This window comes from Notamacropus eugenii, chromosome 5 (assembly GCF_028372415.1).
Source record: "Notamacropus eugenii isolate mMacEug1 chromosome 5, mMacEug1.pri_v2, whole genome shotgun sequence".
Classification (NCBI taxonomy): Eukaryota; Metazoa; Chordata; class Mammalia; order Diprotodontia; family Macropodidae; genus Notamacropus; species Notamacropus eugenii.
The window spans coordinates 392,373,160-392,517,338 of NC_092876.1; the positions used below are offsets into that span (position 1 = coordinate 392,373,160).

At 36.8% G+C, this 144,179-nt stretch overlaps 1 long non-coding RNA gene across 3 annotated transcripts; it reads left to right on the top strand.

Annotated features, from left to right (window-relative positions):
* The first annotated feature begins 26,503 nt into the window (after positions 1–26,503).
* LOC140506852 (uncharacterized) lies at positions 26,504–85,340 on the top strand. Of its 3 annotated transcripts, none has more exons than XR_011968131.1 (7): positions 26,504–33,760; positions 35,985–36,121; positions 36,387–36,477; positions 36,973–37,025; positions 37,469–37,642; positions 64,710–64,845; positions 84,020–85,340. It is a non-coding gene; the product is annotated as an uncharacterized lncRNA (long non-coding RNA). The 3 variants fall into 3 exon arrangements; XR_011968132.1 differs by having other exon boundaries at positions 26,504–27,935; positions 33,675–36,121; XR_011968130.1 differs by having other exon boundaries at positions 26,504–36,121.
* Positions 85,341–144,179: the final 58,839 nt, after the last annotated feature.

Consider the following 144,179-nt stretch of genomic DNA (forward strand, 5'->3'; position numbering starts at 1 on the left):
GGGTTTATTTTGTAACCTGCAACTTTGGCAAAGTTTTTTTTGTATTTCAAGTAGTTTTTACTAGAATCTCTGGGATTCTCTACATATATCTTCATATCATCTGCAAAGAGTGATAATTTAGTTTCTTCTTTGCCTGTTCTAATTTCTTCAATTTCTTTATCTTGTCTAATTGCTACAACTTGCATTTCTAGTACTATTTTGAATCATAGTGGTGATAATGGACATCCCTGTTTCACCCCTATCTTATTGGACATACATCTATCTTATCTCCATTGCATATAATGCTTGCAGAAGGTTTTAGGTAGACACTGCTTATTATTTTGTTGAAAGTTCCCTTTATTCCTGTGCTCTCCAGTGTTTTTAATAGGAATGGGTGTTGTATTTTGTCAAAAGCTTTTTCTGCATCTATTGAGATAATCATGTGGTTTCTGTTAGTTTTGTTGTTGATGTGATAGATAATACTAATAGTTTTCCTAATATTGAACCTGCTCTGCATTCCTGGTATGAATCTCACCTTGTCATAGTGTATTATTCCTGTGATAAGTCCCTGTATTCCTTTTGCTAAAATCTTATTTAAAACTTTTGCATCTATATTCATTAGAGAAATTCCTCTATAATTTTCTTTCTCTGTTTTATCTCTTCCTGGTTTAGATATCAAAACCATATTTGTATCATAAACAGAATTTGGGATGACTCATTCTTACTCAGTTTTCTCAGATAGTCTATATAGTATTTCAATTAACGGTTCTTTAAATGTTTGATAGAATTCTCTTGTAGATCCTGGAGATTTTTTTCCTAGAGAGTTCTTTTATGGCTTCTTCAATTTCTTTTTCTGAGATGGGATTATTTAGGTATTCAACTTCCTCTTCTCTTAATCTGGGCATTTTATATTCTTTAAAATACTCACCCATCTCATTTAGATTGTCGAATTTATGAGCATAAAGTTGGGCAACGTAATTTCTATTTACTCTTTTAATTTCCTCCTCATTGGAAGTAAGTTCCCCTTTTATTTTTAATATGGGTAATTTGTTTTTTTTTTTTTAATCAACCTGACCAAACTTTTTTCAATTTTATTAGTTTTTTCATAAAACGAGCTATTGTTTTATTTATTAATTCAATAGCTTTCTCAATTTCAGTTTTATTAATCTCTCCTTTGGTTTTAAGTATTTCTAATTTGGTATTTGCTTGGGGATTTTCAATTTGTTCTTTTTCTAGCTTTTTCGGCTGCATGACCAAGTCATTGATCTCTTCTTTCTCTCTTTTATTCATGTAGTCATTCAAAGATATAAAGCTTCCCCTAAGAACCGCTTTTGCAGTATCCCATAAGATTTGGAAGGTTGTCTCATTATTGTCATTCTTTTGAATGAAATTGTTGATTATTTCTATGACTTTTTGTATAAATCACTCCTTCTTTACTGTTGTATTATTTAGTTTCCAATTAATTTTTTGTCTATCTTTCCATGGCCTTTTATTACATATACTTTTTATTGCATTATGATCTAAGAAGAATGCATTGACTGTCTCTGCCTTCCTGCACTGGATTGTGAGGTTTTATGTGCTAGAATATGGTAAACTTTTGTATATGTGCCATGTACCACTGGGAGGAAAGGTATATTCCTTTCTATTACCATTCAGTTTTCTCCAGAGATCTATCATATCTCCCTTATCCAGAATTTTATTCACCTCCTTAACTTCTTTCTTGTTAATTTTGAGGTTAGATTTATCAAGTTAAGAGAGGGGGAGGTTGAAGTCCCCCTCTAGTATATTTTTTCTGTCTATTTCTTCCTGCAACTCCCCCAAACTCTCCTGTAAGAAATTGGATGCTATACCACCTGGAGCACCCATGTATAGTAATGATATTGTTTCATTGTCTATTGTGCCTTTTAGCAGAATATAGTTTCCTTCCTTGCCTCTTTGGATTAGATCTAGTTCTGCTTGTGCTTTGTATGAGATTATGATTTCTACCTCTGCTTTTCTTGCATCAGCTGAGGTACAATATATTCTGCTCCAACCTTTTACTTTTACACTGTGTATATCCCCCCGTTTAAATGTGTTTCTTTTAAACAACATAATGTTGGCTTTTAATTATGGCTTTTAATCCGTTCACATTCACAGTTATGATTATAATCTATGTCTTTCCCTCCATCTTCTTTCCCACCATTTGTGTTTTCAGTTCTCCCTTCTCCCTTCCCCTCCTCAATAGAGTTTTCACTTTTCACCACCTCCCACAGTCTTTCCTTCCTTCTTTCAGCTTCCGTCCCTTTTACTCCCCTTTATCCTTACTGCTTCTTCCCTCCATTTTAGCTTCCCCTCCCCTTTCTTTCCCTTTCCCCTTCTACTGCCTAGAATTAGTTAGTTAAGTAGTTAGTTAGATTTATATATTTAATGGGATTTATTGTTCCCTCCTTGAACCAAATCAGATAAGAGTATCTCTCAAACAATGATCATCTCCCTCCCCTCTTTCCCTCTACTATAACATAATTTTGTACTTCTTCTTATGACGTAATTTACCATTTTCTGCTTCCTTCTTTCACATCTCCTGTTACAACCCCTTTCAATGCTTAAATCACATTTTGTTATTACATCATTTACTTTATACCTCTTCCCTCTATATTTCTATATCCCTTCTATACGTCATAATGGATGTACAATTCTCAAGATTAACATGTGTCATCTTCTCTTATGGGGATGTGAACAGTTTGCCCAAATTGAGTAACAAGTTTTTCTTTTCCCCTGTCTACCTTTTTTATGCCTCTCTTGAGACCTGCGTTTGAAGATCGAATTTTGTATTGAGTAATGGCCTTTTTGTCAGGAAGGCCGGGAAATCCATTATTTTGTTGGTGTCCACCTTCTTGCCTGAAATCTTATTCTGAGCTCTGCTGGGTAATTGATCTTTGGTTGTAGTCCCAGCTCCTTTGCCTTATGGAATATTATATTCCAATTCCTTCAATCTTTTAATGTTGAAGCTGCAAGGTCCAGTGTGATCTTGACTATAGGTCCTCAGGTCCTCAATATCTGAACGGTTTCTTTCTGGCTGCCTGTGGTATTTTCTCCTTCACTTGATAGTTCTTGAATTTGGCAATAATATTTCTTGGTGTTTTTAGCTTGTGATCCTTTTTGGGAGGTGAACAGTGGATTATTTTGATGACCATTTTGCCCTATGTATCTAGCACTTCTGGGCAGTTTTCCCTGATGATTTCTAGGAAGATATTGTCCAGACTCTTTTTTTTTTTTTTTTTTGTCATGGCTTTCTGGTAGCTCAATAATTCTTAAATTTTCTCTCCTGACTCTATTTTCCAGGTCAGTTGTTTTTTCTAATTAAATGTTTTACATTTTCTTCTATCTTTTCATTCATCAGATTTTGTTTGACTGATTCTTGATGTCTCATAGAGTCATTAGTTTCTACTTGCCAAATTATGATTTTTATCAAATTGTTTTCTTCAGTTAACTTTTGCATGTCCTTTTCCATCTGCCCAAATATTTCTTATAAGGAATTATTTTATCCACTTAGTTTTTGTACTTCCTTTTCCATTTATCCATTTTTCCCAGTTAGGTTTTGTGATTCCTTTTTAATTTGTTCAATTTTCTGTTTTAAAGATGTGTTTTCTTCATGGAATTCTTTTTTCATACTTTTAAAATCATTGGCCAGTTTTTCTTCTATTTCCTTCTTCAGCTGTTCAAGGGGAGCTTTTTGTGCATATAAGCAGTTCACAGTGCCTTATAAAGTTTCAGCTGGTCACTCCTGACCTCTTTGGTATGCCTGTTTTGGTCCTTAACCCCATAGAAGAATTCTGTGGTCTTTTCCTGTTTACTTTGCTTCTTCTTACTCATGATGGTGAGGCTTTGTGTGTTGTGGCCTCTGGTTCTTTCAGTTAGAAGCTGGAGAACCTGATGTTGAGCTGAGTGATGTGAAAAAGGTAAAGGCAGGTGCCTTTTTTCCCTTTGTTTTGTGTTTCCCTGAGTTAGCCTTGGGGTTAACTTTTTAACTGTGGGGGAATAGTGGTTTGGTCACGGGAGATCTCCTCAGCTGAGCTGGAGCAAAAGCAAGCTCAGGGGTTGGTGATCCTGGTTGCCCTATTGTCTTCCTGTTTCCCCTAGAGCTCTTAGGCACATCTGGGTCCTAATGCAAGTTTTTACCCCCACTGGGGCCCCTCTCTTTCTGGTTTTCCCCCACCACAGTAAAAGGAATTCCCCTTAGCTATTTTGTTAGCCTCAAGTACTACAAGACTGTTTGCCCCCTTCTGTTGATCCCACTGCTTCAAGATTTTTCTGGTGAAATATTTTATAGTTCTTTCCAGGTCAACAAGGGGAGGGTGAGAGCACATACTGATCACTCTGCCATTTTGGCTCCCGGAAGTTCAAGTAGGTGACTTACAGATGTTCAGTCTACCAGGCTAACAATCTTGGCAGTGGCTGCGGCTATGGCTGATACCTGGTCACTCACTCAGCTCCACTAGTCTCCCACCCTGGGCTGCCACTCTGCCGTTTCACCATGCTGCCACTACCTTATGCCACCCTGGGGGTTTTCTGCTTGGGGTCACTGGACATGCTGCCCTGTGTGCTGTGGGCTCACCCCTGCAGAAAGATCTTTCTCATCAATTTTCCAGGCTGTCCTACTCTGTGAATCCACCACAATCTGTCTCCTATTGGATTCTGCTTCTCCAAAATTTGGTCAGATTCTCTTTTTAGAGGTATCTGAAGAAATTTGTCTAAAACCTTAGGTGAATTAATTATTCTCACTCCGCCATCTTATCTCCGCCCCAAGAAAGTCTTTTGACTCTTTGTTGAGAAATAAACCTACACAGTATAGACATTAAGTTGCTCAATCATTGATTCCTGGGGGAAGTCTAGGTAATATTTGCTCTAAATATCTGAATCGGAAGAGAGAGAGAGGTAGTGCCAATGACCTACTTTTCTCCACTTGTACCAGCATGAATATTTTTTTTCCCTTTGTTGTATTTTCTCCTTTTTAGCTTTGAGGAACAAAGTCTGAGAGAAACTGATTTGGCTACCATTATGTGAGTTTTGAAAAGTTAGAGGTGCTACCAGTGGTAGAGAAATTGAAGTGGATACCATAGTTTATCAGTATCTGAGCCTAGAGAGGAGTACTATACCAAAGCCTAATCTTGAGTGATCCAGCTCATCTGTAGATTAACTTGGTAACAGATTTTTGGGACACACTATATACAAATAACAATCCCCAGACACTACTATATTAATATCGGGAAATTATTCTTTTGCTATCACATTGTGTTTGAAAAGAAAATTCTGTAACAAAAGTTTTTCTTTCCACCCAATTTTTCCACAATTAATTGAAGTTTATGCAACCCTGGAAAGGCAGAAATGAGGAGAAAAGGGAAACAGACAGAAAAGGGAAAAGTAGAAATCTGAATCAAGGGAACTTAAATTTCAAATATAATTGATCTCATAATTAATTTCAAATAAATTTCCATTAAGGATAGATAAAATGAATCTAGCTATCCATATTGTCATACTAAGTGTACTTTGTGTTTAGAAAAAAAAATATATTCTTCCTAATACTTTCTTTATCTCTCCTACACACTTCGTCTTTTTGATCTATAATTTTCTCTTTGTCATAGTTCTTTCTTCATACATTTTCAACAATGTCCTAATCAGTGACTAAAAAGTCATGATGTGCCTTTTGACAGTATTTCTGAAAATTTCCATATATAACTATCCCATTCACTTTCTTATCCCTCATTCTTGAATAAAAGTTCAAAATCTGACACATACAAAAAAAAGTTGGCATCTTATTCAGATTTAAATGTCTTCCAAATATCACATCTGCATTATAGTTGAATAAAGTATAAAAAAAACATTAGTTACAATGAGTCTTCCTTATAGATTTTCTCTATAAAAGTAAAGTGCTATGTCTTTCTTTCCTTTTCAAAAAGAATTTGTATTTCTGACAAATAGCACAATGTATCCAATTTTAAATGGAGTTTCCTATCTAAGGTAGAATATGTATTTTTAGTGACCATCAACATTAACAGTTATAAAAGTCAAAGACATTATGGGTCAGCCATTTCCTGATTCTATAAAATTTTAACTGTAAACCTTCTCATTATTTCTAAATATACTTTGAATGTAAGGTGTGACAAATATACAAATGATCATTATGTGGCTGGGCAGATAAATCCTTGTGTACAACCCTTGTGTAAAAGGGACTTATTTTGATTTAGTTGCCTATTTTGAGTATAAACTTTCGCACTGGCCAGGTGATTATATGATTGGGAATAGTTGGTCAGGAGAATTTTTCTACTTAAAAAGGTGATACCCAAACTGTTCTATCTTCTCCACCTATGTGTTAAATATTGATTTGATCTAGATTTCAAACTTTTCACCAACCAACTTCCCACCCTGGAAAAACCATGACCCTGAGTCCTCACTCTACTGACCAGTAACTCCCTTTCCTGATTGCCCATATACAAACTATACTGAATTATTTACCATCTCCAGGAGAGAGATAAGAGAGAAAGATGGAGGGATAGAATCCGAAATTCAAAACATTTTTATGTCAAAAACTGTTTTAACATCTAATTGGAAAAAAATTAACTAAACTATCTCAAAGTGGTAGTAAGTACTAGGCAGTGAAAACTAGAATATTACCTTAAGTAATGACTGGCCATTGGATCCAGCCTGGTTCATAGAGAAAAAGTGAAGCAAGTGGGGAGAGAGAAGAAAATTTCAGGGTAGAGATGAAGCTCTGGGAGAATAAAAGGAGAAAATGAAGGATTGATAATTAAGAAGAGGATGGATTATGAGTTCAAAATCAGTGAGAAAGATGGAAGGAATAAGAATTTGGTTAGCTAAGAAAATTTCAGTATTCATACGCGAAAGTGAGCATTTAAGATTATTGACCATGACTAATATTTGGCCAACAATTGTAAAAGTCAATGACATGATTAATCAGGTATTTCTTGGTTCAATAGTATTCTGATTGTAAGCATTCTCATTATTTCTAAATATACTTTGAATGCAAGGTGTGACACATACAAATGATAATTATGTGGATATTAACTGATTATTAAGAGGTGCAATGGATAGAGCTCTGGTCCTGAAGTCAGAAGAGTTTTGAGTTCAAATTCAGTCTAAGATACTTACCAGCTGTGTGACTCTGGAAAAGTCACTTAATCTTGTGTACCTCAGTTTCCTCTTCTGTAAAATGTACTGGAGAAGGAAATGCCAAGTCACTTCAATATCTTTGCCAAGAAAACACGAAATAAAGTCATGAAAAATCAGACATCACTGAAGTGACTGAACAAAAACAAAATATTTAGCTAAATGCTTCAGGGCATAAGTTGTATAGAAGTTTTTGGGAAATAAGGAAACTGAGTTACTCTGAGGACAAAGCATTAGAAGGGACATTTGTGAGGATGTTGCAAACAGTGAGAATTATGACAATGAACAAGGTAGATAATACCTTGCCTTTCTCCTTTTCTTTCCTGTCCTGTACCAAAACCTTAAACCTACTGCAGTGCCTAAGGTGACCCTCCTATCTTTAGAGCGATTATCAATAGTAACTGTTGCTGTTTTCTACCACCTGATGTCATTCTTTTCAGCCATACCCTGGCTACTTTTTTAACAGGCCTATTCAACGAATGGGCATTGCCTCACCCTAAGTGAGTACCTGCAAAGACGTTGGCCTAAAGGACCCAAAGTTCTCCCAGTGAATCCAGGGTCATCTCAAGTCATCCTGATCAATATATAGTCACTGGATTCAGATGGCTCTGGAGGAGAAGTGAGTCTGGTGACCTGCACAGCCCTCCCTCACTCAGAATGAAGTTAAGTGTAAGTCATGTCATTATTTCTCTGATAGCATGGTCTTCTTTGGCAATGAAGGATGAACACAATCCTGTGAGTAGATGCAGTTGGCTGAATGGGGACCCAGTTAGCTGGGTAACTCACCTCTCTTGCTCCTGTCTGCCTCGCTCTTCCCTTCCTTCTCCTTTCCAAAGGATTGTAAATTTGGATGGCCAAAAGATGCCCAGTTGACTTAGGTTTTACTGGTCCCTTTCCTTCCCTTCCCTTTCTCCTGTTCTGTTCTTTCCTGTTCTCTCCCAAAACCTTAAACCTACTTCACTCTGAAACTGGGACACTAATGGGCTCCTGCCTAAGTCTTTCTCTTGACCCTCCTAACTTTAGAGTGATTATCAATAGTAACTATTGTTGTTTCCCTCCCAATCTGATGTCTTTCTTTTTCTTCTCCTTATTAAAGGGGCCATGCCCTGGCTACTTCTTAAACAGGCCTATTCAATGAATGAGCATTGCCTCACCTAAAGTAAGTAACTGCAAAGACCTTGGCTTAAAGGGCTCAAGGTCTCCCAGTGAATCCTGGGTCTTCTCCAGACATCCTGATGAATATCTGGTCACTGGATTCAGATGGATCTGAAGGAGCAATGAGGCTGGCAACCTGTACAGCCCTCCCTCACTCAAAACAAAATCAAATGAAAATCATGTCGTCATTTCTCTGATGGCACGGTCTTCTTTGGCAACGAAGGATGAACACAACCCCCCCCCCCCAACTCCTACCACATACTCTGAAATCTAGTGACACTGATTTATTTAGACACTCATGACTGAATATTTCTCAGTCCTCATAAATTCCTTCAAATTTCAGCTAAAACACCACCCTCTTCAAGAAATTTTTCCCAAGATCCTTACTCTTAGAACTTTCATTCTGATTTTAATTCCAATTTATACTCTATGAGTCTTATATACATATGGTTGTTTGCATGCTGTTTTCATATCAGACTTTGAGCTCCTTGTAAGCAGGGGTATTTTGGTTGGGATTTTCTTCTTTTATTCTTTTTGCCTTTCTTTGAATTTCCATCCCTTAGCATTGTGTCTGGTATATAATAATAATTTAATAAATTATGGTTGAGAATGAGGAGGTGTCCCTTCCTTAACCAAAGAATATAGACCAGGGATCAATCATCATTAAACACATTTTGAGGAAAAATTTGTCATCCAGTTATAAAAGTAAGGTGACCAGTGCTGGAATTTTTAAAAGAAAAGGATGTAGAGTTACTCAAATTCTAATAAGATAAACATTCCAGAAGGTAATATAGAGAAAAGAGATGAAGTGGAATTGGCTTAGCTACATAGGAATAGAAAGATGGAGTAAAATACAACTCTCATTTTCTTATCAGTCTCATCTCAACAAAATCATATCTACTAGTTTCAAAGGCTTAAAAAATGACACTTTGACATCTACAGGTGACTCCTTGAGTTGATTGATCAGTTATCCATCCCATTTAAAAGAAATTAAAAAAATGTTACAACATGATACCTTAACCCTGTGAGAATACCTAAATCAATGAACAAAACATATAATACTAAATGTGAAAAGTCATTAAAGTCATTGGATGAACTGCATTTATGGAATAATAGGTAATCTCTTCTGAATGATTGAGGAAACCAGATCAGGCTCTGTGGATCATTCATAAAATATTATGTCACTACTGGAATCAAGAAATTTGAGCATCTGTAAACTAAAAGATCAGAAAGTCTACATTAAGAGGAAATCATGTAAAATCAAATACAGTTGATTCTACTTTGACCATACAATGATGTAGTGAACTGTGGAGGACCACAGAATTTGGACTTATTTGTTAGTTTCCTAGTAGCACCTCTGGTGCAATAGAGCCTGGTGGCAATTTCTTCTTTGGGACTCAATAATATGTGGACCAAGATTAGAAAAGAAGAATCAAGGAAATATAAGGGAGCAGTTAAGATCTATTCCATACCTAAGAGCAGCATGTTGAAAACCATTAAGATATATTGTGATTCCTGTGAATTCCCTCTTTGATGCCTGTGATTTCTACATTTTGGTCCACTTTTCTCTGAACTCTTTGAATTGACAAGAAATTGAGGGTCTATCACATTCATTTTTAGGGGAGAAAGAAGGCAGGCAATGGAGAGAGAGAAACATTTTGTGTCAAATGTATCACCATAAAAGTACTAATATCAACACAGTCATGACAAGAACCACATAAACAGGAGCTTGTGTATTATAGAATTAAGAAAAGCATCCATAAAGCCTCAGCCCTACCACTAGCTTATGAAGGAATAAGTAGTACTTGAGATCTTACAAACTGACAAATTTCAAATGAGAGTTAGGTGTATTATAAAGAAATAATTGTCAAAATAATCTGGTAGTGGTTAAGAAGCAGAGTGGTGCATTAGTGTAATAGATTATGTATATATAAATATAGTAGTAAATGGCTATAATAAATGCCAAAATCCAGGGTTTTGGAACAAAAACTCACTATCTGAAAGAAAACTTCTGGGAAAATTGGGAAAGAGTATGGCAGAAGTTAGGTTTGGACCAACATGTTACACAGTAGGCCAAGATAAGTTCAAAATGGGTGTATGATTTATACTTAAAGGGTGATATCATAAGTAAAGTAGGAGAGCATGGAAGAGTTCATCTGTGAGATCTATGAGTAAGGGAAGAAAAAAGGATGAAAAAATATAGAGAGCATTAAAAATGTAAAAATAGATAATTTTGATTATTGAAAATTGAAAAGTTTTTGTACAAACAAAACCAATGCAACCAAAATTTTAAGGAAAGCAGAAAATTGGGAAAACATTTTTGTAACAAATATCTCTGATAAAGGCCTCATTTCTCAAAGATATAGAGAACTGACAAATTTATAACAAAACACCTGCAGGTAATTGCTACCATAATTTGAACAGGATGTGAAATGTTCATTGAATAAGTTTTGTAGGTGGAAGTGCTATTAAATGTTGGAGGTAAAGGATTAGCCTGGAAGTATCATTCTTATTCTCTTTCCAGTAATAATGTGTCAGGGTGAGGGGGGAGATACATGGGGATAAAATGTCATTAACAATGAGCCAGTCAAAATGAGGGCCAGGAGATAAAAAGAGTGGGATAGAAAGAGATTTAAGATGAAGGGAAGGCTGTTTATTTTAAAATAAGAATTTCAGAGGGCACAGTGGAAGGAGTGGGAAGAGTTATAGTGGGACATTTGTGGGGTAACATGAAAGAAGATGAAAGAACAAAAAGTGTGTTTTCTCTAATATGGCCAATGAATGAGTAATACAAGAATAGGAGGATAAACAGATAACATGATAGTGACAAAAGTGGGTGGCAGGTGAAGAATTGAACTCACAGTCTATAATAATTATTATAGTGGGACTTTGACCAAAGTTAAGGTTGAGCGTGAGCCCCCCACTGCCATTGTAGCAGCTCCAGCTCTGGAATTGCTGGAGAAGGGATGAGGCAGTAGGTGGATTGGTAGGCTATGGTTGTTTTTGACGAATACGAGTTCTAATATTGCTATATTTTACTAATAGGATTATTTTTTTAAGTTTCTAACAAGATACAGAATTATACACACACACACACACACACACACACACACACACACACACACACACACACACACACATATATATATATATACTGCAACTCTGATAGATACACCACAATCTGTAAAGAGAACTGGCCATAATTAAATCTGTGTCATTGCTTCTGGAATCATAGGACTTGGATTCATATCTCAAATTTCTGCCACTTAATTGCTAGATGATTTTAAACAAGTCACTTAATTCCCTTGAATCTGGTTATCTCATCTCTAAAATGAGGAGTGGGATGGATTTAAAATCCTCTTAAATTCATCTAGCTCTAGTGATATCATACTATACAATAACATAGATAATACAGAACGTTCTTATTTCAAAGACTATTACCCTATTTGCATTCAGGATGAATTTCTAAACTTCATAGGACATGCAATTATATGGTATACATCAAATATTATTCCTCCACAAGGTGTGTTAATATTTTTAAGTGTAACTACTAAAATGGTACATGGAAGTATACAAATACACAAAGAGAGACACAAATTCAGAAATGCAACTTCTCTTTCTTCACTATTACTACCAAGGGAAATGATTGACAAGGACAGCTAACCAAAGATTATAATAGGTAGTTAATAAAAGAAAGAAATATCCCCTTCCTAGGTTTTGACCTAGTGTCAAAGTGAAAATATCCTATTAATGTAAAAGGTAGAGTAGTTTACTAGAAATTCAACTAAATATTATGAGGAGTTAAGTGTCCAGGAATAATCTGATCGGAGAACAATTCACAAACAGATAAGTGGGATTAGATTGTAATTTAAATCTTAATGTATCTTGCTTCTCAAATTCTACTATCTAGACAATATATATTTTCTTACTATTCCCCTCATACAACAATCCATTTCCTGTATTTCTGCATTTTCATTGACAGTCCTTCATATTTGAAATACATATCTTCCTCAATTGACTTACTATGCTCATTTCTTCTGAAACTCTTCTCAACTAACAACTTCTAGAGAAAGCCTTGTTTTTTCCTGTCAACTGCACATGACAGGAATTGAAATTAGGAAGAGTTGATTTTGAATTCTGAATCATAAACTTGTTCATTATGAGATGCTGGGCAAGTCAAACATCTTCTCTAACTAAGCCCCAGTTACTTCATCTATAAAGTGATGATAATTACAGTATCCAACTATAAGGGTTATCATGATCCTGATTTTAAAGTAATTCATATCTTATTGAGCTATTTTCTGGGTCAGTTGATTTTCATCTAATTTTATTTCTGTCAAACACATGCACATATATGTGTGTGATTTATATCATTGAGTTGCTGTTTACTATTTGGTGTATTCCAATTAATTCTTAGGATACTAATTTTTGCATAAAGATTACTACCACCTGTCCTAAAGTATTTATTACCATTGCCATTGCTTATGCTTTGGCACCTCAATTTTCTATGACTTGGTTTATTTCTTCCAGGTACTATTATAGTGCTTGTAACCTTCAGATTCTTTTCTCTATTGCTTTTCTTTGACTTACTATGGTATTATTTTCTTCTTCTGGGTTTATTTATACCTTGAGTATCTCCATCTAATGTATTTCTTCATCATATTTGAGCATTTTCTACCACTTACTCACGTCTTCAGCCACAATTTATCTGATAGGGACTTGTGACTAGGTCAAATTCTGCTCCCATGTAGAGTATAGGCAGGCCTTGATTCATCCTGAATGTGTTGTCTAACACCAGGTCCTGCTTTCCACAGGAATTTTCTATTCTTGTCTCCTTCTGTTGAGGCCAAAGCTGCCAATATGGTAGAATTCAATGGGACTACTTGGGTGGTGGGCTAGGCAAAGATTTCCTTTACCATAGTAGGGACTCATTCCAGAATTATGTTCCTTCTCCTACGCCTAAGATATATCACAATGAATCTTCTATCATTCCTGGCTTATTTTTATTCAAGGCTTCTGTAATAGTCTGACAATTTTTTGTTTTTTGTTTTTTTTAAGAGCAATCCTGGACTGTCTAGAGGAGTTTATTTTTTATTCTCTTTGCTTTTTCTTATCACTGTTATTTCTTGGACCTCTTTAAAACTTAATAGGGTATTTTTGAGGTATCTGTGTGGCCTCTTCAGTTTCCTAATGTTCCTTTATTTCCACACTGGATTACTGTGAGGATGAAACAAAATAAAATATATAAGTACTTTACTGACCTAAAAGCACTATATAGGAAGAGGAGTAGTAAAAGTAGTTGTAGTAGTAGTAGTAGTGGTGGTAGTAGTGGTGTTAATAGTAGTAAGAGGATGAGGAAAAGGAAGGAAAAGGAGAGAAGGAAGAGGTGGAGAAAAAGGAGGAGAAGTATTTTGCATATAGTTGTACATGTATGAAGACTCAAACACTCTATCCCCAGAATCAAGCTGCAAAATCACTCATTCAGAGTTCTAGTTGGAGTTACTCTCTACTATCATTGGTTCAAGCCCCACTGGCTGTGTTGTCGCCATTTTTAGTCATCTGCAGATTGTACCCCTGTTCCATTTCAGTACTTAACATCAATTTGCTTTGTACAAAGGGATCTTTACTTCAAATATGTAGCAAGAACAAGTACACTAACATTTCCCCTTCATACCATGAAGGTATCCTCTCCCCCAAAATACTTGTTTTCTCAGAATACAAGGTGGGGGGGGGTGGTTAGGCAAGAAACTTACCTTAGCTCTTATGTGCTATTGGCCCTATCAGAATCATGGCCAGAAATGTTATGATTAATATATGCATCCTCTTCTCAGCTTCCTCTACCCTGGGTCCAGAAGTTCACTTCTGGAAGCTTTACCTTGCTTTTAGAAGCATTAATGCTACAGTGTCTTCAAAATAAGACTCTAGAATGCCAGGATTTTTACATACTTCCTAGACCTTTTATAACTTACAAAACCATAAGCACCACTACTTCCACCTAAAATAGAAAAGAACAAATAGGAAGGCAAATTACCAGCACTCTTTTCTGAGACCACATTGTACCAAAAGGAAGACAATGACACCATTGTTTCTTACAAGACATCATGGAAATAAAGCAAAGAAAAGTGACTAAGGCAAGGGAGACATAGCAAAAGCCAGCTAAGGTCTTCTGAACGTATTCACTGTCAAACAGCCTTCCATTCACTACCACCTGGTTAGTCAACCAGAACCAGTTACAGAATATCTCTGTATGCCCCACAGTCTCTTAAGATATTTCACTTACATGTCACTGCTATTTCTCCTGGAAATAAGCTCCTCAGGTTCTCTATGTAGGGAACTTGATCGCAGAGTGAACTGATATAGTTTGCATATGTACCAGACCCCATTCTGCTGATTTGTGGAAACAGAATAAACTTGTTCCATCAACTTGCTGAGCCAATAATTCAATTTTCAATATGAGCTTTTATATCGTGGAGATCAGCAAACACTACAAACAGGAATTTTATTTCTTATTTTGTTGATGTCAATGCAATTTAAACATAAAAGTTATTTTTTTTCAAAAAGCCAGTTATTAAAACATTTCCCAGCATACCCCTGCTCCTTTTACATATTCATATTTTCTCCCCAAATAAAACACATGTTCTCATGAGGACAGGGACAGTTCCATTATTTGGTTTGATTTCCAGCATATATCAGAATGCCAGCCACGTAGTAGATAGTTAATAAATTCTAGTTGATTAGTCGATGGATTCAATTTACAAAGTTGGAATCATGATTTCTCCCTTATCATTTTTCACAAAATTATAAGGCCCAGAATAATTTTGTACTGTTTCCAAGTAATATCCTCAATGTTTTGGTCAATATAGAAGTGACTCACTAATTCTTTTGAGATTTCCATATCCAAATGAAAACTCCCATGTAATTACTCCATTAACAAAATGCATACCAAAAATTCTGCCAGGCATAGCAATAACTACCTTCTTTGTGTGATCGTCAATTACTAAGAAAGAGCTGAATAACCCTACTGCTCAGTTGCCTAAAGCTTTTGGAGAATAATTTACTGAAATATATAATTATTTTTATTGTATTTTTTGTGGAGTAACAGTAATCATAACTATTAATATACACAATTTAGACATCTATAAAGTAGTTATTATCTAATAACTAAACAAAACTAAAGTTACTGCATAAGAGCTAATGCTATTCTCCACATATTAGCTCCCAAGTCACTGTGAAGTCTGAAGCTTTTAATAAAGGAGTAACTTTCATATCTTTATAGGAAACTTTAAACCACATTCCTTTCCAAATTTTTTAACAGTAATGAATCTTATACCTAAAAAGGCATCCTTTTTCGCGAGTGTCTTAAATGTCTGATTCTCATGTAAAATTATTGTTATCTGCTTCCTTAGAATTGTTTTCAAGAATACATTTTGTAAGTACATAAATGTGTTACCATCATCACCATCATCATCCTCATCCTCACCATGTACAATAGTGGGAAATAGAGAATGGATAAAATTATAAATTAGAATTTAGCTATTGGTTTCTTTAGGCTGAAGCTATTTCATCTGGAAGGGAGACATTTGTTTTGAAGTTACTGTTTCATTCAGAACAAGTTTCCAGCCAAAATATTTGCTGTAACAGAAACTCTAAAGCATCTTTCTCTAGTTGTTTTTCCTTCTATAGGTGATTATCTTGCTATCCCGGGGCATGAAGGAACCCATTGCTGGTCCAGTAATAACTAGATATGCATTGCAACAAATAAATAAATGCACTTGTTTCCTATGCATAGTTGGAGGCTGACTATAGGGTGGAATTTCCACAATATTGTCCATGCCCCCTGTGCCTCACTAATTTGCTAACTAATATCAGAATGTCTTTTAATGGGATGCATCACTTAATGAGATTCTGCACTTAAAGGTAAAACTAAAATCACAAAAACCCTTGAAAGAATGTGCATACACGCACACACACATATATATATGTATATATGTATATATAGATCTAGATATAGCTATATGCATACCCATATGTATATATAGTCCGTAGTGGCTTACCACCCTTTGAACACTTTGCTAAACACTGGCGACATAAAGAGAAAAAATGAGAAAAATCTGATTCTAAAGGAGCTCACAGTCTAACTGAATAAGAAGCATACACATCAAACTTTAGTGTTAACCTTTAAAGAAACGCCTAGAAGTCTCATAACAGCACAGCTAAAGAGAGGTTACAACTCAGGGTTCTTAGGTTATATCAATAAGATAGTTAAAAATGTCATGGGTCCACAGGACATCAAGACTAGAGTTAAAGTAAAGCCTAGCACTTTAGGTACAATTGCTTTTACATTTTCTATTACTCACTACTCCTGGATACTATCTCTTCTCTAGGACTTCTGAAACCTCCCCAATCTTTTTTGTTTACTCTTAGACCAGGTCATGAAGACCAAACATTAATGCTTTCCCTGAACATCCCTCTTTTGTGTTTCTATACTATCTCATGACCAACTTCCTTTTGGAAAACTTAAACTGCATGTTCCATGTATATCTTAAAAGCAACATATTAAAGTCAGTATTTATTATCTTTCTTCACAAACCTTCCTTGTGCTTCTCCCAACTTTTCTATTAGTTTCAAGAGCACAACGAGTCTCCCAGTCAACTGAACTTGCAACCTTGCTGTTTTCCTCAATTCTTTACTCAAACACAGCTCATGTACCTGATCTGTTTTCAAGTAACATCACTTCCATATTCACATCTTTCCTAGTTCCACTCAAAAAGCCATCATTCTACTGCAAACTCTCATCTTTTCATACCTGGACTATTTTAAATACCCCTTTAGTTAGTCTTAAATGGCTCAAGGTCTTCTCAACTCTAGTCTGGAGACTCAACTAACAAAAGTATTTTTCTCCTTTTAGAATGTAGACCATAGTGTCATTACACCATACAGTTAACTCCAGTGACTTACTATTACCTTTAGATACAAATATATGTTATCTTAAAAGTCTTAGTGTAGTTTTAAGCCATTTTTAAATTTTAGTAGCTTAAAACTTTAAGGATAAATCATTTGTTTGAAATTTAAAGCCTTTGCAACCAAAACTCTTTCTACTTTTCTAATCTTTTTGGACTTTGCTCATCTCCGCATACTCTTTATGATCCAGCTACATGGATTACTTGTTGTTCCTCCAATAAACACTTCATTCAGTGCCTTTTCATTGGCTGTTGTCCATGCCTGGCATGTTCTCCTTTCTCACCTCTGCGTCCTGGCTTTGCTGAACTTGAAGTTCTCAGCTCAAATTTCACCTTCTGAAGGAAGCCTTCCCCAGTCTCTTTCTTCCCATCATACACACACACACACACACACACACACACACACACACACATTATTAATGTATTTCATTGAAATTCACTTCCATATATACTGAATATATTAGATAGACAGACAGACAGATAGATAGACTGTTCTTGTATATACATAGTTATTTCTACGCTGTTTCCTGAATTGCTAGAGAAGAGAGACCATGAGACCAGGTGGTCACAGAGGGAAAAAGAAGAGAACTTTACATAAAGAGATTAAGATGGAATGTTTACTGGTGGCACCAAAATACAGTTGTTGTTTTTCTAAGATCTAGTCTTTTACACTAGGTTCAGAGGTTCTATATACTTTAATGATATGTTATAATTTTATTGCATACCCATGAGAGCTGCATTTGTGAATACATAATTGATAAGGAGAAATCATTTATACAGAGGATTTTTAAAATACAAGACTAACCAGTAGCCACCAATGAAAAATTGGTATAAATATCAGTTCGCTTAATATTGGAAGTGATTCCCAGGGAAATCACTTACAATGGGACAACATATAGTGTTAGGTTATCTTCCTTCTCTTGAGTCCAGTCCTTTAATGTGTTTGTATGATCCTGTGATATAATTAATCTTGTTGCCATAAATACAGTTATCTTTAAGTAGTGGTGTCACACTCAAATAGAAATGGATGCTTGTGGGCCACAAGAAACTTAGAAAATCACAAGTTAACCTTATATTGTATTATATCTTTATTCATTTTTACTAAACGCTTTCCAGCTACACTTTACTCTGTTTCTGGGTAGCACTTAGGGAATTTGGAGTTGGCATACAAAGCCTCAAATATGATAACTCTGTCTGAAGGAATCAAGGATACGTGACCAAGTAGAAAAAGAAAAAGCTTATTTAGGTAAAAGAATAGGAAGCATAGAGAAGGAATGAGGCATAAAAAAAGTATAGAGAAATATTTGTTCTTAGTATTTTTTAAGGTGAAACTATTTGTGCTGTTTATAGTTTAAAAGTATTCTTCTTTGGTTACTGAAACAATATTGCAACTTGTTTTTGTTACTTAGTGACTTATTGAATCTAGTTTTGGACATTCAGTTTCTATGTGACCTAAGCAAGTCACTTAAACTTCTGACATTGTTTCTTCATCTGTAAAATAAGGAGGTTACACTAGATGAACTCTAAATTCTTCTCAAAGTCGATCCATGATTCTCATAAATTGTATAGACATTTGAATACAGTCAGAATTTCAAGTCAGTGATCATGGTACATTAAGTTCAAGATAGCAAAATTCAGTTTGGTAGCTGCATTAACTTGGGAGGTGCTGTTATTATCCCATTTTATACTTGAGGAAACTCAGGCAAACAGGGTTTAAGTGACTTGTCCAGTGTGATACGGCTAGTAAGTGTCTGAGGCTGGACTTAAATTCAGGTCTTCCTAACGACCTTCCTAGTACTCAATCCACTATGCCTTCAGTGTGTTCGTCCTTCCTTGCCAAAGAAGACCATGCCATCAGAGAAATAATGACATGACTTGCATTTGACTTTGTTTTTTGAGTGAGGGAGAGCTGTGCAGATCACCAGCCTCACTTCTCCTCCAGAGCCATCTGAATCCAGTGATCAGATATTCATCAGGATGACTGGAGATGACCCAGCATGAGGCAATTGGGGTTAAGTGACTTCCCCAAGGTCACGCAACTAGTGAGCGTCAAGTGTCTGAGGTGAGATTTGAACTCAGGTCCTCCTGACTCTTGCACTGGTGCTCTATCCACTGAACCACCTAGCTGTCCCATCCACTGTGCCACTATTTGCCCCGAGGTATTGGGTTCACTATTATCCTACTATCTCGGATTATTCCTCCTCTTTTCAGCTCTGAAGGTGAAATCCTTGATTCTTTCTCATCAACGCTGTCAGCAATACTGAAGCTTTTTCTTCTCTGAGTCTTAGATCTCTCTCTGAAACTCTAGCTTTCAGAAGTTGTTGATCTGCATCAGAGGATGATGATGAATGAACGAATGATGAATAATGAAATTCCATTAAGTAATATCACAGGTCTGGACTAAAGGGGGGAAGGAAGAAATAAAAAAGTAAGGAAGAAAGAAAGAAAGAAACAAAGGAAGAAAAAGAAAGAAGGAAGGAAGGAAGGAAGGAAGGAAGGAAGGAAGGAAGGAAGGAAGGAAGGAAGGAAGAAAGAAAGAAAGAAGGAAGGAAGGAAGGAAAGAAAGAAAGAAAGAAAGAAAGAAAGAAAAGAAAGAAAGAAATGAAAGAAAGGAAGGAAGGAAGGAAGGAAGGAAGGAAGGAAGGAAGGAAGGAAGGAAGGAAGGAAGGAAGAAAGAAGAAAGAAGAGAGAGAAGAAGAAAAGAAAGAAAGAAAGAAAGGAAAGAAGAAAGGAAGGAAGGAAGGAAGGAAGGAAGGAAGAAAGAAAAGAAAGAAAAGAAAGAAAGAAAGAAAGAAAAGAAAGAAAGAAAGAAAGAAAGAAAGAAAGGAAGAAGGAAGGAAGGAAGGAAGGAAGGAAGGAAGGAAGGAAGGAAGGAAGGAAGGAAGGAAGGAAGGAAGGAAGAAAGAAAGAAAGAAAGAAGGAAGGAAGGAAGGAAGGAAGGAAGGAAGGAAGGAAGGAAGAAAGAAAGAAAGAAAGGAGATGGAGGGACAATGGCTAGCTTTTTCAGACAGGGACAAAATTATGTAAATAGGCTCTGTGCAACCTCCCACTATGTCAGAGTAATGGTGGGAGGAACTCATAGCAAAAGTTACCCCTAAAACACATTGAATACATTTTAACTTATACTGCTGGAATTACTTTAATCTGGAATTTAATGCAGATACTAAAATCAATATCTTTCTTTAAAAGTATATTAGGTGAACATCTTTTTTCCCCAAACTTTAATTTTAACTTTCTGATCATGAATGAATTAATGATCTTTTCTGGTATTCTGGTGCAGTCATCAGCTTGCTAGAATGTGTTCCTATATGTCAGGTTGCAGGCACAAGAGACTGTACTCACATAACAAGTCTAGGCTGAATTGCCATGCATTTTCATGTGCTATTTATAGGAGACTGCAATGTGATAGGGAGAAAGTTTGGGGCAAGTAATAGTAAACCCCACTCCATGACTCATCGCAATGACAGGCTGGGTTATGGTGCTATTTGAGTTAATACAAAAAGAAGCAAATCCCAAGCACCGAGTTACTTTCTATCATGTATTTTATTGGAATTCACATCAGAGCCATCACAATGGTAATTCCATAACACACAATGTAGTGTGAATGCTGCCCATGCCATCAGAGCTACATCAATAGCTTGTTACATGAGACTGCAATACTCACTCACTCTGTGAGTGGGAAAATGAGAGCTGTGGGGTGAATTCTAATAGCTTTTGTCAGGCCTTTCTGGATGAGTGTTTGTCCAAAGACATTGGCTTCTCATTTATCCTGCTATCACCATCTATTCATCTCCTTTTCAGCTTTGAAGGTGAAATCCTTGATTCTCCTTCATCATAGCTGACAGCCAAACCAAAGTCTTCCCTGCTATGCTACAAAACTTCCCTTTCTGAGGTTTAAAAAAATTCCATTCCACCAATAATATTTTATTGACTCTTCTCTTGGGCAATTTCATTAGCTTAAAAGTGGCATCTTTATGATAGATAAATAATTTCCTATTTTGTTTTAACTTGCATTTTTGGTTTCAATAAGTCCATTTCAACATCTATTTTCTATGTGTACATCTGCCCTTGATAACATTCTCTCATTGGAAAAAAGAGCAATAACAATGAGATCAAATTTCAAATGTATATTGCCATAAATTATATCCAATGTATTTGAATGTGTTCCCTAGAAATTTTCCTTTGTAGATTAATGTTGTTATTAAAATTGCAACTTTCAAGGGGAGAATTTGGAATAGGCAAATACCTCTTAAGAATTTATTTAATTATCTAATTCTCCACTAGAACTGTCTTCTCAATATGTTTTACACAAATAGGTCAGAGAAGAAATCCATAGATACAAAGAGAAAGGCTAAATCTGATAAAGATGTCTGATAAGGAACAAGTGAAAAAATAATTCAAAGATAAAGTATTCTCTAAACAAAGCTAATACATTAGTTTTTGTGAAGAAACAAAAACGTAGGCATTAGCAAGAGGATAGCTGCTTTTCCAATACAGCTAACACTCCTGAAGCAATAACTGTTACTTTCCTCCAAGGTAAATCTTGCCAAAAAGCTTAAGAATTAGAATCAAGGTGTACAAGTTTTTATTTTACCTTGTTTTGTTTTGTTCTGTTTGCTAACTGTCTTCTCTATTCAACAAAATGAGCTTGAATTGAAATTTAGTTCCAACCTGTTCAGAGGTATTGGATATATTCTCATCCCAGAGTTATTTTGGATTTAGATCACTTTCCTATTACACAATTCATTAAGCAACTATTATACAAAAATTGTATTTAGTTTCCATTAGTCTGGAGAAAAGACCCTTTAACTTTAATATAGGTTTTTTGATACAAAGATTTCTGTTAATGTTGGGTCCTGGCTATTACTTTTGGATACTTTTATACTCTAATGGATTGGTGTTTTCATCAAAAGTCAGTAGTCTCTCCACAGGTAAAGATGGCCACATATGAATCACATCTGAAGCAGTTCTTCTTCATAGGATGACCTGCAGAATCCACCAATTTGTCAAAGAACTCTTTTAGTTCTTTTGATATTTCATGAATATCGTTGCAATGCTTGGACCCACTGCACTCAGTGCTACTTTATTCTGACGTTTTTCTCATCATAAATGTTCTTGAAATGTCCTTGATCTTATGTATTTGTAAAAAGAAGCTATCATTATCCAATATTGGATGTAACCTGTTTAGCAGCTTCCCATTGCCCTTTAGGTAAATGACAATATTTATTCTTATATGATTATAGAGGTCTATGTGTTGCAGCAATGTGGCATTGTCAAAATATTGCTGACTTTTTAAAAAGATGAGCTTTTGAAGTGGAGAGCAACTTAAGATCATTGAAAGCATTGTAAAATTTGCTAAATTCAATGAGTTCTGCATTCTCTATCCTATTCAACTCTTAATCAAATCATGGTCCATCTCGAGTATCTATAAAAATTGATTGAGTTCATGGACCATTTTTGAATCTAAATACATATACATATTATATGTATATATATATATATATACATATATATATATATGTGATAGATATAGATATATATGATTCCTCTTCTCCTTGGATTTTGCATAAGATATCTCCCTTGAAAGTGGCCAGACCCTCCAGAGAAGAGATATTTTTTCTAATTTGTATTTTCTTAACATTGATACTCTGGACTTTTTCCAAAAATTCATTATAGGATACATGTGGGAGAGGAGAGGAGAGAGGAGGGGGAAGTAAAAGAAGGGATAGGAGAAGGGAAGGAAGAGGGTAGAGGAATCTCCATGATTTCAAGATATGAAAAATAACCAAGAGATATATAAAAAATAGTGGGGTGTAGGAAAGGTTTGTTGTCTGAAGACTAAAAAACAAAATAAAAGAAAAATAAATACAAACAAATAAGAATAAAGAGTCCAAGAGATATTTATTCAAAAATAAAACCTCAAAAGCATGAAGTCTATAAAGAAAAAAATAATTTTAGTGCATACATACAGAGCCAAGTTGTGGGAATTTGAAAATAAAAATCAGCCCCCAGGTCCTACAGTCACTTGAATATATTCCCTTCCCTAAAACTACCAATGAAGTAGTAATGTGTTTGTTTTAAAATTGATATTTTATTTTTGTCCTGAACAGAAAGCATCAAATAACTCATATTATGGCAAATAAGTTAAGACAAAAAAAAACCTTAAATTATGTAAAAAATATAACTGAATCATTTCTATTCTCAGAGTTTAGTCCTTTAGGTCAAACCTAGGGGAAGCTTTGGTTTGGGATCACAGAATGGTTGCTTTGTAGCAGACTTGAAATTTTACATTGCTCCAAAATATTCACAGCTTCCGGGTTTCCTTCTGTGATTTTCTCAAGTTCTTTTCATACGCGAATTGATTCAATCTGATCGGCTGAAGCCACTGTGGTGTGGTGAGAGAAAAATCACTTTAAGATATTTCAGGAGTTTCAAATTGCTGCAAGGTTTGAGTAAGGTGTTTTGGTTGGTCCTGTTGATAAATCATGTTTCAGTTACTTGCTTTCCATTATGAAGTCACTTGTGACTTAAATAAGGTCTTAACAAGTATTCTTGGTTTAACCAAAGGCTGCCTTCTTGTGTAACCATTCTAGCTTATTTTGTCTTATCTCTCAAAAACCAGTTGAAAAATCAGTTTAATATATATATGTATATATATATGTATATATCTATGTATATATGTATATATACGTATATACACATACATATATGTGTATATGTATGTGTATATGTGTGTATGTGCATGGAAATATATATATGTATGTATGTATATATATACATATATATATGTATATATATATATATATATATATATATATATATATATATATATATGCACACACACACATACATACATACATACCCCACTCATGGAAATTTTCTTTTTGTCAATAATCTCCTAATCATAGATGCCTAGGAATAGAAACACTAGGTATTAAAAAAAGAATAAGAAGAAAGAGGAGGAATAAGCTAATAGGTATAGGGTTTGCAATGTACCAGGTTACTAAGCACTTTGTAATCATTGGGCTCATTTGAATCTCACAACAACCCTGGGAGGTAGGTGCTATTGTTACTCCCATTTTACAGATGAGCAAACAGGAGGCAAACAGAATTAAGTGACTTTTCCAGGCTTCCACAATTAATGAGGCCAAATTTGGACTTGTCTTCCTGATTTCAGGCCTAACACTCTATCTCTTGCATCACCTCTGGATATTTTTGTCATTTATTTGCAAATCACAAAATTGTTTTTCATACTAGATTACTAATTCATAAGTCTGATAACCATTCCAAAATTTCTTTATGTGCAAGCCTTCCAGCTTATTTTGCTTCACCTCTCTATAAAGAGACCAGAAAATCATTTTGTGACTTCAGCATAAAAATAAATCTCTTTCCTCCTGTTCTAAACATCTTTGTGACCAATAATTGGCAGTCTATTGTTAATATTTATTATGCATCTGAGAGCACAATACATAAATAGTATTGTGTACATTTGAAGCAATTTACAATTTCTAAACTTTTAAATTCATAATTATATTGTTACTATTATTTTTTTTCAATTACATGTAAACACGTTTTAACATTATTTTTTCACTATATTTGGGCCCAAAATATTACAATTCTCTCTCTCCCTCTACCCTCATTGAGAAAACAAGCAATTTAATATAGATTGCACAAGTTAAGTCAGTAAGTTTATTTTAGAGAGAGCAATATCATTTGATGATCAAGTCAAACAAGCTTTCCTTAAGCTATCTTAGTTGGTTATCATGCAATAAAATCTCACATTTCTTAGTTGTCATATTACACTACAGCAACCTTATAACTTTCTAAATAATCTATTTTTTATGTTTTGTTCCTCATGAGAAATTCATGGTCTTTAATTCCAATCATAGTACATAAATTCTAATGGTTTTAAAGGTTAATAAAAGCTTGGTTAGGTGATAAAAGAGTAGTTTTGATTTAATATTATTTCATATTGCTGTTTTTAAAATCAGTGTCAAGAAATAAGGCCATATATTTTGCAGCATTATTTTTAAAAGGTTAAACCCCAATGGAATTACTTAAAATCAAAATAAATAGAAATGGCAATTAACTGGTCATCTTTGAAGAAGAAGAAGGATGAAGAGAAGGAGGAGGAAGAAGAAGAAAAGAAGCAGGAGGAGGAAAAAGAGGACGAGGAGGTAAAAGAAGAGGCATCCAAAATTTTCATTAAAAACATTAATTTCCATGATATTTCCATATATTAGATATGAGAGAAGATGTTCATGCTCTCAACGAAGGCTAGAAAAGTTGAACTTTTGAACTGAGTCCCTTTCTGTGATACATAAAGCATCACAAAATAATAAGAAAAGTAGCTTTGAATTTTATGACATTATTTTCAAAATTTATCTTTAAACAATTTAAAGACATATCTTTATAAGTATCTCCTATTGCACTATACAAAGTGTCATATATTAGATGGGAGATGAGTCATTTTGCGTACTATTTGGTCCATCTTAACCTAGAGTCATAACACATTAAGCCACACTTATTTTACATCCTATATCTACAAAACTGTACAATGAGAATAGGATTTCAGAGTGATAACAATGAAGAGCTATAAGAAATTGAAAAAATAACATAAGAATTTTCATAATGAAATAATTTATTTAATTTTTTGATTTAATTTTAGTCCCAAATTCTCTTCCCCTCATTGAGAAGGCAAGCAAAACAAAGCTTATTACAAATATGTATAGTAGTACTAAATAAATTCACACATTGTCTTGGGAAGGAAGAAAGGAATAAATGAAGAAAGGAAGGAAAGAAGGAATAAATGAAGAAAGGAAGGAAAGATGGAAGAAAGAAAGAAAGGAAGAAAGAAAGAAAGAAAGAAAGAAAGAAAGGAAGGAAGGAAGGAAGGAAGGAAGGAAGGAAGGAAGGAAGGAAGGAAGGAAGGAAGGAAGGAAGGAAGGAAGGAAAGATGGAAGAAAGAAAGGAGGGAGGGAGGGAGGGAAGGAAGGAAGGAAGAAAGGAAGGAAGGAAGGAAGGAAGGAAGGAAGAAGGATAGGAAAAAGAAAATAGGAGGGAGGGAGAGAAAGAAAGAAAGGAGGGAGGGAAAGAAAGAAGGATGGAAAGAAAGAAAGAAAGGAAGGAAGGAAGGAAGGAAGGAAGGAAGGAAGGAAGGAAGGATGGAAGGAAGGAAGGAAGGAAGGAAGGAAGGAGGGAGGGAGGGAGGGAGGGAAGGAAGGAAGGAAGAAAGGAAGGAAGGAAGGAAGGAAGGAAGAAGGATAGGAAAAAGAAAATAGGAGGGAGGGAGAGAAAGAAAGAAAGGAGGGAGGGAAAGAAAGAAGGATGGAAAGAAAGAAAGAAAGGAAGGAAGGAAGGAAGGAAGGAAGGAAGGAAGGAAGGAAGGAAGGAAGGAAGGAAGGAAGGAAGGAAGGAAGGAAAGGAGAGAGATATAAAACATTGCATGCTTTGATCTGTGTTCCAAGATATCACTTTTCTATCTAGAAATAGATAATATGTTTCACTGTGGGTATTCTGGAATTGTAGTTGGTCATTTTATTCATCAGAGTTCTTAACTCTTTCACAATTTATTATCTTTATAATATTAGTTGCTGTTGTTCAGTTCTTCAGTCATAGCTGACCCTTTTGCAGTCTATGAACCATAGTCTGCCATGTCCTCCATACCATCCATAGAGTCTTCTTGGCAACAATGCTAGAGTGGTTTGCTATTTTCTTCTCTAATAGATCACCTCTTATCAATACTTTTCATTATGACCTGTTAATCTTGGGTAATACTGAACAGCATAACTCATAGTTTCATTGAGTTATTCAAGCTCCTCAACCATGAAAAAACAGTGATCCTGGAGAGGATGATATTAGTATTACTGTGTAAAGTGTTTTCCTGTTTCTGCTCACTTTTGAATCAATTCATACAAATTTTCCAGATTTTTCTGAAATCAATCACTTCACTATTTCTTGCAACACAATAGTGTTCCATTATATTCATATATAATTACTTGTTCAGCCATTTCATAATTAATGTATATCTCAATTTCCAATCTGTTGCTGCTATAAATATTTTATCTATATAGATAATTATTCTTTGCTTTTTTAAGGAACAGTCTTAGAAATGGTATCATTTCTTCAAAGGGTATGTACAGAATAACAGCTTTGTCGGTATAGTTCCAAATGTCTTTCCTGATTGGTTGAACTAATAAAACAAAAACAACTTCTCTAACAGTACATTAAAATAATCTGTTTTCCACAGCCCCTAGCATTTGTTGTTTTTCTCCCTTGTCAATTTAACTACCCTGATGAGTTAAATTAGTGGCTCAAATTTGTTTTAATCTGAATTTTTCTGATTATTAGTGATTTAGAGTTTTTTATATGTTATTGATAACTTAGATTTCTTCCTCTTAAAACTTCCTACTAATATATTTTTACCGTTTATCTATTGTGAAATTACTAATATTCTTACAAATTTGACTCAATTTTTTATGTATCTTAGAAATTAGACCTCTGTTAGAAGAACTTCCTGCAAACATTGTCCCAACATCCTGTTTCTCTTCTAATTTCACTCATGTTAGTTTTGTTTGGGTAATAACTTTTCAAAAATGTTTAATCAAAATTGCTCATTTTATCTCCTAGGAATCTCTTTCTTGTTTTGTGATGAACTCTTACTCTTAGATCTAACAGGTAATTTCTTCCATGATTCCCTAATTTATTTATGATGTTGTTCTTTATGTGTAAATCATGTATCCATTTGGATCTGTCTTGGTATATTGCATGAGATGTTGGTCTGCACTTACATTCTGCCAAACTATTTGGCAGTTTTCCCAAAGTTGTTTTTATTGTTGTTATTTTAGGACAATTGCAACCTTACAGTATGGCTTGAGATCAGGGACTGCTGGCAACCTTCCTGTCAAGCTTATTTTCATTGAATATCTTTATATTCTTAACTATTTTTTTCCTCCAGATGAATTTTATTTTTTAGTTCTATTACATAGTCTTTAGAATTCATATTAGTAATTAGTATTGCATTGAGTAAATAAATTAATTTAGGAAGTACTGACAATTTTACTGAATTGGCTTGGCTGATTCATGAGCAATTACTATTTCTCAAATTATTTAGATCTGCAATAATTTAGATTTATTTTTGTAAATAGTGTTTTGTAATTGTGCTCATAAAAATCCTGTGTGTATCTTGAGAGGTAAATTCCCAACTATCTTATACTGGCTGGTAGTTATTTTAAATTGAATTTCTCTATCTCCTTCTGCTAGATTTTGTTATTAATACACAAAAATGTGAATGATTTGTGTGGGTTTAGTTGATATTCTACAACTTTTCTAAAGTTGTAAACCATTTTAAGTAGCTTTATTTTTTCTTTCTATCATTCTGTTTGGCATTTAAAGATCTTCACAATCTAACCCTATCTCCTTTCACATTACTTTCCTACCTATTAATTTACTTTCTCTTTTTCACACAAGATTCTCCATCTCCAGTCTTATACCTTTTCACTGCACATCTATCTACTAGAATGCCTGGCATCCTTTACTTCGCAGCTCAAGTAACACCTTCTACACAAAGCGTTTTTGAATCTCGTATGTTGTAGTTCCCTATGTCTAAAACTGCATAGTAAAAAAAAAATTAAAAAATAAATAAAACTGCATCGTATGCATTTTGTAAATATTCTTCACATGCTTGTATATGTACACATTGTTTGCCTATTAAAATGTAAGCCCCTAGAAGTCAGAAACTATTTCCCTTCCATCCTGTTGCCCCTGGTACTTTATGTAGTTCCTGGCACATAATAACTATATGTTACAACTAGGATGATTAGCAGATTGACATATAAGAGATGAAGTTCTGTCCAAACTCAAGAATAAAATAATATGGGTGTCCCTAAAGTTTTTCAACTTCAATAGCTCAAAGCAGAGCAAAGGGTCTTGGGATACCCTATATTAAAAGCAAATGTATATTTTGCTGTGTATTATTTTTCTCACACAAGTACCTATGCAATGTGAAAGTTAGGATCTGTTCCATTAGAGTTTTTGGTTATAATACCTTAATGACACCACTGTTTGTGATAATGTTATACAAAGCTGCCTGTAAAATATGTCACAGAGAAGAGGACCTGAAGCTCTGGGAAAGATGATGTTTGCCAAAGATCACTTAGAAAACTCTCTTACTCCTCTGTGGACACCAAATCTCTTAATATATGTGTATGTGTTTTATTTCTATAAGGCATTTTGGTTATCATAATTTTTTTACACAACCTTTCTAAAAAACTATTTTCTACATTTTAATTGACTGCCATATTTATGATGCAAGTATTATAAAAGGAAAAAAATCTACTGATGTAGTGGATTTCATTATCAAACATAATCTCCTTCTACAAGTTCAGCATGTTATATAGTTAGTGGAGTTTATGTTGCTTCTCTGGATTAGCTGTCAACTAAGTATTTGAATTTGGAAAAACTTTTGTGCTTTTCTTGTTTACAATTTGCAATGCTACTTAATTTGAACACCAAGTAAAAGGAGCAAAATTCATACTTCTATGCTAGTGATTAGATATCAGCCCACTTCTACATGTCTTATCTGAAAAAAAATATTTTTAAGAGCTTGGTTTCAGCAAAATATAAAAATTTATGTGCACTCAATTTTTCAGAAATAGTCTGCTCAGTGATTATGTATCTTTTTTTCTTTAAGTCCTGTACACAAAGGTTTGACATAATAGGAAGAGCAGTGAAATTGGAGTTTGATGATCTAGGTTTGAGTCTCAGTCCTACCACATATTAACTGTAAGCAAGGCACCCTGAGGAAGGAATGAGGTGGAATGGATCAAACGAGTCAAACCACTGCAATCGTCTTCATCATCAACTCCCCTCAGACCCAGATTGAGAACACCCAGGATCCATGGCCCAAGAACAGTAGGAAGAGCAGCACCCCTTAGATTATCAGCCATGGTTCAAAACTGGACCCTTTAATGGTCTTTGAAGATCTCAATCTTTCTGGAGAAGCAGCTTGCCTTTTTCACCAACACTACCATCAACCACTGATTAATTACTACTAATAGGATGATAAGCCCAAGAGTCCTAGGATAAATATTGCTGCTCAGACCACCAATCTTATTTCTAGAACATCCCCTATAGTCATCATCAACCCCAACCAAATGACTTTTTCAAATATTAAATCTAGTATCTATTCAATGACTGAAAATCCAGAAAAGAAAGCTCTTGCCACCAAAGTTCAGGACATTGTCAAATGGTCTAATCTGAGAAATAAATGAGATTTTAGCAGTGAATGTAATATTAAGGAAGATTAATGATGCTTTTTTGCCATCCTGCCTTAAAGTCTACTGGACTTCTCTGTCTGACTTGTCAATGTAACTTCCTGTATACGTTGTCATTCAATGTGAGCTCCTTGACCATAGTCTGACTTTTTCTATTTGTATCCCCAGTATATGGCACATGTGACTTGCATAAATAAGTGTACAATATATTCATTTTTCATTGATTAATTCATTCCCCTCCCTATTTCTCAGTTCCCTCATCTGTACAGATGAAGCACAACTACATGACCTCTATGAGCTTATCTGTCTTTATATTTATGTCTCTATAATCCAACAAAATAAAAATTTTGACTGCAATTTAATTCAGCAAGAATCTATAGATTGCCTCTCTTCATTGTCATCATCACCATCATCATCATAGAACCATACTAGGCATTGTGAAAACAAAGACATGGTTATCACACTCCTTGTTTTCAGGGATCTTGTGTTTTACTGGAAAGATACACAAAGAACACAGAGTCTGAGGGAATAATTCTGAGTGAGTGTGAACAGTACTAGAGATTGATTGTTATGGACATCAAATGTCATACAGAATGATAGGTACTTTGAGAAAAATTAATAGAGAACTACTGAATTTTTTTTTGAGGAAGGGACATAATAATACCTCAGCTTTAGGAAAATGACTTTATAAACTGTTTTAAAGGTAGATTAGAGAGGGGGAAGACTGGAGTCTGCCAAACCAATCAAGTGGATATGGAAATAATCCATGAAAAATGTGTTTGTGTTCAGTACCAGGATGTTATTTTAATGAATAGAGATAATGAGAAAGATAGGAAAGATGCTGTGGAAATCAACAGAATTTGACAACTTAGCAAAGAGTCAGAATGACCCTGATATTGCAAAATCAAGTAATCAGAAGAAGATTAAACCACTGAAAGGAATAAGGATGTTGTGAAGGAAAATAATATAGGAGAAAAGATATTGACATTCACTTAAGACATGTTGAGATTGACATGCCCATAAAAAGAATCAGAGGCATGGATATCTCCAGAACGCATTTGGGAAAGTGGAACTGAACCTCACAAAAAATGATGGCTAGATTTTTTTAAATTGAGGATTATCTGCATAGATATAGAATCAAACCCTTGGGTATTGAAAAAGATAATTAACCAATGAGCACTGCAACAAATGTGCCCAGAACAGAGTTCTGAGCGTCAACCCACACATAAAGAACAGGAAATAGATAACAAGCCTCAAAATAACACAGAAAGAGTGATTTAAAAACCATAAGGAGGGAATAATAAACAATGACAAAAGAAGCAGAGAAAGACTGATGCAAATACCTGACTTCTTTTTCTTTGTGACTTTCTTGACTCATACTTACTGCTTGCTGAAGTGGCATACTGCCCAATTTCCAAACTTTACGGAATTTACTTATTATGGACTCAAACATTTTCTGTCTAACAGGATGATAATTTGACTTTATAAAATTTATACTGTGTTTATAAATAATTCAAATCTAATCCATAACAACCCAACATAACTCAATCTGTATCAACTCCAAATGTTTCAATATTTTCCTTTTCTCCTGGGCTCCCTGTTGTATCACTTCTATATGAATGACAATAAAATTCTCTTATGCTGCTCTTAACTCTCAGCTAAAATCAACACCCACATTTTCAAATTCCAGTTGAACACCTCCACTTGGCTATCCTTCGTGAATTTAAACTCCAAATAGCTAAAACTGATTTCATCTGCACCATCCCACCCTCTTTCGTCCTTCCCTCTTATTTCCATTGACGTCAACTATGACTCTTTCTATTACTGTTATTGCTAAAGCCAATATTACTGTGATATTATGGAGAAGATGGTGATAAATAGATGGATTGATAAATTGAAAAAATATGCGTGTATATGTGTGATGTGTGTATACATATATGTATATACATATATATGAATATTAAAATATGAAGAATATAAAATTTTTCTAAATGGAGGAGATCCCATGGTGTGTCACATACTTACTATAACACAATTTACTGAAAGATGCAGAAAATATAAGCTTTGATTGTGTTCACTATATCTTACCTTTAGGAAAAAAGTAGATTCTGACAGAGAATCTCTTTCTGAAAGGGGTCTCTCAAGCATATATATTTCATTATAAAATGTTCTTTGTATGACATTGGAAGAATAACTTCCTTTTTAAAAAATAGAAATTATTAATGTGAAGCTAGCAAGGAACAGGAAGGTAGCTAACATTCTTCAAATCCATAATTGAATGTACCCAAGAATATAAAGACATCTCCCAGCAGAATGGGCAGATAAGAATTTTATTTCAGTGCTCATGAAGATAGCTAAAGGTTCTGTGGAGTGCTCAGAACTAGCTAAGATATAGAAGTCAAGATCATGTGCTATATGCCAGCCTTTGCCAGTCATCATTATTTCCATCTTGCCAGTGGACATGGTTGGTTGTTGTCCTTCATTCTTGAAGAGGATAAAAATGACATCACTACGCTAGAATCAAGTTTCAATGTGTCTGAACGTAGCTGATAAGACCAATCTGACCTTAGAATGCTCTAGCACAGGTCACCACAAATAGTCTGTGTGAATATTTTGGGTGGGTACTCCAAATTTGTACATCCTGCATTTCCTTTAAGCTGTCTCATTTCTGTTTTGCTCATAAAGCACAGCACCTTCTCTGATGTGGCCATGAAATTCTGAACTCTCCTGTGCCAGTGTCTCCCATGTCACACGATGAATTCCAAATTCTTAACTGAGACCTTGAGAGTGTCCCTGTATCACTTTTTCATACCACCCTGTGAATGCTTGCTCTGTGTTGAGTTCTCCACAAAAATCTTTTTGGCAAGTGTACATTTTGCATTTGACCAATGTGGTTAGCCCATCAGAACTGGTTTGCAGTTTAGGTCTAGTAAGGACCTCAGTGTCTGGTATTTTATCCTGTCAGGTGATCTTCAGAATCTTCCTAAGACAATTCAAATGGAAGTGATTCCATTTCTTGGTATGGCCCTTGTACACTGTCCAGGTTTCATGGGAATACATCAATGAGGTCAGCACAACAGCTCTGTAGAACTCAAGTTTGGTACTCAGTCTAATATCTCTTATCTCCCATATTTTCCTTCAGAGCCACCCAATCACTGAGCTGGTTCTGGCAACGCATGCATCAATCTCATTATGAGTGTGTACATTCCTGGAAAGTACACCTCCAAGGTAAATGAATTTATCCACAGCATTCAGATCTTCTCCATTTGCTGTAACTGATGGTTCCACATATGGATGGTGTGCTGGTGACTGATGGAGTACGTAGGTTTTCTTGGTGTTAATTATTAGGCCAAAATTAGCACAAGCAGCAGAGAATTGATCTATATGTTGTTGCATCTTACCTTCAGAGGTTGCACTGAGTACACAATCATCTGGGAACAGAAAATCATGCACCAACACTCCCTCCACTTTAATCTTGGCATGTAGCCTTTTCAAGTTGTAGAATTTACCATCAGTGCAGTAGCTGACCTTGATGCTATGTTCATTCTCATTGAAAACATTTGACAACATGACTGAAGACATCATGCCAAAATGCATGGGAGCAAGCACACAGCCTGTTTCCCTCCACTGATGACTGGGAGCCAGATGACTCAGGAGAAGAAAGTGAAGTTTGTGACCCTGCACAGTCCTCCTGCACTCAAATTAAAGTCAACTGCAAGTCATGTCATTATCTTGATGTCATGGTCCTCTTCAAGAACAAAAGACAAATACAACCTGTGAGTGAGTAACAGATCCTCTCCTCTTCCTCCTTCTCTTCCTCCACCTCCTTTTCCTTCTCCTTCCCTTCTCCTCTGGTATTCTATCCAGGGGAAGTTACACTCTATTCCCAAAAGCTGACTTTTTTCCTCTGGGTGTACTGACTACATTTCTTGCTGAAAAATCAAGCCTTAAACCCAATTCACTTTTGGAGGTCAGAGCCTAGACAACAAGTCTCCACCCACCTAGCACAGAGTGATTACAATTACTAAATAGTAATTGCCTTTTATCCAGGAAGCCTGAGGGTCTTCCCCCTCCCAGTTTAGTTTTGTTGTTGTTGTTGTTGTTAAAGGGACTATCACTAGAGTAACTACTTAAAGAAGCCTATTCATTGAATAAGTGTATCTCACTCAAAGTGAGAATGTGATAAGACCCTAGCCTGAAAGGACCAAGGTCTCACATTGTATCCTGGGTCATCTATAGTCCTCCTGATGAATATCAGGACAGTGGACCAGGTGGCTGAGAAGAAAAAGTGAGGTTGGTGATTTTGCACAGTCCTCCCTCACTCAAATCAAAGTCAACTGCAAGTCATGTCATCATCTTGGTATTATGGTCCTCTTCAAGAACCAAGGACAAATACAACCTGATGACTAGAAAAGCATGAGAGTCCATTATCTAGAAGCTGGGCAAGCCTGCCATCATGAAACTGACATACAATGCTGATGACCTTCTCTGGGCAACCAAATTTTGACATAATTTTCCCAATTAACAATTATTCCCAATTTTCCACAATTAACAGTATCAAAGGCCTTGATTGCATCCACAAATGTTGTGTACAGACCTCTGTTCTGCTCCTGGCATTTCTTCTGAAGTTTTCAGGCAACAGACACCATATCGAATGTTCCTCAGTTACTTCTGAAGCCACACTGGCTCCCAGGCAGATGACCATCCAAGTGAAGTATCAGCCTATTAAGGCAAGAATCTTGCCAGCAATGACTGAGAGAGAGAGAGAGAGAGAGAGAGAGAGAGAGAGAGAGAGAGAGAGAGAGAGAGAGAGAGATCCCTGTGATGGTCACAGGATGATCTATTTCCTTTACCTTTATAGAGCTTGACAATTTAGGCATCCTTGAACTCATGAGGGATTACCTGATTTTACCCTATAACCTGAAAAATTTCAGTCAGTTTTGGTATTTAGCAATGAATTCCCTACTTTGTAAATCTCAGCTGGAATATAATGAACACCAAGTGCTTTGCCACATGAAAGGAACCAAATGACATTAACAACCTCCTCTTCAGTTGGAACTTCAGCTAGGGAGGGATTGACTTCAACCTGAGATAAATGGCCAATGGCCTCAGCATGTATTGATGATCATCTGTTGAGAACACTATGGAAGTATTCCCCTGTCTCTCTGGGATCATATCCTTATCATTAATCAATAGGACTGTCAGCATGGAGTGGTTGAGATTCACCAGAAGCTTTGGCCCATAAATAGCCTTCAGGAAATCATAAAAAACACTTTGGATTGTTGCTATCAGCATAAAACTGAATTTCATCTGATTTTTTGCTGAGCCAAGAATCCTGCAACTCTCTAAGCTTTGTTTGTTCTTTACTTTTGATGGAGTTAAATGCTGCCTTCTTAGAGATGAATGAACTATTCTGCTGGTAAACCCTGTGGATTTCTCATTTCTCATTTAGCAGCTCCTGAATTTCCTTATCATTTTCATCAAACCAGTCTTGGAGTTTGTGAGTCTTCTGACCCAGATGAGCAAATGCAGAGCTGTATACCAAGTCTCTGAAAGCTGCCAACTCTTTTTCAGTCCCACGGTTGTGAGGTATGTGTTGTCTCAACTTTCCCTCCAACTTAGCAACAAACTGTTCCCAAACAGAGAAGAGCTTTAATATGTTTACATTAAATCTTCTGGTAGTCATTTTGTCTTAGGGCTGCCACTTTTGTTTAATGTGAATATTTAACGCGTAAAGGATAAGTCTATGATCAGTCCAGTACTGTGCACCACACATGGCTCATTGCTCTCGCATCCTGTCTGTCTCTTCTCTTTACAATCACAAGGTCTATTAAATGCCAATGTTTACTTTCAGAGTGCATCCATGAAGGTCTATTGCATTCAGCTAAATGGAAGACAGTATTGGTGATAAGAAGGTCATGAGATGCACAAATCTTCAGTAGGAGGTGACTATTGCTGTTGTTCTTTCCAAATCCATTCCTCCTTAGCATTCTCTGCCACATCCAGTAGTCTGAGACTATGTAGGAATAAATTAACCCAGAATTATAAGTTTGTCCTCTTTTGGCACATTGATGATAAGAATCTCCAGGTCTTCATAAAGTTTTTCTTTAAACTCATCAGGATTTGTCATGGTAGGAACATAGGCCCTTATGATGGTGGCAAGACATTTTTCTACAAGTAGCAATCCCATTGTCATGAACCTACCATTCATTCCTTCTGGCAGACATACAAGCTTGTTGACTATATTGGTTTTGATTGCAAAATGTATGCCAGCATCATGGTTCTCCCCTTTGCTGCAGCCACTCCATAAAAAAAAAAAGTGTATTCAGCTCCAACTTCAGTAAGCTGAACTTCCTTTGCTGGTTTTGTTTCACTCAGGACTGCTATTTGGAAACAATAACTACTGAGTTCTTTTGCAACAAGAGCTATTTGTCTTTCAGGTCTACTGAATTTTGTGTTGTCTATAAATGTGCACACATTCCATATGCTAAGGGTGAGTGGAATCATCTTTCCAGAATATTTGTTCAATGTTTTTGTGTTTTGACCACAGAGTGGGATTCCCCTAATTCCTCAGTAATCAGGACTGGGTGGGGTAAGCACACAATTTTTAGAGCATCTTTTCTAGCACCTTTCTTACATCAAGAGGTGAGCAGTGCAATCTTTAAAAGGCTGCTCAGACACTCAGGGGGCTGGTGAATCCTACTTCTACTTCTAGTGAGAAAATAACCCTATGTCATAGGCCACCTGTGTACAGAATTTTGACTATAGCTCCCAGTTTATCCACACTTGTTGCTTTGCTACTTGCTTGTGACCACAGCACTTTGAGAAAGTGGCAAAATGGCAAAATGTTATGGGTGATGTCTTTTGATTCATGTGTAAATTGAATTTAAGTGAGGCAAAGTTGCAAGAAATCATCAGTCTCACTCTTTCCTCCAGAGTCATCTGAGTCCAATGGCAGGACAGAATCAAGATGACTGGTGATGGCTCAAGATCTAGTAGATGACCTTGGCCTCTTCAATATCTAACCAAGCTCTAAGCAATACACAGTGCCTGCTTCAACTTCATTCATGGCCATTGGAACAAATTGTTCCCATCTACCCATTCCACCAGGTAAAGTCTTGCTAACCAAGAGATTTGAGGCCCCTTGTTTATCCTCAACCTGGTTTAGTCCATCTACTGAAACACTTTACCAGGGTATGGTCGCTGCTCATGCTACAGCTTCTTGGAGCCATAAGTGAGATTTGGGTGGAACAGATGGCCAACAAAGGTGAAAAGCAATCCTGAAAAGGGCTTGTCAGTCAACACACAAAAGGTAGTAGTCTTCCCTAAAAACACCCTACACCCCACCCCTGAACATGGATGACTTTTAAAGACAGAATGAGGTTAATGACTGCATAACACTGCTTCAGTTAAATCAAACTCACATACAAGGCAAGACGTCACTCATTATCCACTAATTCATCTACAATACATTGAAGTCCTGTGGCAACATATGAGTAAGGAAATAGAAGCCATGGAATACTGGAAGCTGTAGTCACAACTTTGCACACAGGTAGCTCCAAGTACTGGATCCTAATCTCACTGAACTGCAGTAACAGAGAGATTTAACAGCCCCCTGAGTCTTTGAGCTGTCTTTTGAAAGACTGCACTGCTCATGTCCTGAAGGGAGGAAGGAACTAGACAAGGAGCCTCAAAACTCTTCTGCATTTTCCAAAACCTGTCCTGCTTATTGTGACAGGCAGTGATTTTTCTCTGCAGTCAAAAAACACAAAAAGCAAAACAAAATGAAAAAATTGACACCCTATTCTGACTCCAATACAATGATGTCATTGGTCTTCTTTGAAAATGAAGGATGAGTGGAAAAGTAATGCACTATTGAAAATGAGGTGCTCCATATGTTAAGTTTGTGAATGAAAACATGATGGTTGCATTAAATACTAGGACATATAGAGATTTTTAGATGAAGGATAAGATTACTTGAAAGAGTTTAATCTAATAATCAAGTGGAAGAACAATTCTTATTTTTGGGATTTCAGTTTGTACTTAGATAAACAATTCATAGAACTTCTCTATCACTGGATATATCTTAGAAGAAAAGAAAATGAACGGTGACCTTCTCCCTGAATTGCACCAAAGGAAGAGAGCAAGCTAAACAGTCTTTGTAAAACTGGAAAAAAAAAAAAAAAGATTTATTTAATGATTTTGAACTTATCCTTGAAAAATGTTCTTTTTCCTTTCCATTTTATTTTTTTTTAATTTATAAATTTGACTAAAGTCTGGGCATACATTCTTTTAAAATAATATCCATGAACTACTTAAGCTTTATTGTACTTTCTGACTATGTTCATGAGTGAACAGGAATTTTTGTATTATTATACCAATATTCTCTTTTTATATCTATTTATTTTTAGTTTTCAACATTCATTTTCACAAAATTTTGAATTTCAAATTTTCTCCCCATTTTTCCCCTCCCCGTACACTACAAAGACATGCATTCTGATTACCCCTGCCCCCAATCTGGCCTCCCTTCTATCACTCCCCTCCCCTTCTTTATCCCCATCTTCTCTCTTTTCTTGTAGGGCAAGATTGATTTCTTTACCCCATTACTTGTATTTCATATTTCTCAGTTGCATCCAAAAACAATTCTTAACGTATATTCCTAAAATTTTGAATTTCAACTTCTCTCCCTTCCTCCCTCTCCACCCATTCCTACTGAGAAGGCAAACAATTCAATATGGACTATGTATGTGTAATTTTTCAAAAGACTTCCATAATAGTCATGTTGTGTAAGATTAATTATATTTCCCTCCATTCTATCTTGCCCCCCATTTATTTTGCTCTCTCTTTTGACCTTGTCCCTCTGCAAAAGTCTTTCCCTTCTATTTTACTGCAGGGTGAGATAGATTTCTAAAACTCATTGTCTATATATCTTCTTTCTCAGTTGCATGTAAAAACATTTTTTTTAACGTTGGTTTTTAAAAATTTGAGTTGCAAATTATCTTCCTTCTTCTCCACCCACTCTCATTGAGAAGGCAAGGAATTTGATATCAGCTGTACATGTGTCATCATGCAAAACACTTCCATAATAGTCATGTTGTGAAAGACTAGCTTTATATCTCTCCATCCTGCCCTGTCTTCCATTTATTCCATTCTTTCCTTTGACCTTGTCTTACCTCAAAAGTGCTTGCTTCTCATTACCCCCTCCTGGAATCTGTCTTCCCTTCTATCAACCCCTGTGTCTTATCTCCTTAGTTCTCTACTTTCCTTAGGATAAAACAGATTTCTATACCCAGTTCAATATGTATGTTATTCCCCCCTTAGGCCAATTCTGATGAGAATAAGGTTCACACATTCCCTCTCACCCCCCTCCTCTTCCCCTCTACTGTAAAAGCCTTTTCTTGCTTCTTTTATGTGAGATATGTTACCTTGTTCTATCTCTCCCTTTCTCCTACTCCCAGTAAACACATATAGTCAATTTTGCTTTCAAGACATGCTTCTCCTAATTGACTTTTTGACCTTCTTTTTTCATTTGGTATTGTCTATTTTTTAAGCTGTTATTTCCTTCCGTATTCTTTGGATCTCCTTTACCAACCTGTTGACTTGTTTTTCATGATCATCTTGCACCACTCTAATTTCTCTTCTCATTTTTTCCTCTGGTTTTCTCACTTGATTTTCAAATCCTTTTCATGTTCTGAGAACAATTTATATTTTTATTGGAGGCTTTGGATGTAGGAGCTTTGACTCTGTTGCCTTCTTCTGAGTGTATGTTTTGATCTTCCTTGTCATCAAAGTAAGTTTCTATGAGTTTGTTTTTTTTTTTTGTTATTTACTTTTTTTTTTCATCTTATTGCTTTACTTAATAATTCTTTGTTAAGGTAGGACTCTGTTTCCCATTTGGAGGGTGCATTTTCCCAAGCTTCAGTGCTTTTGTGCAACAGTTTTCATGGATACTTCTAGGGACCTGTAAGTTTTCAGTTCTTCCAAGTTGATATGATCTAAGAAGGGGTGTTTACTCCTCTCCTGGCCTGTGCTGTGATCAGTGAGTGCGCACGATCAATCTTTTCTGCCCTCAGACTGAGAGGAAGATTCCTTCTCCACTCTTGCCACAAGCTCTGCTATGATAGTGGCCCTCCTTGCCCCAGGACTACCACCCAGGATTGTGGTCCAGAAGCAAGTATGGGCAAAGCAACAGAGTCCTGCCTCAGTGCCATCAAAGAGTGCCATGTAATCTATTTCTGGCCAGTTCTTCATTCCCTTTACCATCTATAGGCTGAGAGCTCAAGAAGTAGCCACTGCCACTGCCACAACCATCACTACCACTGCTGATTCAGTCACTCCCAAGGCCTGCTTCTGATTTGCTGAGACTGGGGCTGCACTGGGGCTAGGTCTGGATAGTTCTCCTCTCTTACCCAGGTCTGATAGACCTTTCCTCTTCATCTTTTAAGTTGTCTGGCATTTGTGGATTAAGAAATCTAGAAAGTATCACTGCTGTCAGTAAATCAGTCCCTTGAGGCCTGCTCCAGGCTTCCCAGGCCCTGGTCTGTGCTGCCATGGACTGTGGTCTTCTCTATTCCCACAGTAACTTTCTATGGTTACTTTGTCCTTTGCCATTTATTTTTTTTTTATTTAAAGCAATTGAGTTGTTGTAATCTACTCTAATCCTGGCATATGGGGGAATGGTGCCTGTAGCCTCTCACATCTTCAGTATTCCCCTCTGACCTGGAACTGAAACCCAGACCTCCAACCTCTGATAAATGCCCAGAGTCATTAGCATCTGAACCCCACTATTTCCACACTCTTCAGGTATGTACTGGTACCTCCTCATATAGGGTGTTCTCTCCATGGCACAGTTGGATTTGGCATTTCTTGTCAGCAGAGGGTCCCCTCAATCTTCCCTGGCTCAGGAACCCAACTCCCGTCATTTTCGCTGGGATAAAAGTTTCTATTACTGGGACTGAGGCTACTTCCCAACCCAGCTAACCCCAGAGATGTCCACTTGTTTTTTTTAAGTGAGACTAGCCTGGAGGTGTTTATATTTCACAGGGACACTCATCCTCAGAATTTTTCTTCATATCTCTGATTATCCCAGGAGGACCACATTTTCCTAGTCTATCTTCACTCTGAGGTGCTATTATCTCATTTATAGGGAAAATCTGGACAGCTTGAAATTTTCTGACCTACTCACCATCTTCCCACTATCTACCCCCAATTATTGGTCTTACTAGATATAGATCACAGCTTATGAAATGACTTCCACATCACCAACTTCCAGTTTTCAATAAGTTAAGACAGAGGTGTTAAATATGAAATTGGAGGCTTCAATACTCCTAAGTGCCTTAGAACCAAATTTAAATATAATTAAGAGATACTTGACAGAATAAATTAAATTATCATTAAAGATTAATAATGTTATCATGTGGTTTTCTAAATCAATATGTGACCCAGAATGATTTTTATATAAGCTTATTTTTATTTGAGTTTGATGTCATTGTTCTTTGTCATAAGGTACTTTTAGTAGCGGTTTTTGGCCATGCCCTCCCATGCCTTCCAATTCTTTAATTGAAGAAAACATTCCTAATATTGAATGTGGGGTCCCTGGACAGTCTCCAAGATTTTGAATTCTTTCATTTCATAGTTGTAAAATGTCATTTTATATACTTTTCATGGTGTTCCTCCCTGTTCTTCATTACTATCTTGCAATATAAACAAAATTAACTCATTTTAGACAATATTTTCACAATTCTTGTATAATATTTCTACTTATTCACCCTCTGCAATGTGTCAATAATTATCTATAGGCTACATGTGATTGAGTACTTCATCATGAGTTAAAACAAGCAACATTTCTTCTTGATAGTATACACACACCCCTCTTTATCTCTCTACTTTCCTCCCTCAGAGAAATTCATCCAACATAACAAAAAATTCAAATACAAAAAAGATTATGGTAACAATAACAACAATAATTAAAATTTTTACATAATACTACTATGTGCCAGTCACTATGCTAGGAACACTACAATTATCATCTCAGGTATTTCTCACTGTAATCCTAGGAGGTAGTCATAATTATTTTCCTTATTTCAGAAAGGAGAAAACTGAGGATAATCAAGATTGTGACTTGCTCAGTGTTATATAGTTAATAAGTTTCTAAGAAGATGAAGAAGGGGAAAATCAGTAAATGTAACTGATATTTCAAGACATACGACCTCATAAGCAATACTTCATGCTTGTGGATTTTATAACTTTAACAGTATGAGGGAGGATACATGCACATATATCTTCTTCGGGGCCAAGCTTTTTTTTTAAATAAATTCACAGCATTCTCTTTTAATTATTCTGTGGTTGATTACTAATTCAATTTTTGCTTTTAGATATCAGATATAGTGTTTCTTGACTCTACCTACTTCACTTTGCGTCAGTATCCCCATTTGTCTCTTAACTTTATTCATCATGTTTGTCATTTCTTGCAGCACATTAATATTTCATTGCATATGCACACCACAATATCTGTTATCATTCCCAATTGAGAAGCATAACCTCACATCCCATTCTTTAATATCACACACACACATACAACACACACACACACACACACACACACACACACACACACACACACACGGGACTATAATATTGAGGTATATTTGGAACTGTTTTTATTTTTTTGTTTTAAATCAATGATATCCAAGGAGTATATTCCTGAAAATGGAACCTCTGGGACAAAGAGATTGGAAAAGTTAGCTACTTTAATTGCATAATTGCAAGTTGTTTCCCCGAATAATTGTCCCAATTCACAAATCCACAAACAATTCCTCAGTATGCCTATATTCCTAAATTGTATCCAGAATTAACTGTTTATATCTTTAGTAATCTTTGCCAATTTTCATGATATTAGGTGAAAATGTACTATTTAAAATTTTCCATTTCTTGAATTATTATGATTTGGAACAATTTTTCAAGTACTTGCTAATTGTTTAAAATTCTTTTGATTACTGTCTATTCATGTATTTTGATATCTTCTCTGTTAAGAAATACCATTTGGACATATATTTCTGATTATGTCTTACTAAAGCTTTATCCAAAAAAATTTATATAAAGATCATTTTTCAGCGATCTCTTCCCTTCTTACTTGAGGTACATTCACTTAAAATAATTTCCAATGTCATGTAATTGTAAATATCTAGTTTCCTTTTTTGTATCTACTTCTATCATTTGCTTAAGAATCCTGTAGCTCCTACCTATAGCTTTGGAAGGTATATAATTGGTTTCTTTTCAGATTTTTGTTTATGATATAACCTTTAATATTCAGGTCACCTGTCTGTTTATACTGATCTTATGTAAAGAGTACGACTAAGCTGAATTTCTGTAAGAATGCTTTGCTATTTTTCTTACAGATCTTATCAAAGAGAGTTCTTTTTCAGGTAATTCGTGTTTTCAGGTTTTTGTACCAATGGTCATTGAGTTCACTTATTTTATATTTGCCCTTATTTAACCCATTTCACTGATCCATTGCTTTTCTATTTTTAATCAATACTAAATGGTTGGGAAGGTGATGGTTTATAATATAGTTTGAGGTTTCAAAATGCTATTCTCCCTTTCATTCATATTTTTTTCATTTATTTCCTTTGATGATCTAGATCTTTTGTTACTTTAAATGATGGGGTTTTTTAGCATATTTTTTCAAGATACTCAAAGCTTATTGAATCTCTGAGTTGGGGATATCCTGAAAGCGGTATCAAACAAGCAGATAGTTTTCCTACTATTAATTGCAACCTCAATGACCTTTTTTTTTCTTTAAAAATGTGGTTATTTTCAGTTGTGGCCAACTCATTACGATTCCATTTAGGTTTTTCTAGATAGAAATGCTGGAATGGTTTGTCATTTTCTTCTCCAATACACTTTACAGACGAGGAAAGTGAAGAAAATAGCATTGACTGACTAGCCCAGGGTCACACAGCTAGTAAGTGTCTGAGGTTAGATACAAATTCAGGTATTCCTGATTCCAGGTCTGACACTCTATTCACTGTGCCATGCAGCTGCCCCTAAAACCTGGAGTGACTTTCCATTTCTTTCTCCAGTGGATAATGGCAAGCAGAGAAGCCCAGAGATTTGCCCAGGGTCACACAGATATTAAGTGTGTGAAGCCTTATTTGAAGTCAGATATTCCTTATTGAAGGCCCAGCATTCTATCCACTGAGCCACCAAGCTACCTCCATGACTATAACTTTGCTATCTAACATGAACTAACTCAAAATTTATCTGAAAAGGAATAGAGATTGACAACTTGTAACTTAACATTTCCCTGTCCTCCTATTAGTGCAGCTGTCCCAATGATAATAATAAGTGCAGGAATATGAGATAAGATTAGAAAGTCAATATGGGAATGACTTTGAATATCAGACACAGACTAATCTTTACTCACTTTTAATGATACTTGAAAAATTATGTAGACCTAGATAAGTTCCATGGAAATGGAAATAAAAAAATAAAAATTATTTTTTTTAAATGGAGGGCTGTAAGGTCTTAAAACTTTAAGGGAGTAAACTTTGTTCCTATACTTATAATTTTTTTGAATGCATTATTAAAATAATGGGAAAATTTAGAAAAGAAAACATTGCATACTAAAGACAATTATGTAGTCATTTTCGTTTTTTGCCATATTTATAAGATCCTCAATCAATCAACAAGTACATATTTAATGTTTCTTATGAACTAAGTATTATGCAAAACATGAGGAAAACAAATATAAGAAATGAAACACATCCTATTGTTAAGGATTTTATATTCTAAGGGGGCAGCAATGATTTGTTAGGTAACATGCCACATTACTTGGTATGTTAGACTTATAGTTAGGAATGCCTGTGTTCAGATCTTGTTACTAAACAATAACTAGGTGACCATGGATATTTTAATTAACTTCTATGACCTTCAAGGTCTTTTCTAAGGGAGTCAGTGAGAAGAGAAGTTATAATGCTGATGAAATCCTATTGACATAACAAGGTAAGAGAGCAAGGGGATTGCTAGATATGCCATGCCTGGATATCTGAAAGCACAGAACAATATCTCTCATCATAGAGTTTGGGATATTGTGTAAAGTCATGTACTGAGTGTAATAAAATTATATTCATTCAGTATTATTGAATGGTAGTACTCAAAGTGTAAGGCAACTAGATGGTTTAGTAGATAAAGAATTGGGTCTGGAGTTAGGAAAATCTGAGTTCAAATCTGCACTCAGATACTTACTAGCTGTTTTACCTTGGGCAAGTCACTTAACCTCTGTTTGCCTTAATACACTGAAGAAGGAAATAACAAACTACTCCAGTATCTTTGCTAAGAAAACTCCATGGACAGTATGGTCCACAGATTCATGAAGAGTTTGGCACAACAAAATGATTAAACAATAACAACCCCAAGAATAATGATTGTATCTATGCCAACCTAAAGAGATTCTTCTACTGGAGTGTTCTCGGGATTTGTAGCCCTAGATTTTTCAATTATTTTCTTAATCAGAAAAAGGCATAACCTACATGATCATCAAATACTCAGATGATTATGGAGCTGGGAAAGCTACCACATAAAATGACAAAACAAGGAACAAAGAAATCCCAATGGATTATGACTATGGTTCAGATCTAATGCAATTATTCAAGCTAAATAAAAATTCTCATATTTGGATGCAAATGATCAACTTTATAATTACAAGGTTGGAGAAACCTTAGTAAACAAGAGACAATGTGAGGAAATATCTGGTGAGTAACTAACAAGTTCTATGTAAGTCAACAGGATGAAAATAATTACCATAGCAACAGCCACAATAATGACAAAACAGCAGCAAAGCAAATAATAATAAACAAGACTCATTACTCAATAGTTAAATGTAATGAGGTACAGTATCCAGAATTAAGGAAATGTTGTGCTGTGCATTTTCAGGAAAAGATCACATCTATAATATTATCGTCTGGAATATAGGATAGACTAAAAGTTTCTTCCTTTAAGACTACCCTGAAAACCAAGCAGCACAATTTGGAGGGAGCTAACATCTATTTTAATCTTAACAGATTATAGTATCTTAAGGTATTTTAAGAAGTCCAAATATTGTTAGGACGATAAATTTTCCTGATAGGCATTAATGTTTCCTTACTTTAAAAAAATGATTCTTATACCAGAAAAGGAGTGCTGTGCTTATCCTGATGATAGACTCAGATGCAGGGTTTATGGGCAATACTAGCAAAGAACAGAATGGTTTTGCTTTCAAATCATCTTACAGTGCCACTACATTACTAGTAGCAAACAGTGGATGTCTACCATGATGCTCCATTAGTTAATCATTTGGAAGAGGTGAAAAATTAAAGTTAAACCAAATAAACTAAAATACATTTGGCATCACAATTAATGACCTTATTGGATATGTTACACCTGACATTATATCCAGTGCCAACGCTCAGTGAAAATTCAGTTGCTGTTGTTTTCCCCAAAGCTTTTAGCTCAATTAGCTCATTAACTGTGAGAAAAGCTGAGTCATGATTTTATAACTACTTTATCACTTTGATGGGATAGTAGCACAATATCCATTGCCCTTGGCCATTTCTTAATAAAGATGTTTATTTCAAGTCCCAAAATCCTGACTGCCCCACATGTAATATTTTCTAAAGTTTCTTTTCCTCTCTTCTTATATGGATCTCCCCTACAGTTTATGTTGTATGAAACTCATTGTTTACAACCAAACGTTGGAACAAATTTCAAAAATGATTTAGGTCTGAGTCACATTTGTTTTCATAGCCTACCACCAACAGGCCAGTGAATAGGGAGAGAAGTCATATGTTGCTAGAATGCAAATTTACAGTAGGTCTGACTCCTGTTCTAACAGATGTTAAAATCTTCCAAGAATAAAGCAGAGCAATTTGTTATTGACTGGTCACCTTTTCAGGTTGCCTGCATTTTCTGCCTGTTTAGCACACATTCCAGAAACTCAGCAAGTAGTAGTCTTGATGAATGGATAACACCACTTTTCAAGGGGAATTCAGAGCATTCAATAACTAAGGAAGGGAAGAGAGCAGGGAAGTAACAGGGAATGACAAAGGCTCAATTGAAGGAACCCAGAGACCAGGTCTAGCTAGATCACTCACGAGTTAGATTATTCATCACCCTCAACTTTAGAAGGTGAATATTCAGATGTGTTTAATTTGTTATCACTTGGCAATTGAACCTTACACCTTCCAAATTAGAAGATTTACCTTGTTCTTCCTTTTCCTGTTTAAACCAATGTGTTTCTCATAATTCCCCTGGGTGTAACCCCAATCAACCTTCCCAAGATGGGGGAGTCCAAAGACAGAAGAAAATTAGGGTTGCTTAGGGAAAAAATATGAATAGTACTTCTTAATTTAAAAATTTTTAGAGGAGGAATATGAATGACTGATAAGATCATTCATTTTGGTATTTGAAGACTTCTATGCCTCTTCCTTGGTTAGGAACTTAAGTTATTAGAAACAATTTCAGAGGACCTTGCCACACTCTAGGTTCTGGGAAGAAAATGCTAGGAAGTGGATGCTACCAATGCCATAAGGAGTGGAGTGGGATTATTAAAAAGTGACTCTATGACAGCAGAGTGCAGGGAAGACTTTAACTTGCTTGCATTAGAATACCATTTTGAATATGGCATGCTATGTAGTAGTGAGATAATAGGAAGAGGGAATATGGTGACTATTTCAAGGGTTTTGCAGAGTTTCATTTCCTTCTTGAAAACATTTTAGCATCAGTAAAGGACTTGGGTATGCTGGGGAAGGGTGCAAGAGTAAAGGCAGAGACTCTGCTGAAGTCTCTCCCAAACCTCTCCAACTACCTTTAAAAATGATTCTAAACATATTAGAGCAGCAGAATCCACAAAAAGACAGGGTGAATCAAATTTCCAGCCCAAGATAACATGGAAGATCAGCAAAAAAGGTCTATTGATCCATGGTGAGAGAGGAAAACAGTCAAACACTAACTTAGCCCAGACCAGGCCACATAAAGCCTGGAGTAGGCCTTGGGACCACTGAATCAATAGCAGCAGTGGTGGTTTGCAGGCCACTAAGCCCACAGACACCAAAGACAATTAAAAGGTCAGCAGGAAAGGTATCTCACGCTTTTCTGTCCAGCTTTGTCTAGTGATGGCCATGTCATCACAGCCAAGGCCCAGCAAACCAGGAGTAGGCCTTGGGAGTAAGTAAATCAACATTAGCAGTGGCTGGTTCCAAAACTCTCAGTCCACACAGAGGAAGGAAGTTTAACAACTTGTCAGAAGGATGCTATAGAGAACTTTTTTGCTAGTACTGAGGAAGGACTCTGTTGCTTTGCCCATACTCAGATCTGGTTTGCAGTTCTAGGTGGAAGCCCCAAGGTGACGGGGAACAGTATCATAGAAAAGCTCATGAACACAGTGAAGGAGGGATCTTTCTCCCGGTTCTAGGGCAGAAAAGAGTGCTTGTGGTCACTCACAGATCAGAACACAGTTTAGGAGAGTAGCAAACCCTTTCTTTAGAACATACCAACTTGGGGCAGAGCCAAGATGGCAGAGTAGAAAGACACATATACACTAGATCTTCACCCACAGCCCATAAAATACCTGTAAAGAAAGACCCTTAACAAATTCTAGGGCAGCAGAAGCCACAGACCAACAGAGTGGAGGAGATTTCTAGCCCAAAGTGACCTGAAAGGCTGATGGGAAAGGTCTATCACACTGGATATGGAGCTGAGCCCAGCCCAGTCTTGGTGGCATGTCACTGGGAGAAGCAAGACCAACTAGGCTTCAAGGACAGAATCCCCAGGGGCAGCACAGATCTCTCAACTCACAGGCTCCAAAGGTCAGTGAGAGGGTTTTTTCAGCTGGCCAAGAAGGGAGCAGTGTATCCCCATAGATCAGCCTCAAGCAACAACAGGAGAGGCAGCAGCAGGCAGGGGCTCCCAAGGCAATTAGCAGCCTGCATCCATTGTTGAAGGCCTCAGTGTAAAACCTCTAGGGGAACTGAGCCTCTGATCCACACCTCAGCCCTGTGTGTCGGCCCTTCCCCCACTTAAAGCCCTATGGGGAATTGAGCAGCTGATCCAAATATCAGCCCCCAGGGCAAAGTTGGCAGAACTGGAGGCCAAGTGGTTTTGGAGAGGAAACTCTACTACTTGAAGATTCTGGGCACAAAAGTTTCTGATTGTGTCCAGACCAGTGAACAGGCTTGATTGTGCCACCTTGCAGAAACTGAGATCTTACAGATCCCCAGAGCCTACCCAACTCTTGACAAAGGACCCAAAAGTCAAATAACTGATTGGTAAAATGCCCAAAAAAAGGGAGAAAAATTAAGACTATAGAAGGTTACTTTCTTGGTGAACAGATATCTTCTCCCATCCTTTTGGATGATGAACAAAAATGCTTACCACCAGGGAAAGACATAAAATCAAGGCTACTGTATCCCAAACATTCAAAATAGATATTCAATGGTTTCAGGCCATGGAAGAGCCCAAAAAGGATTTTGAAAATCAAGTAAGAGAAGTGGAGGAAAAATTGGGAAGAGAAATGAGAGAGATGCAAGAAAATCATGAAAAGCAAGTCAACAACTTGCTAAGGGAGACCCCCAAAAAATGCTGAATAAAATAACACTTTTAAAAATAGGCTAACTCAATTGGCAAAAGAGGTTCAAAAAGCCAATGAGGAGAAGAATGCTCTAATAAGCAGAACTGGGCAAATAGAAAAGGAGGTTCAAAAGCTCACTGAAGAAAATAGTTCTTCAAAAATTAGAATGGAGCATATGTAGGTTAATGACTTTATGAGAAACCAAGAAATCACAAAACAAAACCAAAAGAATGAAAAAAATGGAAGGTAATGTGAAATATCTCATGGAAAAAGCAAATGACCTGGAAAATAGATCCAGGAGAGGAAATTTAAAAATTATGGGACTACCTGAAAGCCACGATCAAAAAAAGAGCCTAGGCATCATGTTTCATGAAATTATCAAGGAAAACCCCCCTGATATTCTAGAATCAGAGGGTAAAATAAATATTAGAAGAATCCCCTATCACCTCCTAAAAGAAATCAAAAAAAGAGAAACTCCTAGGAACGTTGCAACCAAATTGCAGAGTTAATAGGTCAAGGAAAAATTGTTGTAAGCAGCTAGAAAAAAACAATTTGAGTATTGTAGAAATTCAATCAGGATAACTTAAGACCTAGCAGCTTCTACAGTAAGGGATCAAAGGGTGTGGAATATTATATTCCAGGAGTCAAAGGAACTAGGATTAAAACCAAGAATCGCCAACCTAGCAAAACTGAGTATAATCCTTCAAAGGAAAAAAATGGCCTCTCAATGAAATAGAGAACTTTCAAGCATTCTTGATGAAAAGACTAGAGCTGAAAAGAAAATTTGACTTTCAAACACAAGAATCAAGAGAAGCATGAAAAGGTAAACAGGAAAGAGAATCATAAGGGATTTACTAAAGTTGAACTGTTAACATTCCTACATGGAAAGACAATATTTGTAACTTCTGAAAGTTTTTTCAGTATCTGGGTAGTTGGTGGGATTATACACACACACACACAAACACACACACACAGAGAGACAGAGAGCACAGGGTGAGTTAAATGGGAAGGGATCATATCTAAAAAATAACGTTAAGGGATGAGAAAGGAATATATTGGTAGAAGAAAGGGAGAAATGAAATGGGGAAACTATCTCTCATAAAAGAGGCAAGAAAAAGACTTTTAAAGAAGGAAAAAGGAGGGAAGTGAAAGGAAAATCTTGAAGCTTACTCTAATCACATTTGACTCAAGGAAGGTATAGTGTGCACACTCAATTTGGCATGGAAACGTATCTTACAATACAGGAAAGTGGGGGAGAAGAGGATAAACAGGGTAGGGGCAGGATGGAAAGGAGGATAATGGGAGGAGGGAGCAATTAGAAGGAAACAGTCTTGGGGAGGTACAAAGTCAAAAGAGAGAATAGAATAAATGGGGGCAGGATAGGATGAGGGAAATGTACTTAGTCTTACAGAACATTACTGTTCTGGAAGTCATTTGCAAAATGACACATACATAGACTATGTTGAATTACTTGCCTTTTCAGTGGGGATAGGAGGTGAGGGAGGAAGGAAGAAAAGTTGTAACTCAAAGTTTTGGGAACAACTGTTGGGTGTTATTCTTGCATACAACTGGGAAATAAGAAATAGAGGAAATGGGGTATAGAAATTTATCTTGCTTTACAGGGCAAAAGTGAAGATGGGGATAAGGGAAGGGATGGATGTTAGAAGGGAGGCCTGATTGGTGCTAGGGGAAATTAGAATGATCACTGTTTTGGAGTGGGGGAAGGGGAGAAATTGGGAGAAAATTTGGAACTCAAAATTTTGAGGAAATTAATGTTTAAAACTTAAAATAAATAAATAAATTTTTAAAAAAGAACATACCAACGTGAAAGAATTTGAAATTTGCAAGTGCCTAGAAGTACTTCTGAAAATAGGTGCACAAAAGCACAAAACCTTAGACCAGTGCACTCTCCAACCTGAAAGGAGAACCCTACTTTAATGAAAAGTAAAGAGTCAAGTAACAAGATGAGAAAATGAGCAAAAAATGGGGTATAAAACAGGAAATCTCTGACTATAAAAATTATTATGGCCTCAAGGAAGAACAAAACACGAAGAAGAAAACAAAGTCAAAGCTCCTACATCCAAAGCCTCCAACAAAAATATGAACTGATCTCAGGTCATGAAAGAGCTTAAAAAGAATTTAGCAAATCAAGTAAGAGGGGTAGAGGAAAATTTGAGAAGAGAAATGAGAGTGATGAAAGAAAATCATGGAAAGGAGTCAAAAACTTGATAAGGGAGACACAAAAAACACTGAAGAAAATAACACCTGAAAAATAGAGGAGAACAAATGGCAAAAAAAATAGTCTAAAAAGCTAATGAGAAGAGGAAAGCCTTGAAAAGGAAAACTTGGGAAATGAGAAAAGAATTCCAAAATCTCACTGAAGAAATGAATTCCTTAAAAATTAGAATTGAGCAAATGTAATCTCATGACTTGATAATAAACAATGCAACAAAAACAGAAGAATGAAAAAAGGTAATATAAACTATCTCATTAGAAAAATAACTGACTAGGAAAACTAATCAAGGAGAGATGATTTAAAAACTATTGGTCTGCCTAAAATTCATAGTAATAATAATAAAAAGAGAACCTAGATATCATTTTTTCAAATGTATGTCTTTTCAGTTTTCAGCATTCACATCCACAAATTTTCTCCCCATCCACTCCTTCCCCTCACCCTTGCAGAGCACGCATTTTGATTACTCCTTCCTCCAATCTTCCCTTTTTTCTATGATAACACTCCCATTCCTTTCCCTTCTCTTTTCCTGTAGGGCAAGATAGGTTTGTATAGACAATTGCCTATCCATCTTATTTCCTAGTTGATTGTAAAAACAATATATAATATTCATTTTTAAAGCTTTGAATTGCACATTTTCTCCCTTCCCCTCTCCCCACCCACCCTCATTGAGAAGGCAAGCAATTTGATATAAGCTATATATATGAAGTCATGTAAAACACTTCCATAAAGTCATGTTGTGAATGACTAACTATATTTCTCCCTATCCTGTCCTGCCCTCTGATCTATTTTCTTCTTTGTCCTGTCCCTCTACCAAAGTGTTTACTTCCAATTACCCCTTCCCGTACTCTGCCATTCCTCCCCCATCATATCCTCTTCCTCCCCTGCTTTCCTGTATGGTAACATAAATTTCCATATCCATTTGAGTGTGCATGATATTCCTTCCTGAACTCAAATGTGATGAATCATCCACAGGTTTATATATATATATATATATATATATATATATATATATATATATATATATATATATATATATATATATATATATATATATATATATATATAACCTATATCAAACTGCTTGCCTTTCAATAAAGGGGTGGAAAAGGGGGAAGGGAGAGAATTTGGAACTCAAAGTTTTAAAAATAAATATTAATAATGGTGTTTACAAGTAACTGGAGAAAACAAAATATAAAATGAATAGAAAATAATTTAAAAAGTAATGACAAAAAAAATAAGAACCCGGGACATAGGGAGAGAATAGGTGATTGAGGGTTCTAGAAAAATTAACTGAACTGGGTGTACTTCTTCATGGTTTTCATGGTACATTGCCACTTGAGAGGACAACTCATGACAGAAGAGAAATAGGGCTATGTACTATACCAATATTTTCTTTCTATTAGAAATATGATTTCTTGGCCTATTCTTGGTACAGGCTGTCATGGAAGATTTGGGTAAGGACTTTATGGAACAGGAGAGTCTGTAATGATAATGTCTTTCTGAGGGATTGGCTCTCTTAGCTCTGCACCCATAAAGCTTATATCATGTTTTGGGTCTAAGGTGCAACATGCTACTTTACTTGTTCAGAAATTTTCATCCTAGCTCTTCTGTTAAGCAGTTTCTTCTGCTTCTGGTAGGCAAGATTTCAGAGTCAACAGAAAATCACTGTCATTCTCCCTTATTGATGTCTGAAGAAAACAGAAATTAGCACCCTTAGAAAAATCATACCACAGCAAAGTCAACAGAAAGACATGGTGGAGCATTCCATTTGGCCAGAAACTGAAGGATCAGCAAAATGTGTCTGTATCACTTAACTTAAGATGGAGTGCATCTCAGGACAAGAAGTGTCCCCTCAATCCAGAAGAAAACCCTGCCTTAGCAAACCAGTGAAAGATCCTGAAATGCATACAGACAGCCATATTCCAACAGCACACCTCCATGTGCCTCAGTGTATCCCCAGGAAAACTAAGAAAAACCTTACCTGGCCTCAGCACACACCAGACACTGCCACTAGGACCGCAGCTCATCAGAAAGTAAGCTACTAGACCCCTCCAACTTCCAACTGCCAGCACGTGAGACCCCAGCACATAAAGCCAGTGACCAGCCCCTAACCTCAAGTACAAAATGCTTGAGGAAGTGTCCCATGTGCTCCAGCAGGAGAGCCCAACCTAGGCAAGAGGACATCATTATCAATATACTTGTATCTGAATCCTCAAATGGGATATGAATTGGTCTCAAATCCAAAAAGCCTCCTTGGTAAAGCTCAAGAAGGATTTGTTTTAAGTCGAATAAGAGAGGTAGAATAAAAATTGGGGAAAGAAATGAGAGGTGTGAAAGAGGCAACAACTTGGATAAGGAAGGAAAAAAATATTGAAGAAACAGTTCCTTAAAAAATATACTTGGCCAGGAGCAGAGTCAAGATGACAGAGTAGAAGAGTGGACCTGCTTTTAGTTCTACCCCCAAAGCCCATAAAATACATGTTAAAATGACTCTAAACAAATTCTAGAGCAACAGAAGCCACAAAACGACAGAGTAAAAGAGATTTCTAGCCCAAAACAGCCTGGAAGGCTGACAGGAAAGGTAGGTTGCATGAAGTTCAAAGCAAAGCACAGCCCAGCCTTGACCATGCAGCACAGCAGGGACAGGACTGGAGCAGGCTTCAGGGTGGAATCATTGGCAGTAGCTGTGGTTCCAAGATTGATCAACCCACAAATGCCAAAGACAGCTTCAAAGGCCAGTGAGAAAGCTTTTTCACCTGAGTGAGAAGGGAGGAGGGTCCAGTCCTAGTCCCAGGGACAGGATGGTGAAAGTCATTGCAGCACAGCAGCCATTTTTGGAGTCCTCACCTAAAGACTGTGGGAGAATTGAGGGCCTGTTCTAGGTTTCAGCCCGTAGCGGTGGCCCTGAGGAGAGGAGGAGCACTGGTTGGTGGAGTTGGTGGAGGCTCTGAAGAGGCAATTCTACTCACAGATTCTGGGAAGAAAAGCTTGTGGTTGCTACTAGACCAGAGCACAGGCCAAGAGAGGAGTAAACTCCTCTCTATTGATTGTGCCACCTTGGAGGAATTGAGAACTTACACAAACATAAAGTGTACCCTCTGCTTGACAAAGGACACAAAATTCAAGTACCTGACTGAGAAAATGCCCCAAAAGGGGAAAAATGACTATAGAAAGTTACTTTCTTGGTTAACAGGTATTTTCCTCCATCCTTTCAGATGAGGAAGAACAAAATATACCATTAGAGGAAAATATCAAAGTCAAGGCTTCTGCATCCAAAACCTTCAAAGTAAATTTACAGTGGTCTCAGGTCATGGAAGAGCTCAAAAAAGATTTTGAAAATCAAGTAAGAGAGGTGGAGGAAAAAAATGAGAAGAGAAATAAAAGCAATGCAAGAAAATCTTGAAAAGCAATTCAACAGCTTGCTAAAGGAGACCCCAAAAAATACTGAAGAAAATAATACCTTTAAAAATAGACTAATCCAAATGACAAAAGAAGATCAAAAAAACCAATGAGGGGAAAAATACTTTCAAAAGAAGAATTAGTGAAATGTTGAAAGGAGGTTCAAAAGCTCATGGAAGAAAATAGTTCATTAAAAATTAGAATGGAGTAAATGAAAGCTAATGACTTCATGAGAAACAAGGAAATCACAAAACAAAACAAAAAAGAAAAAGAAAAATTGAAGACAATGTGAAATATCTCATTGAAAAAGCAACTGACCTGGAAAATAGATACAAAACAATTTTAAAATAATGAGGCTACCAGAAAGTAATGATCAAAAAAAGAGCTTAGATATCATCTTTCATGATATTATCATGAAAACTACCCTGATATTCTAGAACCAGAGGGTAAAATCTGTGTGTGTTCATCTTTCATTGCAATAGAAGACCATGCCATCAGAGAAATAATGATGTGACTTGCACTAGACTTTTTCTGAGTGAAGGAGGGTTGTGCAGGTCACCAACCTCATTTCTTCTCCAGAGTCATCTGAATCCAGTGACCAGATATTCATCAGGATGACTGGAGATGACCCAGGATGAGGCAGTTGGGGTTAAGTGACTTGAACAATGTGACACAGCTAGTGAGTGTCAAGTGTCTGAGGTGAGATTTGAACTCACGTCTTCCTGACTCCTGCACTGGTGCTGTATCCACTGCACCACCTAGATGCCACAGAGGGTAAAATAAATACTGAAAGAAGCCCCCAATCACTTCCTGAAGGAGATCCAAAAGGAAAATCTCCTAGTAATATTTTAGTCAGATCCCAGAGTTCCCAGGTCAATGAGAAAATATTACAAGCAGCCAGAAAGAAACAATTGGAGTACTGTGGAAATACAATCAGGATAAGACAAGATGTAGCAGCTTCCATATTAAGGGATCAAAGGGCTTGGAATATGATATTCCAGAAGTCAAAGGAACTAGGATTAAACCCAAGAATTACCTGTCCTGCAAAACTAAACATAATATTTCACGGGAAAAACACTCATTCAATAAAACAGAGGATTTTCACACATTTTTAATGAAAAGACCAGAGTTGAATAGAAAATTTGACTTTCAAACACAAGAATCAAGGGAAGCATGAAAAGGTAAACAGAAAAGACAAAACATAGGGGACTTACTGAAGTTGAACTGTTGACATTCCTACATGGAAAGATAATATTGGCAATTCTTGAGACTTTTCTCAGTATTTGGATAGTTGGAGGGATTATAAACATATAGACTGAGTGCACAGGGTGAGTTGAATAAGAAGGGATGATATCTAAAAAAAGTCAAATTAAGGGATGAGAGAGGAATATATTGAAAGGAGAAAGGGAGAAATAGAATGGGGCAAATTATCTCTCATAAAAGAGGTAAAAAAAAGCTTTTTCAAAGGAAGCGAAAAGGGGAGAGGTAAGAGGGGAAAATGAAGCTTACTCTCATCATATATGGCTTAAGGAGGGAATAATATGCACACTCAATCTGGTATGAAAATCTGTCTTACTCTACAGGAAAGCAGGAGAAAAGGGGATAAGTGGAGTGGGGGATGATAGAAGGGAGGGCAAATGAGAGGAGGGTGTAATTAGAAGTATACACTTTTGAGGAGGGACAAGGTCAAAAGAGAGAATAAAATAAATGGGGTACAGGATAGGATGGAGGAAAATCCAATGAGTCTTTCACAACATGACTATTATGGAAGTCTTTTGCATAACTATACATATAGAGCCTTTATTGAATTATTTGTCTTCACAGTGAGGATGTGTTGGGAGGGAGAAAACGGGGATAAAGGAAGGGGTGGGCGCGATAGAAGAGGGCAAAGATGGGGGAGAGGTATTCAGAATGCACAGAGTCTTGGAGTAGCAGAGGGAAAATATGGGGAGAAAATTTGGGAATCAAAATCTTGTGGAAATGAATGTTGAAAATTAAAAGAAATAAATGAAAAATTAAAGAAAAAAAAGAAATTGAAGGAATAACCTGAAAAAAAAATACACTTCGCCAAATTGAAAAGGATTTACAATAAATTACTGCAGAGAACTCCTTAAACATAGAATTGGCCAAATGAAAAAGGATGTACAAAAGCTAATGGAAGAAAAACACCTTTAAAAAATTATAATTAGACAATTCTATGAGACATCAAGACTCAGTAAGAAAAGATTAAAAGAAACTTTTAAAAATAGAAGAAAATGTAGAATACCTCATTGAAAAAACAATTGACTTCAAAAATATATCCAGGAGAGATAATTTTAAAAATTATTGGCTTATTTGAAAGAAATTACAAAAGCAAACAAAAATAAAAAACGGATCCTGGACAACATCTTTCAAGAAAGTCAATAAAAACTCCCCTGACATCCTAGAAACAGGGGATAAGATATTCATTCAATGAATTCACTGATTGTATGCTGAAAGAGTTCACAAAATGAAAACTACAAGGAATACCAGAGTCAAATTCCAGAATTATCAGTTCAAGGAGATAATTCTGCCAGTACTCAGAAAGTATCATGTTAAATACTGAGGAACCACAGTCAGGGTTATGTAAGACCTAGCAGCTTCTATATTAAAGTAATGGAGGGCTTGGAATAAGATATCCTGGAAGACAAAGGACTTTGGATTGCAACCAAGAATAAATTACCCAGAAAAAAATGAGCATAGTCTTTCAGGGGAAAAGAGAGCTTAATAGAAAATTCAATCTTCATATACAATACTCAAGAGAAGCATAAAAAGGTACAGGAAAGAAAGAAAATAAATCATGTTACTCAATAAGGTTAAACTGTTTACATCCCTACATGAGAAGATGATACTTGCAACTCTTGAGAACAGTATCTTTATTATAACATTTAGAAGGGATATACATGGATAGAGTTTGTGGGTGTAAATTGATGGCTGTGTTGATAAAAATTGGATTTTACTGAGAGAAAAAGAAAAGAGGAGGCAGAAAAGGGTAAATTATGCCACTTGAAGAGAAGCAAAGGCTTATTACAGTAGAGGGAAAGAAGAGAGAGGTGAGCATTGTTTGAACGTTGTTCTCATTGGATTCGACTCAGAGGGAATAAAATACAAACTCAATTTGGTATAGAAATCTATCTTACCCTATAGGAAGTAAGAAGGGAAAGGGAAAATAAAAGAGAGGGAAGCTGATAGAAGGAAGAGCAGATTGAGGAAGGTGGTAATCAGAAGGAAAATACTGAAGAGGAAGGAAAAGGAGAAAAGAGAGAGAAAAGCATAAAAGAGAAGTTAGGATGAAGAGAAAGAAACAGAATGGGATGAACCCCACCCCCCCATGGTTGGCTCTTGTCCTTCATTTGTGAAAAGGACCAAAATGACATCACCAAGATAAAGTGAAATTTTGGTATGTTCGACTGTGGTTGATCAGACCATTATGAGCTCAGAATGCTCTACCACAGATTAGGCACAGATAGCCCGTGTGAATATTTGAGGTGGATACTTCAAATTTGCACATCCAATGTTTGCTTTGTGCTATCTCAGTTCTGCTTTGCTCATAGAGCACAGAACCTGTTCTGATGTGGGCACACCATGCTGAGGAGTCCTGTACCAGTGTCTCCCATGGACCACAATAAAATCCAAAGTTCTTGAGAGAGACCTTGAGTTTTCACACAGTAAAAATCATTTCAACTGTTCGCCTGCCCTTTCTGAAGCCACACTGACCCTCGGGCATATGACTGTCTTCCAGGTGAAGGATTCAGGAGGACTCTAGCAAGAATCTTGCCAGCAATTACTAAGACAGAGAGCTCCTATGATTGTCACATAACATTATATTCCCTTTATCTTTGTAGAGATGGACCATGAAGGCATCCTTGAACTCCTGGGCAATAATCTCCTCTTGGCATATAACCTGGAAAATTTCAGTCAGCTTTTCCATGAGCAATGATTCCCCTACTTTGTAGATCTCAGCTGGAATAGAATCAGCACAAAGCGCTTTGCCAATCAAAGGAGCCTATGGTCCTCAAAACCTTGTCTTCAGGTGGAAGTTCGTCTAAGGAGGGATTGACCTCAAACTGAGATAAATGGTCAGTGGCCTCGGCATGGAAGTAGATAGCAGAGTGAATTAAAAAACATAATCCTACAATATGGTGTTTATAAGAAACTCATCTGAAGAAGATACAGACACACAAAATGCAGATAAAAGGCTGAGCAGAAAATATTATGCTTCAGCTGAAGTAATAAAGCAAAGAATAAAACAGAAGACTGATCTAAGACAAACCAAAATCAAAAAACAAAAAGAAAAAAGAAAAACAAAACAAAAAAATCCCCACAGAGCTGGTTTGATAAAAGGAAAGCTATCAGCATAATTGACCATATGAACAACAAAATAAACAGAAGTCATATGATTACCTCAATAGATGCAGAAAAAGCTTTTGCCAAAATACAACCCCCATTTAACCATAAAGAACAGAAATTATTGCTGTTTTCTTTAAAATTATGAATACCATTTATCTAAAATGATTAGCAGGCAATATCTGTAATGGAGATAAGCTGGAAGCATTTGCAATAATACTATGAGTGAAGCAGGGATGTCCATTATCAGCACTGTTTTTCAACTTTTTACTAGAAATGTTAGCTTCAGCTATAACAGAACGAAAAGAAATTGAATATATTAGAATAGGCAATGAAGAAACAAAAGTATCACTCTTTGAATATGATATGATGGTTTCCTCAGAGTATCCCAGGGAATCAATTGAAGTACTACTTGAAATAATTAACAACTTAAGCAAAGTTATGAAATAACTTTTCAGGATATAAATAAAGCCAAATTAGTCATTGGCATTTCTATATCTTACTAACAAAACCCAGCAGCATGAGATAGCAAGAAAAATTCTATTTAAAGTATCTGTTGACGATATGCAATGTGTGGGAGTTTGCCTGCCAAGACAAACACAGGAACTATATGAACCCAATTACAAACATTTTCTCACAAATAAAGTCATACCTAAATAATTGGAAAAATATCAGTTGTCCATGGGTAGAGTGAGATAAAACTATAAAAATTACATTTCTACCTAAATTGAATTTCTTGTTCAGTGCCATATCAAACTAACAAAACTTCATATAGTAAGGTTAAAAAAATATAGTAATCACAATTCTGGAAGAACAAAAGATCCAGAACGGCAAGAAAATTAATGAAAAAACATGAAAGGATAGCTGTACCAGATCTAAAACTGTATTATCAATTAACAATCATCAGAACTACTTGGTAATATCTAAGAAATACAATGGTAGATCAGTAGAATATGCTAGGTACACAAGACAGTATTCAATAACTATAGTAATCTGATAAACACAAAGACTTCATCTTCTGGGATAAGAACTTATTGTTGGATAAAAACTTCTGGGAAAAGTAGAAAACACTATGGCAGAAACTTGGCGTAGAACAACATATTCCACCATATACTAAGATAAGATCAAAATGGGTGCAATGATTTACACATAAACAGTGATACTATATACAAATTACGAGAGTAAGGAATAGTTTATCTATCAGTTCTATGAAGAAGGGAAGGATTTTGGACAAAATAAGATATAAATAGCATAAGAAAATGTAAAATAGATAATGTTGATGACATTAAATTAAAAATATTTTGTTCAACGACAATGCAACCAAGATTAGAAGGCAAACAGAAAGCTGGGAAACAATTTGTACAAATAGTGTCTCTGATAAAGGCCACAGTTCTAAAATATATATTGAGAATTGAGTCAAATTATAAGAATACAAGTCATTCTCTAATTGATAAATGATCAAAGGATGTAAAAAGACAGTTTTAAGATGAAGAAATTAAACCTATCTCTATTCTTATGAAAAAGGGCTCTAAATCACTTTTGATTAGTGTATCACCCCGGCAAAATTCACAACACTGGTGGTGACTATGAATATGCCAGCATAGCTCTCAATCACAATGTATAAAAGACTCTCCATGTAGAAGGTGGAAGAAAAACATTTATTTGAACACCAGAAAGCCAAATCCCAGAAACAGAAAGCAAAATCTGTCATGGTGGCAAAGAAGTTAATGAACATGATCACAGCAGAGGACAAAGCCATTCTCAAGCCTCCCCTCCCCCAGCAGGGCCTTCTGAACACAGTTAACTGTTGTAGTGTATCAGTCTTAAACCACCCCTCGCTCAGCCAGGGCCTTCTCACCATCCACTGTCACAATGTGTCAGCTGGGCCTGTGTGTATTGTCCTTTGTTCTATCCCCTCTGATTTGACCCCACTTGCTCACTCCCTCCCCTTCCTGTTCTGCCTCTTCAGCAAACTCCTTCCACCACATGTGACCCAAACTTCCAAGCAACCCAAGCAGATCATATGAAGCTATTAATTAATGAGAAAGATCTTTCCATTTTAAATTATTATTACAGTTAGAGAAATACAAATTAAAACAACTTTGAGATACCACGGCACACCTATCAGACTGATTAACATGACAAAACAGGAAAATGGCAAATGTTCATAAAGATGTGGGAAAATTGGAACACTAATACATTGTGTGTTTGTGCACTGATCCAACTATTCTGGAGAGCAATTTGGAACTATGCTCAAAGGACTATATAAAATTGTGCATACCCTTTGATCTAGTAATGCAACTAGTAGTTCTATATCCCAAAGAGATTGTAAAAAAGGGGAAAAGACCCACATGTACAAAAATATTTATAGGAGCTCTTTTTGGGTTGGCCATGAATTGGAAATTGAGGGAATGTCCATAAATTGGAAAATGGATGAACAAGTTGGTCTATATGGGTGTAATGGAACACTATTATTCCATAAGAAATGATGAGCAGGTGGATTCCAGAAACACCTGAAAGATTTGCCTGATCTGATGATGAGTAAAGTGAGCAGGACCAGGAAACATTGTGCACAGTTACAGTAACATTGTGTAATGACCAACTTTCTTAGACTTTGTTCTCAGCAAGTCAATGATCTAAGACAATTCCAACTGACTGATGATGGAAAATGCTATCCACATCCAGAGAAAGAACTAGGTCTGAAGCAGATTGAAACATACTATTTTCTCATTCTTTTTTGTATTTTGATTCTCATTGTCTTTCACTTTTGTTGTGATTTTTCTTTCACACCATGACTAATCTAGAAATATGTTTATTATGATTGCACATGCACTGCCTATATCAGTTTTTATGCTGTCTTGGAGAGGGGGCTCAGGAATTGTGGGGAGGGGAAGCTTAGAACTCAAAATCTTATAAAAGAGAATGTTACAAACTAAAATTTAATTACCTTATGATTTCAAAAAAAAACTTTATTAATGTTGAGTGTTCTTTGTGAAAGAAAGATCTACCCATCACTCTTATTGCCTTTATTTTTAACTGTTTGAAACATTCCTACATTTGAAGAATTACTAAAGTGCTATGGTATCCTTTAAGCTCTCCCTAACCTGCCCAACTAAAAGTTCTCTCTCCCCTCTCTGAGCTATCATGAAAAATCATTCATATCATTTATATGCCTTCATAATATAGTTATTTCTAGAAATTATGTTTTTCTCTTCTAATTTATTTTAAGGAAATTGACTGTGAATGTGTTATTTACTTTAGTTTTCTATGGAAAGCCAGCATGAATGATTTGTATATGTTAGGCAATTATGAAATACTATTTAAAATAAATGCTTGTTAATTAAAATGTGTATATATTTTAAATATATACATATTATATTACATACTTACATATATTTTAAAATGTATTGAGTTATTGAATGAATGCATGGATTTTGATGTCAATCTGTGTCTTCTCCACAGAGAAAAGTTTTCTGTCATTGACTAGAACATTCCTAAGGAAACAAGCATGGTTTCCCTCTCCCATTTTATTATTTCTTTAGCATCCTAAATGCTTAAAAAGGAATAACTTAGATAAACATAGATTATTCGCACTGAGTAACCAAATTGACATTTCTTTAATTCCTGAGAATACTATGTCTCTAAGATCCAAACCAACCTCAAAAGTAAATCAATACAAGTCTAAGAGTTTCAACACAGAGAATTTGAAATGCAGGTAATCCTATTATGTAGTAAAAACAAGGGGAAAAACATAAAACTGAATTTAATTTCTACTTTAAGCACATCTCAACTGTAATTTTGACTTGAAAAAGAAGAGGAAGACTGACTACATGACTTCAAATGTCTGTAATTGATGACTTAAGTAACCAGAATGAAATTAAGATACTTACAGGGAAACAGAATAAAAGTTTCACAACAGAACTACGAAGGGATAAAGACAAAATTTAGCTTCCAAGTAGATTATGATAGTAGTAGAAGAGAGGTTGCTGTTCTTTGTGATCATATCCAAGTCATAATAGATACAACCTAAGCTACCTGCTGTAGATCAATTTAACTATATGCTTGTAGCTCTCTAGAGGACCAATAAACTGTCAATTAGCTCCCACTTGAACCACCAAATTGAGAAAAATAGAATCAGTCATGGCCCACAGTTTACAAAGTCAAACATTATAGATATTTCTCCATTCTTTTCCTTTTCCATTTCTTTCTTTCCCTCATTTCTCTTCACTACTTTTCCATTCAATAAATTCTTGAATGATAACACCTCTCATTCCACTTTTCTGACCATGTATTATAACTCACAGGTTGGGGTCTCCAAAGGGTGCCCAACTACTATTCTCTCTCAAGTTTCAAAGTGTAAACATGAGAAGCCTGAAGCTCTTAAACTTGTTCTCTATAAATAGTCAATCAGTTATTTCCATGAGCTTTTAGATAATGTAAACCATGCCCTCTAAACGAGGGAAGCACTCTGTCCTTGTGCACACAAAGTCTTAGAGGAGAGTGAGCTTAAACTGACAGTACAAAGGTAATGGGGCACATCTAGCACTCTAAGATCTCCTTTTATTTCTTTGCAGGATACTTAATAAGAATCCCCTTAGGCATAACTGTCTATTGGTGAGGAAACTCAGCTGTGCTCTGACTGTCTATGCCTCTGTTGAGTAAGGCTGGCACTTTTTGAGGGGCCTGTTCCATGAAACAATCTTCCCTCAGGTAAGTCTCTCTCTGTTTTTACTAGTGGCATTTTCATTGCCATTAGTCATCACTGTTCCAAAGGGTAATGATATCAGTGAGAATTCTAATGAGATTTCTGCCTCCATGAAACTCACAAGATTTCTTGGACACTTCCAACTTGGAATATCAATTTCCTATGATCACAAGAAGTAACACAAATAAAAGATGACTATGTCCTCACAATTATCATGTCCCTCTGAAAAGCAGGGTTGATAACACTGACTCTCATGAGCCTTGAGACCAGTTTGAAGTGTTTTACTTCATTTAAAGTGCCATGGTTTCAAGGATAAGGTTACTCCTTTTGCCTAATTACTGAATTCTGTCTGAGGAATCCCTGGATCATCCATTCTTTCATCTCCATAGCTCATCAGAAGACCCTTTTTTTGTTGTCTCAGAGCACAAGTTTATAAGTTTAGGGACTAGCTCACCAAAATTTAATTTGAAATTTTGAAATTTCAAATTTCAATTCAAATGAAACAAATAAGAAAGATTGAAGAAGAAAGATGTGTTCTTCCCAGACCCTTTGATGAGTACAGCCACATTACAAAATAAATATTTTAAATATAAAATACAAGCAACTGTGCTTGAGACTGGAAATGCAATGAAAAATAACAATGTCCCTTGGCTTCAAGGAGTTAGTAATCTAATAGGTACTTGAAAACAAGTCACTCAAGTTGACTTGACAGTGGAAGCAGCCTTTCTTTCTGGCTAGTGGTGGAGAAACACTATGGTGATGGCTATATACCAGGTAAGGATAACATTTTCATGGCCATTGGAGCCTCTGCCCCAGTAACCTCAGCAACAGTGAAACCACTGTTAAATCCTCTGCACCTCTACCTCTGTCTGCATTAAGGAATGTTTCAGTGGAAATACTCCATGATACATGTTGACTGAGAGAGATGAAACTTAGCTGAACAAGTCGTAAGACCCACTCTAAATAGAAGAAATATTTCACCTTCCTCTTCACCCATACAGTCCTGAGTTACTTTACGGGTGGACAAAGACATCAGCTTATAGCCTTGCCATCTAAGATTCAGATAAGTCCTAAGGATCACTAAGGCTATTTAATCCACCCTAGCAGCTAAAAATCCCAAGATATTGTTCCTTCCTTCTCACTAGAATGTGAACTATGTTGGAGCAGAGACTGCCTTGTTTTCTTATTTGTATCTCTGCTGCTCATGATGATGCTTGATACATAGTAAGCATTTAAAAGATAATTGGTTCATTCACTCACAAATAGGACATAAATGAGAACACAATGGGACAAAAGAAACTAATTACTGCTTGAGCTTCATTAATGATAATTTCAACCTTGAAAATGTGGAGAAATCATCAGAGGGAAATTCTATATTGTGTATGATTCTCTCTAAGCAGGAAGAAGTCTGTTGGTGTTGGAAATGACATGACCCTGGCAAGGAAATGCTTAGTTCCTCCTCGATTTTGTGATAGAAGAAAGTCACAGCATAGATCAACATATGATTTGATTTTGGGATAAAAATAATTCAAAGGATTCAAATGAATGATAGGTAGAATCCCATCTCACTAAGTTGTATGATAAAGTCAGTCAAGGAGGGAGGGAGAAATATCAAGGATGAAATTCGGAAGATGCAAATGTGAAGAGGAGAAAAAGTATGAGGTCTCTGAAGGACTTACTAAACTATAAGCAGAAGACAGAAGCAAAGGCTGATAACAGAATAATATTCAAGTACAGTTACACTCTATAAAATGATTCCAGGAGAGGTGAAACTTAGACAGCTGAAAGAGGTTAAGAAAGATAAAGTCAAGAGAAAAGATTTTTTTGTTTGTTTGTTTGTGGACAAAAGGAGGAATAAAATTGTTGCTTCATGTGAATGGCATGATGATAAAAAATAACAAAAGACTGAGATATTCCATTCTTGTATTGCTTCATTTCTCTGTATAAAAAATGCCATTAGTACTTTAAATAGAAAAAAATAAAAAATGGCTAGCAGTTAATACTTAAGATATGTACAGGGATAGTGAGAAAACACTTAGTTGGCTGTGATGAATTTTGGTCACTTAGCTCAGAAGAACTATAGATACTGAAAGAAATCACTAATATCATGGTCAGTGATGTTTGAAATATAGCAGAAATACAGACCAATGGCTGGCACTGTACACAAGAATACAGTCCAAATGGGTACATGATCTAGGTATAAAGACTGATATTATAAACAAATTAGGGGAGCAAAGAACAGTGTAGTTGTCAGATTTATGGAGAATGGAGAAATTTATGATCCAACAAGAGACAGAGAACATCATGAAGTGCAAAATGGATAACTGTGATTACATTAAATTGAAAAGATTTTACACAAACTCAATGTAACCAAGATTAGGAGGAAAGCAGAAAACTAATTTTTGCAGCTAGTGTCTGTGATAAAGTTCTCATTTCCAAAATATATGGAGAAATGAGTCAAGTATACAAGAATATGTCATTTCCCAATTGATAATGGTCAAAGGATATGAACAGAGAATTTTCAGAGGAAGAAATTCAAGCACTAAATCACTATTGATTAGAGAGATACAAATCAAAACTCCGAAGTATATCACCTCAGATTGGCTAACATGACAAAACAGGAAGATGCTAAATGCTGGAGAGGTGGGAGAGTTGGAACACTAATTAATTGTTGATGGAGCTGTGAGCTGATCCAAACACTCTGTAGAGCAATTTGCAACTATGCCCAAAGGGTTACAAAAATATGCATACCCTTTGACCCAGTAATATCATTTCTGGGACTCTATTCCAAAGAGACCATAGAAATGAGAAAGAGTCACACATGAACAAAAATATTTAAGGCAGCTCTCTTTATGGTGGCCAGAAACTGGAAATCAAAGGGATGCTCACCAATTGGGGAATGGCTGAACAAGTTGTGGTATATGAATGTAATGGAATACTATTGTGCTATGAGAAATGATGAACAGGAAGACTTCAGAGAAGCCTGGAAAGGCTTAAGTGAACTGATGCCGAGGTAAAGGAGCAGAACCAGGAGAATTTTGTACACAGCTGGAACCACAGAGTGCAAGGAATTTTTCTGGTAGACTTAGTACTTCATTGAAATGCATAGACTTAAAAAATTTCCAATAGTAAAGATATCTATAATCATATGAAAAAATGCTCTAAATCACTATCAATTAGAGAGATGCAAATCAAAACAACTGTGAGGTACCACATCACACCTATAAGATTGGCAAACATGACAGAACAAGAAAATGATAAATGCTGGAAAGGATGTGGGAGAGTTGGAACACTAATTCATTGTTGGTGGAGCTGTGAGCGCATCCAACCATTCTGGAGAGCAATTTGGAACTATGCCCAAAGGGCTACAAAAATGTGCATACCCTTTGACCCAGCAATATGACTACTAGGACTGTATCCCCAAGAGATCATAAAAATGGGAAAGGGTCCCACATGTACAAAAATATTCATAGCAGCACTTTTTGTAGTTGCCAAAAACTGGAAGTCAAGGGGATGCCCATCAATTGGGGAATGGCTGAATAAATTATGGTATATGAATGTAATGGAGTACTATTGTGCCATAAGAAATGATGAACAAGAAGACTTCAGAGAGGCCTGGAAGGACTTATATGACCTGATGCTGAGTGAAAGGAGCAGAACCAGGAGAACTTTGTGCACAGCAATGACTACAGTGTGCGAGAGTTTTTTCTGGTAGACTTGGAATTTCATAATAACGCAAGAACTTCTTAAAAAAAAAAAATCCCAATGGTGGTTCTCAAGGCAAAATGCCTTCCACACTCAGAGAAAGAAATATGGAAGTCAGTCGCAAAATGTAGCAGATCATGTTTGTGTATGTGTATGTTTTTGTGTATCATGTTTTGATTTGTTATATGATTTCTTTCATTTATTTTAGTCTGATTACATAGCATAACTATAGTGAAAATATACTCAATAGGAAAGTATATGTAGAACCTATACAGAATTATATGCAGTCGTGGGGAGGGAGGGGGGTAGTGGGGGGTAGGTGTGGGGGGGATAAAATCTCAATTGTATGGCAGTGATTGTTAAACATTAAAAAATAAAAAAAATTAAAAAAAATAAAAATAAAATACAATAAAATAAAAATTAAAAAAAAATAAAAAATTTCCAATGGACTCTTGAGGCAAAATACCTTCCACATCCTGAGAAAGAACTATGGAATTGGATTGCAGATAGAAACAGACAATTTTCTTTTGTATTATGTTATATTTTATTTTATGGTTTCTCCCATTCATTTTAATTCTTCTATGTAGCATGTATTTAATAGGAAAGTACATGTAGAACCTATATAAGATTGTACACTGTCTCAGGGAGGGAGTGGAAAGATTGATTGATAGAAGAGCTAGTTGAATGACTGTATTTGAAGAGTAGTTATAAGTGTTTCAGTGTCAGTTTGGCAAGTTGTCTCCTATGGATGGCCTACAGAGCTCTGTTTTGGCCTTTACTGTTTAATTTTGTTTTCAGTGACTTGAATAGAGAAGATGGAATACTCATAAAACTGACAGATGATACAAAATGGGAAAAGCAAGCTAACACATTTGCTGATAGAATCACGATCCAAAAAGATTTTATAGTCTTAAGAATTGGGCTGAATTTAATAAAATGTATCCAATCAGAATAAATTAAGTCTTACACTAGGGCTCTTAAAGTAAGGAATGAAGGAAGTATCGTTGGTGATGAGTTTGTCTACAAAGTATCTGGGGATTGTGGTGTACAAAAAACCGGATGTGTGTCAGCAGTTTTATATGGCAGTTCAAAAATGCAATCAGATAAATTTAGAAAACTATAGCTTTCAAGAATAAGGAAGTCATAACAGTACTTCTATATTCTGCCTTAGTCACAACTCATCTGGTATAGCTCTTTAGGCCATCCATAGGACTTGATACTGGATACTCTCTCCAAAACGAATTTATTTCAAGGAAATATTTCAAAGGTACATTTTATGCTGACTCTCGACAAAGAAGGTAATATTTCTATTGAAACATGTATTTTTTATTTATCTATAATTAGATCTCCTTGTTGGATGAAGAACTCCCCTTGCCCTGGCTAGTAATTTGACCATTGATGTCACTTTAAGATGAGTTCACTGATTCATTACAGTTATATATATATATATATATTACACTTTTGAAATGGTTCTAGAAAAAGGTAAATTAGGAGACAGATGATATCAGTCCTTTTTTCAGAGACTTGAGGAATGTAAGGGATACAGAAACATGGAATAATTCTCTGTAGAAGTCTGTGTCCTCTGAGTAACTGCTTGCCTACAAATATGGAAGCAATTGAAGGTACTGACCAATGTAGAAGCTTCTCGATGAGCAGAGGGTTTATTGAATCAAATCACACAGAGAAAACAAAGTGAATAAAGCACAGTGATGAAATCTTGACCAAGTTTTCTTAAAAAAATAAATGTTTGGGTGAGGGAGAGGAAAGATTGGGATTTTTGCTAGAGCTTGAAGACTAAGTTATACTTCCATCATTGTTCAGTCACATCTAACTCTTCTCAACCCCATTAGGGATTTTCTTGGCAAAGACGCAGGAGTGTTTTTCCATTTTCTTCTCAGGTTTATTTTACAGATGAGGAAACTGAGGCAAACAGGGTTAAGTGAATTGACCGGAGTAACATAGCTAGCAAGCATGTGAGACCAGATCTGAACTCGAAAGGAGGAGTTTTTCTGACTCCCAGTCTGGCACTCTATCCACTGCACCACCTAGCTGTCCTCCATTTGTAAAGGTGGAGGCAAAAGCAAGCAAAAGTAAAATGGCCAGAACAATCATGAATAGAGAGCAGATCACTTTGGTTATAGGAGAGGACTCACAAGGGATGAGTATAAAATGGAGACAAAATTATTTAGAGTTCATCTTAGGCAAATCTTGTTTTTCATATACATATATATGCACACATGTTACATATACATATGTAACACTTGACTACATGACAAATAATATCTTAGAAATAGTCTTAATGATTTGTGACTGTGAAATAAGCTTACAGTAGATTATTGTTGTTGTTGCCTGCTAAATTATGCAGTGCGTTCAAAGCTTGGGACATCCTTATCCCAACTTCTATTCACACTGATAAGGTAGATACAGAACACAGATAATATTTTTCCTCTAGGCTCTAGAGTTAACCTGAGGAACTAGGGGTTGTATTTTTTAATGCTGTAGTTCACCAGCTCTCACATACTGTAATGATTATTACCTTATATCAATATTTAACTTTTAGGAATGAATATTTACTACAGTGGGGCAATTAGGTGGAACAGTAGATAGATTGCTGGGCCTAGGCAGGAAAACTCATCTTCCTGAGTTCAAATCTGGTCTCAGACACTTACAGGTGTGTGACCTTGGGCAAGTCACTTAATCCTGCTTACCTCAGTTTCCTCATCTGCAAAATGAGTTGGAGAAGGAAATGGAAAGCCATTCTAGTATCATTTTCAAAAAGAAAGAAAACACCAAATGACATCACAAAGAGTCAGACTACTAAAACAACTGAACTGTAAATGCAAAAAATTTACTATAGTGGCATAATTTGTAAAAAAAAAAAAATCTCCTCAAGAATCACATAAAGACCAAAAAATTTTGGTGTCAAGCTTATATCATGTATACCAAAGGAATAACTCATAACCCCTCGAAAACATTTTCCTGTGTTGCTCAAGGTATTAAGAATAAGAATAGTGTAGTTTATTTTCTGGGTTTTTTATGGAGTCTTGAATCTATTTTACTTCATCTCATTCAGTTTGTCCTTGGATACCAAAGTATTTATTATTTATAACTTTTCTAGGGATGTTACTTGACAGTCGAAGAAAGTTCAAAATGTTCTAGATGCTTATGGGATAACTTAATCCTCCTGAGACCAAGGCAGGAGGGAAGAAGACCTCCTAGACAGACCCCAAAGCATTCTCTTCTCTTGCCTCTTCCCAAGTTGTTCTTCTAAAAGGGAAACGTTCTCTCTCTTCTCTTCTGTTCTCTTCTGTTCTCTTCTCTTCTTGTCTCCTCTTGTCTCGTCTCACCTTGTCTCGTCTCACCTTGTCTCTTCTCTCTCTCTCTCTCCCTCCCTCTCTCTCTCTCTCTCTCTCTCTCTCTCTCTCTCTCTCTCTCTCTCTCTCTCTCTCTCTCTCTCTCCCTTTCTCTCTTCCCCTCCTCCTCCCTGCTCCTCTCCTCTCTTCTGTACCACTAGTTCAATAGTTTCAAATTCATCCCAGAAAGCTTTACAAAGTCTCTTGGGTAATCTGAACACATTGTAGCATGTAGGGGGTTGTTCCAGAACTTTTCCTCATTTAATGAAGAGAGATGTGTTCTCACAGAATAAATTTATCACTCACTTCAAGCAAAATGAGACACTCAATAAATCCCAAAACCCTCATCAGGACTATTTTTCACTGTTATTATCTATAGCTAAACAAATTATTTTGATAAGGGAACCCATCTTCACACATTTTTTAAATTTGTAATGTACTTTGGTAGAGAGTCAGGATCCCGTGGATTCAAAATAGATTTTCACTTTCCACTCGTACAAGGATTAGCCAAACACATTTCTTTATCAGCAGAAAATATGTTCTTTAAGGAAACCAATTGAGTTCAGAAGAGCTCAGTCATAGCTAAATGGAAATGCTTCCCCTTACCATGACTGAAATTAGACATGGAAAACTATTATTAATTCTTTTTTTTAACACTTTATTTTTTATTATTATTTTTAATGTTTTACAATCACTGCCATAAAATTAAGATTTTTATCCCCCTCACACCTACCCCCCAATACCCCCCTGCCTCCCCATGACCGCATACAATTCTGTACAGGTTCTACATATACTTTCCTATTGAGTATGTTTTCACTATAGTCATGCTATGTAGTCGAACTAAAATAAATGGAAGAAATCATAACAAATCAAAACATGATACACAAACACACACACACACACACAAACATGATCTGCTAAATTCTGTGAATGACTTACATATTTCTTTCTCTGAGTGTGGAAGGCATTTTGCCTTAGAAAACCACCATTGGGATTTTATTTTTAAGAAGTTCTTGCGTTATTACGAAATTCCAAGTCTACCAGAAAAAACTCTCGCACACTGTGGTCGTTGCTGTGCACAAAATTCTCTTAGTTCTGCTCCTTTCACTCAGCATCAGATCATATAAGTCCTTCCAGGCCTCTCTGAAGTCTTCTTGTTCATCATTTCTTATGGCACAATAGTACTCTATTACATTCATATACCATAATTTATTCAGCCATTCCCCAATTGATGGACATCCCCTTGACTTCCAGTTTTTGGCAACTACAAAGAGTGCTGCTATAAATATTTTTGTACATGTGGGACCCTTTCCCATTTTTATGATCTCTTGGGGATACAGTCCTAGTAATCATATTGCTGGGTCAAAGGGTAGGCACATTTTTAGTAGCCTTTTGGGCATAGTTCCAAATTGCTCTCCAGAATGGTTGGATGAGCTTGCAGCTCCACCAACAATGAATTAGTGTTCCAACTCTCCCATATCCTCTCCAGCATTTATGCTTTTCTTGTTCTGTCATGTTTGCCAATCTTATAGGTGTGATGTGGTGCCAGGCCTAGAGGCCTGAGGGCTACCTGAGTCTTCTTACCTCACCTCACGAGGTCTTCGGTTGGCCAAACCTGATGCTCATATGAGAGAAAGGACGTTCCAGAGTCGAACAAGGGTTGAGCTTTATTTCAGGGTCTAGTTACAAGTGCAGGGGAATTCTTCCTTAGGAGGGAGCGAAGAATCTCCCAAGGAGGCAAAGATCTTACAATAAGAGATTGGAAGTAGAAGTATAAGTGGGGAGAGAGGGGGAGGGGAGAGAGGAGAGAGGAAAAGTGGAGCCTTGTGTCCTGTCTGCTCCGCGCCCCTCCGCCCAAGAGACCTTTCAGGCTTTCCGGATCCTACTTAAACCCTCCAGCAGCATAGTTTGCATCTGAATACAGTGCTGTTAGATAACAATAGTGTGCCCAGATCTGGGACAATCTCGAGGGCGGGGAGAGCTCTCTCCCATCACGTTTCTCACGGGAACAGGCGGAAATACACGAGATAGCTCGGTTCACCTCGATTCCCAGTCGTTTCCTGGGGGGTCTCGTGAGAACTCTAAGATTTAGAAGTTCCCACCTTTACCCGCCCGAGACTGTCCACCTGGAATTGAGCTTCCATCCTCAATATCTCCCCCTTTTTGTTTTGCACTGCGCGCACATGGCTCTAGAGCAAATAGTGACTGGAGGCTGAGTGGATTAGGAAGGCCTTTAGCATATGAGTACCCCACAACAAGACTTCATTTACACAGAAATCTGCAGCTAGCACAACTGACAAAGAGAGGCATCAAATAAAACAAAGATGAAGCTAAATGGCTGAGTTACAACAAGAGAAAGGGCAATCATTAATTCCAAAGCATATTCTAAGAGAAGCAGCTAGTGCTGGCGCCTTACACATCACCACCCCCTCAGTCATGCAAATGGATCTCAACGGCCAAGCCTGAATGGCCAAGCCTGTGGTATTCAGGTGAAAAGTTGGTCATCTCCCGAAAAGTTGGTCACCCCTTCCCCTCCCCCCCAATGTCCTGGGTTTGTGATATCAAAGTCCAACTTCAGCCGCTGGAAAGAGATGCCTAGATGGAGTGGTCAGCTATGTTGGGATGAGTGCTGCTTCCTCTCTGGGCAGCAGGGTTAAAGCTGTCATCAGCAGACTCAGGTGGTGCATGATCCTTCTCCGGGGTCTCCGGGCTCTCCGGGGTCTCCGGGCTCTCCGGGGTCTCCGCCTCCTGCGTCTCCACCGTCTCCGACATCGATTTACACCTACAGATCCTTCTAATGGGAATCCACGCATTCCCTTTTCCTGTGGAGACACAAACATACCCTGGACCCCATATTAGTATCTTATACGGACCTTTCCATTTCCCTGAGGCCATATCCTTTACCATGGCCCATGTGTCCTTATATCCAGCCTGGGTATTACTTTCCTTGCGGGGTTGTCTTGGAATAGTCAGAAAAGGTCTCATAGCTGGAGTAGTATGTGAGTTTTTTGAGATATGCAAAAAATTGTGTGTATACACAGCTGTATCAAGCTCTGATTGTGTTAGGTGACCTCTTAATCTCCCCCTTTTTTGTTTAGCGAGAATCACCTTTAAGGTGAAATTGATAAGGCTGCATAGTAGCTGTTTATTTTGGTATAGCTGCTGCCAGGTGCTCACAAATGCTAGATTAACATCTGTAAGGAACCTGAATTTCCTGGATTTTTTCTTTATAACAAACACAGGAGCATTCCAGGGTGACTGTGATGGCTCTATATTTCCTTTTTCTAATTGCTCCTTAACCAATAGTTGTAGTGCCTGGAGTTTTTCTGGAGTCAGGGGCCATTGCTCCACCCAAATCGGGGTGTCTGACTTCCAATTCAAGGGTGGGGACTCCAGTGCAACAGCAATGGCCCTTACTAAAAATTTGATAGCTTTATCCCCAGGCGGATCATGATGTCTCTGCCCCAGATGTTAAAACTAAGTCCTGGAATCACCAACAGCCATACCGTCCCTTGGCGATCCTCTGCCTCCCACTTTACTGGGTGCATTGTCTCTAAGGTATTTTGGCACCCTCCTATTTCCCACACTGGTCTCTGGCTTTCTTTAAGCTTCCAGTGCCGGGGTACTGAGCAACCGCTAAGGCAGGTCCTATCCGCTCCAGTTTCAAGGAGGCCAGTCATGGGAATTCCATTGAGCCAGATTGTACACTCAGGTCTATTCTGTCCTATTTCCTTTAGTAACTGGATTTGAACTGAGTGCTTTAAGGGAAGGGCAATAGCTATGAGAAGCTGATTGTCTATATGAGCTGGCTCGGCTACCACATTGGAGCATGGAAGTGCTGTGGTGCCAGTGGGATAAACTCCTGTATATATAACTACGGGTGCATGAGAGGGGTCCTGTAATATCAGGGATTCCTCCTGTATGGGGTCTCTCAGGGGAATCATAGTAAACTGATGAGCTGCAAGCTGGCACTTCTCTAAGCTGTAAAGGTGTTGCATTCCTTCCTCTGGCCCCCTAATCTCCTGTATTCTCCCTCCAAGGGGCCATCCTGATTCTCTGCCAAAGGGTACACTTTCGGGGCCCTTGAGGGGCCCCTCACCCCGTTTCCCGACTTCCTACATTGTCTAGCAAGGTGACCTGGCTTTCCACATGAAAAACAAGGGTCCTGGCCCCTCCCTGTACTTATTTCTTTCCTACACTCTTTCTTAAGGTGTCCCGGTTTTCCGCAATTAAAACATTTTTTCTCCAAAGAGATATTACTTAAGGCTACGGCCAGGTACTTCCCTTGCACCTGTGCCAAGTAGACCTGACTTCCTACCCTGTCACATCTTTGTATCATTTCTTCAACAGATGAATTCTTTGGCAGTCCCAGCATTGCCTTTTTGCAGTCATGATTACAATTCTGCCGCAGCAATGTCCTCAACACTATCTCTGTGCCTTGATTCTCCTCTCCCATGTCTCAGCCTACTGCCTCCTGCAGCCTGGCCACAAAATTAGTAAATGGCTCAGTGTTTCCCTGCGTAATCCTAGTCATGGGAAACTCTCTCTCTTTCTTAGAGGCTATAACCTTCCAGGCGGCAATAGCCATTCCGGCAATCAAGACATAATCGGCGGCCGAGTACTGTAATTGATTTCCTGTAGCCTCAAACTGCCCTGTTCCTGTAAATCGCTGATAAGCCTGGAGGGCCTGAGCCCCTAGCCCACTGGTAGTGCTCTTTACCCTCTGAGAAAATTCTGATACCCAAATAACATTCTGCCCAGGGGTAAGGCAGGCTCTAGCTAAGCTCTTCCAGTCATTAGGAGTCAGAACAAACTGACCACTGAGAGTCTCAAGCATGGCTATGACAAAGGGTGAATTGGGGCCGTGCTTGGTACAAGCCTCTTTGAGAGTCGCTACTCTCTTCCACTCTATAGGTATGTGGCTCCTCCGAACCCCACCAGGGACACTGGGGTCCGCTATTTCTAGCACAGGAAATGTCCCTACGTCTTCTCCATTCTCTATAGCCTTTCGTATTCCCTTTTCCAAACTGGACTGTGGCTCTGGACTGTCTGACCAATGGAGCATGATATAAGGAGGCGCAGAGGGAAGACACGGTACATTCTCCCCTGCTTCTCCTTTCCCATCCGCTAGATGGAGCTCCGAGTCTATTTTTTCTCTACACTCCATAACTTTCTGCTTACCAGGGTTCTCCCCTCCCCTCTCTCCACTTCCACTCTCATTCCAATCCCGCCCTGGACTCTCTGGCCGTTCCAAAAGGCTCTTAATTACACCGTATATCAGGAAATCTAAATCCTCCAGCTCCCCGGGGCATAGTTGCTCATAAGCGGTCATTTGTTCTCCGACCGCTCCCCATCTTTCTCTTGATATTCCTGTCTGCTTGAGCCAAGGAGAAACTTTCCAAATCCTTTTTTTTTTTTTTTTTTTTTATTCTTTTTTTTTTTTTTTATTTAGCTTTTAACATTCATTTTCACAAAATTTTGGGTTTCAAATTTTTCCCCTTTTCTCCCCTCCCCCCCCAAACGCCAAGCATTCTAATTGCCCCTATGACCAATCTGCTCTCTCTTCTATCATCCCTCTCTGCCCTTGTCTCTGTCTTCTCTTTTGTCCTGTAGGGCCAGATAGCTTTCTATACCCCTTTACCTGTATTTCTTATTTCCTAGTGGTAAGAACATTACAGCTGGTCCTAACACTTTGAGTTCCAACTTCTTTAGCTCCCTCCCTCTCCACCCCTTCCCTTTGGAAGGCAAGCAATTCAATATAGGCCAAATCTGTGTAGTTTTGCAAATGACTTCCATAATAGTCATGTTGTATAAGACTAGCTATATTTCCCTCCATCCTATCCTGTCCCCCATTACTTCTATTCTCTTTTGATCCTATCCCTCCCCATGAGTGTTGACCTCAAATTGCACTCTCCTCCCCATGCCCTCCCTTCTATCATCCCCCCCCACTCTGCTTATCCCCTTATCCTCCACTTTCCTGTATTGTAAGATAGGTTTTCATACCAAAATGAGTAGGCATTTTATTCTTTCCTTTAGTGGAATGTGATGAGAGTAGACTTCATGTTTTTCTCTCACCTCCCCTCTTTATCCCTCCACTAAATGAGTCTTTTGCTTGCCTCTTTTATGAGAGATAATTTGCCCCATTCAATTCTCCCTTTCTCCTCCCAATATCTTTCTCTCTCACTGCTTGATTTCATTTTTTTTTTAAGATATGATCCCATCCTCTTCAATTCACTCTGTGCACTCTGTCTCTATGTGTGTGTGCATGTGTGCATGTGTGTGTGTGTAATCCCACCCAGTACCCAGATACTGAAATGTTTCAAGAGTTACAAATATTGTCTTTCCATGTAGGAATGTAAACAGTTCAACTTTAGTAAGTCCCTTATGACTTCTCTTTGCTGTTCACCTTTTCATGTTTCTCTTCATTCTTGTGTTTGGAAGTCAAATTTTCTTTTCAGCTCTGGTCTTTTCATCAAGAATGCTTGAAAATCCTCTATTTCATTGAAAGACCAATTTTTCCCCTGAAGTATTATACTCAGTTTTGCTGGGTAGGTGATTCTTGGTTTTAGTCCTAGTTCCTTTGACTTCTGGAATATCCTATTCCATGCCCTTCGATCCCTTAATGTAGAAGCTGCTAGATCTTGTGTTATCCTGATTGTATTTCCACAATACTTGAATTGTTTCTTTCTAGCTGCTTGCAATATTTTCTCTTTCACCTGGGAGTTCTGGAATTTGGCCACAATGTTCCTAGGAGTTTCTCTTTTTGGATCTCTTTCAAGCGGTGTTCTGTGGATTCCTTGAATATTTATTTTGCCCTCTGGTTCTAGAATCTCAGGGCAGTTTTCATTGATAATTTCATGAAAGATGATGTCTAGGCTCTTTTTCTGATCATGGCTTTCAGGTAGGCCCACAATTTTTAAATTGTCTCTCCTGGCTCTATTTTCCAGGTCAGTTGTTTTTCCAATGAGATATTTCACATTATCTTCCATTTTTTCATTCTTTTGGTTTTGTTTTGTGATTTCTTGGTTTCTCATAAAGTCATTAGCCTCCATCTGTTCCATTCTAATTTTGAAAGAACTATTTTCTTCAGTGAGCTTTTGAATCTCCTTTTCCATTTGGCTAATTCTGCTTTTGAAAGCATTCTTCTCCTTATTGGCTTTTTGAACCTCTTTTGCCAATTGAGTTAGGCTAGTTTTCAAGGTGTTATTTTCTTCAACATTTTTTTGGGTCTCCTTTAGCAGGGAGCTGATCTGCTGTTCATGCTTTGACTTCATGTCTCTCATTTCTCTTCCCAGCTTTTCCTCCACCTCTCTAACTTGATTTTCAAAATTCTTTTTGAGCTCTTCCATGGCCTGTGCCCATTGAGTGGGCTGGGACACAGAAGCCTTGATTTCTGTGTCTTTGCCTGATGGTAAGCATTGCTCTTCCTCATCAGAAAGGAAGGGAGGAAATGCCTGTTCACCAAGAAAGTAACCTTCTATAGTCTTATTTCTTTTCCCTTTTCTGGGCATTTTCCCAGCCAGTGACTTGACCTCTGAATATTTTCCTCACACCCACCTCACCTCCTGATCCTCGCAGCCAGTGTTTGGGGTCTGTGATTCAAATGCTGCTTCCAGCCTCAGGGCTTTGGGCGGGGGCAGGGCTGCTATTCAGTGTGAGATTAAATTCAGATGCTCAGGTGAGGGCAGGGCTGCCTCTCAGGCTCAGTTCCCTCAGGGAGTTTATGCACAGACCTTCAACAATGGATCCAGGCTCCTGCCTGCTTGGAGAGCCCTGGTCTGCCGCTGCCCCTCAGCTTCTGTCTCCCGAGGGGGCCCGAGCCATGGGGGCACCCCACTCCCCCCTCGACCCACCAAAGGGACTCTCTCACAGACCCCCGTCACCTGTGGGTGGAGGTACTTGTGCGGCCGCTGGAGATCCCGTCCCTGAAGCCCGCTCGGATCTGTTCCTCTCGGTGCCGTGGCCACGGCAGGGCTGTACTCAGCTCCCAGTCCCGGCGCCCAGTCCGCAGCACGAAGGACCTTTTACGAGAGGTTTGCAGGTCTCTCCGGAACAGAAATCTCCCTCGCTCCAATGTTCTGTGGCCTCTGGGTGCAGAATTCGCCGTGAGTTACTTCTTTGTAGTTGTTCTATGGGTTGTGGGTTCGGAGCTATGTGTATGTGCGTCTTTCTACTACGCCATCTTGGCTCCGCCCCCCCCCCATCTTGGCTCCGCCCCCCCTCCAAATCCTTTTACAAAATTCTCGGAGGTCGTTTAACTCTATAGTGACCCCCGCCTCCCTGCATTCCCTGTAAAGTATCTCAGCCCAGACCTCCTCTTCCTCTGGCTTTATTACTGGCAATTGATTCCCCATCCCTGCCCTTTTCCCATGGGTGTGGGAAGCTACTCTCACTCTTTCTCTCCTTCCGAATCTAGGATTCGGGACTCGCGTCTTTCACAGCCCCTTCCGGGTGTTCCCAAAGCACCCAGGATATCTGCGCTCTCAGTCCTCTGTTCGGGGTGCCAACTGCCAGGCCTAGAGGCCTGAGGGCTACCTGAGTCTTCTTACCTCTATCCCGAGGTCTTCGGTTGGCCAAACCGGATGCTCGTATGAGAGAAAGGACGTTCCAGAGTCGAACAAGGGTTGAGCTTTATTTCAGGGTCTAGTTACAAGTGCAGGGGAATTCTTCTTTAGGAGGGAGTGAAGAATCTCCCAAGGAGGCAAAGATCTTACAATAAGAGATTGGAAGTAGAAGTATAAGTGGGGAGAGAGGGGGAGGGGAGAGAGGAGAGAGGAAAAGTGGAGCCTTGTGTCCTGTCTGCTCCGCGCCCCTCCGCCCAAGAGACCTTTCAGGCTTTCCGGATCTTACTTAAACCCTCCAGCAACATAGTTTGCATCTGAATACTGTGCTGTTAGATAAGAATAGTGTGCCCAGATCCGGGACAATCTCGAGGGCGGGGAGAGCTCTCTCCCATCACGTTTCTCACGGGAACAGGCGGAAATACACGAGATAGCTCGGTTCACCTCGATTCCCAGTCGTTTCCTGGGGGGTCTCGGGAGAACTCTAAGATTTAGAAGTTCCCACCTTTACCCGCCCGAGACTGTCCACCTGAAATTCAGCTTCCATCCCCAACAATGTGGTACCTCAGAGTTGTTTTGATTTGCATCTCTCTAATGAAAAGTGATTTAGACCATTTTTTCATATTCTTACAGATATCTTTAATTTCTTCTTCTGAAAATTGCCTGTTCATATCCTTTGACCATTTATCAATTGGGGAATGACTTGTATGATTATAAATTTGAGTCAGTTCTCCATATATTCTAGAAATGAGGCCTTTATCCCCAAGCTTAGCTGTAAAAATTCTTTCCCAATTTACTACATCCCTCCAGATTTTGGTTGCATTGGGTTTGGTTGTGCAAAAACTTCTCAGTTTAATGTAATCAAAATTATCCATTTTGCATTTCATAATGCTTTCTATCTCTTCTTTAGTAAAAAATTCTTCCCTTCTCCATAAACCTGATAAATACACTATTACTTGCTTCTCCAGTTTATTCATGGTATCAATCTTTATACCTAAATCATGTACCCATTTGGACTTTATTCTTGTGTAGAGTGTAAGGAATGGGTCTATGCCTAGTTTCCACCACACTGTTATCCAGTTTTCCCAGCAATTTTTGTCAAACAGTGAGTTCTTATACCAGAAGCTGGGGTCCTTGGGTTTATCAAACAAGAGGTTGCTATATTCCTTTCCTACTGCGTCTTGAGTGCCAAGTCTATTCCACTTGTCTACCTCTCTGTTTCTTAGCCAATACCAAGTGGTTTTGACAATTGCTGCTTTATAGTACAATTTGAGGTCTGGTAGCGCTAGACCATCTTCCCAAGCATTTCTTTTCATTAGTCCCTTTGATATTGTGGAACTTTTGTTCTTCCAAATGAATTTTGATATTATTTTTTCCAGCTCTAGAAAACAATTGTCTGATAGTTTAATTGGTATGGCACTAAATAAGTAAATTAATTTAGGTAGAATTGTCATTTTTATTATATTAGTACGACCTACCCATGAACAACTGATGTTTTTCCACTTACTTAAATATGACTTTATTTGTGCAAAAAGTGTCTTGTAATTGTGTTCATATAATCCCTGGGTTTGTTTTGGCAGGTAAACTGCTAAGTATTTTATAGTGTCTACCCTAGCTTTAAATTAGATTTCTCTTTCTATCTCTTGCTGTTGGACTTCGTTGCTAATATATAGGAATGCATAGATTTGGGTTTATTTTGTAACCTGTAACTTTGCCAAAGTTGTTTATTATTTCAAGTAGTTTTTTACTTGAATCTCTGGGATTCTCTAAGTAAATCATCATATCATCTGCAAAGAGTGATAACTTAGTTTCTTCTTTGGCTATTCTTATTCCTTCAATATCTTTATCTTGTCTAATTGCTACAGCTAATATTTCTAGTACCATATTGAATAATAGTGGTGATAATGGACATCCTTATTTCACCCCTGATCTTATTGGGAATGCATCTAGCTTATCCCCATTGCATATACTGCTTGCTGAAGGTTTTAGATAGATACTGCTTATTATTTTATGGAAAGTTCCCTTTATTCCTATGTTCTCCAGTGTTTATATTAGGAATGGGTGTTGTATTTTGTCAAAAGTTTTTTCTGCATCTATTGAGATAATCATGTGGTTTTTGTTAGCTTTGTTGTTGATGTGATCGATAATGCTAGCAGTTTTCCTAATATTGAACCAGCCCTGCATTCCTAGTATGAATCCTACCTGATCATAATGTATTAATCTCGTGATAAGATGCTGTATTCGTTTTACTAAAATCTTGTTTAAAATTTTTGCATCTATATTCATTAGGGAAATTGGTCTATAATTTTCTTTCTCTGTTTTGTCTCTTCCTGGTTTGGGTATCAAAACCATATTTGTATCATAGAAAGAATTTGGGAGCACTCCTTCTTCCCCAGTTTTCAAGAATAGTCTATATAGTATTAACTGTTCTTTAAATGCTTGATAGAATTTACTTGTGAATCCATCTGGCCCTGGATACTTTTTCCTAGGGAGTTCATTGATGGCTTGTTCAATTTCTTTTTCTGAGATGGGGTTGTTTAAGTATTCAACTTTCTCTTCTGTTAATCTGGGCAATTTGTATTTTTTAAAATATTCATCCATCTCGTTTAGATTATCGAATTTGTGGACATAAAGTTGGGCAATGTAGTTTCTAATTATTGTTTTAATTTCCTCCTCATTGGAGGTGAGTTCACCCCTTTCATTTTTAATATTAGTAATTTGATTTTCTTCTTTCTGTTTTTTAATCAAATTGACCAAAGGTTTATCAATTTTATTAGTTTTTTCATAAAACCAACTATTGGTTTTACTTATTAATTCAATGATTTTCTTAATTTCAATTTTATTAATCTCTCCTTTGTTTTTCAGTATTTCTAATTTGGTATTTACTTGGGGATTTTCAGTTTGTTCTTTTTCTAGCTTTTTCAACTGCATGCCCAAGTCACTGATCTCCTCTTTCTCTATTTTATTTATGTAAGCATTCAAAGATATAAAACTTATTATTAATTTTTCCTGAACACTTCAGTTGCTAAGAGATCACAAAAAAATACCAGTAGCATTGTACAAGGTACTTTATATGGGAAAAATATTTTTTGAAAGAAAGCATTAATAATATTTCTTCTAAATTCTTTTTTTTTCATATACACACTTAAAAGAAATGCTTCTCAATGAACAATGTGGCAGCTTTTTTGAATGGGAAAATGGGTGTATAGTTGCTCTCATCTACAGAAATTAACCATATTCTACTGACCTATTAATATTAGAGCTGTTGAATAGACTATTAGGTAACTGTGTGCTTTGAATATTGCATCTATATGTAACTGTCTTCCATTTACTGTTTACAATAGATTATTTTCATTGCTTTATTACACTACTATGCCATTTCCTCTCAATACACTTTGGGCTAAATGAAGATCTCCATATCTGATTACTACACAAAGAGTTGATCTGTTTGTTGTTAATGTTTTCTAGCAGGCCACAAAGCAACATTACATTAAGTTGAACTTCAATACGCCCCCATTGCGTTTCTCTTTTCTGATTTCCATGCAATCACTCTATTTCAGCTGTCCATAAACAAATGACTGAGATATTTTGTAACAATCCATCTTGCACACATGACAAGTCTGAGCTTGAGAAAGTGGAACACCAATGTTGGCAGATTAACAGTTTCAAGCATACGATATTAGCGGTACTATTTGAAAATTTAAAGAAGTATTTGGTTATGCCTAAAACTGAAGGAACTGAAAGATGAGAATAACATCTTAGATATTTGAGTAACTTTGCAAAAAGAAAATTACCTGAAGAAACCACTGGAAATAGGAGAAAAAAATGAAACAAGCTTATATACTCTTCTTGCTTTGATGGAGAAGTGACTGGATTAGAAATCAAGATATCTCGATCCTAGAAATTTCACTTAATGTAACTGTGACATTACACTAATCATTTAGAAGACTTGAAAAACTAATATACACATGTTTGTATGTATGTATACTGAATTAATGAATGAATATTAAATAAACTACTTTTTTTAGTATTCATGATCAAAGAATGTATTTAGGCAGGTCTGTACGGTTGAGTCAAGTTTGGTATATGGAAGTATTTCACTATTATATTATATCATTATTATAATATATCATATATCAAATATATTCTCATATTATAAAGTATTTTGATTGCTCTAACTGAGAAGAACCAGGAGCAATGAATGGAGCTTGTAGACCACAATATTTGAGTTGAATTCAAGGAAGAAGTTCATAATTATTCATTCTTTCTAAAAGTAAAAAGCCCTGACTTTTGAGGCAGTGAAAATTGTTGTAAAGTGTGAGTTCATGTAAATGGCATTTAAGGTTCCTTCTACTTATGATATTAAAAAAGTAAGTTATTTGAATCAGTTTCTATATTCATAAAATGGACATAATGAAAATTCTCAACATAGTCCTGAAGTTTTGGTTGGATTTAATGGCATTGATTTATAAAAGTGTTTTGGAAAACACTTCAAGCACTTAGTCAAAAGTACTATTGTTGAAAAGGGAACAGACAAGGAATAGAAATGCATAAATATATGTGGAATGAACACATGTGGGACACTCATTTTACCCCCAACTTCTGATGAGCTTCTCATTGGGAAATAATGTCTTTGAATCATTCTGAGAAAAATTTCAAAAATATATCCAAATTTTAAACATGCAAAATTATGTTCTCATTCTATTTTGGGATCTGTTACAAAATAAAGAGCACATTAAAACTGTGCAGATACATGAAAAAGATTCAAAATGCTTTCAGTATAAAAATTAAAATATTAATTTTGAGAAATTATTTTTGTCTGCAACAGCATCTCCTTCATTTATTAGATTGTCAACAAATCTATGCACACATAATTGCTAAAGACTAAATCATTAAAAAGTTACAATCTGCTAAAATAAAAAAGTCATGTATAACTTTGCTTATTTCTCATAGAAGATATAAATATCTTATTTTAATTGGAAGTTAATATGTATTTCTTAATTAGAATTTAAGTTTTAATTTTAACAAATTATAATGTTCTTTGTGCAGCTGTTACACAATAGTAGAAAATGACATATATTTTAAGAAAAAGAAAACAATTTGAAACTTTTGGTCAAGGATTTGACAGAAAAGTTGCAACACCTTATGCAAGTAAAAGATTACTTTGAAATTAGGAGAGATCAAGCAGAAATTTAATGACTCCCTCAGACAAGTCAGTCAGTCAATATACATTTAAACAACTGTGGTGTGTTAGGCACCTGGAGAAGTTCTGAGGATAAAAAACGTAAAACAAAAAGAAATACTTTCTCTCAAGGAGCTGGTAATCTAGTGGAAGGGGCAACATTGAAAGAACTATATACAAGGAAGGAATGTATAGGATATATTAGAAATCAACAGCAGAAAGGAACTAGCATCAAGCAAGATGACGAAATGCTTCTTGTAGAAATAAGATTTTATCTGAGACTTGAAGAAAACTGGAGAACCCAAGAGATGGAGATGAAAGAGACTATTCCAGGCATGGAAACAGAGTGCAAAGGAACAGAATAGAGAGGCACCATTTTTGTTAGAGGAAAAGTTATGAGGCCAGTATTACTAGAGCAAAATTGTAAAGGTAAGGCAGATGAAAACTATAAAGAGCTTTGCATTTCAAATGATATTTTAGTCCAAAGAAAACAGAGGAAAAGTTAAGACATTTCAAGATCAAAAAATAATAACTGACGTGGAATGTAGATCATAGAGAGATAATTTTAAAATCACAGTATTGCTTAAATCCATGCTTTTAAATAAAGGATCCTAGATATCATATTTTGTAGGAGCATTAACAAAAAATTGTTCAAATGTATTAGAAAATATTGTGGAAATAATAAGAATCTGCCAATAACCTACAGAATGAAACTCCGGAATGAAAATACTTATGCCATTGTCAAAATCCAGAGCTTCCAAACCAAAAAAGAAAAATTATAAGCTGTCCAAGAGAACAAATTCAATTATCAAATAAACAAAATTAAGATCACACAAGAAAAATTGGAAGAATTAAAAAAACTTACAAATGATAATTACAAATAAAAGTTCATTAAAAAAATGATTGTTCAAAACAATAAACCCTTAACTAGTTGGAATAAAGAGAAGAAAGTAGAAAATCAAATAAACAAAATAGCAAATGAAAAAAGTGCAATCACAGCAAAAAGAGGAAAAAAGAATAATTAAAATATATCATGCACAATAAAATGCTAAGGAAACTAAAAATGCAAAAGGAATAAAGGAGCACCTTTAAAAACAAACCGAAACTGTCAGAGGACATGCTGATCTTACATAATCCAGTTGTAGAAAAAAAAAAATAGATCGACATATTAAAAGACTCCAAAGCAGGGAAAATACTCCTGGGTCCAATGGATTTGTAGTACATTGTTTTGCGGTTCTTAAAGGACAGTTAGTACTAAACAGAAGTATGTAGAGAATGATTTTACATATATGTATCTTTATGTACAAATATATATGTGTATATATACATGCATATACATATACATACATACACATATTTGTGTATAATTATAGCAATCCCTAGAGCAGGGAGCAGGGAAGAAAAACTAAATGTAGCCAATAGCTTTATTATGTATTTAAAAGTAATAACAAGATGTCCATGTTGATATGTGGTTTCATATGCAATCAACTTTTTATTCTATTATTTTGTAGAAATGCTTGTTTTGTTCAATAAATTAAAACTTAAAAAGAACAGTTAGTACTCATATTTCATAAATGATTCTTAAAAATTAAGGGAAGAAAGCATCCAAACAGAATCTTTTTTATGGGATACATATAGTTATAATTTCCAAAGCAGGGAAAGATATAATATGGAAAGAAAACTATAAACCAATATCATTAATAAATATTGAACCAAAAATTTTTAAGCAAAGTCCTATCAAACAGTGACTTGTGTGAGAAATCACTCATTTTAATGAAATATGATACATGACTTTAATAAGTTTGATAACTTAATAAGTATCATATTATGAAAAATAGGAAAAGAAACAGATTATATACCTCCCACAGCTCCAGAGAAAAGATTTATTCTTTTTTTGTTTATTCATTTCTTTTTACATGTGTGTATATGACAAATAGTCTTTCTCCAATAGATAAATGACCAAAGAATATGATTAGACAGTTCTCAGGTTCTTGCTGTGATTTCACCTTGCTCATTTGTCTTAGTTTCTTTACACCCTCCTCAACAGTGACTGATAAAGAGATCCGGAGAGAATTCTGATCATAAAACCAAGTAAAATACATAGTGACCCATTTTTTCCCCACACTAGTTTAGGTAGAGATAAAAAGAGTTCTATTGTCCCTGGGTTCGGGAATTGTTTAGGAGCACAAAGCACCAGCAGCAGCTGTACCACAACAGAGGAAGCTGCAAGGGACAGAGGACTGTATTGGTGGAACCAGTGGCAGGGAGCATATCATCACCAAGGACGGTAAAGTAACTGAACACTTGGACATAGAAAAATACAGCACATCCTGGGAAATTCTTGTACTAGTACTGAGAATAGTAATACCTGTAGTCTGACAGCTCTGTCATCCAGTACTCTGTTCCAGATCCCAGATCTAGTGTGGAGAAAAGAGGTCAGAGTTTTGGGAGAGCAGGGATCCTAACTGTGTAAAAACAAGAAACAAGGTTCAGAATCATAATTGTGTCTCCCTGAGTCCTAAAACAGAGTGGAGACTCAGTTCAAACCTTTAACCTTTCACATAAGCCTATAATGGAATATAATACGCCAGGGGAACAAAACAAAGAAAGAGTCAAAATTGCAGCTTTTCTCAAACTGCAGAACCTCCCAACAGGCTTATTGTGACTGAGTCACAGCAGGGTAGAGAAATTCAATTCCACACAAGACAACACACCCAAACCAGTTCAAAAATTTGCAAAGCAGGAGTGCAGTTGCCCAAACCTTTCTTTGGATCACACCACCTCAGAAGCACTAAAAACTTTAGGGTCTCCAGTTTGAATTGTAAACATGGTAAAAGAAGATAAAAGCCAGACATCTCCCCAGAAATAAGCAGAGGACAATACAACAGAAAGTTCAAAGTCAATAAGTAGGCTAGAAAAATGAGCATATAACAATAACAGTAAAATCTGACCAAAAAAAGCTTCTACAGTGACAGAAAAGCTAAATACACGAACAGAGAAGAAGATAATCATTTGAAATATCTGAAAGTAAAATTGCAAAGAAAAATGGAGACAAGGAAAAAGATAGATAAGAATTAACAGGAAAGATGAAGGGAATAAGGAAGAAAAAGAACATATTTTTAAAATCAAGTGGAAGGAATAGATGGGAAATTGGGGCAAGAAATGAAAGCTATCCCTGAATATTATGAAAAGAGAATGAAAAACTTGGCAAAAATGCTAAAAAATAAAGAAAAAAATTCCTTAAAATCAGAATTGGAGGTCACCATCCAATTGTATAGACTGATGGTAAAATGTGGTAAAATCTTGCTGTAGTGAGTCTGTGAGAGAATCACTAAGTTGGTTGAGTGAGTTCTGGGAGTGTAGTCTTTTTCTGCCTGGCTTCTTCTTAACAATGCTGCTCCAAACCTGCTATATCATAGCAACTGCTGTATATTTGAAATGTTCTACCTCACAGAACCCATGAAAGCAGGTGTGATTCCCAAATATAGGCACTCAAATGGCAGTTTTTGTATAAAAAGTAACAGATTATTAAGTTTGTCTAGCTTACAAGACAAACCAGGCTCAAGATGTAAAAAAGATTGAGAGATTCCATAGACAGTTAATGAGACTTACAGTAGCTAAAGAATTCAAAAGTGCTGCCATGGAAACTGACCGAACACTTTGAAGTGAAAATTGTGGTGGTCATATTTTTAAGGAAGAAATTATCACTTGAATTCAAGAAATTGTTGGGATAGAAAAGGTTTTACATAACTTAGTGGGCCCTTTAAAAGTCAGGGATCATTTTGTTTCCTTATGTAACTTAAAAAAAAATAATTTCAGGTACCTATAAATGAATATCTTTCAGTTGAAAGCTTCTACTTATTTTAAAATTTAAAACATGTTGAAAAGTTTTTATAGATTATTTGATTTTGGGAAAAAATTGTAAATATGATCTCTTGTAAATTTTTAACACTAATCTGAAAAGGAAAACTGGCCATGTTTATTCTGTGAGATAAATTACAGCATAAAAAGAACTGAAACACTGTTTTGTTTGTATTTTAACTTTAACTTAGAATTTAAATTCATTTTATTGAATATATTTTTCAACTGGTATAATTGTCCAGCAAACACATTTGGACCAATAAATATGGATATTTACTTAAATTAATTTTATGTCGTAATGAAGGTAATTATTTATAAAATAATGTTACATATCTTCTTTGAATATATACCTAAAATAGAAGTGTGCTTTCTAGATTTAGACTCTGTTTTTAATCCTAAAAGATTCCACCATGATTTCATTGAATTGTAATTCAAGATAAAAAAAAATAACCCCTGAATCAAGTTCTCAGTGATCATAAACTATCAGGCTGATTTTTTAGATGAATATGAGTGACCACTATGAGTAAAGGATTTTTAAAATTGTTACTACAAATCTTCCATTATGCTTGGTCCCTTCGTAGAAAGTTTATCAGAGAAATGAGGACTAATTGCCTATTGTCTCTATGTAAGAATTATTGTATCCCCTCTTCTGCTTTTCTTTAACTTCTTAGAAGTAACAAAGATTCTTAAAAAGATGTCACAGTTGGTGTAATTAATTATGGTGATTGATAATAAATGATAAATAAATCACTAAAGACTGATAAGTTTTATATTTCTAACCTCAATTTTTGGCACTTATCTAGGGTGACACAGCTTATCTGTGTCAGAGTCAGGATTTCAAACCAGTTCTCTTGAGTTCAGGAACATCTGTTTATTTCATACACTACTTAAAGTCTTAGTACGTCTCAGTTATTTTTCTGAAACTGTTACAGAGTAGGCGCTAATCTGTAGAGAGGGAACACCGTATGTCATTGAAATCACAGGTGTTCCCCTACATTTCCAAAATAAAATAAAATAAACCATAACACTGAAACTATCAATTTTTAAATAATTGCTCAGTATCAGCATAAAAATTCAACTTTAAAGATATCACATACAGATGTTTTTATTTGACATTTTATTTGGCCACTTTTTCAGCAATGCAAAGAGCCATTAGCCATTTGAATTTTGACATGTTTCAAAGCAGTCTGCAAAAAAAAAAAAAAAACAAAGAAAAAAGAAATGAAAGAAGGGAGGGAGGGAGAGAGGAAATAAGGAAAAAAGAAACTCCCCTGAGCAGGCAGGGGAGGTTGTTTATTTAATGAAATAGAAGTCCTTTAAGTATTTCTGATGAAAATATCAGAGCTGAATAGGAAATTTGACATTAAAACAAAAGAAGCCTAGAAAGATAAATATGAGTGAGAAATCTTAAGAGACTTAACAGGGTTACATAGTTTATTTCTCTGAGTGGGAAAATGATACATGAAAACCCTCAGAATTTTGTAATCACCAGGGCTGTTAGAGGGAGTCTACGTAGAGGGAATGAGTGACATTCTGTGGGGTTGGAATGATCTCAAAAGAATGGTAGGGAGAGAAAAAGGAAAACTCTCAGAAAGCAGGGAATGAAAAGAAAGTATGGAGAAAACTGTCTCATAAGAATGGATATGCAAGGATAAGGAGTATATACAGTTGAGGGAGTATAGTTTGGGAGAGGTTGGAATATTTGAACCTCACTTTTATCTAATTTATTCAAGAAAGGAAGAATATACACAGCTGAGTACAATAAAAATCATCAAACCCAGCACCAAAGTAAGAGGGGAATTGGCTAAGAAAAAGTCAGAGGAAAATAAGAGGGAATGTACGTTTTGTTTTTTTGTTTTTTTTTTTTTAAAGGCAGTGATCAGAAACAAAGCAGACTCAAGGTGGAAACAGAACAAAAAAGAAAAGGATACATATAAGAGAATGAAATGATTGAAATATCAAGTAATCATAACTGTGCATGGGAATGAGAAAAATTCTCTTCTAAAAGCGAAGAGGATAGTGCAATTGCTTAGAAACAAGTATCTAATAATGTGTTGTTTAGAAGAATCATACTTGAAACAGGAAGATACACACAGAATTAAAATAAGGTGCTAGACCAGAATTTTTATGTTTCAGCTGAAGTAAATAAGGGAGAACAATCATGAAATCACAGAAAGCAAAAGTAGGGCTAACTAAATGATATAATCAAGGAAACTACATATTGTTAAAAAGCATGCTAGTCAATTCTTGAAGGAAAAATGAAATAAATTGCAGAAGGAAATGGACAGTAAATCTATACCACTAGAGGACCTTAATTCCACCTCCTCATACTTGATAAATCTAATTATAAAATAAAAAGAGAGAAGTTTGCTTTATAAAATAAAAAGACATAAATGGAATTTAAGAAAAGTTAGATAAAAGAGATCTCTAGAGAATAGAGTAGTTATATAAAGGAGTATATTAATTTCTGAACTGTCCATGGAATCTTCACAAAAATTGGCAATGTATTAGGCTAGAAAAACCTCACAAACCAAAAGGCAAAAATATTAAATTCACATTTTTCTGAACATTCCATAAAAGACTTTGTGGTATAGATTAAAATTCAGTAGAAAACTAAATGATTTAACCAATGAGTGGACCAAAGAAGAAACCATAAAAACAATGATTAACTTCATTAGTGATGATGACAACAATGAAAAACTGTACCCAAGTGTGTGAGATATAGCAAAAGCAATATTTAGGGGGAAATTTATATCTTTATACTCTTGCATCAGTAAAATAGCAAAAGAATAGAACAACGATTTAGACATACAACTAAAAAAAATAGCAGAGAAATGCCACACTAAATACTCTCAATTAACACCAAAACACAAATTCTAAATAATAAAGTAAATATTAATAAAATTTTAAGAAATCACTACTGTACTAATAAATAAAACTAAGAGCTGTTTTTATGAAAAAAGAAGTTAGACTATCAGCTAATTTATTTCAGTGAATAGAACAGAGTATGGGGCCTGGAGTTCAGAAGACCTGAGTTACAATCTGGATTTAAACTTGTACCTAGCTATGTGACAATGGCAAGTCACTTCTTTTCACCTCTTTTCGCCCCAGTTTCCTTATCTGTAAAGTGGAGATAATGGTAGCAGATACCTCCCAGGGTCACTGTGAAGATCAAATGAAATAACTGTAAAATATGTTAAGTACAGTGCCTAACACATAGTAATTACCAAATAAAGTTAACTGTTATTATTTTGAAGGGAAAAAAAGCAAATAATCAATATAAAAAGTAAAGAGGATGAAGATATAACCACTGAAGGTCAAATAAAAGCAGTTATTTGGAGTGATATTACTCAACAATATGCCAATAAAATCAACAGTATACATGATATGGTTGAAATTTTACCAAAATAAACATTGTCCAGATTAACAGAAAATGAAATAAAGTACTTATATAATTCTATCTTAGAATAAGAAACTGAACAATCTACAGATGAGCTCCCTAAAGGAGTAGGGGTGAGGGAAACAGATCCAGATGGATTTCCAAGGGAATTCTAGTAAATGTTCAAATATATAACTCTAGTACTATATTAAAGGTTGGGTGTGGAGGTAAAAAATGACTCCTACTGAATTTCTTCTATGACACCAATATAGTTTTGTTACTTAAACCAGGGAGAATCAAAATAGATTATCACTCTAGACCAATTTCCCTAATGAATAGTGATACAAAAATTATAAATAAAATACTAGCAATGAAATTACAACAACATGTCACAAAATTCATATAATCATCCAGATTAAAACCAAGAATGCAAAGCTGATTCCGTATTAGGAAAAATAAAAATATACTTTACATTATCAAGAACAGAAAGAATTAAAATCATATGATTATTTTAAAATATTTGACAAAATATAACATCAAGTCCTATTCATAAACACTAGAAACCATAGAAATAAAGTTGTTCTAAAAATTAGAAGTATTATCTATCAAAGACCAATATTAACTACTATCTGTAATTGGAATAAAACGTTTTTAATTAGACCAGGGGTGAAGCAATCATTTTCGTCTTCACTTTGTAATATTGTACTAAAAATGCTAAATATAGAAATAAGACAAGAAAAAGAAATAAAGGAACCAGGCAGAGGGGAAACAAATTTCTTAATATTTGCATATAATATGGTGGCTGAATTATAGAACCCCAGAGAGTCAAATAAAAAAAAAATCAAAACAACTTATAACTTCAGCAAAATTACAGGAATTTCAAAGTTCTACCAGCCAAGTCACATACAGGAACTATATGAACACAATTACTAAAAACGCTTCACATATATAAAGACAAATCTAAATATTTGGAGAAATATCAATCACTTATGGGAAGGTCAAGTAAACATTATAAAAATAAAAGTGCTAAATACATTAGTTTGCTTGTTTGGGACTATAAAATTTAAACTCTCAAAGAATTATTTTATAGAACTAGAAAAAAATAGTAACAACTTGATGTAAAGGGATCATTGGTCAAGAATATCAAGGGAATCCATAACAAAAAACAAAGAAACCAAAACTGGAAGGAAAGAGGCTTAGTAGCATAAGATGGCATACTATACTAAAAAGTTATAATCAGAGCAATTTGACACTGGATAAAAAATGGAATGGATGATCACTGGAATAAATAAGATAATCAATATATATAAGCAAAGAAGCACAGTAACTTAGAGTTTGATAGAATCCAACTCTTGGAGTAAGAACATTTTATTTGATAAAAACTGCTGAGAATAGGGTGGAGCCAAGATAGGAGAAGGAGAGCAATGACTCACCTAAGCTCTTTGACAAACTCCTTCAGATACCTCTGAAAGGAGAATCTGACCAAATTTTGGAGGTGCTGAATCCAGTGGGAGACAGAGCCTGGTGGATTTGGAGCCCAGGACAGACTGGAAGGTCCATGGGAAGGATCTGTTTACAAGTGAATACTATCAAACATTTAAAGAACAGTTAATTCCAATACTATACGGACTTTTTGAAAATTGGGGAAGAAGGAGTCCTCCCAAATTCTTTCTATGATACAAATCTGGTTTTGATATGTAATCCAGGAAGAGAAAAAATGGAGAAAGAAAATTATAGACCAGTTTCTCCAATGAATATAGATGAAAAAATTTTAAATAACATTTTAGCAAAACAAACATAGCATTTTATCATGAGAGTAATGCATTATGATCAGGTAGGATTCATATCAGGAATGCAGGGCTGGTTCAATATGAGGAAAACTATTAGCATTATTGATCATGTCAACAATAAAACTAACAAAAACCACTTGATTATTTCAACAGATGCTGAAAAAACTTTCAACAAAATACAACACCCATTCCTATTAAAAACACTGGAGAACATAGGAATAAAGGGAACTTTCCATAAAATAATAAGCAGTATCTACCTAAAACCTTCAGCAAGCATTATATGCAATGGGAATAAGCTAAATGAATCTCCAATAAGATCAGGGGTGAAACAAGAATGTCCATTATCACCACTATTATTCAATATGGTACTAAAAATGTTAGCTGTAACAATTAGACAAAACAAAGAAATTGAAGGAATAAGAATAGGCAAAGAAGAAGTTAAGTTTTCTCTCTTTGCAGATGATATGATGACATACTTACAGACTCTCAGAGATTAAAGTAAAAAACTACTTGAAATAATAAACAACTTTGGCAAAGTTGCAGGTTACAAAATAAACCTGCACAAATCTGCATTCCTATATAGTAACAACAAAGTCCAACAGCAAGAGAAAGAAAGAGAAATCCCATTTAAAACTAGAGTAGGCACTACAAAATACTTGGGAGTTTACCTTCCAAAATAAACCCAGGGGCTATATGAACCCAATTACAAGACACATTTTGCAGAAATAAAGTCAGATTTAAGTAAGTGGAAAAACATCAGTTGCTCATGGGTAGGCCAAGCTAATATAATAAAAAAGACAATTCTCCCTAAATTGATTTGCTTATTTAGTGCCATACCAATTAAATTATCAGATAATTATTTTCTAGAGGTGGATAAAATAATATCAAAATTCATCTGGAAGAACAAAAGGTCCAGAATATCAAAGGGACTAATGAAAAGAAATGCTAGGGAAGGTGCCTAGCACTACCAGATCTCAAATTGTACTATAAAGCAGCAATTATCAAAACCACTTGGTATTGACTAAGAAACAGAGAGGTAGTCAAGTGGAATATACTTGTCACTCAAGACACAGTAGGCAAGGTATATAGCAACCTCCTGTTTGATAAACCCAAGGACCCCAGCTTCTGGGATAAGAATACACTGTTAGACAAAAATTGCTGGGAAAACTGGATAACGGTGTGGCTGAAACCAGGCATAGACCCATGCCTGACACCATACACAAGAATAAAGTCCAAATGGGTACATGATCTAGGAATAAAGATTGATACCATGGACAAACTGGAGGAACAAGGAATAGTGTATTTGTCAGATTTATGGAGAAGGGAAGAATTTTTTACTAAAGAAGAGATAGAAAGCATTATGAAGTGCAAGATGGATAATTTTGATTACATTAAACTGAAAAGTTTTTGCACAATCAAACCCAATGCAACCAAAATTTGGAGGGATGTAGTAAATTGGGAAAGAATTTTTTGCAGCTTATCACGGGGACAAAGGCCTCATTTCTAGAATAGATAGAGAACTGATTCAAATGTACAACTATACAAGTCGTTCCCCAATTGATAAATGGTGAAAGGATATGAACAGGCAATTTTCAGAGGAAGAAATTAAAGATATCAATAATCATATGAAAAAATGCTCTAAATCACTTTTGATTAGAGAGATGCAAATCAAAACAACTTTGAGGTACCACATCACACCTATAAGATTGGCAAACATGATAGAACAGGAAAATGATAAATGTTGGAGAGGATGTGGGAGAGTTGGAACACTAATTCATTGTTGGTGGAGCTGCAAGCTCATCCAACCATTCTGGAGAGCAGTTTGCAACTATGCCCAAAGGGCTACAAAAATGTGCATACCCTTTGACCCAGCAATATCACTACTGTATCCCCAAGAGATCATAAAAATGGGAAAGGGTCTCACATGTACAAAAATATTTATAGGAGCACTCTTTGTAGTTGCCAAAAACTGGACATCAAGGGGATGCCCATCAATTGGGGAATGGCTGAATAAATTATGGTATATGAATGTAATGGAGTACTATTGAGCCATAAGAAATGATGGACAAGAAGACTTCAGAGAGGCCTGGAAGGGCTTATATGATCTGATGCTGAATGAAAGGAGTAGAACCCGGAGAACTTTGTGTACAGCAATGACCACAGTGTGAGAGAGACTTGGAACTTTGTAATAACGCAAGAACTTTAAAAAAAAAAATTTCCAATGGTTTTCTAAGGCAAAATGCCTTCCACACTCAGAGAAAGAACTATGGAATTCATTCACAGAATGTAGCAGATCATGTTTGTGTGTGTGTGTGTGTGTGTGTATGTATGTATTATGTTTTGATTTGTTATATGATTTCTTCCATTTATTTTAGTTCATCTACATAGCATGACTATAGTGAAAACATATTCAGTAGGAAAGTATATGAAGATCCTATATAGAATTTTATGCCGTCTTGAGGAGGGGTGAAGGGTAGGGAGAGTAGGTGTGGTGGGTAAAAATCTAAGTATTATGGTAGTAACTGTAGAACATTAAAAAAATAAATACAACAATAAAAAAAAATTCTGAAAAAACTGGAAAATATTCTCACAGAAATAGACCATGGAGCAACATGTCTCACTATGTACCATAAGAAACCCCCAGATAGGCATATGATATCATAAGCAAATTAGTGGAGCATGAAAAAAGAGAGTTTTGTATTTTTTCAATGGATGAGGGAGAGCGAGGAACACAGAGAATTTGGACCAGAAAATATGAAACAATGCAAAAGTAAGATATAAAGGTATCATGGGATTTTATGAGTATAAACAGCATTCTCATTAATGAAGCCAGTCTAGTTTGAATGAAATTTGTTAACCATCTAGTATGCTGAAATTTTAACCCCCTATATAAAGAAGTGGAGAATGGATTGCTAAGATAGCATGATCCCAGATTTCAGCCTTCTGTTCACATAAAGGAGACAATCTGGGAAGCACCAGTTTTGGCAGATTTCCATGTGGGTAAGCCTAAGTTTGATCATTACTGATAATTTATAGCAGACTTTCTCCTGCCCTTGTGGCAGATGTAGCCTAAGCTAGAAATACTCTTCCTCCCCCCTCTCAGCCCTCTGAGTCAATCCTTGACTTGTCTTAAGACATAACTCAACTTCCACCTTCTGAATGAGGCCTTTTTTGTTACCTTCTCAACACAATATAAGATTAGCTCTTTCTCCTTTAAGGTTAGCATTACCAAAATATGTGTACCCATTTGTTTACATATTGTCCTCCCCCTTTAAAATGTAAACACCTTTGAGCTATATGTATCCTCAGTATTTAGCACTTAAGTGCTTAAGAAATACTTATTGAGGAATGGATTCTAAAGAGATTAGATCAGAAAGTGACTGATAAATATTTTAAAACCACTGTGGAAAAATATGCACACTATACATGTTTAGATTCAATATGCATTATTAACATATTCTTCTTCACTCTTTTTAAGTCTAGGCAATCAACAAAATAATACACCAAATTCTGGTTTGTAGTTTATATTAATTTCCAAGGTGTGAATACTCATATTGAAAATTTAACATCCAGTTCTAGTGAGAATATTGACTCAAGCACACTCCTGGACTTGAGTATTTATTGCTTTAGGATGCTTCCTGGGTAAAGAACAGGGTAGTAAACATAGCTCCTGCATGGTATCTTATTTGGAGAGAAAAACTGGTGAATTACTCTAATAGTGTAGGTCTTACAGGAAGGTAGCTTCAAAGTATATTTAACTTCTAGATGGATCCTAAACCAGTCATAGTATACATGAGGTAGATATGCTTAAAGAATGTTTTGTCAAAGAGACACTCATTGGAATGCCAAAAGTGCCTTGCTATGAACCCTAAATTTACTTCCTATCCACAGGGGAACGAATGAGCTATTCAGGTATTAGACATTTTCTGTGAAACTGGTTCTTGCCAAGCTATTAAAAATAAGAGGGGTAGATAGCATTATAGAAACAATAAAACGAACTTAGGTAGACTTTGATAGTGGAGGATAGAAGGGCCTGGCTGGCTGTGGTCCATGGGCATCATGAAGAGTCAGATATAACTGAATGACTGAATAGCAACATGTGAAAAACCATGGTATGCATTTATATAGGGTGAGGGTGGGGGAAAACTATCCTACAAGAAGCATCTAGGGGTCGGAGTCAAGATGGCGGAGTAGAAAAACACACATACACATAGCTCCAAACCCACAGCCCATAGAACATCTGTAAAAAAGAACTCCCGGCGAGTTCTGAAGCAGCAGAGACCACAGAAAGGTGGAGAAGAGGAGATTTCTGTTCCAGAGAGCCCTGCAAACCTCTCTCAAAAGGTCCTTCGCACTGCGGACCAGGAGCTGAGCACAGCCCTGCCTCAGCTGTGAGGCACGGAGAGGAGTGATCCGAGTGGGCTTCGGGGATGGAATCTCCAGCAGCCACGGGGGTCCCTCCACGCACAGGTGATGGGGGTCCCTCCACCCACAGGTGATGGGGGTCAGTGAGAGGGTCTCTTTGGTGGGGCAAGAGGGGAGTGGGGTACCCCCATAACTCAGGCCCCCTTGGGAGGCAGCAGCGGAGGCAGGAGCAGACCAGGGCTCCCCAAGCAGGCAGGAGCCAGGATCCATTGTTGAAGGTCTCTGCATAAACCCCTTGAGGGAACTGAGCCCAAGAGGTGGCCCTGTTGCCACGTGAGCACCTGTAATTAATCTCACACTGAATAGCTGCCCCGCCCCCACCCAAAGCCCTGAGGCTGGGGAGCAGCACTTGAATCTCAGACTCCAAGCACTGGATGAGAGGATCTGGAGGAAAAGTGGGTGTGAAGAGAATATTCAGAAGTCAAGTCACTGGCTGAGAAAATGCCCAGAAAAGGGAAAAGAAATAAGACTATAGAAGGTTACTTTCTTGGTGAACAGGCATTTCCTCCCTTCCTTTCTGATGAGGAAGAACAAAGCTTACTATCAGGGAAAGACACAGAAGTCAAGGCTTCTGTATCCCAGCCTACTCAATGGGCTCAGGCCATGGAAGAGCTCAAAAAAAATTTTGAAAATCAAGTTAGAGAGGTGGAGGAAAAACTGGGAAGAAAAATGAGAGACATGCAAGCAAAGCATGAAAAACAAGTAAACACCCTGCTAAAGGAGAACCAAAAAAATGCTGAAGAAAATAACACCTTGAAAAATAGGCTAACTCAATTGGCAAAAGAGGTTGAAAAAGCCAATGAGGAGAAGAATGCTTTCAAAAACAGAATTAGCCAAATGGAAAAGGAAGTTCAAAAGCTCACTGAAGAAAATAGTTCTTTCAAAATTAGAATGGAACAGATGGAGGCTAATGACTTTATGAGAAACCAAGAAATCGCAAAACAAAACCAAAAGAATGAAAAAATGGAAGATAATGTGAAGTATCTCATTGGAAAAACAACTGACCTGGAAAATAGATCCAGGAGAGACAATTTAAAAATTATGGGCCTATATGAAAGACATGATAAAAAAAAAGCCTAGACATCATCTTTCATGAAATTATCAAGGAAAACTGCCCTGAGATTCTAGAACCAGAGGGCAAAATAAGTCTTCAAGGAATCCACAGAACACCGCCTGAAAGAAATCCAAAAAGAAATACTCCTAGGAACATTGTGGCCAAATTCCAGAGCTCCCAGGTCAAGGAGAAAATATTGCAAGCAGCTAGAAAGAAACAATTCAAGTATTGTGGAAATGCAATCAGCATAACACACGATCTAGCAGCTTCTACATTAAGGGATCGAAGGGCATGGAATAGGGTATTCCAGAAGTCAAAGGAACTAGGACTAAAACCAAGAATTACCTACCCAGCAAAACTGAGTATAATATTTCAGGGGAAAAATTGGTCTTTCAATGAAATAGAGGACTTTCAAGCATTCTTGATGAAAAGACCAGAGCTAGAAAGAAAATTTGACTTTCAAACACAAGAATGAAGAGAACCATGAAAAGGTGAACAGCAAAGAGAAGTCATAAGGGACTTACTAAAGTAGAACTGTTTACATTCCTACATTGTTGGGACTGGAAGCTCAATTCCGTGTGGACAGTCTCGGGTAGGTAAAAGTGGGACTTCTAAATCTTAGAGTCTTACGAGGCCCTCCATGAACAGCGGGGGTTCGAGAAGGTCAGACTGAGCTAGCTCGGCTAGCTCGGGTATTTCCGCCTCTCCCCCGGAGATACCTGATGGGTGGAGTCTCCCTGCCCTCGAGGTCGTCCCGGATTGGAGCACACCTAGTTACCTAACAGCACGGTATTGAGATGCAAACTGTGTGGCTGAAGATTAAGTAGGATTGAGGAAGCCTAAAAGCTCTCTTAGCACGTGTGGAGCCAGAGAGAAAAGTAGGGCTCCGCTTCTTTTCTTTTCTCTCTCCCCTCCCCCTCTCTCCCCGCTTGTACTTCTACTTCCAATCCCTTAAGCTTAGCCTCCTTAGGAAATCTCCCCCTCTTCCTCCTAAGAAAGAAGATCTTCCTGCACTTGTAACCGAAACCCTGTAATAAAGCTCAACCCCTGTTTGACTCTGGAACGTCCTTTCTCTCATACGTGCATCTGGCGTGGCCAGCCGAAGACCTCGGGAGGTGAGGTAAGAAAGACTCGGGTAGCCCAATACAGGCCTCTAGGCTTGGCACTACATGGAAAGACAATATTTGTAACTCTTGAAACTTTTCAGTATCTGTGTACTGGGTGGGATTACACACACACATACATGCACACATACACACACACACACACACACACATAGAGACAGAGTGCACAGAGTGAATTGAAGAGGATGGGATCATATCTTTAAAAAAATGAAATGAAGCAGTGAGAGAGAAATATATTGGGAGGAGAAAGGGAGAAATGGAATGGGGCAAATTATCTCCCATAAAAGAGGCAAGCAAAAGACTCATTAGTGGAGGGATAAAGAGGGGAGGTAAGAGAAAAACATGAAGTATACTCTCATCACATTCCACTAAAGGAAGGAATAAAATGCACACTCATTTTGGCATGAAAACCTATCTTACAATACAAGACAGTGGGGGAGAAGGGGATAAGCAGGGTGGGGGGGATGATAGAAGGGAGGGCATGGTTAGGAGAGTGCAATTCAAGGTCGACACTCATGGGGAGGGATAGGATTAAAAGAGAATAGAAGTAATGGGGGACAGGATAGGATGGAGGGAAATATAGTTAGTCTTATACAACACGACTGTTATGGAATTCATTTGCAAAACTACACAGATTTGGCCTATATTGAATTGCTTGCCTTCCAAAGGGTAGGGGTGGGGACGGAGGGAGGTAAAGAAGTTGGAACTCAAAGTTTTAGAAACAACTGTCGAGTACTGTTCTTGCCACTAGGAAATAAGAAATACAGGTAAAGGGGTATAGAAAGTTATCTGGCCCTACAGGACAAAAGAGAAGATGGAGACAAGGGCAGAGAGGGATGATAGAAGAGAGAGTAGATTGGTGATACGGGCAATTAGAATTCCCGGTGTTTTGGGGGGGAGCGGACAAAAAGGGAGAAAATTTGGAACCCAAAATTTTGTGAAAATGAATGTTAAAAGTTAAATAAATAAATAAATAAAAAGGAAAAAAAGGAAAAACAAATTTTCTGACAGCATCCCAGTTTACAAAGATTGGTTCTAGGGAAAATTATGAAGCATAAGTCATTCCCTCTATATCTGGTTCCTCTTTTTAACACTTTAATTTTCTTCCCCAACACTTCCACCATGAGGTGACATTTTTCCCAGGTGTTTAGTGTCTGCATGCTCTCTCTAGCACCTCCTATAGTGCCAACGTGAAATTCTCAGTGCCTACAGAGGCCATGAATTTCTCAACGCAATTCTGAATCATGAAATACAACAGATTCTCCACATGGAAGACAGAACCAAAACATTTATTCAGACACTAGAAAGCCCAATTCATCATAGTAACAAAAATCTATACACAATAACAATGCAGAGAGCAACACCATTCCCAAACCTTTCCCCTGTTAGGCTTCCCACAAACCAGCTCCCTTAAACAAATCACAAGAAGGCTCTCTTAAACAAAATCACAAACAAGTTCTTTCAATTACACTAGCCAGCTGTCTACTGACCTGCATCTTTCCCAGCTCTGACTGGACTCTGACCAATTTTCTTTTAGCTCTGCTCTACCTCTGCCCCTTCTTGTTCCACTTCTTCAGCAAACTTCTCCCACCACGGGTTCCATGTGACTCAGACTTCCATGAGATGCAGGCAGGTCACATGGGCCTATGAAAGGATGGAAAAGACTGTCCTATTAAGAAGCAAAATTACATTAACTATAAGCAAAAATACATTATCAATACATTCAACTCCAAGATCTTTCTTATCCATTACATAGTTCAATGGGGCAATCAGCAACAGCAGAACTTTAACAGGGATAATAGAACATAAGCATATAAAACAATATCTTAGGGAACTGGTGTCAACAGAACTTTATAATAACATAATAGGAATCACACAAAATGAGCACATAAGACAATATGTTAGGATTGGGACTTGAGCACAAGCACCCTATCATTTCCCCCTCAAATGAATGGGGTCCAACATCTTGGAGTAAGGGGTAAAGGTCTCTCCTTCCATAGCTACTTCCTGCTGGGACATAGAGCTCCCCTGCCTCGAGAGGTCCCATTCAAAGAGGTCAGTTTATTTTTAGCTGGTATCCAGAACTTTGTTGATGCCAGGACCAGGGGTGACACATCACAGTCGTGGGTAGGGGTGACATCTGATCAGGCATCTTCAAGTGGAGGGTTAAACCTGTAGAAAACAAATCTGACAAAGTGAACAAACAAAAAGCCAAAAAGAAACAAGACAATAGCCAGAAGCAGGGTAGATACAGGGTTAACCATGCTTCTGGAGTCCATAAGCCCACTGTCATGGCTTCATTCACTATTGTTTGCTGTTTTCTAATTAGCAATTTTGAGGTATTCGTTCTGGCTAGAGGTATACTTTCTTTAATCTGAGCTGGGACCTGGCCAAGCTTCCATTCTCCCAGCAGGCATGAAGAACTTGGATACAATGTTTCAGAAGTATCTGTAGGAGCAGTTCCCATTGCTCAGTGTAAAATTAAACTTCTTTCCTTATTGCATTTTATATAGTTCGTTAGTTAGAATGCCATCTATTTTTCCAAAATCAACTGATGCTCTCCATAGAGCAGTAAACAATTCTTTTATAGTCAATCTATTCTGACTTTGAATCTGCTGGTTCTTCTCTCCTGAGGAAATTTATCTTCTTCATTTTTTCTTATCATCCAAGGAACCAATGATTCTATCCTTTGTGTGAACCAACTCAAAATACCTGTGCCTTGCTGCTGAGTAAAATCCTCAATTACATTCCCATACACTGTGGGGGTCTTCAATTCTCCTGCTTCCTTCTTAGTACTGGCCAAAACTCAACCTTCTCATCTGTTTCACTCCCTTGCACATCATTCTGACCTGTGTTTAGACCTGAATCAATACTAACCTGTGCTAGTCTTTACTATTCACTTTACTATTGTTAACTTTTTGCCTGCTATGAGTCAAACCAACAACACCTTTTTCTCCTACCACCTCAGACCCTCCAGCTTGCTCTCCTAAGGGGGCGTCTGAAGGCTGCAACATAAGAAATGCAACCATGCAGTCCAGCCAACTCCCTTTCCATCTGAGCCTTCTCCTCCAGCAGTTTGTCTCTGCTTTCGCATATAATTCTATACCTTGTTAGCAAGATCCAGCCTCTTCTACATACCCCTGCCATTTCTTTCCCTGGTTATACTGGTATTCCCTGCAAATATCTTTCTAAGTCTCTGGGTTCTTCCTTCTACAGCTTTGGTTCCCAGTTTTCACAAAGCACTGTGCCTTTTGCCCATTCTCTTGCTAGGGAGCAATAAGACAAATCCTCCCACCCTGGGATATCCAGTTCTTCCTCTGTCTTTTCTGCCTTTCTTTCTCCAAATAGAGATCTGATATTTTGTGATTCCATCCCTGTTGCCATTTATAGTGCCAATGCAATATTCACTGTGCCCACAGTGGCCATGGATATCTGAGCGCAATTATGAATTGCAAAATACAACAGACTCTCTATATGGAAGACAGGACTAAAACCTTTATTCAGACAACAGAAAGCCAAATCCATCATAGTAACAAAAATCTATACACAATAATAATGCAGAGAACAACACCAGTCTTAAGCCTTCCCCCTTGCCAGGCTTCCTATAAATAAGTTCCAAAGATGCACATACACATAGCTCTGAACCCACAACCCATAGAAAATCTACAAAAAAGTAACTCATGGCAAATTCTGTACCCAGAGGCCACAGAACATTGGAGTGAGGGAGATTTCTGTTCCAGAGAGACCTGCAAACCTCTCGCAAAAGGTCCTTCGCACCACGGACTGGGTTCTGGGACTGGGAGCTGAGTACAGCCCTGCCACGGCCGCGGCACTGAGAGGAAAAGATCTGAGCAGGCTTCAGGGACGCAATCTCCAGCGGCCACGCGGGTCCCTCCACCCACAGGTGACAGGGGTTGGTCAGAGGGTCTCTTTGGCGGATTGAGAGGGGAGTGGGGTGCCCCCATAACTCAGGCCCCCTCGGGAGGCAACAGCGGAGATGGGAGCAGACCGGGGCTCCCCAAGCAGGCAGGAGCCCGGATCCATGGTTGAATGTCTCTGCATAAACCCCCTGAGGGAGCTGAGCACGTGAGGCGGCCCTGCCCCAAACTGAGCACCTGAACTTAATTACACACTGAATAGCAGCCCTGCCCCCGCCAAAAGCCCTGAGGCTGGGGAGCTGCATTTGAATCTCAAACCCCAAGAGCTGCCTGGGAGGATCCGGAGGCAAAGTGGGTGTGAAGAGAATATTCAGAGCTCAAATCACTGGCTGGGAAAATGCCTAGAAAAGGGAAAAGAAATAAGACTATAGAAGGTTACTTTCTTGGGGAACAGGCATTTCCTCCCTTCCTTTCTGATGAGGAAGAACAATGGTTACCATCAGGCAAAGACACAGGAGTCAAGGCCTCTATATCCCAGCCCACTCAATGGGCTCAGGCCATAGAAGGGCTCATAGAAAATCAAGTTAGAGAGGTGGAAGAAAAGCTGCGAAGAGAAATGAGAGACATGCAGTCAAAGCATGAACAGCAGATCAGCTCCCTCCTAAAGGAGACCCCAAAAAATGCTGAAGAAAATAACACCTTGAAAAATAGGCTAACTCAATTGGCAAAAGAGATTCAAGAAGCCAATGAGGAGAAGAATGCTTTCAAAAGCAGAATTAGCCAAATGGAAAAGGAGATTCAAAAGCTCACTGAAGAAAATAATTCTTTCAAAATTAGAATGGAACAGATGGAGGCTAATGACTTTATGAGAAACCACGAAATCGCAAAACAAAACCAAAAGAATGAACAAATGGAAGATAATGTGAAATATCTCATTGGAAAAACAACTGACCTGGAGAATAGATCCAGGAGAGACAATTTAAAAATTATGGGCCTACCTGAAAGCCAGGATCGAAAAAAGAGCCTAGACATCATCTTTCATGAAATTATCAAGGAAAATTGCCCTGAGATTCTAGAACCAGAGGGCAAAATAAGTATTCAAGGAATCCACAGATCACCGCCTGAAAGAGATCCACAAAGAGAAACTCCTAGGAGCACTGTGGCCAAATTCCAGAGTTCCCAGATCAAGGAGAAAATACTGCAAGCAGCTAGAAAGAAACAATTCAAGTATTGTGGAAATACAATCAGGATAACACAAGATCTAGCAGCTTCCACATTAAGGGATCGAAGGGCATGGAATAGGATATTCCAGAAGTCAAAGGAACTAGGACTAAAACCAAGAATCACCTACCCAGCAAAAGTGAATATAATACTTCAGGGGAAAAATTGGGCTTTCAATGAAATAGAGGACTTTCAAGCATTCTTGATGAAAAGACCAGAGCTGAAAAGAAAATTTGACTTTCAAACACAAAAATGAAGAGAAGCATGAAAAATTAAATAGCAAAGAAAAGTCATAAGGGACTTTACAAAAGTTGAACTGTGTACATTCCTACATGGAAAGACAATCTTTGTAACTCTTGAAACTATTCAGCATCTGGGTACAGGGTGGGATAACACACACACACATGCACACGCACACGCACACACATAGAGACAGAGTGCACAGAGTGAACTGAAGAGGAGGGGATCATATCTTAAAAAAAAATGAAATCAAGCAGTGAGAGAGAAATATATTGGGAGGAGAAAGGGAGAAATGAAATGGGGCAAATTATCTCTCATAAAAGAGGTAAGCAAAAGACTTTTTAGTGAAGGTAAAAAGAGGGGAGGTGAGAGAAAATCATGAAGTTTACTCCCATCACATTCCACTAAAGGAAGGAATAAAATGCACAGTCATTTTGGTATGAAAACCTATCTTACAATACAGGAAAGTGGGGGATAAGGGGATAAGCAGGGTGGGGGGGGGGATGATGGAAGGGAGTGCACGGGGAGGAGGGAGCAATTTGAGGTCAACACTCATGGGGAGGGTCAGGATCAAAAGAGAGAACAGAAGTAATGGGGGACAGGATAGGATGGAGGGAAATATAATTAGTTCTTACACAACACTACTATTATGGAAGTCATTTGCAAAACTACACAGATCTGGCCTATATTGAATTGCTTGCCTTCCAAAGGGAAGAGGTGGGGAGGGAGGGAGGGCAGATTGGCAGACAGGGGCAATTAGAACGCTCGGTGTTTTGGGGTGGGGGGAGGGGATAAAAGGGGAGAAAATGTGGAACCCAAAATTTTGTGAAAATGAATGTTAAAAGTTAAATAAATTAATAAAAAAATAAATAAGTTTCATTAAACAAATCACAAGCAGGCTTTAAAAAAAAATCACAAACAAGTTCTTCCAATCACACTAGCCAGCAACTTACATGCCAGCATCCTTCCGAGCTCTGACTATACTGACCAATTTCTTCTCAACTCTGCCCCAGCTCTGCCTCTTCCTGTTCCACCCATTCAGCAAACTCCTCCCACCCCAGGCTTCATGTGACTCAGACTTTCATGTGACCCAGGCAGATCACACAGGTCTATTAATAGATGGAAAAGTTCTTCCCACTATGAAGCAAAATTTCATTAACAATAAGCAAAAATATATTATCAATGCACCTCCACATTCAAAATTTCCCTCCCTTAGATGGTAATGACTAGGAATATTTTATACCTTATTCCTAGTAAGTAATTATACATTTCAATTAATGACAAAGCTTTAAAAGAAAATATTTAGTACAATTTCAAATGTCAGCAGAAAAAGAGGACAATACTCAGTACAAGACTTCCTCAAATTAGTCTTAGGCTTTTCCTATTCAGCTCACATATGGATATTTTTTCTTGGCCATTTGCAGTTAAATTTCTCTGCCCACCATCCCATCCTTCAGCTGTTCACCCTCCTAAGTGGCTTTCTGTTCATCTGTTCATATACACTTAATTTGTCTTTCAAACTCCAGTTTCTTCTCTCTCTAATCCAACTGTCACATTATTGATAGTTATCTTCCTAGTTTTACTCCCTCTTTCAGAAGTGTTTCATAACTCCTCATTTCTTTCTGAATAAAACTCCTTAGTATGACATTCAAGAGCCACTACAATCTGTCTTATATATCCAGTCATATCTTACAACATAGTTTTCTTCATGCCCATTATTCCATCTAAATTAGACTATCACTCACTTTTGTCTGTTGTTTTCTTGCTCTTTCCATATTCCATAACTTTAAATATGCTAGGGGCAGCTAGGTGGTGCAGTGTGTAGAATACCAGTGCAGAAGTCAGGAAGACCTGAGTTCAAATCTCACCTCAAAGATTTGACACTCACCAACAGTGTGACCTTGAGCAAGTCACTTAACCCCAATTGCCTCATTGGGTCATCTCCAGTCATCCTGATGAATATCTGGTCACTGGATTCAGATGGCTCTGGAGGAGAAGTGAGGCTGGTGACCTGCACAGCCCTCCATCACTCAAAACAAAGTCAAAACAAAGCTATTCGTGTCATTACTTCTCTGATGTCATGGTCTTTGGCAATGAAGGATGAACACACCAACTTTATATACACTATTGCATAGGCCCTAGTAAAGGTCGTTGATATTTCTGTATCCTGGAGTATATTTTACTTCTTTTCCATCATAATTGAAATGTTTTCGTGCCTACAAAGTATTCTCTAATCCTAGCTAAAAGTGATCTTGAAAGTGATCTTATCCTTGATGACACAATGCTGTACAGAGGAAAGAGCCCTTGATTTTGAGTCAGAAATCCTGAGTTCAAATCTTGTCTTTACCATTTACTACATATGTGACATTAAAAAAATCACTTCATCTCTTTGGAGCTTACTTCCCTCGATTGCAAAAAGGAAGAGTTTAGACTTGATGCTCATCAAGGGCCCTTCAAACTCTAATTCTATGATCCTTCTTGCATTTCTCATAATATTTTTGACCAACTCCTATGGACTTCTCATACCAACATATTTGTCTTCTTCTTCTACTATAAAGTCATTTCTTTTAGGTACAAACAGTGTCTTTCTTTCATTTCCTGGTTTAACTTGTTTTATTGTCTATTCCTCATACCACCACCTAGCTGCCCCTAGCTTATGTAAAGTTATGGAGTATGAAAAGGACAAGACTTTTCTCGATCTTTATTTTCACTTCCTATTTTACATGATAAACTTCAAGACTCAACTAATATCTCATCTTCTAAAAGAAGCCTTTACAATATTCCCTTAATGTTAGTGCTTTTCTTCTGAGACTATCTCCAGTGTACCATGTGTATGTGTACATATACATATACACATATATGCATGTATGTATACATGTACATATATACACACACAAATGTATATATATGTGTGTGTGTACATATATATACATACATATATATATATATAATTTTTATATAATTTTGCAGGTGTTCTCTTCCCCATTCAACTATAAGCTCCTTGATAGCAGGGACCATTTGAACTTTTTTTTGGTGTTCCCTGCTTTTAGCAAAATTCTTAGTATGGCTTGTTGAATTGACTTATTGATTTGAATCCCCAATATCAATATCAATACATGATAGATTAAGTGATTAGTAAATAGTCATTGAATCAATTTGAACTGAACAAAGATCTATGTACCTAACTGATAACAAAAGTTCAAGCAAAGTTTAAAATTCAGGTAGATAGTTAACACATCTTCCCACATATTTATTTCTTGACTTGTGATTTCATCAGTATAGGGAACCCCTATTACAGAAGTTCTAATTTTAACTTTATTCTATAACACTAACCCTCTACTGATTCAAAATGACTACAAGTCCATAATTTATAATCTTAGTTGCTGATATTTGCCCATGATCACATATCAGAGATAGGGCTTGAACCTATGCCATTCTACTTCAAAGGTCAACATTTTAGCCTGTATGACATACTGGATCTTAGCAGTGTAATAGCAATTTAAATGTAAAGATCTTTCACATTCGTTTATAGGCCCGTGGGACTTCCTTAAATACCTGGAAACTTAAGTCATATGTGGTAGGAGGAGTTTGCTGAATGGGTGGAAGAAGAAGGGTGGAGGAAAATCAGGAAGGAGTTGGTAAGAGCTGTCAGGGTAAAAGAGAGAGGATGCAGGCCAGCCAGTACAGCAAGGCTTGTGAGTGTTTGCTTGTGAGAAGGTTCAGGCAGGGTGGGAGAAGTTTATAAATGCCTTTGTCCCTAGAAATGCCTAATTTTCTAGAGAATTCTTACAACTTATTGGTTGCTATGATGGATTTTGCTTTGTGGTTCCAGAATTTGGTTTTCTGGTGTCTGAATAAATGTTTTTCTTCTGCCTTTTATATGGATAGTCCTTCATATTTTTCAATTGAGAACTATACCAGCATATTCATAATCACCACCAGTGTTCTGAATATTGCCTTGGCAATACAATGGGGTAACCTTTGGGGAAACAGATTGATGTCAGAACAAAAGAAAAAAAAAACATGAAAATCCTTTCCAATCAATTCTTATTTGGAAGATGAGAAGTATTGAATTAGTAAAAACACCATTCAATAAAAGTGAAGAAAGATTCCAAGTAATTGTTACAAAGATTCCAAAGAGCTACACCTAGAAAAGATCTTAGAGATCATCTACTCTGATGCCTGATTTTATAGATGATGAAACTGAAGCCAAAAATGATAAAGTGAATTGGCTATATAATGATAAAACTAGAATGGATCCTTTGTCTAATCTAGTATACCCTTGTAGTTTTACAGTTGTAGTAACTGAGTCCAAGAGAAGTTAAGATGATTGCTTATGCTCATATACCTACTTAATTACAGTATTGTCTCTAGAATCTAAATTTCCGGTTCTACCTACATGCTCTTCACTAGACCCCACTGCCTAATACTAGATATAAGATACAAATAATATGTACTTGTTTTTTGTTTTGTTTTTTTTTTTTTATGTTGGTGATGGAAGACTTTGGAAAAGAGAAGGAAATACATGAGAAATTCACAATCTCACATACATTTGAATAGCAACAGAAAGGGATGTCAAAAAAGTATGTGTGCAAAAGACAATTGCTTTCCAGGTTGTCCATATTTAACAAATTGCTAAAGAAGCCTATTGATGTCTAATGATAAAGTATATACTGTGGGGTGATGATGTGCCCTAAATGATGCTAATTATGAAAATATTCCATCCCTTTCCTATTCCCTCAGTTTTGGTATAAGTCATTAGACAAGGTCTACTTAAATGTCTCAGGAAGCTAATGTAGATACTTATTTCTCAGGGCAGAGAAGTAAAAGATAGAAGATAATAGTTGGAATCTCACATTTTGCCTCAATATATTCCTTTGTACATCTTTGAATCCCATCCATATTGCTCTGTGATATGTTCGGGAGGTGACCAGGATGTGGGCATTAAGCCAACTATATTCCAAAGGAGAATATATTTAGTTCTGATCACTTATAGAAATAACAGGTTCATGTCATCAGTGGGCATAACCATCATGGCAAATTTGTATCAGCCATGGCTTGATGGCTGCTTTAAAAACTGACACACTGTGGGCCACAAGGAAGCAAGGGATTTAGAATTTGAGGACATATGTCTGAATCTTAGCTGTACCATGTAGTATATGTATGATTTTGGATAAGTCATTCAACTCTAAGCTTTGTAAACTATTATATGAAAAAATTAGATAAATGGGTCCAAGATTCTCTTTCAGCTCTCAAACTTTCATTTTCAGTAACGAAATTCAAGAAATTTTTTAAAGTAGTATTATAGAATGATCTCATATCCATGATATTTTCCAAAGTCAGTTTGCAAAAATAAAAATAACTTAAATAAAGTAAATTGAATTGCTTTGCAACCTATCCATTTATTCAAAGAAATTCTCTGCCTGAACCCAGAGTCCAGAGCTTATAATTTCTTTGACTTTTGTTAAAAACCCTCTTTCTCATCATAACATAAAGGTGATGAAAATAAAAGTAATGAGCTGGGCTGTCACTGAGTCAAGAGAAAAAAATAAAGAAATGAGATGAGAAATTACTAGGGCATTAAAAGTTCTAAAGCTTTTATTGCCATTCATTTAAGTCATAACAAAAAATTTAATGCAATTTGACATGACCTGCACATTTGCTTTCTGCAACAACTGAGCACAATAAAAAGTTTTATTTATGAAGCTGGGTGACTTGGACAAATATTTTTTCTTAGGCTAAGGAAAAAAATTCAATATTTAGTATTCTGATTTTAATATATTCTCTATCGGCATTTACTCATTTTTTATTCCATCAACCCTAAGAAATGCAAAACTCACTTGAAATGTTTGTGTTCAGGAGAAATAACAGTCATATAAACAAAAATTCAGTGAGGACTATGTTTTATTAAAATATCACCAATATTTTTTAAGTTTATATACTATTCTTTAGACTTCTTTTCCTTTTCAGAGATCCACAAGATATTTGTGTAAGACTACCATTGACCAAATGTTGAGAAGAAATTTCTCCTGAATTTCACTGCTAAACTGTGCTCATCAGGAAAAAAAATGCAAATTTTCATTAACAATACCTACTGAAAACCCTCTAGATAGTGAAATTAATTAAATCCTTCAAAAAAACACCTTTATTATCAGCACTAACTTCCTGTGTGACCCTGACTATATGAAGTCAGTTTAATAGGCCTTGGTTTCCCAATTTATAAAATGAGACTGTTGGATTGGATATTGTATATAAAGTTTATTCTGTCTCTAATATCCTACAAGTGTACCATGTGCAAAATATTATCCTCTGCATTAATTTCCAATTTATGTTTTCAATATAGTTTTTTCTATGCAGAATACATATGTATACACATGTACATACTTTGGCTTTTATCATTGAAGAAGATGCTTCAGACTGTGTTTTTTTCTAACATCACAGAGATTTTATACACACATACATATGTGTTTATACATATGTATGTATGTATGCACCTTTTGTATAGAAACTTTCTTATCGTTTAAGTTATATTACCAGCAGTATGACGTTATGGAAAATCATTCATAAATATTTACAGAATCCTCAATATCAACAGCATGACTTCATTTTTCAGTTATTTTCCTCCTAAGAAACACAGAAAAGACATTGCATTATTTATTCTCGAAGACTTTTTTATGATAGTACAGCAAAAGTAGTATTAAAATATTAAATATAGATTACTCCTTTCTTATTTTCATGCATTACAAATGTTAATAATTTCCTTTTGGATATACATGCATGCATAGATTTAGCTATATACTCATATCTATGTTTAGATATATATATAGTTATAGATATGTAGAGCAGCTGGGGGACACAGCAGATAGAGTGGCAGACCTGGAGTCAGGAAGATCTAAATTTAAATATGGTCTCAAACACTTACTAACTGGGTAAGCCTAGGAAAATCACAACTTCATTTTCCTCAGTTCCTCATCTATAAAATGAACTGGAGAAGGAAATGGCAAACTATTCCAACATCTCTGCCAAGAAAACACTAAACTGGGTCAGGAAGCATCAGATGAAACTTAACCCTCATATGTATATATGTGTGTGTATGTGTATGTATATATACACATGTATGAGAGAGAGAATATCTACATCTATATACCTGGTCAGTATGTCTGTGTGTATGTACAGAGAGAATCTATATCTACATCTGTATCCTATATATGCATATATATGTATATATACATATATATATATATATATATATATAGAGAGAGAGAGAGAGAGAGAGAGAGAGAGAGAGAGAGAGAGAGAGAGAGAGATCCAGATACTCTTTTAGGCATCAAATTCTGAAAAAAATGCAACCTAGTAATTTATCAAAAGTATTCCTAGTATACCCATTTAGCTTCTCTAAGCTTTGATCTTTTTGTTCTTACACCACCTTGGTAAAAGTTGTCTCTTTTCCTTAAAAACAGACATCTTTCTTTTTGCTTGAATTTGTATTGCCAGTGGTAAGCATGGTGCCTGGTACATAGGAAACCATTATCAAATATTTGTAGCCTGGCTGATAGACTGATTAAATTCTCACCAAAAAATAACTTTTGACAATTTTGACTTTAATATATTATCCATGCATTTTTAAAACTATCATCTTCCTTTTTTTCTAATAACATACTCACTATGTAGATAATACTGTCATGGTCAAGACTAGTCATGATTGTTCAGACAGGGTCCACATAGCACAGCAATTTGTCAAGAACATAAATGCCTAGCTTATTGTTTTCCTTCATATTGAAGATTGAAAAACTTGGTTTTATCAGGTCATCCAGGTCAAAATAAGACTGAAAAATTTAACCAAACTATTTAAGCTTGTAAAATTTTAACTAGAATGTCAATGAAATATAAAGTAGAGGCATTAGAAAAAAAATGAATGTTAGGTGTGTAGATACTTTCTTTTCACCATCGAAGCACCTGAATTGATAAATCAATAAGAAAAAGTTACTTCGGAAATGATAAAGAGAAAGAAGTTGGATGTTTTTAAGGGATAGTCTTCATTAGCTATTGTAACTTACAAGTTTCCTTCCCTAATGTAGATAAACATGTCTGCGACCTAGATAGGAATGTATGTCTGCTGGTTAGAGCACCCTCACTGAACAAATCTGGGGACACACTAATTTACAAATTCTAACTACTAGTTCATTTTTTTTAAAGAACTTCATGTTTATCATAATAATTCATTTCCTGGAGTCATAGCTTTTTGATTCTTCAAATGAGGATAATTTTATAATATCACAGTTTCTGAGTTTAAAGATATGAAGTGCGTGATTAATTTTGCTCCGTTAATTCAATTACATTCAGTTCAATGAGACAACTGTGCCTAATTGTATGCCTGGCACCATGCTAGGTATGGAAAATTCAAAGGCAGAAATTAAAGAGTCTTTCTGCCCTCAAGGAGTTTACTTTCTATTCAGGGTTACAATTGCATATATCTAGAAAATTTAATACAAAATTTATACAAAGAAACTTTGAGAAAGAGTACAGGTCTAAAATAAGGTGCTGTGTGTTAACAATAGAATGGGTTTGTGTAGTAAACGAACAATTTTGTTAGTTTATCATAACCAACCCCATTTTGTTCTAACACAGGGAAATAACATAAACAACTTCATCAATTGCTTATGTCATAAACTACCAATCAAATTATATGGCAAGAAATATGCAATAAACCGTAGACCAGAAGTCAATCACATCTTATGCTGACCCAAAGATAGAGCTTTAAAAACCTAATGGAGACCCCAGTCATTAGTCTGCTCTTTACTAGAGCTTGCTACTCAGTTATCTGTTGTATTTACTTCAGAACAATACTGTTTGATGTAGTCTTGCTAGACATTGCCCTCAGAGAGAGACATACATACTCTGGCTGAGCCAAAGGGGAGCCTTAACGATCGTGCGTACAGAGTCCTTTTAGGAAATCGGGTTGGTGGTTTATTCCTTTAAGGGATGATGTTTGTATTATTTTGAAATGTTGATTAATAAAGGTTTGATTGCTGATATTGAAAAGTAAGTCTAAATGGTGTTTCCATAACACTACTTAATATAAATAATGGAAAATCTGTTACAAGCAGAAATCTGTATATTACAGATGACACAATGGAATTTTGGAGAGGGGTTGGATAGGGACATGGAGGGATGAGAATGACATAGGAGGGGAGAATATGAGGGAGTGAGGAGTGGTGACCAGGACAAAAAGCTTCAGTTTAAATAGCCTGAGTCTCAGAGTAATGGAGACAGAGAGTGTGTTTTCACAATTTTCACTGTAGAAGTGATAATTATGATTTGACCCTCAGTTTCAAAGAAAAAGAGGGGATACATGATAATCAAGGCAGATAATGATTTCCTGACTGTGACTGATGATCAAGGCAAGGATTAGTGGAATCTTAGGGTCTGTATGATTATAGATACATGAGTCATTAGTGAGGTACTAGGGCTCAGAAAAAAATCATTTCTGACCATGGTTCATTCCATTGTTTAAAAAACGTATTCCTGTTACCTCTCCAGGGAATGAGTTCAAAACTCTCAGTTATGTCTGTGGTCCTAGACTCTATTCTTTCTCATTTGGTAGAACTATCATTTCTATTTTCCCCAACTAATTATCCAGTCTAATTTCTCTCTTGAGTTGCAGTTCATAATAGCCAACTCCCTTTTAAACATTTTGAATGGAATGTCTCAAAGGGAATCTCAAAATCATCACATACAAAACAAAACTCATTATCTTTTTCCCCAAAATATTCTTTCCTTCTCGACTTTATTATTGTTAAGGACACTTTCCTACCAACTGCCCCAAGTCACAACTTTGTTGTAATCCTTGACCCTTTACTCATACTCCTCCCACAAATCCAATTTATTGTTATTTTGTAATATATGCCTTACAATTTCATGCACATGTATTATGTTCTCACCAATCACACAACTAGCATCCTTGTACATATTTTTAAAAGCAGTCTCTTCTTAGACAATATTATATCAATGCTTTTTTTGGGAAGTAAACCTCAGTAGATTTGTATTCCATTTTTGTCCTGTCTTATACACTTTGTCCATAGTTGCCCTGGAGATATCCTGTCAGGTTGTCCCCCTAACTCTCATTTTGTTCCAGATGACAAAAATTTCCATTTATGACTCCAGGTGGAATAGACATTACATCCATCTGAGTTATACAGATTGGCATATTTTTTCAATTATATCAAGAATATGTGTGTGTACAAATATATACATGTATATATGTATATATACAGATGTGAATGGATGCATAATCTAAATAAATTCATTCATTTCTTTGTCAAAAATTTATTGACTACATAATTATGTACCAACTATTGTGTTAGTCTCTGAGAAAAAAAAGTAAACCCTGACCTCAAGATATTTATATTCTATTAAATGGGCCTGGGCTTATCCATAGATGGAAGATGTCTGGTTAAGGGTAATTCATCTGGTCTTTTGACCTTCTCTTCACCGTGTAACTTTTCATCTACCTCTTCTATTTCTTTCCTATCACATTACCCCATGTATTTTTTTCTCATCTCCTTTCACTTTTACCCATTTTCTTTATCTTTCTTTTTTTCCACTTATTCTTCCTTCCTTTTCTCCCTCGCATATATACATGTATACACACACATTCCCTAACAGTACAGTTAATAAATAAATTATCTATTTGGCCTGCCCACTTTGGTTATTAGAAGTAAACTCTCTGGCACTAGTATGTATTATGTGGTAATGCTTCTTTATCCTTGCTTTCTTACATAAAGCCCCCAGGCACTTTGCTTTGCAATTTGATTTGTCTTTGGCCTTCTCTATTGTGTGATTATGGCTTCTCCAAGCATCATATCCGAAACCTTCGAGCTCTTAATGCCTCTTCTTGCAGTACATAGATTGATTTCCTACAGGAGGATTATGACAAACCTTTTCTCTTTCAAAAACTGTGCAGGCTAAATCCTTATACTTCTAGGCTTCAGGATTGTTTACCTAGATGATCTACAACTGTCCATTTCCCTCCCTCCTTCACCTTACTATGTATACCTTACCCCTTACTCTCAGTACCATTCAATTTAATTCTCAGCTTCAGTGGTTGTTTCAAATTTGTCTTTCTCTCTACCAGTAAATAAAAGTTTTTTTGTTTTTTTTTTTTTATTCTTCATGATAGTGTTCAAATGCTACCTCCTTTATCAGGGCAACTAGGTGCTACAGTGGATAGAACACCAGTGCAGTTCAAATCTCACCTCAGACACTTGATGTTCACTAGTTGTGTGACCTTGGGCAAGTCACTTAACCCCAATTGCCTCATCCTGGGTCATCTCCAGTCATCCTGATGAATATCTGGCCCCTGGATTCAGATGGCTCTGGAGGAGAAGTAAGGCTGGTAACCTGCACAGCCCTCCCTCATTCAAAGTGAAGTGTAAGTCATTTTATCATTTCTCTGATGGCGTGGTCTTCTTTGGCAATGAAGGACAAATACACACAAACACACACACATATACATCTCCTTTATCAAGTCGTCTCTTAGCTTTCTTCTTCCCCCCCCACTCCAGTCAAAAATTATTTCACTTCCTTTAATTTCTGCTATATTGTTTGGACCTCTTTCATTGATTATTTCACTTTCAATCTTGCATTATGATGGCAGGTCCTGTTTATATAGTTTTTTACACTTTTCTCATACCAGCATAGAGAGATAGTATGAATACTATTTTTTTCCAGCTTAGATGTAAGGAAACTGAGGTTCTAAGAAGTTAAAAGATGTATCAAATGTTACACAGCCGGTAAATGGCAGAGCTCAGAATGATATTCAGGTTTTCTGAATTTATGTAAGCAAAATTCTCTTTTCATAATATCAGGTTGTTCCTGTTAAATTTAGTTTTGAACTTCTATTTGTTTATTCATTCAATAAATATTTATTATACCCTTACTGCATGCAAGAAATTGTGCTAGATGCTGTCAAATATGCATACCTGAAACACCCAGCCCACAATCTATTCAATCTTATGAATACTGGAACTAAAACAACAAAAAGAAAATAGTCATTGCCCATGAGTAATTAGCATTCAATAAATGTTAAATGATGTGGCAAACACATAAGGAGCAGAATCAAGGAAACCAATGTTCAGGAAATATAGCATGCATTTAAACTGATCAATATACATTAGATAGAAAATGCAAAATCTTATCTCCCATATTTGTCCTATGATGTTTTTAGCAAGTCATCCATGATGGTTACAGTGCCTCAAACATGATTAGAACACTATAATTGTTTGCTGAAAGAATGAATAAAATTAGCATTTATAAACAGAGTGAATGAAACCAAACTCTTAAAACAGACCGTTTAATGTTGCAGAAAAAATAAACATTTTTATGATTATAAACTAGGTATTCTTTGTACCTCTAATCTTGGTTCATTGTTTTAAAAGTATTAGTATTTAGTAGGGGTACTTAAGTCATTCCTCAAAGAACATAGCTACTACAGAAAAAATCTGAAGGCCTTATGTTCATGATTGTGCAGTAATAGTTATTCTGGGCAAATAGAAGACATCATATTACATTCTTTGTATTACATTTAAAATTCCAAGAGTAATATATTATTCATATAGCAAGTGTCCATGTGGGTCCCTTTTTTAAAAAATCATTTTTACTTTACAGAAATCAAATGTAAAAAAAAGCATAATAAAATCACACTATATAGAGTTTTTATATTGTGAGATATGCCATGAATGGAGCCAAAGAGCATGTCCCTTGTGTTCATCTCTTCCAATTCAGTTCCCATTGTTCCTACAAGACTTACCTCCGTTCTCACATGTTCTATGAAATATTTTTGACCACTCCTTCTTTCTCATATCATCTTTTTGGCAATGAATCAGACACTACCTGAAGATAATTATTTTACTGAAGTCTTGAGATTTAATGGACTTTTCATCTGTGCCTAACTTGACTCATAACTGAGACTGCAAACTCCTTAATGGTTTGTGCTATGTTTTTAATGTATCTACTTTAATAGGAGAACCCTGTGGTGGTGGTTAAGTTGGAATGTAAACATTAAGGGGAAGTTGAGGGGAAAAGTTAAAAATGAATACAGCGTAATAAATATCCTATTGGCCAGACCCCCTCCAACCTCAGGTACTGTACATCCAAAATCTTTCTTCCAGCTGTTCCCTCACTATGCCAGTAATAGCATAAGAACAAAATGACATATTAGGCTGTGAACTACTGGGGTGTCAAAACTTCCAACATCCATACTGTTGTTGCTGTTCTGCCATTTCAGCTCTTTGTGACCCCATTTAAGGTTTTCTTGGCAAAAATTCTGTAGTGGTTTACCACTTCCTTCTCCAGTTCATTTTACAGATGAGAAAATGGAGGTAAACAGGGCTGAGTGACTCCACCAGGATCACATAGCTAGTATGACTCTGAGGCCAAATTTGAGTTCTGGTCTTTTTTACTTCAGGTCTGACACAACCCAGCTGTTCTTAACATCCACACTACCACTCTTTTAAGTAGTAGTAGGAGTTGTTGAAATCACCACTTTCCATACCTGAGGCTTTCTGGCAAGAGACTGAGATACAACAGCTTTCTTTGTCCTTGCTTGCCTAGAAGACTGTTGATGCTCCATTTTCTTGATTCTTCACAAGATTGTCTTCCTTGAGTTTACTAGTGTTTGAGAGTTGACATTTATAGTGCTTTTAAGGTTTACAGAGAGCTTTGTAACTACTACCTAATTTTATCCACAAAACATTCATGCAGGATTGGTGTTATTATCTTCCTCATTTTACACATGAATATACTGAGACAAATCTGAAATCTCAGTCTTTTATTTTAAACATGGTGGACTTGAAATTACATAAAGATTTTCTGAGTGGTTGGGGCAAATGAAGCAAGGGGCATATCTATCACTTAATAAGTAAGTAATAAAGGAAGTTAGGATGCCAATAAGGACCACAAGCCATGCTTGTTATATTTACTTTGTCTTTCCCTGCAGATTTTCTGATGGAGATTTTAATGAGCAAAGACATAGATAGGAAGCAGTTAAAGATATGGATAATGTATATCCCAAATAAATTAGTAGTTCACTCATGTAGTAGCCATTTGGCCAAACACCTTTATTATTCACCATATCATTAGAAGAGGAATTTTAAAAAATGGCCTATGAGCAAAGTTCACTAATTAAATCATTGTCATGCCAAATCAAAGTTCTCATTCACAAGCTCTCTAGTTTTACTTTATATACACTTCCAATAAACTTGTTTGCTTTCTCAGAACTCAGGAAATCCGAGACAGGGAATCAGAAAATGGGCAGGTACACTTCTAGAGGCAGCAAACTGACAATAGCAAGAAGTGACAAGTGACATCTTGAAAGGAGAGGAGACAGAAAAACTCGACAAGGAAGAGAGTATCTCTTTTATCTTTGCCTTCCTCAGTAGGTAATATCACTAGGGGATTTCATAACTCCCTTCTGCATACTCTATCCTCCCTCCCAGCACATACGTGTACACACATGCATACAAACACATGCACACATACACACAAAATACATATACATTTCTGTTATTTTAATAACTTCACCGTTATTTCAGGGAGATGTGCTGGGAGTTGAAAGGCAAAGAGGGGAATAAAATGCTTGGTCAAGTTTCAAAATTATTTTTTAATTAATTTATTTAAGTTTTCAACATTCATTTTCACAAAATTTGGAGTTCCAAATTTTCTCTCCATCTCTCCCCTCCCCCACCCCAAAATGCCAAGCATTCTAATTACCCCTGTCACCAATCTGCCCTCCCTTCTAACATCCCTCCCTTCCCTTGTCCCCATCTTCTCTTTTATCCTGTAGGGCCAGATAAATTTACCTGCGTTTTTTATTTCCTAGTTGTATGCAAGAACAATACTCAACAGTTGTTCCTAAAGCTTTGAGTTCCAATTTTGCTTCCTCCCTCCCTCCCCACCCATCCCCATTGGGAAGGCAAGTAATTCAATATAGGCCATATTTGTGAAGTTTTGCAAATGCCTTCCATAATAGTCATGTTGTGCAAGACTAACTATATTTCCCTCCATCCTATCCTGCCCCACATTTCTTCCATTCTCTCTTTTGACCCCATCGCTCCCCAAGATTGTTGACTTCTAAATGCTCCCTCCTCCCATTGCCCTCCCTTCCATCATCCCCCCCACCCTGCTTATCCCCTTCTTCCCCATTTTCCTGTATTGTAAGATAGGTTTTCATACAGTGTGAGAGTACATTTTATTCCTTCCATGTGATGAAAGTAAGCTTCACATTTTTTCTCTTACCTCCCCCCTTTTCTCATCCACTGAGAAGTCTATAACTTGCCTCTTTTATGAGAGATAATTGCCCCATTCCATTTCTCCCCTTCTCCTCCCAATATATTTCTCTCACCCCTCAATTTCATTTTTTTAATGATATGATCCCATCCTATTGAACTCACCCTGTGCTCTCTGTCCCTGTCTTTCTGTCTGTGCGTGTGTGTGTGTGTGTGTGTGTGTGTGTGTGTGTGTATGTAATCCCACCAACTACCCAGATACTGAAAAAAATTTCAAGGGTTACAAATATTGTCTTTCCATGTAGGAATGTAAACAGTTCAACTTTAGTAAGTAAGTCCCTCATGATTTCTCTTTGCTCTTTACCTTTTCATGCTTCACTTGATTCTTGTGTTTGGAAGTCAAATCTTTTCAGCTCTGGTCTTTTCATCAAGAATGCTTGAAAGTCCTCTGTTTCATTGAAAAGACCATTTTTCCCCTGAAGTATTATACTCAGTTTTGCTGGGTAAGTGATTCTTGGTTTTACTCCTAGTTCCTTTGACTTCTGGAATATCATATTCCATGCCCTTCTGTCCCTTAATGTAGAAACTGCCAGATCTTGTGTTATCCTGATTGTACTTCCACAATACTTGAATTGCCTTTTTCTAGCTGCTTGCAATATTGCAATATTCTCTCCTTGACCTGAGAACTCTGGAACCTGGTCACAATGTTCCTAGGAGTTCCTCCCTTTGGATCTCTTTGAGGAGGTGATCTGTGGACTCCCCCAACATCCATTTTGCCCCCTGGTTCTAGAACATCAGGGCAGCGTTCCCCGACAATTTCATGAAAGATGATGTCCAGACTCCTTCTCTGATCATGGCTTTCAGGTTGTTCCATAATTTTTAAATTGTCTCTCCTGGATCTATTCTCCAAGTCACCTGCCTTTCTAATGAGATACTTTACATCATCTTCCATTTTTTTCAGTCTTTTGGTTTTGTTTTGTGATTTCTTGGTTTCTCATAAAGTCATTAGCCTCCAACTATTCATTCTAATTTTTGGAGAACTATTTTCTTCAGTGAGTTTTTGAATCTCCTTTTCCATTTGGCTAATTCTGCTTTTTAAAACATTCTTCTCCTCATTGGCTTTTTGAACCTCTTTTACCAATTGAGTTAGCCTATTTTTAAATGTGTTATTTTCTTCAGCATTTTTTTGGGTCTCCCTTAGCAAGTTGTTGACTTGCTTTTCATGATTTTCTAGCATCTCTTTCATTTCTCTTCCCAGGTTTTTCTCCACCTCTCTTACTTGATTTCCAAAATCCTTTTTGAGGTCTTCCATGGCCTGAGACCACTGAATATTTACTTTGGATGTTTAGGATACAGAAGCCTTGACTTTTATGTCTTTCCCTGATGTTAAGCATTGCTCTTCCTCATCCAAAAAGGTGGGAGAAGATATCTGTTGGGTCCTTTGTCAAGAGTAGTGTATGGTCTGGGTATCTCTAAGATATCAGTTCCTCCAAGGTGGCACAATCAAGTGTGTACATTGGTCTGAGAGCAGGCATAGATTTTTGTGCCCAGAATTTTAGCAGAGTTTCCTCTTCACAACCACTAGGCCTCCAGTTCTGTCAAGCCAGCACTGGGGGGCTGAGATTCAGATAAGCTGCATGGCAGGGCCTCCATTCAGTGTGAGAAAAAGATCAGCTCCCTCAGGGCCTTTACACAGGACTGAGGTAAGAATGGGCTGCTCACTGCCCCCAGAGGTTTTATGATCCAACAATGGATATGTGCTGCTGTAGGGGCTGCTGTGGGAACTACTGCCACCTTTCCAATGTGGCCTCTGCAGCTGCTGCCTAAGCCCAGAGCTATGGGAAGGCCTTTCTCCCTTCCTGGCCAGCTGAAAAAACCCTGTCACTGACCTTTGGTGCCTGAGGGTTGAGGTAACTGCAAACCGCTGCTACTGGGACTGGAGATTCCACCCCGAAGGGCTGTTTCGGAGCCTATGCCACGCTGGACTGGGCTCTGCTCCATGTCTGGTGCAACAGATGTTTCCTGCTGGCCTTTCAGGTCACCCTGGGCTGGAATCTCCTCCACTCTGTTGTTCTCCACTTCTGCTGCTCCAGAATTTTTTGAGAGTCCCTCTCACAGGTATTTTATGGGCTGTGTGGGGAGAGCCTGCATATGTGTGTCTTTCTACTTCACCATCTTGTCTCCCAAGTTTCAAGATTATTATCAAATGCTTATTTAGTCAAGAGATAGAATGCCCAGATTCCTGAAGGAAATCAAGATGCACAGTTACCATTTTCGTATCTGGTTCTATGTTTTAGACTTGTTTGAACATGAGAAAGAAAGGGTATTGTTAATGTTTATCCAACACTTCTTTGAGGCCAGAAGTTAGCAAGGAGAGCAGCAGAGAGAAGTTGTTCTCTTGATTGGAGTTCCTTCATCTGGTTTTATATTAGAACTATGGCACAGGATAAAATTGCCTCTTGCCACAATAGGAGTATTCCCTCCTGTGGTGTTCCTATAATGTTTTTCAGAAGAATTTTCCTTAGAAAAAAAAGTTTGTGGTGCCCAAATACCTGGAAACCAGGACAAGGAGTAACTCCGAACACCCCTTGCTGAGCGCTGTTGGAGTCTTGATGGGCTGTGATGCTGAAAGCCACCTGCCATAAGCTACTGCCAGAAATCTGAAAAAAAGTGTTGCTGTGGACCTATATATCAGCACAGACAAAGTCGCTGGAGACACCATGTTACTAAAGATTAATGGAAGATGATATCTGTTAGAAACCCTATCCAGTTGTAAGTGTTAGTGATTGAGACTCTATACAGGTTTCTAGAGAGAGGGAAGTGATGTTCACATAAATATTTATTTTCTGTTACTTCTATTTTAAGGTTTATTTAGTTTGCTTTTATCTACCAAAGCAACTTTTAAAAAAATTTTTTTCTAGATAAACTATGTTTGTAAGGATAGTAGGTATTAGCTATCTCAGGTGTCATATTCTTTCTAGATTTTCTGGATATGCTGTTTAGGGTCTAAAAAGCTGAGAAATGATAATTTTGTGTTGCACCAGAATCTAAAGAAAAAAATAACATTAATAAAAAGACTGATAGATAAAAATCATTAGAATCTGGAGTTAATTGAAGAAGGAAATAATACCTTTTCTCTCTTAAGCAGTCCTTGATAGTCTTTATATTAGAGCAGAATATAATAATTAATGAAGTTTATGTTTTTAAGAAAGCTTTTCACATTTACATAACATATTATAGGTATTTTTTTCTACCAAAGCCCTATGATGTAGGTACTGCTAATATAAAATCTGCAGATTTTGAAATTGAAATTCTGGCAAGTTTAAGTGACCTATAGAGAGTCACACCTTGAAGAAGTATTGGAAGCATGATTCTAAGCTTTGTCTTCTGATTTCAATTTCACTGTTGTTTCTACTATATAATACTGAGCAGTAAAGGGAAAAACTGTTTAGTTATGGACAGTATGCTAGGAGTCTGGGCAAGATGCCATCTATTTGAGAAAGATCTTCTAAAATGATAAAAATGCACATGTTGGCAATGATGTGTATGTTTCAGTTATATGAAAAGTTCAGTTGTACTGATCATTTTGTTCTCCCATATGGACTGATAAATAATGAGGTATTAATTAAATAAAGGGTAAATACTAAATAATGTGATCTTTCTGAAGAGATATCTCTCAAAAGAATGGATAGCTATGGTAAGGGGAGAAGTACAAATTCTGAAAGGACTTTTTGTTTTGTGTTATTTTGTTTCACTAATTGACAGAAATAAGCAGTGTTGATTTCATAAATTTTGAGAAATCTGACAGTTTTTGACATAGTTAACATTCACAAGACAAGCTTATTTATAAATTTAGGACATTTTTTTCATGCAATTTCAATTGCTTGCAAACATAATATATTCATGATATTTTTGTTATTTCCATTTTATAGTTCTATAAATTTAGTATGCCCTCATCTATAAAGTAAGGCTTTGGCTGCTGGTATCTGTGCTTTTCGGGTAAGCATTGTTAATCTGTATGTTTCACATCAGGTTTTACATTATTCAACTAAACCTACAGGAAAATGTTATTTTATTTAGAAGCAGGAAATGGTGATGAAATAGTGTTATTGATTTTTTTCTGATGAAATGCTGGAAAGTCTGTGTGTGTGTGTGTGTGTGTGTGTGTGTGTGTGTGTGTGTGTGTGTTTTAGTAAGCCCTGGGATCTTCTAAGTACTGATTAAATCACTTGGATCCCATAAAAGCCAAAGTGAAATGTAAAGTTATCAAAGTGCAAACTTTACCTTCGATGTTAAAACAAAGCTATCAACAGGCAAAATGCAACTACTTACAAATGAAACATGTTTAAATAAATTTAAAAGGACTTTCTTCTTGATGGATTCATTCAGGAGGCCTGAAGAATGTATTATCACGATTTGTTCTCTCCATTAGAAAGGAGTAAATGCCTTGCATTTTGTACTGCTGTTTCTCCAAAAGTAATTGTTCCTCCAAAACAAATATGCCAGGCGTGGAAATGGGAATATAGCTGAATGGGCCATGTTATGGCTTTAATGCAATAAGTGAGTTTGCCATTTCTGTCCGTTTCTTTTTCTTTTAGAGTACTTTATGCTGTCTTTTATAAATAAACATTACCTTAGACTAATCATGAAGGGACTTCAAAAATTATGCATAAATATGGAAATACATTTACAATTTTACTATGGCACAATTAATTTAGGTGATTTCATTTTCATAATGTCTAGAAGTAAATGTAAAAGAAATCATTAGTAATTCTTTTTATTTTTATTTATTTAACTTTTAACATTCATTTTCATAGAATTTTGGGTTCCAAATTTTCTCCCCCCTTGTCCCCTCCCCCCACCCTAAAACACTGAGCATTCCAATTGCCCCCATCACCAATCTGCTCTCTCCTCTATTATCCTTCTCTGCCCTTGTCTCCATCTTCTCTTTTGCCCTGTAGGGCCAAATAACTTTCTATACCCCTTTACCTGTATTTCTTATTTCCTAGTGGCAAGAACAGTACTCCACAGTTGTTCCTAAAACTTTGAGTTCCAATTTCTTTTCCTCCCTCCCTCCCCACCCCCTCCCTTTGGAAGGCAAGAAATTCAATTTAGGCCAAATCTGTGTAGTTTTGCAAATGACTTCCATAATAGTCGTGTTGTATAAGACTAACTATGTTTCCCTCCATCCTATCCTGCCCCCCATTACTTCTATTCACTCTTTTGATCCTGTCCCTCCCCGTGAGTGTCGACCTCAAATTGCACCCTCCTCCCCCTGCCCTCCCTTCCATCATCCCCCTCACCATGCTTATCCCCTTCTCCCCCAATTTCCTGTATTGTAAGGTAGGTTTTCATACCAAAATGAGTGTGCATTTTAATCCTTCCTTTAGTGGAATGTGATGAGAGTAAACTTCATGTTTTTCTCTTACCTCCCCTCTTTTTCCCTAAACTAAAAATGTCTTTTGCTTGCCTCTTTTATCAGAGATAATTTGTCCCATTCCATTTCTTCCTTTCTCCTCCCATATATTTCTCTCTCACTGCTTGATTTCATTTTTTTTAGATATGATCCCATCCTCTTCAATTCACTCTGTGCACTCTGTCTCTATGTGTGTGTGTGTGTGTGTGTGCATGTGTGTGTGTGTGTAATCCCACCCAGTACCCAGATACTGAATAGTTTCAAGAGTTACAAATATTGTCTTTCCATGTAGGAATGTAAACAGTTCAACTTTTATAAGTCCCTTACGACTTCTCTTTGCTGTTCACCTTTCATGCTTGTCTTCATTCTTGTGTTTGAAAGTCAAATTTTCTTTTCAGCTCTGGTCTGTTCATCAAGAATGCTTGAAAGTCCTCTATTTCATTGAAAGACCAATTTTCCCCCTGAAGTATTATACTCAGTTTTGCTGGGTAGGTGATTCTTGGTTTTAGTCCTAGTTCCTTTGACTTCTGGAATATCCTATTCCATGCCCTTTGATCCCTTAATGTAGAAGCTGCAAGATCATGTGTTATGCTGATTGTATTTCCACAGTACTTGAATTGTTTCTTTCTTGCTGCTTGCAATATTTTCTCCTTGACCTGGGAACTCTGGAATTTGGCCACAATGTTCCCAGGAGTTTCTCTTTTTGGATCTCTTTCAGGCGGTGATCTGTGGATTCCTTGAATGTTTATTTTGCCCTCTGGTTCTAGAATCTCAGGGCAGTTTTCCTTGATAATTTCATGAAAGATGATGTCTAGGCTCTTTTTTTTTTTCATCATGGCTTTCATGCTTTTGAAAGCATTCTCCTCCTCATTGGATTTTTGAACCTCTTTTGCCAATTGAGTTAGCCTATTTTTCAGGGTGTTATTTTCTTCAGCATTTTTTTGGGTCTCCTTTAGCAGGGTGTTTACTTGTTTTTTCATGCTTTACTTGCATGTCACTCATTTCTCTTCCCAGTTTTTCCTCTGTTCTGTGGCTTCTGCTGCTCCAGAATTTATTGGCAGTTATTTTTTTACAGATATTTTGTGGGCTGTGGGTTCAGAGCTAGCGTATGTGTGTGTTTCTACTCCACCATCTTGGCTCCCTGTCTCATTAATGATTCTTAATTCAAGAGGGCACTCATTTATTTAGATATGTTTATTTTTATTCATTTATATGTATCACACATAACACCTTAATACTTATCAATGTGACACAATTGTATGAGATATCCTATGATTTGACACAAAATAATTCTTTTCTTATTTTGAGGGGGGAGGGTGATAAGTAAGAAATGAACCCAATACCTAGCTGTTGTGGGATTTTCCTAGCCTGTTAAGGACCCATGGAAGACTTCCATAATGATCACATAATCATTGGTGACACAGACTACGGACCTCAGTGTAGAGAACTCAACACACAGGGTGACATAACTGTTCTCTTGTCATCTTCAAAACTATTATTCAATCTTTGTCTGAAGCTCTAATAACTGTAGTGATTGTACAATTACTTGCACAGCAGGAAACTAATATTTTACAAGAGCTTCTTTTAATTCCTTCAAAGATAAATTATTGGATGAAATGTTATTTGATGAAATAATGTGATAAAGTTCCTCATGTTTTAACTAATTCCTTCCTCAAACTTTTTGCCCTCACATACTCTTAAGCTAACTATGATACACCCAGAATGCATGATGTCTCACTAGATTATTATTCTGTGTCAGAGAAAGCATAAGGATAAACAAAACAGGCATTACACTATCAAAGAGGTGCCCCTCCATGTGGTAAGGGGAGCAAGATTTCCTGCAGTTGTTTCAGTCCTTGAGATTATTGTCAGCATATTAAAATTTGTAATTCAAGACAGATTTCAGAAAAATGTGGAACAACTTACATAAACTGATACTAAATGATTTGAACCATGACAAGAGAACATTATACATAGTAAAATCAAAATTGTGCAATGATCAACTTTGATAGACTTAGCTCTTCTCAGCATTATAATGATTGAAGACAATTCCAAAAGATTTATGGTAGAAAATCACATCCACATCCTGAGAAACAACTATGGAGTCTAAATGCAGATCAAAGCATACTCTTTTCATACTTTTTGTCTTTTCTTTTTTCCCTTTTGTTCTGAGTCTTTTTTCATAACATGGTTAATGTGGAAATATGATTAATATGATTGTACATGTATAAGCTTGTTTGTCATGCTAGGGAGGGGGGAGGAGAGGGAGAGAGAAAAAATTTGAAATTCAAAATCTTATAAAAGTGCATGTTGAAAACTATCTTTACATGTAATTAGAAAAAATATCATTAAGTGAAAAAATTTGGAGCTCAGTCATGGAGGATTAGACATGACTTTTCAACTACATTTACTATCATGATATTATCACTCAACTTTTCTCCAGTGGTGTTCTTTTCTCAATACTTAAATGTTTTTAAACAAAATACTTAGTAAATTATATTTATTTTACCGAATAGGTTTTTTTATTTTAAATGACAGAATAGAAATTATACCATTTGAATTTTGGGTGATACACCTTCTTTTCTTCTTTCTTTGTTTATGTTGTCTTCTTCTATCAGGATATAAACCTCCTAAGAACAGATATTGCCTTTTTGTTTGTATTTATATCCCCAGCACTTTTCACAGTACCCCACACATAGTAAGTAAAAAACAAATGATTGTTAACTGAATGACTGTCAAGAATACTCTAAGCAATATTGCCTCATAAAACATGAAATAATGAAGAAAAACAAATTTATAAAAATATGATAAAAGATCTAACTAAGCAAAATTACCCTCAAACTTAGGACAACAAACAGATAAAAATAGAAAATATTGACAAAGTTTATAAATATAAATAACTATTTCCTCCATGATAATACATGAGAAGTGAATAAAGCCTGTCATTAAAGAATGTATCACCATAAAAAGTAAATATCATGTGGAGAGTCAGATAGCTGATGTTTTATTGAGACTCACATACTTCTTTTCTGTATGTGCAATTTCAGGAGATCCAGATGAAGGCATCCCAAAGGTTGAGTGTACCTGCCCTCTTTCCCAACACTCTGTGGTAGAGTTATGGGAAGATAAGAAGATGTGAATTAGTGTTTATATGTATCATTGAAGAGAATGGCCAGATCACTAAATCACAGATCTACGACATTATCAAAGAATCTGTATTTCAGTTCCCAGGGATGGGTGTGATATCATGTATTTATAATAAATGAGTGTGATATCATATATCCATGATAGATATAGAGATATAGATATAGATCTTCTTGCCAGTAACTATACTTCGTCTATTTTGTCAAGAAATCAATCAAGAAAGCATCTGCTCTGGGAGGCTTTTGACTCTCCTGCTGTGATAAGAACAGAGCTTGCTGTATGCTATTTTCAAGCTAAGAAAGGAGTCTGTTTCTAAGTTTCTGAACTATCTACATTGAGATGATATGGTATATTTCTAATTGTGACCTAAAATGAGAATCATCCACCAACCTTGTGCATTACATTATTGAAGAATGATTTGACCCTGGGCAAATATTATGACCAAGCATTCTGTAGACATTAGGATTGACAGTGAAAGAGTAATTCTACTTTTTAGTTGACTTTTTTCAATTGACCATTAACTTATAAGTGACATGCTATTTCGAGAAGTTCTGAACTCATAATCTCTGCTATAGACCTCTGCAGAATTTTACCATAAATTGCAGAACCTATCTGACATTATTAAGGTCAGAATGTCACATAATGTATACTTTGATATTCCATGGATCTGTGGTTTTTCCAGTATTTGTATCCTTTCTGTTGATGAAGACTACAACCTCTATACCATTTGGTAGATTGTCTATTTTCTATGCTGTGACATTTTTTTTTTTTATAAAATACCTAGTCAAGTCACAGTTATGATCCCCCTTTGAATTTAGATATATTGTTCTTTATATGTGTTGTTCATGTGTCATCTGGATTGAACTCAAGATGATTTCTAGTCTCTCTTTATGCTCCAAAACTCTGCCTCTATGAGTTTTTCCAAATTGGTTAGACCCGAAAGTCCTTATACTCCTCTGGAATAGTATTGGGAATTGAGGATTATCCCTATGGAATGATGATACATCAGAATATAGCTTTAGGGGCGGAGCCAAGAAGGTAGAATAGAAATACACACATACGCTAGCTCCTAACCCACAGCCCATAAAATATGTGTAAAAAAGAACTCCCAACAAATTCTGGAGCAGCAGAAGCCACAGAACAATGGAGCAGATGAGATTTCTGTTCCAGAGAGGCTGAAAATCTCTCTCAAAAGGTCCCTCACGCTGTGGCCCCAGACCCGAGCCCAGCCCTGACTTGGCTGCAAGGCATCAAGGGGAGCCAATCCGAGCAGGCTGCAGGGATGGAATCTCCAGTGGCCACGCAGGTCCCTCCACCCACGGGTGACAAGGGTCAGTGAGAGGGTCTGTTTGGTGGGTTGAGAGGGTAGTGGGGTGCCCCCAGAACTCAGGCCCCCTCGGGAGGCAACAGTGGAGGCGGGAGCAGACCAGGGCTCCCCAAGGAGGCAGGAGCCTGGATCCATTGTTGAAGGTCTCTGCATAAAACCCCTGAGGTAACTGAGCCCCGCCAGGCAGCCCTGCCCCCACCTGAGCACCTGAACCTAATCTCACACTGAATAGCAGCCCTGCCCCTGCCAAAAGCCCTGAGGCTGGGAAGCAGCATTTGAATCTCAGACCCCAAGCACTGGCTGGGTGGATCTGGAGGCCAAGTGGGTGTGAAGAGAATATTCAGAAGTCAAGTCACTGTCTGGGAAAATGCCCAGAAAAGGGAAAAAATATAAGACTATAGAAGGTTACTTTCTTGGTGAACAGGTATTTCCTCCCTTCCTTTCTGATGAGGAAGAACAATGCTCACCATCAGGGTGAAGTCAAGGCTTCTGTATCCCAGCCCACTCAATGGGCTCAGGCCACGGAAGAGCTCAAAAAGGATTTTGAAAATCAAGTTAGAGAGATGGAGGAAAAACTGGGAAGAGCAATGAGAGACATGCAAGCAAAGCATGAAAAACAAGTAAACACCCTGCTAAAGGAGACCCAAAAGAATACAGAAGAAAATAACACCTTGAAAAATAGGCTAACTCAATTGGCAAAACAGGTTCAAAAATCCAATGAGGAGGAGAATGCTTTCAAAAGCAGAATTAGCCAAATGGAAAAGGAGGTAAGCTCACTGAAGAGAATAGTTCTTTCAAAATTAGAATGGAACAGATGGAGGCTAATGACTTTATGAGAAACCAAGAAATCATAAAACAAAACCAAAAGAATGAAAAAGTGGAAGATAATGTGAAATATCTCATTGGAAAAACAACTGACCCGGAAATAGATCCAGGAGAGACAATTCAAAAATTATGGGACTACCTGAAAGACATGATAAAAAAAAGAGCCTAGACATCATCTTTCATGAAATTATCAAGGAAAACTGTCCTGATATTCTAGAACCAGAGGGCAAAATAAGTATTCAAGGAATCCACAGATCACCGCCTGAAAGAGATCCAAAAAGAGAAACTCCTAGGAACATTGTGGCCAAATTTCAGAGTTCCCAGGTCAAGGAGAAAATATTGCAAGCAGCAAGAAAGAAACAATTCAAGTACTGTGGAAATACAATCAGCATAACACACGATCTAGCAGCTTCTACATTAAGGGATCGAAGGGCATGGAATAGGATATTCCAGAAGTCAAAGGAACTAGGACTAAAACCAAGAATCACCTACCCAGCAAAACTGAGTATAATACTTCAGGGGAAAAATTGGTCTTTCAATGAAATAGAGGACTTTCAAGCATTCTTGATGAAAAGAACAGAGCTGAAAAAAAAATTTGACTTTCAAACACAAGAATGAAGAGAAGCATGAAAGGTGAACAGCAAAGAGAAGTCATAAGGAACTTACTAAAGTTGAACTGTTTACATTCCTACATGGAAAGACAATATTTGTAACTCTTGAAACTTTTCAGTATCTGGGTACTGGGTGGGATTACACACACACACACACACACACATGCACACACGCACACACACATAGAGACAGAGTGCACAGAGTGAATTGAAGAGGATGGGATGATATCTTAAAAAAATGAAATCAAGCAGTGAGAGAGAAATATATGGGAGGAGAAAGGGAGAAATGGAATAGGGCAAATTGTCTCTCATAAAAGAGACAAGCAAAAGACTTTTTAGTGGAAGGAAAAAGAAGGGAGGTGAGAGAAAAACATGAAGTTTACTCTCATCACATTCCACTAAAGGAAAGAACAAAATGCGCACCCATTTTGGTATGAAAACTTATCTTATAATACAGGAAAGTAGGGGATAAGGGGATAAGCAGGGTGGGGTGGAGGATGGAAGGGAGGGCATGGGGAGGTGGGAGCAATTTGAGGTTGACACTCATGGGGAGGGACAGGATCAAAAGACAGAATAGAAGTAATGCGGGACAGTATAGGATGGAGGGAAATATAGTTAGTCTCATACAACACGACTATTATGGAAGTCATTTGCAAAACTGCACAGATTTGGCCTATATTGAATTGCTTGCCCTCCAAAGGGAAGGGATGGGGAGGGAGGGAGGAAAAGAAGTTGGAACTCAAAGTTTTAGGAACAATTGTGGAGTACTCTTCTTGCCACTAGGAAACAAGAAATACAGGTAAAGGGGTATAGAAAGTTATTTGGCCCTGCAGGACAAAAGAGAAGATGGAGACAAGGGCAGAGAGGGATAATAGAAGAGAGACCAGATTGGCGACAAGGGCAATTAGAATGCTTGGTGTTTTGGGGTGGGGGGAGGGGACAAAAGGGGAGAAAATTTGGAACCCAAAATTTTGTGAAAATGAATGTTAAAAGTTAAATTAATTAATTAATTAATTTAAAAAAATAAAAATAAAAAAAATAAAAGAAGAATATAGCTTTAGTAATCCAGTTATATTTTTAGGAAGTAACATTCTGTTTGGGATACAGAAGCAAAATTTGGACATAACTTCAACTCTCATGTTTCCAGGAAATGATTCACGGTAATTAAGGATGCTGAGAGTCCAGAGATTGCTTCTCTGAGAAATCTAGTCCTTTTTCACTGCATAGGAGCTGGTCTCTGCTCAGGCCAGACCTCCTGCAATTCACTTCTCTATAAATTCACAGCTTTTCTCTGATACTTCCCATGCTCAAGAGGCCAAGTCCCATTATTCAAATATTATCACAGGAAAGCAGTTACTTGACAAGAAGCAGACTGCTGTAATGCAGATCGTTCTATTTTTCTATGTTGTCATAATCCATGAAAAGCAGTGTTTCTATTCTACATGATTCTCCATGACCTGATTCCAAGTCTGATACTTCTTCAGATCTTTCTGTCTTCATAAGCTTTATAAATAAAGTCAATAGAGTAGTATTGGGGGTTTATTAGCTGAGGTGCTGAAGCATAGCAATGTCATCCAAGATGTTTAAATAGGTCTAGCAATAGCTGACAAAACTGTGGACCATATCTTATTTCTTATTCTAGTTTCTGTCTGATTTTTATTGTTGAATGAGATGTATTAGAATAACTTCTGTGCTGGTAACTAGTTTCTTCCTCTCTACTAAAATATAAGAATTTTAAATTTTTATTATGCTATTTTTCTTGCTGTATTATCTCCTAAATATTCTTTTTTTTACTTTAACTCCCTTTATTATATATTTATTATTAACATTCTTTTTTTAAAATTTGAATTCAAATGATGTTTTGTTCATTTCACTTTTTCTCAGTTCATGAAGGTCTTCCCATGATGTTCTAAAGCTAAGTCCCTCTTCATTTCTTGTAGCATCAAAATATTTCATCAAAATTGCATTCCACATTGGGTCATTTAAAAAGTTTGAGGTATATAATTTCTGGATAATTAGTCAATTTTATTAATAATGTTAACATTTTAATAAAAAGATCAGTGGAACTTTCAAATGCCAGACAGTAATGGCAGCAGGTGCACAGTTTTATGTCCCTAGAAGACAGGCATTCTGAAGGTGACAATCAACTCTGAGTGGTTAACATTGAATGAGGCAATGAATATTACAATGAAGAACTAGATCTATTTTAGTGAACTTTGATTATGACATTTACTTCTAAGCTATACAGCCTTGGGCAATTTACTCAAATAAATTGTCCCCAGTAAACCTGAGTAGAAGTTTGGCAGGGTTCTAATCAAGATCTCTTATCATTAATGTCCTTCAAGAAACTGAACATTAAAAAAAGGACTATAGAAAAAGGGGGAACTCCTTTTTTTCAAAGATCTCCCCAAACCATTGGTTATTAATAATCATTTCTCTCAACATCTTGCTCGTTATTCCTCAGTGTATGAGCATCTCCTCAATTTCTGACTCTTTACCACCACAGGAAAAAAATGTGCTATTAAAATTTTTTATACCTATAGGTCTTTTTCCTTCTTTGCTCTTTCTGTGATATAAACTTATTGGTGATATTGTTAAGTAATAGTGTATACACACTTTTACAGACCTTTGTGCATGGTTTCAAAATGTTCTCCAGAATGATTGAACCAATGCACAATTCTACCAACAGTTCATTACTGTACCTATTTTCCCAAACCTCTTTCCAACATTTGGCTTTTTTCTTTTGTGTAATAGTGAATTTGAGATGTGTGAATGGTACCTTGGAGCTGTTTTGATTTACAATTCTTGAATCATTAGTGGGGAGGTAGGTGTCAAAGAAGGTAATGGTCTGAATCTGAAGGCAGGAAGAATCATCTTTCTGAGAGTTCCAGTCTGACTTCAGCTGTGAGACACTGAGCAAGTCTCTTAACCCTGTTTGCCTCAGTTCTTTCTCTGAAAAATGAGTTGGGGAAGAAAATGGCAAATCATTCCAGTATTTAAAAAAAAACCACCCCAAATGAGGAGACATAACTGAAATGACTGAAGAAAAGAAATCAATAGGGATTTGAAACATTTTTTCATATGAGAATAAATAGTTTTAATTCATTCTTCTGAAAATTGCTTGTTTATGTTGTTTAACTATTTATCATTTGGAGAATGACTATTATTTTTATACATATGACTCAGCTCCCTATTTATTTGAGAGATGAGTTCTTTCTCAGAGACATGTGCTGTGAAAATTTTGATATTATTTCAAGAGAATTTTTAGTAAAATATAGTTTTGTTGATTTTCTTTTTTAATTAGGTCTGTTTTTCTTCTTGCTTTGACTGAGACCATGATTGCTATACCTTTTTCTTCTCTTGCTTCAATGAAGCATGATGAATTTTGTTCCAGTCCCTTATAGATTTATAAAATAGATTTGAACTATTTATTGTGTCTTTGTGTTTCAAGTGTTTCTCTTTAAAATAAAATATTGTTAGATTTTACTTTCTAATTTGTTTTATCTGCTTCTGTTTTAGGGATGAGCTCCCTCCCATTTTCTTCTATTTATCCTCTCTTTTTATCCTATCCCTCCTCAAAAGTCTGCTATGCTTCTGACCACTGCCTCCCTTACTTCACATTTCGTTTTCTCATATCTCCCTGTTTCTCTTATCCTTTTCCCCTCCTATTATCCTGTTGAGCAAGACAGATTTCTATATCTCTCTAACTGTGTGTGTGTGTGTGTGTGTGTGTGTGTACATTTGTATGTATATAGGCATGTATATTCTTTCTTCTTCAAACCAATTCCACTGAGAGTGAGATTCAAGCATTGCCAACAACCCTACCCATATTTTCCTACATCATGATAACTTTCTGGGTTTTTTTCTCTTTTATGTGAAAAAATATTTGTCATTCCACATCACCCTTCCCCATTTTCTTGGTGCATCCCTCTTTCTCATTTCTTCAAATTTTTAGATCATCTCAACATAATCAATTCACATCCATCATGGCCAGGTACATAGACTTGATATTGCCCCAATAATGATAAAGTGCCCAGTTCTAATTTTTAAGGAATTATTTTGCTCAGTGAGCTTTTTTACTTCCTGTTCCATTTGGCCAATTCTACTTTTTAATGAGTTATTTTCTTTCTTTAGTGAATTTTTTGCACCTCCTTTCCATTAGACCAATTCCTTTTATTCCCCAATGTGTTATTTTCTTTTGTTTCTTTTTTTTTGCTTGTGTGTGTGTGTGTGTGTGTGTGTGTGTGTACCTTATTTACCAGGCTTTTTGTAATTTTTTTTTTATCACTCATTTTCCTCATTTTTTTCCTTTACCACTCATCTCTTTCTTTAACTCTTCTAGAAATATTTGTTTTTCTTGGATCCAATGAACGTGTTTCTGGCTTTGGCTGTAGCTCTGTTACCATTGTTGTCTTCTATTGAATTTGTGTCTTCATATTCCCTGTCACCATAGTGGCTTTTTATAATCAAGTTATTTTTGTTGTTATTGTTGTTATACATTTTTCTAGTCTATTTGTTGACTTTTATTTTTATGTTATAGTTGGGTTGAACTCCTTTGGGCATAGGGATGTACTCTTCCAAGTTTCAAGGTTTATTGTTAAGTTGTTTTCAGAGCTAGATCTGGTGATTTGCAAGTTTTCAGTGTTTCAAAAACAGTATCATCTAAGAAGAGATATGGACAATGGTTTTCTGATCTACCCCTGCTGTAGCTACAAACACTAGAGTTTCCTTTGACTCTGGAACTGTGAATATCTCCTCTGTTCCAACAAACATTAGTGCATCTCTAAGGACTATGATCAGGGCCACTGCTCCCTTGTGACCAACCACAGGCATTCCACTCTGTCATGAAACTGTGACCCAGATATACATATGGACAATAGAGTTCTGCTCAGTGACAAAAAATCCCCTGTAATCTCTTTCTTACCAATTGTCCAATCATCTTACAATATTGGAGTTAAGAAGCTTCTCCTAAGTGTAACAGAGCCATCTCCAAAGGCACCACTGGTGCTGCCAAAGCATGCACTTTGAGCTAGTCTTCACCCTGGTATCACAGATCTCTCCTGTCACCATCCTAAATTATCTTAGGCTAGAAAAAATATCTCACCCTAAACCTTTGTCCCTCCACAATTTGATTTGAGGCATTATTTTCAAGTTGTTTGGATAGTACTGTAGAGAGAACACTAGTAGGTTTCTCTTTTTTCTTCACATATGTGGCTCTGCCTCATCCGTAATGCTCTTGTAAAATTCATGACATGATCACATAAGACTTGAGAATAATATAAAAGTCTGTTCCTTAACTTGCTTCTGACTATTGAAGTATGTTTTCCAAGTCATTTTCTCCCATTCTCATGTAGGCTAGCCTTCTGCTTTTCAGCACCCATCTGTATATATTGATTTAAAATGGCAAGTTATATCAAGTTATTTGTAGGTAGTGTTATTTTAGCTACAGTGTTTTATCATTCTATATTTTCTCAATCTCTAGAGAATTATAGCACAATTATCCTGTTCAAGTAAAGGTATTTTTTTTTTAAACGGGACTCTGATGTTAAAGAAAAATAAAAATGATAATAAAATGGATTATAAGGTTCTCATTCCAAAAAAAGAAAAATCACTTAAAGATTATTTTCTTTCAAGGTATGTGCATACCTTGCTAGCTCCTAACCCACAGCCCATAAAATACCTGTAATGAAGAACTCCCAACAAATTCTGGAGCAGCAGAAGCCACAGAACAATGGAGTGGAGGACATTTCTGTTTCAGAGAGACCTTGAAAACTGATGCAAAAGGTCTGTCACACATCGGTTACATCCGACGCGGAGCAGAGGGCAGAGCCCAGCCCAGCCTTGGCCATGGGGCACAACGAGACTGTAGGAGGAGGACACCTCGGGGACAGAATCTCCAGTGGCAGCAGAGGGTCCTCAGATCCCTCAACCCACAGGCACCAAAGATCAATGACAGGGGTTTTTTCAGCTAGCCAGGAAGGGAGAAGGACCTTCCCATAGCTCCAGCCTTAGGCAGTGGTCACAGAGGCCATATAGGACAGGCAGCAGCAGTTCTCAGGGCAACCACTACAGCAGCCTACATGCATTGTTGGATCGTAAAAGCCCTGGGGGCACTGAGCAGCTTACTCTTACCTCAGCCCTTTGTAAAGGCCCTGAAAGAGCTGGTCTTTGTGTCACACTGAATGGTGGCCCTGCCATACAGCTTATCTGAAAATCAGCCCCCAGCGCTGACTTGGAGGAACTGGAGGCCAAGTGGCTGTGGAGAGGTAACTGCTAAGATTCTGGATGCAAAAATCTCCCTACTTCCAGATCAGTGTGCACACTGGATTGTGCCACCTTGGGGGAACTGAGATATTACAGATTCCCAGAGTATACCCTACTCTTGACAAAGGACCCAAAAGTCAAATAACTGGTTGAGAAAATGCCCAAGAAAGGGAAAAAAATAAGACTATAGAAGGTTACTTTTTTGGTGAGCAGATATCTTCTCCCATCGTTTTCAGATGAGGAAGAACAATGCTTACCATCAGGGAAAGACATAAAAGTCAATGCTTCTGTATCCCAAACATCCAAAATAAATATTCAGTGCTCTCAGACCATGGAAGAGCTCAAAAAGGATTTTGAAAATCAACTAAGAGAGGTGGAAGAAAAACTGGGAAGAGAAATGAGAGAGATACAAGAAAATCATGAAAAGCAGGTCAACACCTTGCTAAAGGAGACCCAAAAAAATGCTGAAGAAAATAACACCTTTAAAAATAGGCTAACTCAATTAGCAAAAGAGGTTCAAAAAGTCAATGAGGAGAAAAATGCTTTAAAAAGCAGAATTAAGGGGGCGGAGCCAAGATGGCAGAATAGAAAGACACACATATGCTAGCTCCAAACCCACAGCTCATAAAATATCTGTAAAAAAGAACTTCAAACAAATTCTGGAGCAGCAGAAGCCACAGAACAACAGAGAGGACTAGATTTCTGTTCCAGAGAGCCCAGAAAACCTCTTGCAAAAGGTCCTTAGCGCTTCAGATGCTGGAGCTGAGCCCAGCCCTGCCTCTGCTGTGCTACACCAAGAGGAGCAGATCCGAGCAGGTTTCAGGGACTAAATCTCCAGCAGCCACACAGGTACCTCCACCCACAGGTGACAAGGGTGGGTGAGAGGGTCTCTTTGGCTGGGTCAAGAGGGGAGAGGGGTGCCCCCATAACTTGGGCCCCCTCAGGAGGCAGCAGCGGAGGCGGGAGCAGATCAGGGCTCCCCAAGGAGGCAGGAGCTCGGATTCATTGTTGAAGGTCTCTGCATAAACCCCCTGAGGGAACTGAGCCCCGTCAGGCAGCCCTGCCCCCACCTGAGCACCTGAACCTAATCTCACACTGAATAGCAGCCCTGCCCCTGCCAAAAGCCCTGAGGCTGGGAAGCAGCATTTGAATCTCAGACCCCAAGCACTGGCTGGGTGGATCTGGAGGCCAAGTGGGTGTGAAGAGAATATTCAGAAGTCAAGTCACTGTCTGGGAAAATGCCCAGAAAAGGGAAAAAATATAAGACTATAGAAGGTTACTTTCTTGGTGAACAGGTATTTCCTCCCTTCCTTTCTGATGAGGAAGAACAATGCTCACCATCAGGGTGAAGTCAAGGCTTCTGTATCCCAGCCCACTCAATGGGCTCAGGCCACGGAAGAGCTCAAAAAGGATTTTGAAAATCAAGTTAGAGAGATGGAGGAAAAACTGGGAAGAGCAATGAGAGACATGCAAGCAAAGCATGAAAAACAAGTAAACACCCTGCTAAAGGAGACCCAAAAGAATGCAGAAGAAAATAACACCTTGAAAAATAGGCTAACTCAATTGGCAAAACAGGTTCAAAAATCCAATGAGGAGGAGAATGCTTTCAAAAGCAGAATTAGCCAAATGGAAAAGGAGGTTCAAAAGCTCACTGAAGAGAATAGTTCTTTCAAAATTAGAATGGAACAGATGGAGGCTAATGACTTTATGAGAAACCAAGAAATCACAAAACAAAACCAAAAGCATGAAAAAATGGAAGTTAATATGAAATATCTCATAGGAAAAACAACTGACCTGGAAAATAGATCCAGGAGAGACAATTTAAAAATTATGGGCCTACATGAAAGCCATGATCAAAAAAAAGAGCCTAGACATCATCTTTCATGAAATTATCAAGGAAAACTTCCCTGAGATTCTAGAACCAGAGGGCAAAAAATGTCTTCAAGGAATCCACAGAACACCTCCTGAAAGAGATCCAAAAAGAGAAACTCCTAGGAACATTGTGGCCAAATTCCAGAGTTCCCAGGTCAAGGAGAAAATATTGCAAGCAGCTAGAAAGAAACAATTCAAGTATTGTGGAAATACAATCAGGATAACACAAGATCTAGCAGCTTCTACATTAAGGGACTGAAGGGCATGGAATAGGATATTTCAGAAGTCAAAGGAACTAGGACTAAAACCAAGAATCACCTCCCCAGCAAAACTGAGTATAATACTTCAGGGGAAAAATTGGTCTTTCAATGAAATAGAGGACTTTCAAGAATTCTTGATGAAAAGACCAGAGCTGAAAAGAAAATTTGACTTTCAAACATAAGAATCAAGAGAAGAATGAAAAGATAAATAGCAAAGAGAAATCATAAGGGCCTTACTAAAGTTGAACTGTTTACATTCCTACATGGAAAGACAACATTTGTAACTCTTGAAAACTTTTTTCAGTATCTGGATAGTTGGTGGGATTACATACACACACACACACACACACACACACACACACATACACAGATGGACAGAGAGCACAGGGTGAACAGAACCAGATGGGATCATATCTTTAAAAAAATACAATTAAACGGTGAGAGAGAAATATATTGGGAGGAGAAAGGGAGAAATGGAAGGGGGCAAATTATCTGTCATTAAAAGAGGCAAGTAAATGACTTTTCAGAGGAGGGACAAAGTAGGGAGGTGAGAAAAAGAACATGAAGCTCACTCTCATCACATTCTACTAAAGAAGAAATACAATGCACACTCATTTTGATATGAAAATTTATCTTACTATACAAGAAAGTGGGGTAGAAGGGGATAAGGAGAGTGGGGGGGGGATGATGGAAGGGAGAGCAATGAGAAGAGGGAGCAATTAGAAGTCAACACTCTTGGGAGAGATAGGATCAAAGAGAGAATAGAATAAATGGGGGGGCAGGGCAGAATGGTGGGAAATATAGTTAGTCTTATACAACAAGACTATTATGGAAGGTATTTGCAAAACTTCACAGATATGGCCTATACTGAAATGCTTGTCTTCCCAAAGGGAATAGGTGGGGAGGGAGGGATAAAGAGAAGTTAGAACTCAAAGTTTTAGGAACAACTGTTGAGTATTATTCTTACAACTAGGAAATAAGTAATACAGGTAATGGGGTATAGAAATTTATCTTGCTCTACTGGACAAAAGAGAAGATGCGGATAAGGGAGGGAAGGGATATTAGAAGGGAGGACAAATTGGTGATAGAAGTAATTAGAATTAGAATTTGGGGGTGGGAGAGAAATGGGGAGAAAATTTGGAACCCAAAAATTTTTGGAAATGAATGTTGAAAATTTAAATAAATAAATTTAAAAAAACTAAAAAAAAAGAATGAATGTTAAACATTGATAGAACTTTTTTCTATTATCTCCCTTGTGATTTACATAATCACTCTTGAAGAAACTCCTCCATTAATGAAGACTAGCACTTGCTGTGAAATATATATTCTGAAATGGTTTCCTGATTCAGAGACCTTAAATAACTTCCCTACAATAACAACATTTATTTGTCAGTCTGGATTGAACAGAAGTGTTCTTGAGTCAACTCTTGATCCTCTACTTCACTTTTCTTGAGGGTTGCAAAGTACTTTTTTCCACAATAAGAGAACAGGAAAGAGAGAGAGAGAGAGAGAAAGAGAGAGAGAGAGAGAGAGAGATATGGAGGGACAGAGGGAGGGAGGGAGGGAAGGAAGGAAGGAAGGAAAGAAGGAAGGAAGGAAGCAAAAGAGCATGGGGAACACAAATCCATTCCCTTTCTCTGGGCTTTAGTTTTGTCATTAATAAAAGGAAAAAATTAAACCCATACTATCTCTTCCAAATTTTCCGCTTATGGTTTCATGATAATATATATTATGAATACATGCCTTATATTGATTACTATTTTGAATAACTGCATTTGTCCACTTAGTCGTTATTTTCCTTGGATGAGTTGTAAGTTGGAACAAGCTCATGCTTTCTAATTACAGGCTAAATTTCATTTGGAGGCAAATTTTCTCCTTTTCTATCTTATTTTTTCTATCTTATTAACCTTAACCCCGATCTTTCTTGATGTAGTGGAAAAATAGAAACTCTAGATTTATTTAATTTGTGTCACTTGTACAGCAATTGTTAGATAGGCTAATAGGTATAGTTTATCAAATTGTTTCATGAAGTTAATTTCTAAATGCATTTTAATTCAGGGGTTTATTTTCACTTTGTCTATGAATATAGAAAATAATTATTTTTAAGTGAGAGAAAAGGACACTTTGTTTTAATATATCATACATAGTAGTTTAAGAATGTAACACAAGCTAACAAAGATATATTTTATAGAGAAGCCTTAAAAGTCTACATAAGGTAGTGTATTCAGTCAATTTACTCAGTTGCTCCAGATATTCTAGGTAAGTTGGCATCAGTATCCTTCTAATTTTAAAGATTTAGGCTTCAATATTATAAGAAATATCATAATATTGGTGGCTAAGTAGAGAATGATGAGGGATACAGTGAAAGATTTCCAGAGTGGCCAGCTGATGGAACTATCTAGGGAAAAACATGATACAAAGAAATGAGAAATAGAGGACTAAGTGAATAAAATGCTTTTGCATTTTATTTGTCTTTAAATATACTTATAATATTTCCTTCCCCCTTCCCCTCTCCCTTTGAAAAATTAAAAATAAAATAAGCTTATAATAAATATACATAGTA